Source organism: Phascolarctos cinereus, unplaced genomic scaffold (genome assembly GCF_003287225.1).
Source record: "Phascolarctos cinereus isolate Bilbo 61053 unplaced genomic scaffold, phaCin_HiC Scaffold_1;HRSCAF=81, whole genome shotgun sequence".
In the NCBI taxonomy this organism is placed as follows: Eukaryota; Metazoa; Chordata; class Mammalia; order Diprotodontia; family Phascolarctidae; genus Phascolarctos; species Phascolarctos cinereus.
Window position 1 is genome coordinate 115,745,695 of NW_027555514.1, and position 144,179 is coordinate 115,889,873.

The following is a 144,179-nucleotide window of genomic DNA, read 5'->3' on the forward strand; positions in this document are numbered from 1 at the left end:
ATAAAATAAAGTATATAGGATTATGAAGAAAACCACTTATATTTTTAAATAGTATTTTATTTTCCCCAATTCCGTGTTAAGACAATTTTTAACATTCATTTTTTAAAAATGAGAATAGAAATAAATTGCCCTCTTGGGACTTGATAGTTGGGGGAGTTGGACATCTTTGGACATGGCCAGTGGGGTCATTTGTTTTATTTGACTTCGCATGTTATATTTTGTTTTTCTTTTTTCTTTCAAGAGGTGAGGGGAAGGGAGAGAGAAAATAGATTTTTGTTAATTAAAAATACACTCATCTGATATAACCTTTGTCATTTTGTCTCCTGGTCATGCTGCCTCAGAGCATTCTCTCCTGATACTCAGGTACTCAAATTCTTGGCTCTGAAATTTGTGTACAGGCATAGTGGAAGATGAGGAGATGCATGCTAAGAAGCAAAATCATATCCCCACCCACACCCAAACACTCATCTATGTACACATGAAGTTCTTTTCTGGATATTCTAATAATGTTGCTGCTATGCAACACCGATGTCTACACTCAGTTCTCAGTGGGACATTCTAGCAATGCTGCCCCTGCAAGATGGTGTGACCTTAACCCTATCTATCTCTCTCTCTCCTACATCAGCAATCTGATATAGATTATACAAGTGCAATCATGAAAATATATTTCCAAATTAGTCATGTTGTGAGAGAAGAAACAGACCAAAAGAAAAAACCATGAAAAAATAAAGTGAAAATAGTATGCTTTGATCTGCATTCAGACTGCATCAATTCTTTCTCTGTAGGTGGATGGCATTTTCCATCAGTCTGTTGGAATTGTCTTGGATCAGTGTATTGCTGAGAAGAGCTAAGTTATTTGTAGTTGATTATCTTACAATGTTGCTGTTACTGTGTACAGTGTTCTCCTGGTTCTGCTCACTTCACTTTGCATCAGTTCATGTAAGCCTTTCCAGGGGAAGCCACCTATATTGAAATAAAAATATATTTTCCCATCCCCGTTAGGGCTCTGAGGATCCTGAGTTAAGAAACTCTAAGTTAGAATATCCCATTGGATTTGGAGGCAGAGGACATGAGTTCGAATCCAGAGTCTCTCATTTACTTCTTGGATGGCCTTAGCTCCCTTTACTTCCCCCAGCTTTTGTTTCTGTGATATGAGGGGATAGACTGTATCATCTTCAAGGTCTTTGCTTGTTCTAAAGCTATGACACTTTTTCTATTACTACTCTGTCGATAGGATTCATCACCTATCCCCAACTCCTCCCACTTCCCTAGGCAACTGAGACATAAAAGTAAGTGGCAAAGACCACATGTAGTCCAACTTTTCCAGAGGTCCCTTGTGTGCCCTGATCCTCAGGACCACATGGTCAGGGGGCAGTGCTGCATCTTGTCCACCAGATGGCACCAGCATCTCGACTGCAGCTAGAAAAACTAGGGGCTGGGGCTTCTCTGAACATGGACTGGGTGGCTGGTGTGGTCCAGGCTTTAAGAACTGCCCTTAGGGACTGGTCTCTGGTCATGAGGCAGGAGAACAGCTCTGGTGGCATAATTTAACTTTACTTAGAAGGAGGGGGGAGGGAGAGGAGGAGCTAAGGAGCAGGGTAGTGGGTGGGAGGGTAAAGTTAACCTGATGGGTGGGAGAGAGGTGAAATCTGGGGCAAGGTGATACAGGATGGATGGTAGGTAGGAGAGCTAGGGGGATGGAGAGGCTCAGAGGGCCTCAAGTTCCAACCATGTACATCTCTGTAGGGACAGAGGAAAGAGCAGTGTCATGGAAACAGCAGCCAGCCAGCCACCAGCAGTGGATGAGGAGGGAATGTGAATAACTATATTCCCAGCCTTTACTGATGGAGGTTTGCTTCCTTGTGGCTTAGCAACTGGGAGTGGGGGTGGGGTGGGGGGCTCCCACTCTGCTCTGAAGTGATCCCAGAGAAATACAGCCTAGCCATGAGTCTTCTCTTCCCACCCCATCCCTGGGGTTCATGGTAGTAGCAGCAATAGAGTCATACAGATTGAGAGCTAGAAGCCACTTTGTCCAACCTCCTGAGATTGAGTCTTTTTTCCATCTGGCTTAAGGATCTGGATTAGTTCAGAGCTCCTCCTTAGAGCATGTGGGAGTCCCTGGGGTGAAGCTAGAACCCTGCTGGTTTACAAGAGGTTGGGAGGGCGCAGGTATAAGATGGTTTGCCTGATACAGGAGGAGGGGAGCAAATATTGGAAAAGGCTATTCTGAGATTCCAGGCCAGAGAGACAAGGGGACTGGCACACCTCGAAGGGTGTGAAGCTTGGAGGTTGAGAGGGATTTGACAGGGTTCAATTCGCCAGAGATGGAGCGCTAAGTGAAGGTTGGGCGATTCAGGAACACATTGAGGGAGGACCAGGATAGGTCAACATCATCCCTGTAGGAATTGAGTTTTATTAGGGAGAGCAGTTGAGATCTTGAAGAGAGAAAAGAAGGCCAAGGACAGCATTCATGGGTTGGGGGTGGGGGAGAAGACTCAAATTCCAGGACTCAGAGAGGAGGCTGAAGAAGCAGTTTATAGGTATGCCAAATTGGGCAGAGAAGTTAAGAATAATACTGGGGAAAGGCTCAGGGGTTGGCTGTGAGAGCCCTAGGACACCTTGCTAGGGTGAAAGTAGCAGAGTATTAGGGAAGGATGAGCTCAGGGAAGGCAGACAAGAGGAAAGAGGAAGAAGAAAGGGGAGATAGTAGGAAGAGAACAGATTCCAGGAGCCTGGGCGGGGAAACTTTGGAGGCTGGAGAACTGAGGAGGCTGGAGGTTGGAATCTTGCCTCCAAATGGAAGTTTTTTGGAGGTGTTCCAGGTAGGGGTGCCTGTGATCAGACCACCTTTCCATTGCTAGAGATGAGATACCAATTGATCCTGAGTGAATGGGAGGGGAGCATTCCTGAGAGAGGTCAGACACCCGGTTTCTAGTTTCACCTCTGCCCTCCAGCTCTCTCATTCTTGTGTATCCTTTCTGTTCTTCTGACCATCCCCTCTCATCTTAGTTCATTCAGTGTGTGTGTGCTCCTTGTCCCTGGCTCTCTGCCCTTTGTGGCCACCCCTACCCCATCACTAGCTGTATAGGAATCCCTTTCTGGGCCAGTCAGGCGGATAACTCAGGGCTGACAGGCATCCGGGCAAGAGTGCCTCTAGGCCAAGCCATGGGTGAGGTCATGGGGCTGGGCACTCAGTGCCAGCCAGACACCCCTCCTCCCACTGGAGGCTCTCCCCTTCTCTGCCTTTCTGCCCAAGATGCTTCAGGCCTCCCCCATGCCTCTAGTTCCCCACCCAAAGTCACTGGGTCCTTCCAGTGTCTCAAAGGGGAAAACCAAATTTCAGTGGAAGGGTCACTGGGAGAGGGAAGAAGGAAGCATCTGGGCTGCTTCCATAGCCTTCCTCAACCCTCCACTGCACCCCCCCCCCCAAACTCCTAGACAATTCATTTGGTGCTGGGGAGGGATTACCTTTGTTTCTCATCAGCAGGTGTTGTCAGCCACCAAGCAGTACACTCCAAGTCCTAGTCTAAGTTGGGGAGAGATTGGAGCCAAGATTGCCTTCTGACTTGCCGAGAGGGATCCTTTAAGCATCTCTGGCCCTAGAGCCTGTCCACTTCTTTTCTTTTCTTTTCTTTTCTTTTTTTTAGGCAATTGGGGTTAAGTGACTCGCCCAGGCTCACACAGCTAGTAAGTGTCAAGTGTTTGGTCTGAGGCCTGATTTGAACTCAGGTCCTCCTGACTTCAGGGCCAGTGCTGTATCCACTGTGCCACCTAGCTGCCCCTGTCCACTTATTTGCCAAGAAAACCTGCTCAGACCTGCCTATCCACAGCCCAGAGACTTTCCCTTGGGGACACTGAGGCTCTCCTTAGAGAAGCCCAATCATAATAGCACAGACTTGACGATCTAGGAGCAGCAGAGGATGAGGGCTACAGTTCTTGATCCGTCCTCCAAAGGACCTGAGGCTAGAATTTGGTCTGGAGGGATCTCATTCCCCTACCCTCTTAGTTCCTTCTTAATCCTTCCCCCGACTCCTTTCCCCCCGACAAGCTTCACTCTGGGTGTGTAGGGCTGGCTATAAGTGGGGGAGGTGGGTTGGAATAAGGTTGTCCCCTTTCCTGAACTTGGCAGAGAATGAATTCCATACACCTCTTCCCCCTATCAAGGACAGATGCCCTGGGTTTATCTCCAATGCAGAGTACTGAGATTGGATACGAGGAACACCTCAGAGAGTACAAGACTAGGGTTTTTCTCACACCTACTCCTGACTCTTCACTTCTGCCCTATAACACTAGAGAATCACCCTGTGGGGTCCTCTTTCCTCCTGCATTCCACTCCAGTTGACAGTGCCTATACTCCCAGCATGCCAGCTAGGTCCCTTTGGCATTGCTGCAGTTTTGGCCATCCCCAATAAGTTTTCTTCTCCCCCATCCTAACCCAAACCACCTCCCCCTCTTCTGTTACTCTTTCTTTCTTAGTATCTGCTTTGTCTTTGTCCCCTCGATTTCAATTCAGAGACATGACGTCACTGTCCTCCCAGCTGCAGCCCAGTCTGAGAAGGAAGAGGTGGAGAATCCTTCAGCTCTCTTTATGGAAGGGCTGGGACCCAGGAATCCTGACTTCTAGTTAAGGTTAGCTAAGGCCCATTTTCAGAATGCCCAGGTCTTGAGATGAAGCTTTCTGAATGGTTGAATCCAATTCATAAAACTTATGTATGCTTCAAAGTAGCCTGCTCACCTGTAGCCCTCTGAGGTGCAGTAGCATTTCAATGAACATTTTCCAGATTCCCCCAGTCCATCATCTCTGGTGATGCTCTTGGCAGGTATCCAGCACAGTGTTGGGCACATAGTAAAAGCTTGATAAATGTTTGTTGATGAATGATTGGGAGTCTTTTCCTTCTGTAGGTTCCTTGGACATTAGTCACACCAAAGGTCATGGGCTTTGCAGCCCAGGTAGGGAATTGGAGCGAAAGACAGAGGGCAGAATGTTGCTGTACTTAATTTTACAGGCCATTTAGCGAAACCCAGTGGAACTGAAGCCAGGAGAGGCCTGGGGGTGGTGGTGGTGAATTCCTGAGCTTACTAGATGCTTTTACAATGGACAAGTCTTTAATTTCTCTGAACTTTGGTTTCCTCATCTTTAAAGAAGGATAATAATGCCTGTAGTATCTCTCTCCCCAGGTGCTTCAGAGGATCAAAGGAGATGAGACAGTTGTAACCTTTAAAGTGCTTTTTAGCCGGAGTCTACTCTGCCTGCATGTCCCATGCTATCCCTCCCTCACACTCCAATTAGGTCTGCCCAGGGAATGGGGTCAGTTACAGTGACTCAGTTGGAAGGTTCTTCTCCAGCAGCCCTGGGACAAAGATGATTCCCATGACCTTCACTGATGCCTCCGTCACTCTTGGCAGTTGCCTCTCACAGGTGGGACGGCTGGGTCTCCCTCTGGGTGAGTGAGGCTTGCTGCTTAATAATCCTCTCATTTCTGTAATAAAAGCATCAGGTCTGAGAGGAGAGCTGGGACAGGAGCTTTAGTCAGAAGATAGAAATTCCTGATAGGTTTTCCTTCCCACTGGGAACAGCAGGGAGGTGAGAGGCCCTCCAGAAGGGGCCTTCTTCTGACAGCTTTTCATCCACAGCTGGAGATAGGAGAGAATAGTTTTCTTTCCCTACACACTCACTAGCTTTGGTGATAGTAACAGTAATCCTGGGCCACTCCTATAATGTTTCTTCACCACCCCCTCAAACTTGGGTGCTCCTTAACTATAGCTTCCTTTGTCAACCTTGCCCACCATCCTTGGGGGGAAATGCAGTTATCCTATAGTCAAGAAGAGAACAAGCCCAGGTCTGATGTCACCACCTTGCCTTTATTGGCTAAGGAGAGCAGCTGAAGTCTATTCCTTAGCATAGCTGCTATCTTTAAGAAGACAGAAATTCTAGAAATTCAGAGGATGGTAGATTTAGAAGTAGAAAGGACTTCACAGGTCATCCAGTCATCCTTCTCATGTTACAGATGAAGCAACTGGGCTCACGTCCAAGGTGGTGATGGCGGTTGCTGTCGCTGTTGCTGTTATTATCCTCTTCCTCTTCCTCTTCCTCCTCCTTCTTCTTCTTCCTCTTCTTCTTCCTCTTCTTCTTCTTCTTCTTCTTCTTCTTCTTCTTCTTCTTCTTCTTCTTCTTCCTTCATTTTGGAAGAGGATCAATGACATCACAGGTGGTTTTCACTTGAGCATGAATTGTATTTAAGTAAGGCAGAGTTTCGAAGTCATCAGCCTCTCTCTTCCAAAGTCACTGAAGTCCAGTGGCAGGAAAGTCAAGACGAATGGTGATGGCCCAGGAAGCAGTGGATGACCTTGGTGTCTTTGATGCCTGACCAAGCTCTAAGGGCTCTACCATGGCTGTTTCAGCCACCTTCATGGCCATTGGAACAAATTGTTCACATCTGCCTATTCTGCTGAGGAAGTCTTCATATGCTTGGGGTAGACACCCCCTTAACTCACCAGTGGGTTTGAGGCCTGTCAGTTCCCCTTGACCTGGTTTAGCCTGTCTGCCAAGATAGTTTACCAGGGTGTGGCTGCTGCTCATGCTACAGCTTCTTGGAGCCACAGGGGAGAGCTGGGTGAACCAGGTGGACACCAAAAGTGGATGAGCAGCCCCCAGAAGGTGCTAGTCCTCCCTGAACACCCCATAGCCTCTTGGGGGAGGGTGTCCAAGTCACACAAGTAGTAAATGATATAGTCAGGATTCAAACCCAGATCATCTGACTGGAAACCCATCATTCTTTTTATTAGTTTGTCTTTTTTATGTCTCTGAGCAAGAAGAGACCAAAAGAGCTCCCACAAATAGTATCCTCTCCATCAGCCAGCCCTGTCCGCTGCCTTTGGATAACTTAGGGCTGACAGGCATCTGGGCAAGAGTCTCTCTAGGCGAAGCTATGGTGAGTCATCATCCCTGGTCTGGATGATCGTGAGATGTTCAAAAGGGACAGGATCAGAAAAGGGTCGTAGTTGATAGTTTTCCTTTTTGGAGTAGATAGACAAGCCAAATTATTTTCCCTTAAGTCCCAGAAAATTTAAACAGACCAACCTATAAGATAGCTTCTGTTGTTTTTCAGTTGTGTCTAACTCTTCATGACTCCATTTGGGATTTTCTTGGCAAAGATGCTGGAGTGTTTGCCATTACCTTCTCCAGCTCATTTTATAGATGAAGGAACTGAGGCAAACAGGGCTAAAATGAGTTGTCCAGGATCACACAGCTAGTGAGTGTCTGAGGCCAGATTTGAACTCGGGTCTTCTTGACTTCAGTCAAGAAGGCTCCAGGCCCAGTGTTCTATCCACTGAGCCATCTAGCTGTTTCAGCTTCTATGTCACCCCATAGAAAATTCAAAATATGCAAAGGAGTCCATCAGCAAATATAGGGAATACATAAAGAACTCTAAATTGTCCTTTGGTGATTGATGAAATTCTCCTCCTTTCTGGCAGTTCCCATTTCCCCTACAGGGTCCTCGAGTCCTCTGTAATTCAATTCTTCCTCCTGGTTAGACTCCCTTCAAAGGGAATTGACCTGGTAATAAAATCCCAGTGTTCTGTTAAATACCTCTTTCCCATAGCATGCTACACTAACCTGTATTGCTGCCTTGCAGTTTAGAATGTAAGCTCCTTGAGGAGAGGGACCAAGCTATTGCCTTTCTGTATCCTGAAGTGCTTAGCACATTGTCTGCTGTATAGTAAGAACTTAACAAATTCATGTTGATTAATTGAATTATCTGTAGACACACTTTGGAGCTGGTAGACTCCCAATTAAATTCCTGTCAGATCTATCTACACTATCTAAAACATTTAGTATTAAGAAAAATTTAAGAGCAAAGTGAAGGCCCTTTCCTCCTCTGTATCATGGCTATAGTCTCTTTTTGCTCCTCCAGCTAAAGGACTGGCATGGGTAACTGTCTTTTCTTTCCAATAAGCATTATACTTAGGAAATTTCCCTTAGATAGAAGGCTGGATCTCCAAATTCTTGAACTTGGAGTAGTTTAAGAGCTATATCAGATTGTGAGAGGTTGTGGGGAGGAAGGTGTGGAGGAAAGGAGAGAAAAATTTAAAACTCAAAAGCTTATGGAAGTGATTGTTGATAAATCAAAATAAATTAATAAAAAATAAAAAATAAAAGATAAAAACATATGCCTATTTTCCTCCATGGATACTGCCATTTTAGTGAGAGAAAGTGAGCCAGGTTTATGGATGAATTGGGATATTTGATTATTCCTGATTTTTCCTTCTGAATAAATGTTCTGATTGTTCCTAAAAAAAAAAAAAGAGGTAACCTCCCTCCTACCCCCCCCCCCCAAGTCTGGAGCTACTCAAGACATTTCCTTACTTTCTGTGATTATACTGCCCTGTAAATTCTCCTCCTCCAACTGGGAAGCTTTGGTATAAGAATGATAATGTTCGTGAGCTGCACTCTGGGGCCACATGGGCATACATAGTTCCTGTGTACTTCTCCAGATCACTCCTGCCATGTCTAGGACTAGGAAAGTCCACTCTTAGGGCTGATGCTCAGAAAGGGAAAAAGAAAGGCAAAAGTGGGTAGGAACCCCCCACTTTAGCCCTATGGGGTTGGGCAAAAACATATAGCTCCCATGTGTAGCCAATAATGTGCCATAGTAGGGAAACATAATTCTCTCCTTCCCCAACTTGTTGCTCTCTCAACAGAAGAAAGATGGGAGGGAAAAGGTGAAGAAAAGGCAAAAAATGGAACAGATTTATTAGTTCACTTTTAGAGATCAGCACAAACTCACAGTGGGTAACTTTTCCCAAGACAGCCTGTGTTCTCAAGGGTTCCAGTCAATCAATTAAGTTTGGAGGCAGCCTTAGTCGTTGAAACTCTTCCTTTAGATGGTAAAACAGTGAGATCCAAACCAAGCAATTCAGCTGCAATTACTGAGCTGTTCTCAAGAGACATCTTTTATTCTCATGATCCCTTTGGCTTCCTTCCCCCCTTCCAATTCCTATTAGAAAAACTCCCCCCATTAAAATGCATGATGCTTGAAGGCAGGGGCTATTTTTTTTTTTGGCCTTTCTTCCTCGGCACTTGGCATAGTTAACTGCTTGTTGACTCACATGCTGCTGAACAGAACAGGAGGAAGGTATATAACTGTGCTGACTGGATTCGTTATAGATTCAGTTTATCCAACTTCAAGGAGGCCTTCACAGTAGCAAGGTGATCCTTTTATTCTTCTCTAATTAATTCCTTTCCTTACTCCTCCTGGAAGCTATTCTACATTTTCTCTTCTTTCATCAAGCCTTCCAAGCCAACCCTTTCCCCTTTTCTCCTAGCTAAGGATTTGGATTCCAAAGTTACTGAAAAAATTGAGAACTTCCTCTTCATCTCTTCTCTTCATCTTAAAATTCTTTGACATAATCTTCCACTCTAAGTGGACCTTCTCTTTGTCAAGGCTTACTGCTCCACATGTATCCTTGATCAGATTTACTCCTGTTGCCTCCTGTAAATTGCAACCTCAATCATTCTCTCTCTCTCTCTCTCTCTCTCTCTCTCTCTCTCTCTCTCTCTCTCTCTCTCTCTCTCTCTCTCTCTCTCTCTCTCTCTCTCTCTCTCTTTCTCTCTCCTTGCTTTCAAGTTCTACCTTTCTACTGATTCCTTCCTTACTGCTTTCAAATATGCCAAAGTTCTCCTTCATCCTTAGAAAGAAAATCACTAGATGCTACCATCCCCCTAAGCTAGATCTTTCATTCTTTCTCAGTCAAATTTCTGGAAAAAGTTGTCCATATTCAATGCCTCTGCTTCCTGTCCTCTTACTCACTCTTCAGCCCTTTACTATCTGGCTTCTGATCTCATTACTTGGCTGAAATTTGTCTCTTCAAAGTTACCAAAGATTTCTTAATTGTCAGGTCATTTCAGAGTCCTAATCCTTCTTGACCTACCTGCTGCATTAGATAATAGATATATAGATATAGATAGTAGATAATAAACCACCTTCTTCTGGACACCCTCTTCTCTCTGGGTTTTCATAACCTGTCTGACAGCAGTCAGACTCTTTCAGTCTTTGGTGGTTCATCATCCATATCATGCCCACCAACTATGAATGTTGCCTTAGACTCTGGCCTAGGCTCTTCTCTATATATACTCACTTTCTTGGCAACTTCATTGGTTCTTACAGGCTTGGCTATTTTCTCTATGCCAATGATTCCCAGACTTATACATTCAGTTGCAGAACCTCATTCCCAGATTACCAATTGGACATTTCAGACTGGATATTCTGGAACACCTCAAAATCAACAGAGCTCATTATCTTTCCCTTTAAACTCTCCCCTATTACTGTTGAAAACTACCATTTTTCCAGTCTCCCAGGTTTGTAACCTTGATATTATCCCCATTTTGTTACTTTCCTTTAACCCACAAGTCTTTTTAAAAAAAATCTTCACTTGACCTTTTTAGCTCCAGCTATCCTCCCATCCCTTTTCTTCCCTTCCCTGCTTAACTTCTTGAAACATTTTTCTGGATACCAAGTCTCCGTATCTTTGTTGCCTACTCTGCTTAATCTTTGGCAATCTGGCTTTTGCTGCAATTGCACCATTAAACTATTCTCTCTAAGCAGGGGTTCTTCACCTGTGGTCCATGAACTAGTTTTATTTATATAGATATAGATATAGGTATAGGTATAGAGGTATAGCTATATAGATACAGATATAGATAGATAGCTACATTTCAATGTGATTATTTTCCTTTGTAATCCTGTGGATTTTATTTTATCCATTAGAAGACATTATTCTAAGAATGGAGGCAGGGGAGCTAGGTGGCATAGTAGATAGAGCACTAGCCCTGGAATCAGGAGGACCTGAGTTCCAATCCAGACTCAGACACTTGACACTTACTAGCTGTATGACCTTGGGCAAGTCACTTAACCCTGGTTGCCTCGAAGGGAAAAAAAAAGAAAATATTGGGGTGGGGGGCAGTCTTTAGGCTTCACAAGATTGCCAAGGGGATATATGAGGTAGTTAGATGACACAGAAGATAGAGTACTGGACCTGGAGTCAGGAAGACCTGAGTTAAAAATTGGCCTCAAACTCTATGAACACAATTACAAAACACTTCCACACAAATAAAATCAGATCTAAATAATTGGAAAAACATCAGTTGCTCATAGGTAGGCCAAGCTAATATAATAAAAATGACAATCCTACCTAAGCTAATTTACTTATTCAGTGCCATACAAATCAAACTACCAAAAAATTATTTTATAGAGTTAAGAAAAAAATAACAAGATTCATACTTTGGAAAAACAAAAGGTCCAGAATATCAGAGGAACTAATGAAAAGAAATGCAGGGGAAGGTGGCCTAGCTATTCCAGATCTTAAATTGTATTATAAAGCAGCAGTCATCAAAACTGCTTGGTACTGGCTAAGAAATAGGGAGGTGGATCAGTGCAATAGGTTAAATATACAAGGCACAGTAGTCAATGACTATAGTAATTTTATTATTTGATAAACCCAAAGACCCCAGCTTCTGGGATAAGAACCCACTCTTTGAAAAAAACTGCTGGGAAAACTGGAAAAGAGTATGGCAGAAATTAGGCATAGACCCAAATCTCACACCATATTCCAAAATAAAGTCAAAATGGGTTCATGACTTAGATATAAAGGCTGATACCATAAATAAACTGGGAGAACAAGGAATAGTTTACCTCTCAGATCTATGGAGAACAGAAGAATTCATGACCAAACAGGAAGATAGAGAACATTATGAAAAGCAAAATGGATAATTTTGATTACATTAAATTGAAAAGTTTTTGCACAAAGCCAATGCAACTAAGATTAGAAGGAAGGTAGAAAATTGGGAAAGAATTTTTATAACCAGTCTCTCTGATAAAGGCCTCATTTCTAAAATATATAGAGAATTAAGACAAATTTATAAGAATGTGCAAGCCATTCCCCAATTGATAAATGGTCAAAGGATATGAACAGACAGTTCTCAGATGAAGAAATTAAAGCCATCTATCGTCATATGAAAAAAATGCTCTAAATTGTTATTGATTAGAGAAATGCAAATCAAAACAACTTTGAGGTACCACGTCACACCTATCAGATTGGCCAACATGACAAAACAGGAAAATGATAAATGTTGGAGAAGATGTGGGAAAATTGGAACACTAATACATTGTTGGTGGAGTTGTGAAATGATCCAACCATTTTGGTTTTTGTTGGGTTTTTTTTTTAAGGCAGTGGGGTTAAGTGACTTGCCCAGGGTCACAGAGCTAGTAAGTGTTATGTGTCTGAAGTCGGATTTGAACTCAGGTCCTCCTGAATCCAGGGCTGGTGCTCTATCCACTGTGCCACCTAACTGCCCCGATCCAACCATTTTGGAGAACAATTTGGAACTATGCCTAAAGGGTTGCAAAAATGTGTATACCCTTTGATCCAGCAATAGCACTTCTAGGGCTGTATCCCAAAGAGATCAAACAAATGGGAAAAGGACCCACATGTACAAAAATATTCATAGTAGCTCTTTTTGTGGTGGCAAAGAATTGGAAATTGAGAGGATGCCCATCCATTGGGGATGGCTGAGCAAGTTGTGGTATATGAATGTAATGGAATAGTATTGTGCTATAAGAAATGATGAACAGGCTGACTTCAGAAAAACATGGAAAGACTTATATGGTCTGATGCTGAGTGAAGTGAGCAGAACCAAGAGGACTTTATGCACAATAACATGACTGACTAATATTGTTAAACCGAACCCTTCTCAGCATTACAAGGATCGAAGACATCTTCAGAGGCCTCAGGATGGAAAATGCTGTTGACATCCAAAGAAAGAACTATGGAGTATGAATGCAGATCAAAGCATATTATTTTTCTTCTAATGAGTTTTGTTTCCTCTTTCTGGTGGTTCCTCTTATTGGTTTTAATTTTTACTTACAACTTCACTAATGTGAAAATATGTTTAATAGGAATGTAAATGTAAAGCCTATATCAGATTGTGTGCTGTCTTGGGGTGGGGTGGGGGGAGGAAGGGGGAGAAAAATTTTCAACTCAAAAGCATATGGAAGTGATAAATCAAAATAAATTAATAACATTTTTTAAAAATTGGCCTCAGTTAGTTACTAGCTATGTGGGCTTGGGCAAGTCACTTAACTTCTGTTTCCTTCAGTTTCCTCATCTGTAAAATGGGGATAATAATAGCACCTACCTGCCAGGGTTGTTGTGAAGATTGAATGAGATAACACTTGTAAACTGCTTTGCACTGTGCTTGACATATACTTAATCAAGGCTTCTGCCCTTCCCACCTTCTTACCCATGAAACAAAAAAGGTTAAGAACTTTGAGGCAACCAATGAACAAATCAACAGCCTTTTTCCCAGTCTTCATACTCAAACTTTTTGCAGTTATTTGTATCTTACTAGATTCTCCTCTTCTTCCTTGGCTTCAGAAACACTATATTCTCCTGATTCTCTTACTGTTTCCCTATCCATTCCTGTCTCCTTTACTGGTTCCTTATTCTCTTCTTGATGCCCTAACTACCCAAGGAACTATCCTTGGTTCTTCTCTCTTTTTTCTTGGTAACCTCTTCTTTTCTTTGGCTCTTCTCCTCCCCTGCTCCACCTTGTTTGTCTGCTTCCTTTTGTGTTTTGTCTCCCCAACTTTAGACTATAAGCTCATTAAGGACAGGAATATCTTATTTTTTATTAATTGTATCCCCAGCACTTAGCACACTGCCTGACATGTCATAGGCACTTAATAAAGGTTTATTGGCTTCAACTTCCACCTCTTTGCAGATGCCTCTAAAATCGGTATCTCCAGTCACACATCTTTCCTCAGCTACAGATATGAATCTCATATTTTCTTTTTTTTCCCCTTTTTTTTTAAGGCAGTTGGGGTTAAGTGACTTGCCCAGGGTCACACAGCTAGTAAGTGGAATCTCATATTTTCTAAGGGAAATTTGTTGATATTTCAAACTCATTAAGTCAAGAAAGGAATATCAATAATCGCAGGAAAGATGAAAGTCATGTGAAAGATCAAATCATATAAAAATGTTCCAAATCACTAGAAATTAGAGAAATGTAAATTAAAACAACTCTGAGGTACCACCCTATGCCCACCAGATTGACTAATATGACAGAAACGGATAATGACAAATGCTGGAGGAGATGTGAAAAAATGGGGACACTAATACATTGTTGGTGGAGCTGTGAATTGCTGTAACCATTCAGGAGAACAATTTGGAACTATATCCCAAATGGCTATAAAACTGCATACCTTTGATCTAGCAATACCACTACTAGGTCTGTATCCCAAAGAGATCATAAAAATGGGGAGAGGACCCACATGTACAAAAAATATTTATAGCAGCTCTTTTTGTGGTGGCCAAGAATTGGAAATTGAGGGGATGCCCATCCATTGGGGAAAGGCTGAACAAGCTGTGGTATATAAATGTAATGGAATACTATTGTGCTATGAGAAATGATGAGCAGGCAGACTTCAGAAAAACCTGGGAAGACTTACATGATGCTGAGCGAAGTGAGCAGAACCGGGAGTACAGTAACAGCCACACTGTTCGATGACTGACTTTGCTAGATTTAGCTTTTCTCAGCAATGCAAAGATCTAAGACAACTCCAAAAGACCCCTAATGGAAAAAGCTATCTACATCCAGAGAAGGAACTATGGAGTCTGAATGCAGATTGAAGCATACTATTTGCTCTCCTTTTCTTTTGTTGTTTTGTTTTATTGCTTCATTCTCATGGTTCCTCCCATTGGTTCTAATTCTTCTTTACATCATGACTAATGTGAAAATATGCTTAATATAAAAGTATAAGTAGAGCCTATATCAGATTGCATGCTGTCTTGGGAAGGGTGGAAGAGAGGGAGAGGGAGAAAATTTGAAACTCAAAATTTTATGGAGGTGAATGTTGAAAACTAAAATTTAATAAATAAATTACTTAATTTAAAAAAAGGAAAGGAAAAGGACATGTACACTCAAAAATATTTATAGCAGTTCTTTTTGTGGTGGCAAAGAATTGGAAACTAAGGAGATGATCATCAAATGGGGAATGGTTGAATAGGCTGTAGAATATGATTGTGATGGAATACTGTTGTGCTGTTAAGGAATGAAGAAGGGGATGGTTTCAGAAAAAAACCTGGAAAGACTTATGTGAACTGATGCAAAGTGAAGTGAGAAGATTATACACAGTAACAGTAATATTGTAGCAATAATCAACCGTGAAAGACTTAGCTGCTTAAAGAACTCATGATGAAATGTGCTGTCCACCTCCAGAGAGAACCGATGAACTGAGTGCAGATTGAAGCCCCCCCCCAATACAGATGATGTGGAAATATGTTTTGCATGACTTCATATATATAGTGGGAGGATGGGTGAAAGGAGGGAGAGGATTTGGAACTGCAAATAAAACAAAATAAAATAAAAATAAATGAACTGATGTGGTACAGGGAATAAAGTACTGGACCTGGGGTCAGGAAGAACTGAGTTCATCAAATCCAACCTCACACTCTTACCAGCTGTAAGACCACAGGCACGTCACTTAACCTCTCTCTACTTCAGTTTTCTCATCTGTAAAATGGGGGTAACAATAGCACCTATCTCCCAGGGTTGTGGTGAGAATAAAATGACATAATATGTGTAAAGTGCTTTGCAGACCGTAAAGCTCTATAGTTATTGTTGTTGTTGTTATTGTTGTCTGTTGCCCTAAAACAGCTTATTCTTTTAACTGCACTATTGCTGTGTGTGGCACCATCAATTACTTTACTTCCCAAACCGTGGAATTGTATCTTTTACTCTTTCCTCTTTCTGACCTCTTACAGCCAATCAATGGCCAAATCCTATCAATTCCAACTGTACATCTCTTACATCCTTCCTGCTGCCTGTTCTCTATTGTCCCTACTATCACCAGAGAGGCAGCTACAGTGTAGTAGCAAGAGCCTTAGATTTGGAATATCAACCTTCTATATATTCCCTGTGTGGCCTTGGGCAAGTTATTTAACTTCTATCTGCCTCAATTTTCTCATCTGTAAAATCAGGGATTGGCCCTGATGATCTCTGAGGTCTTCTCCAGCCCTAAATCTTATGATGCTAGTACAAAACCACTCACTTGGATTATTGCAATGGTTTCCTCATGGATCTTTCAGCTTTTAATGTCATCCCCTTCCAAAGCACCCTTCACACTGCAGCCAGAATAATCTTTTTGTAAAGTTTTATTATTTTTTTTACATCACCAGAGTTTCTCTCATTATCCTTCCTCCTCCCCCTCCCAGAAAGTGATCCAATGTAACAATATTTTTAAAAGTCATTCCCCAATTGATAAATGGTCAAAGGTTATGAACAGGCAATTTCTCAATGAAGAAGTCAAAACTATATATAGTCATATGAAAAAATGCTCTAAATCAGTATTGATTAGAGAAATACAAATCAAAACAACTTTGAGATATCATTTTACACTTATCAGATTGGATAAAATTATACATGTCCTTCAACTGGGGAATGGCTAAGCAAGTATATGATTGTGACAAAATATTACTGTGATATAGGAAATTATGAGCTGGTTGATTTTAGAAAAACATGGAAAGACTTGGACCCATGGAGGAAGATGCTGTGTACTTCCAGAGAAAGAACTGGCAAATAGAAATACGTATAGTATAGAATTACATTATATGTATATGTGTGTACATGTATATGTATATGTGTGTGTATATGTATATATTTGTGTTTAATTGTAACCTTCTCTAGTGTGAGGTGGAGAGGGAGGGAGAAAAAATTAAAAGTGCACAGCAGAAAAAAAAGAAAACTTGGAAGGAAGCACAGAAAAGCTGGGTGGCTTTGAAAACAAGGGGTAGTATTTATTACATAGTTTTTTTAAAAAAGTAAACAATATGAAATGGAAATGTATTGTTTTGCATCAAATCCTGTATGTTCTGCTGTGTACATAGAAATGTTCTTTTTTTTTCTCATTTCCTATTTAAGTTTTAAAATGAATAAAAAATTTAAAATGAGGAAAAAGAGAAAGATTAATAAAATATATCAATACTTAGAAAAAGTTTGAAAACACATGCAATAAACTACATCCATGGACCTCCCACCTCTTCAAATGGGGAGGGTAGGTAGGGGTGGTGTTTTTTCATCTCTCATTTTGGCTACACTTGTTCTTTGTACATTAATTTCACAACATTCTCTCTTGATGGTTTTGTCGTTGTTCTTTCCATTTACACTGTTGTAGTTGTGTATATTCTTTTCTTGGCTGTTTATTTCATTCTCATCAGATCATGTAAATCTTCCCATGCTTCTCTGTATTCATCATATTTGTCATTTCTTACAGAGCAGTAATATTCTATTGCATTCACCTATCTCATATTGATGCCCATTCCTCATGTGATGGACATCTACTTTGTTTCCAATTCTTTTGCTACCAAAAAAAAGTGCTTTTATAAATCCAGAAAAAAATTCTTATACATGGATCTAATCACATCAGTACTCTCCTCAAAAATCGTCTGTGGCTCCTTATGGCCTATTCTGCCTGGCATTCAAGGTCTTCCACAATCTGATACCACCTTATTTTTCCAGTGCTTTTTTCATGTTGTTTTCCTTCACATACACTGCTAAATGGTTCTGCTTTTTGTTCCCTCAACATGTAAGTCTCTCCTGCCTCCAAGCCTTTTCCTTTCATCATTTTAATGCCTGGAATTTCCTTTCTCCTGTTCTTTGACCATTGATTCCACTCAACCTATAAAGCCCGACTCAAATGTCATTTCTTCTAGAAGTCTTTCTTCAGTACCCTGGCCAGTAACAACCTTTATCCTTCATAAATCACAGGGTATTTTGTTTATAAACTTTAATGCACTTGCCATGTAGGTCTTATAGTATCTCTGTTGGTATTTTAACTACCTACTATGGAATGTAAGTTTCTCGAGGACAAGATCTATGTACTAAATTTTACATCTAAACTCTGCACCTTTTCCCAGAGCATGGCACAGTGCTCAGAACATAGTAGGAACTTAGTAAAAATTTGCTGAATTGTATTATATAAATGTGATAATATTTGTACAGTGCTTTGCAAACCTTAAAGTAATATATAAATGCTAGCTATTATAATTTTGACATCTAGTTCAGAGGTTCTTAACCTGGGAGCTTGTGTTAAATACATATATATATGTATATAATATTATATTTCAATATAGTTTTTTCTTTGTATCCTATTTTATTTTATGCATTTAAAAACATTATTCTGAGAAGAGGTCCCATAGGCTTCAACAGACTCCCAAGGGGTTGTTCTCTGAAACAAAAAGAATCCCAATATGGTTCAACTCCATTATTTTACAAATGAGCAAACTGAGTCTCAAAGAAATTGACTTGTCCAGCGTTACATAGCAAGTTGGTAGCAGGGTAGGATTGGAACCTAGCTTTCTAGACTCCTTTTGAGTACATCACAGCTATTCACCCTGGGCCATAGATGTGCTGTATATTGGAGATGGAAACTCCAGCTTTGGGAGAGGGGCAAAGTGGGGATGGAGATGCCTGCTATTTTGAGAGTGTCTTTATTTGGGGGGGGGAGGTTGTTTAAATTAAAAGTGCTTCGGTGGGGCAGCTAGCTGGTGCAGTGGATAGAGCACCGACCTTGGATTCAGGAGGACCTGAGTTCAAATCCGGCCTCAGACACATAACACTTACTAGCTGTGTGACCCTGGACAAGTCACTTAACCCTATTGCCTAAAATAACAACAACAACAAAAAGTGCTTTGGTATTCCCAATCCCACCAGGTTTATTTATTTTTGTCTTTCTAGTTTATTTAAATAAAAGTGATTAGCAAAGAGTCTCTAAGAAGTATTCAAGGAAAATATACCCAAGTAAGCTGAAAAATGCCCTTAGGTATTTGGGGAGAAAGTCTGGAAATAAGCTCTGACATCAATTGCAGCTATCACCCAAGCAGACTTTCTAGGGCTCAGGGAACCACAAGACAGTATGGTTCTCTAGGAGGCAGGGCAAGGAAGTTTCTGCGGAAAGCGGAGAAAGTGGCTGGAGAGAGGCCTTTTTGCGAAACTTTGCTTAGGGGCTTTAAATGGGAATTTATATCATTAAATCCAGGGATGAAATGGGTTTTCAAAATACCTTGAGTTCCTAACTTTGTCCCTTCAACAATACTAAAAAGCTCCACCAATGGCTTGGGTTTATATAATGTTATGCGGTTTACAAATCACTTTTTTCACAATGATACTGTGACATAAGTGGTAATAAGACATGACATTTATATGGTACTTTAACTTTTAGACTGCAATTTACATATTTACATTATCTCATTTGATCCTTATAACAGCCCTGCGAAGTAGATCATGTTGGCATCGCTATCTCTGCTTTACAGATAAAGAAACTGAGACTCAAAGACTCAAAATGATTTAACCAGAGTTACAAAACTAAAAAGTGGGCTGCCTGATTGATTTTTTTACATCGATGGGGGAAGGGAGACCCGGAAGGGAATGAGTCCTGAGGTGCAATATTTACTCCTCACTCGGGATAGCCCCAGAACTAATTTCACCCCTAGCAAGAATTTGGAACATAATAGGTAGTTCCCTTCCTTTCCTCCCTCCCTCCCTCCCTCCCTCCCTCCCTCCCTCCCTCCTTCCTTCCTTCCTTCCTTCCTTCCTTCCTTCCTTCCTTCCTTCCTTCCTTCCTTCCTTCCTTCCTTCCTTCCTTCCTTCTTTCCCTCCCTCCCTCTTTCCCTCCTTCTTTCCCTCCTTCTTTCCTTCCTTCCTTCCTTCCCTGTCTCTGTCTCTCTCTGTCTTGCCTTTTCTCTGTGTTTCTCTGTCTCTGCTTGTCTTCCTGATTGCCTACCTGTTTGTCCATCTCTGTCTGTCTGTCTGCCCGCCTGCCTGTCTGTCTCCCCAGCTGGGTCTCCCTCCCCAGTCGACCTTCACCCTTAATTGAACCTTCCCTTGCAACTAGTGAATACGGTTAAACCAAGCACATCAACACTTGCTGAGGATAGCTTTTGTAGCCTCTACTGCTCAGAGAGCTGACTGGCATAAAAGCCAGACTCATGGAGAAGATGTTTAAAGGAGCTCAGGGGTACTGGATCTTTGCTCTTATTGCAGAGTGGGATTTCCCAGGGTTTGCTACCTCTTTATGAATGGGCTGTGTTTGGCATGTGTGTGACTAGAGCGGTTGCTATGCCTATGGTTGTGTTTTTGAGAGTGTGTGTGTGTGTGTGTGTGTGTGTGTGTGTGTGTATCCGTGACTGGATGTGTGTGATTGTGTATTGAAATAGACTCTGAGCACAGCGTGCAACTGCATTTGTGTATGGTTGATTGCATAACGCGTGGCCATGAGCGTGAGGGTGACTTGTGTATTTGTGAGCTGTGTGTAGGACTGTCTGAGTGATAATACTGACTGAGTGTACGTGGTTCTGTGCGGTTGTGTGTTTGGCTCCACACTGGCAGCTGATGTGGTGGGTGAGGGGAGCAGGAGGAGAAGGGGACGGAGGAGGGAGAGAGGCAGAGAGAGAGGGAGGGAGAGAGGGAGGCAGAAGGGGAGGGAAAAATCATCAGAGAGAGACAGAGACCGAGACCCAGAGCGAGGAGGTTTTGCTGGAGCCGGAGGCTCAGAGCCAGGAGGCGGAGCCCGCGGGAAGCTAGAGCCAGCGGAGCCTCTGGAGCTGGGCACGGTGAGAACCGGCTCTGGGACTCGGGCTGGGGCTGAGGGATGCGGGGCTCCGGGATCCGCTGGTGGGTGATGACCGTGACCCGGAGACCGGGTGATAGGGAAGGACCAGGAGGACTCCAGGGGTCGGGAAAAGCTGGGGGATTCGCCATACACATCTGGATATAACGGGGCGGTGGGCAAGTGGGGGGAGAGCAAAGCGTGTGTGTACGTGTGTGTGTGTGTGTGTGTGTGTGTGTGTGTGTGTGTGTGTGTGTGTGTGTGTGTGTGTGTAGGGAGATGTCTCAAGGGCAGACCCTCCCCATTCATTACCCCCTTGTTCCTTTCATTGCCGAAGATGAGGGTAGCCAAGGGAGGCAGGGGAGAAGGGGCTCAACATTTCTGGCCTTTTTCAAGCGGGTCTGGACCAGGGAAGAGGGTCTGTTTCCTCCCCTTTCTGAGAGGGGACTTTTACATGAGACTGACCCCAGGGGAAACCCAGTGGAATCTGGCTGAGTGGGAGTGGAGAGGAGGTAGATGAGCGCATCCCTGGTCTTGGGGGAGTGTATATGCATGTGTGTGCTCGTGCTTGTGTGTAGGACTGGGCTGGATTGTGGGTTGTGTGTATGTGAGGGGGTGTGAGTGAAGACATAGGTGTTACTAGTGTGGGGGCATGTTGAGTGAAGGAGGAGTTGAACAGGGGGGAGAGAATGTTTGAGAGAATGGACTGGTGTGTGTGCTGCCTATATGGGCGTCTGTAGGGGGTGTGTAAATGTGCATGTGTGTAATATGGGTGTACAGTGTAGATGTGTGTGTGATGTGAGGGTTGTTTGTGCATGTGTGAATCCTTATCTCATCCCTTCCCCTTCGTATTCCTTTCACCCTCCCTTCCTCCCTTCCCGGCCCCACCCCCTATCCCCCACCCCCACCCAGCCTGATGTGGCTGGTTATCCCATCCATGGTGGTGGTGTGTGTCTGTGATTAGCTGCAGGAGTCAAGAGTCTGGGTCTGCCTGGCTTTCTTCCCTGGGGAGCCAGGAGCCTGGGGCCTTTCTTAGCTCTGAAATCCCACCCCCACCCCCCAGCTCCCTGCAGGAAAAGGAACAGAAATTCCCCAAGAGGGAGTTGGGTTGGGGGGCAAGTAGAGAAGGAAGCAGGACAGAGCTAGAATCAGAGCCAGGAGTGGACTTCCTATGCTGGGAGGGGCTTCTCTTGCTAGAATCTGAAGCTCCCCTCCCCCATTCTCTCTTCCAATTCCCTAAACACCTCCTGGGTCCTCTCCCCTTTTTTACTCCCTTCCCCCAGGTCCCGGTTGTCTCCTTTATGCCCTAGTTGTTCAGCTAGGTTAAAGAGCCAATGTTCTGGCTTGGAGTCAGTAATCCTAGCCCTTCAAGGTGGACAGGTGGGGGTAAGACAGAGAAGTGACTGGAAGCTCCCAGTGCCCTATGTGAATTAGAGTAGGTTAGTACAGGGCCGTGGGGCAACTGGTTGCTTTAGGTAAGGGTAAGAAAGGGCAGAAGGAAGCATTGGAGGGAATTGATGGGGTCGTAGGGATGTATACTGCAGCATTAGGACACATAGCCCCAGATCTGTGGAGGCCAGGGATGGGCCAGGGATTCGGGCCAGAGTAATAAAAGCCTGGGAGATTGAGTAAGAGAGGTTCATTCATTCAATAAACATTTATCAAGTGGCTGCTATGTGCAAAGCACTAAGTTTGCTTTGCAGAGAAGGGGGCAATGAGAGAGGAGCCAGAACATCATTCCCCTTCTCGGGGCCAAAGACCTTTGGCTTCTCCATAGGATCTTGTTACTTGCCCTCCCCGCGCCTTTTTATTGAGTCAGAAGTGCACCCTGCCCCCTTCTATGTGTCTGTCCCAGGGAGAGGAGAGGGGAGGCTGAAGGGTTTCCTTGGCAAGCAGGGCTAACTGGGGCATCTGTCCTTTCTTTAGGACAGACAGCAGGACAGTGCTTTTCTCTCTGGAGGTAAGGTGTTCTCCCTGTATCCAGTGTGAGGGCCATGGCCAGGCAGGGCTGGGTTGGGCTGGGGCTGGTTTGCTGGGCCCTCCTGGGTGCCCCTGTGACCCCCCAGCCTGGCTCCCCAGTTCCTGGTGCTTTTCTTACCACCTTGGCCCCACGCCCTCAGAGTGAGGCCTCCATGCTGTCTCTCAACCTGGGCCTCAACTTTAAATTCCACGTTCGGGGACCTGGATCTGCCTGGGGAGGACTTGCCACAGAGACCCAGCCTCGACTCCAAGTCCTGGATCAGGGGCCCGATGACTCAGTCGGTGGGCTGAGAACTGACACTCTCTCTGGATCGGTGATGAGTTCCCCAGAGTGGGGGTCTGCTGAGGGCAGTGCTGTCTCCAGTACCTCTGCCCTGCCTTTGCAGTCCACCTCTCCCAACCCAGGGCCCCAAGATGGGCTTCCTGTCCTGAGCACGATATCCCTGGACACAACCTTCCGAGCCACAACCCCTCCACCCAGCACCCCATGGCCCCACAAGGGTGAGTTGGAGCTGAAGTTTGATGTGGCGCTGAAAGCAGGGGCAGCACCTACCCTTGGGCACAAGACGTTGCCCTTGCTACCTAGCCTTCGGGCCAGCCTGGCAGAGATAGCAGGCCGCCTGGGTCCCTTTGGTGAGTACTGGCCTTCTAGCCATGGGGGCTCCGGAGATGGGATGTGGGAACCACTGGTGGGCCACCCTAGCACCAGCTTACTGGAGAGAGGACCACTATTGTTCACTTCATTACCTCCAAACATCCAACCCCTTCCTGTCCTAGAGTGCAAACTGGAATGAGCCGAGCTTGTCTTAACCAGTGGGGTGTAGACCATTTGCCAAATGGCTGGTGTTGACCCTATCCCATGCCATTAACTCCATTGTGCATACATCTTTCAAGCCCACCTATCTGATTACTTAGGAATTGTGTAGAAGAGAAAGTATGTATCATAGATGAGCTGTGGTATGTTAGAAAGTCAAGTCAGAACACCTTTATTCTGGTCTGAATTCTCTATGTGACTTAGACCAAGTCTTGGCTCCACTCTGTCACAGTTTTCTCTTCTCTAAAATGAAGAAGTTGGCTTAGATGATGTCCTGGGACCTTTCCTACATCCTATCCCACATCCTATGGGCCTCTGGGGGTTTCTCCCTAAGTCCTCTTGAAGCACATTCCTGAGGGTAGATGGGAGAGAGAGAGAGAGAAAGGCTGGGTAATCAGGGCATGGTCTCAGGGATGCCTGTTCCCTTTACAGGATTCTTTGGCACTACCCTGTCCTCCCAGCTGGAGCCTTTGGAGGATAACCTCACTAGTAGCACCACGGGCCCAGGCTCCTCCCCAGGCAATGATTCAGTGGGGAGTGAACCTCCAGGTAAGAGTTTGCTGTCCTCCCCTCCTCATCCTCATCAAATCAAGCTATCCAGTCAACATGAATTTTTTAAATACTTACTCTATTCCAGGCACTATGCTAAACTGGGGGACACAAAGAAAGGCCAAAACTATTCCTGCCCTCAAGGAGCTTACATTCTAATGGAGGAAAATTTATTATTCCTTACTTTGCTGCCCTGCTGGGTGCTGTAGGAAGTCACATGGACACACTTCCTGCCTACTGGGAGTTTATATTTTTAAGGCTGATTATTATTTGGTAGTTTCAGTTGTATCTGACTCTTTGTGACCCCATCTGGGGTTTTCTTGGCAAAGACCCTGGAGTGGTTTGTCATTTCTTTCTCCAGCTCAATTTACAGATGAAGAAATTGAGGTAAATAGGGTTAAGTGACTTGCCCAGGGTCACACAGCTAGGAAGTGTCTGAGGCCAGATTGGAACTCAGGAAAATGAGTCTTCCTGACTCCAGGCCTGGTGCTGTATCCACTTTGACAGCCTAGCTGCCCTAGTTTAAGACTGATACCGTGAGGCAAATAAATATACAAAAAGACAAGTCAGGCAGCCAACTCAGATTTCTTCTCTTCACTATTTCTACAGCTGCTGCACTCCCCTCCCTCTCCTTGCTTTCTACTAACACTGGCTGATTCAACAAATTCAACAAACACATATTAAGAGGCTACTATTCTTAAGGCCTATGAGTCAGCAAGCCTTAGTGGGTAGGGTGCTGGACTTGGAGTCTGAAAGACCCAGCTTCAAATCCTGCCTCAGACATTTCCTAGCTGTGACATCCTGAGATCATAGATTTAAAATGGGAAGAAATCTGAGGCTGGGAGGAGGATCCCTGATCTGAGGCTGGGAGGAGGATCTCTGATCTGAGGCTGGGGGGAGGATCTCTGATCTGAAGCTGGGAGGAGGATCCCTGATCTGAGGCTGGGAGGAGGATCTCTGATCTGAGGCTGGGGGGAGGATTCTTGATCTGAGGCTGGGAGGAGGATCTCTGATCTGAGGCTGGGAGGAGGATCCCTGATCTGAGGCTGGGAGGAGGATCCCTGATCTGAGGCTGGGGGAAGGATTCTTGATCTGAGGCTGGGAGGAGGATCTCTGATCTGAAGCTGGGAGGAGGATTCTTGATCTGAAGCTGGGAGAAGGATCCCTGATCTGAGGCTGGGAGGAAGATCTCTGATATGAGCCTGGAAGAAGGATCTCTGATCTGAGACTGGGAGAAGGATCCCTGATCTGGAGCTGGGTCATTACCAGGGTCACATATGTACTAAGTGCCAGAAATGTGGTCTTCCTGGCTCCAACTCCAATACTTTCCTCACCGTGGCACCCTTGGGCACTTAACTGTTTTATATTGGGCAAGTTACTTAACCTCTCTCTGATTTCTTAGACTTATCTACTAAATTATAGAGGTTTGAGACCTGCAGTAGTTGGAAGGGGTTTCTATGCTAACAAAATCATAGCTCTTTGATGTATTGTCAGGCATCCAAAGCATAGTCCTTCATAGGTTCTAAAGCTGCAAGAGTCCCTAGAGACCCATCTTCCCTCAGATAAAGACCCTGAGGTCCCCTTCTATCTTGCCTCTTCCCTCTACACTCTACCTGGCCTGCCTTTGTCTCTCTCCTCTCTGTATTGCTGTCTCCTTTTGCGGTGGGATCTGACATGACATGCTGTCAGGAGCAGACAGAGCTTGGTTCCTCAGGGGAAAGATGCGAGAATGTAGACTTGGTGCAAAAACAAATACTATGCGTGCACCATAGCAAAGGCGGAAAACTTCAGAGGATGCAGGAAGCCCAGGCTCCTTTCTACCTTCTTACTCCATGGGAAGTTCATGATTAAACTAGATCCAGTCCTGGGCTTCAAGGGTGGGAGTGACTCATGGTTGCGCTCAGGCCTATGTACCTAGCACACACATAGTGCTTGTTGATTCTTGGTGGAGTTGGAGCCAAGGCCTGTTCAATGTACACATTGCCAGGTCCTGCATGTCCTGGTCAGTTAGTCAGTCAGTCAGTAATATGCATTTATTAAGTGCTTCCTATGTGCCAGCTATTGTGCTAAGCACTGAGGATGCAGAGAGACAAAAGACAGCCCCTGCTCTCAGCCTAATGAGGTAGACAACTTTCAAATGACCACGTCAAATAAATATGTTCAAGATTAAGGCATTTAGGGGGTTTGGGAAAAAGCTTCTTACAGAAGGTAAGATTTTAGCTGGGACTTGAACCCTCCAAATTACTGCTATATAGTGGTATAAATTGGGTAGGTATGTAGTGAGGTGGCCCTGGCCCCACTCACAATGAGGATGAAAGATTGCTCCATTTCTTGGATGCATTGGCCAGGAAGACAACCAGTTCCAAAGAGATCAACACTTGAGTCCTTCGAGGGGCTGAATGTGGGACCCAACTATTCTCAACTCTGTGTCTTGAGATTACTTCTTTTTTCCCCCCTTTTGGAAGCAATCAGGGTTAAGTGACTTGCTCAGGATCACACAGCTAGTAAGTTTCTGAGGACAAATTTGAACTCAAGTCTTCCTGACTCCAGGGCCAGTGCTCTATCCACTGTATCACCTAGCTGCCCCTTGAGAATACTTTTTTTTTATCTTGGATAAAATATGCAGAACAAAGTCTACTAGATTTTAATTATTTCCCTCACCCCCTGCAATCTAGTTCTATAGATCAGTAACTGGCTGTGATCAAGTGTACTTTGAGAAGTTATTTAGACAAACTTTGGGACATTACAGAATAGGTTTTTCTGCGTTAGAAAGATTCAAGCTTTGCTACAAATATTTAAAAGAAACAATCACTACTTCCCCAGGAATGTTATCTTCAGCAGAATTGTAAATGGATGACATCATTCCTATGTCAAGTGCAAGATGGATGGGAAGAAAAGAAAAGTCTAAGATACTCTCTCTCTACATAACAGTGGTTCAGCAGGGAAAGCGACTTTGCTCATATGAAAAGGGGAGCTTTAGAATCCTGTAGGAGTCAACACATTCATGTCCCTTGGTTTGGTGTTATGGGTTCGTGGAGGTGGTTTCTTTCCTTCCATCATGGGAAGGTCCATCTTAGGTGGCTTGAATGCTTCTGGGTCTTCTGCAATTCTAGTAGCCTGAACCCGAATGATCTCCATTGGTGATGGCTTCTGAGGACTGGACACTGAAACCTGAGTTGGATTTCTGAAGGGTTCTTGTTCTTGGTCCAAAAAGGCTCCATTTTTTAGATGAGGGCTTCTCTCTATCTCCATTCTCAGAGTCCATGCTGCTGATATCTAGGCCAGGTAAGGAAGTAGGAGATCCATGAGTAAACCAGCCTCTTGGCTTTTGCTTGGGAGAAGAATGGGGTGTACCACTTGGAGAAGACTGTGTTGAAGCAGTCAGTCTATCTTCTTTTGCCATTTCTCCATTCTGTAACTTCAATTTATGGACTGCCTCTGCCACACGGTGGTACTTGGTTTCTTCTGTGATGAGGCCTTTATGGGGAGTGTATCCCGCGTCTGTCAACCCTGCCTGCTGTTCAAAGCGGCGGATGCTCTCTTGTGTCTGTTTTGTAATCAGAGAATTCAGGATGACGTGTGTAGCTTTGGCCTTCACCACTGGGGCCTTGTTCATTTGGTCACTGGAAGCTGAGGGATTAACGGAGAAACTATTTTCTCCTTCCTCAACCTTGGAAAGCTGTTGGTACTTCCGATCTGGGATGGCCGGCTTTTTCCACAGAACCTTACTGCACGTGTCAGATGAAGGTGGAGTCATTGGTGTGGGATCCTCCAGGACATCATCATAACTGAATGCCCGACGATGCATTTCAATTGGCAAAGACATCTTGCCTAGAAGCCCACTTGTACTGTGCTCAATAGCAGGCACATCTAGCTCTCTGGATGATGCCATGAAAGACTGTGATCCAGGTGTTTCTCTAGATAGATATCCAGAACTCTGATTCCCATGATGAAAGTTACGCAGATAGGACAAAGATGTCAAAAGGAAACATTCTGCAGCTAGTGATGAACTAGCAAGGAGTCCCAAGCAGCTCTCGTGCAGAGGCTCTACAGACAACTGGGTTTCTGTGAGGAGGGGAGTGGGATGGAGGAAAGGGGGGTGGGAAGAGACCGTCCTCTGCCCTAGGCTCCACCACAGACAGCAACCTGAGCCTAACAAGGCTCCAGGCCCCTGTCACTCCCTCAGCGCTGAAGCATGGGGCGAACCGAAGCTATGATGCAAGCAGCTCCAAGACCCAAACGGACCTCAGCTAAGAGAGGTACAGTCAAGGCGGAGAATACTTCTTAAAACTGTCTTGGGTGCAGAAATCAATGATGAGAAGGGTGGCAATCACTCCATGGTCCCAGAAGAGTGAACTGGAGCTGAAGTTTGATGTGGCACCGAGCTAATCCTGATAGTTATGTTTCTTACTTTGTTCAAAGTCATAGAAATCCCCCTCAAGTGAGGTGCCAGTCAGCACTGGTCTCCTGGTGACACCTTCCTACTTTGTCTATATGGGAAAGAGGAGCCTCTCCTGAAGGTGTCAAGGGGGTATCTGTGGCCCTCAGGGTGGGAGATGGCTTAAGAGGATGCTGGTTGGCAGCCTGTCAACCCAGGTGACAGCCTTGACCAAGAAAGGCCTAATGACTCTGGACAGTCAGAGGCAGCTTGGTTTAGCTCAGCTGGAGAACTCCTCTTCTTCCCCCTCCTCCTCCTCTTCCTTCTTCTCCTCCTCCCTTCCTCCTCCTCTTCCTTCTTCTCCTCCTCCCTTCCTCCTCCTCTTCCTTCTGCTCCTCCTCCCCTCCTCCCTCCCCTTCTTCCTCCTCCTCCCCTCCCCTTCTTCCTCCTCCTCCTCCTCCCTCCCCTTCTTCCTCCTCCTCCTCTTCCTCCTTCTCCTCCTCTCCTCCTCCCCCCTCCTTCTTGCCGATGGCCTAGGGAAGCTAGTCTCTTCTCTTCCTATTTCCCTGGGACAGGCTCTGGATGGTTGGTGTCTTTTGGAGAGATCAGTGAGTCTTGACTAGGACGACTGGGATGGCTGAAGTGGCCAACCCCTTGCAAGGGAGGATGAATCCATTCTTGTTCTTCTGAAGTCTTTTGAACCTGGGTGAGATTTGTGGATTGGCCCATGACTATTTCTGCAGAGTTTCTTTTTCCCTAGAAGTTTTGTGGGAATTTAAGATCTCCTTGCATGGGGTGGAGGTGGGCATGATGAGGAACTATACCAACTACAGCCTCCAAGTCTTCAAGACCAGAGCAGGCCTTGTCTTAGTTCCTTTGATCTGGGCTACCTCTGGTTAAAATGGGCTTTGGGGGCAGCCAGGTGGTGCAGTGGATAGAGCACTGGCCCTGAAGTCAGGTAGTACCTGAGTTCAAATCCGGCCTCAGACCAAACACTTGACACACTTACTAGGGGTGTGACCCTGGGCAAGTCACTTAACCCCAATTGCCTAAAAAAAAATAAAAATAAAATTAAAGATAAAATGGGCTTTGCTTTTCCTCCAGACAAGCCATTGCCTGGGCCTAGCTCCTGTCCCTTAGCCATCTCTTAAACTGCCCACTCATGCTGGTAGTTCCCCACCCTTCCCCCCATATCCACTGGAAGACTGGGCAGAGTAGAGAGAAGCAGAGGAGTATAGTGGAAAGAGTACTGAATTTGGAGGCAAAGAACCTGGATTCCCAATCACAGTCTGTTCACTTCCTGTCTATGTGACTTTGGGAGTCACTTTAACCCCTTTTTGTACTTCAGTTTCCTCATCTGCGATATAAGGCGATTGGACTAGATGATTTCTAAGATCCTTCTAAGCCAGGGGTTCTTAGTCTGGTGTAAGTGAACTTGTCTTGCTTTTTTTAAAAAATAATTTGTAGCTATTTCCATACCATTGGTTTCCTTTATATTTCTACGTGTTTTATTTTATGCATTTAAAAGCATTATTTGAGTGGGGGTCCATAGGCATCCCCTGACTGCCAAAAGGGTCCATGACACAAAAAAAGGTTAAGAACCTTTGTCCTAAGATCTCAGTCTTAGGAACCTATGAGATTCTACTCAGTGAACCTGGACAGGAAAAAGCAGAAGATCCCATTGCTCCCCCCCCCTTTTTTTTTTGAGGAAACCAGGTTTAAGTGACTTGCTCCAGGGCCACACAACTAGTAAGTGTCTAAGGCCACATTTGAACTCAAGTCCTCCTGACTCCAGGGCTGGTGCTTTAGCTACTATACCACCGAGCTGCCCCTCCCCTTTCCTTGTCCTTTACCAGGAAAGATGGGGGAGAAAGCCAGACTCTCTGAGGAAATCAGGCAGGAAAACTGAATCCTGTCAAGGAGAAGGCTTAGAGACTGACATTAAAGTTACATCTATTCTGTGAGGGCAGAAACTGAATTTTCTTTCTCCTTTGCAACACCCCCACTGTTCAGGCACGCACGCACACACATACACATCAATAATACCTAGCACAATGCCGGGCACATAGTGGGTGTTGAGTGATGTTGACGACTTGAATTCGGAGCCTTGGAACGGTTGTGGAGGCTGAGCTTGCCAAGTAGAATCTTTTAGGCAATAATTTGTGCAATTTTATGCAATAATTTCTCCCTCCTTCCTCTCTGGTGAGCTGTGTTAGCGTTCCCTGTCTCAATGCTTCTGAATCTGCAGGGGTTCCCTGTCTGTGTATGTGTGTTAGGGAAGGAATGTTGAGGAGTTGGGGTGTGATGTTGGCTGCATGCTGGCATCATAGCTGTCACCATTTGTATGGTACTTAAGGTTCACGAAGTGTCCTTTACGTTATCTCATTTGAGGCAGTGCTATAGTAGGGATAGAGTAGTGCTGACCTTGGACCTGGTTTCACATGCCACTACTGTCACATACTGCTGTGTGACCGTGGTCAAATTACTTAACGTCTCTGAGCCTCAGTTTCCTCATCTGTAAAATGAGGTTAGTGCTACGTGTAGCACATACCTAACAGGGTTGTTGTAAGGATTAAATGAGATAATGTTTGTAAAGTAATTTGCAAACTCCATGTAAATGCAAGTTATTATTTTTATTATCGGAACTTCCTAACAATCCTTTGAGGTAGAGTCTATACTGATTTTTAATGGAGTAGAATTCTATAATTTAAGGTTTGTCAGGTACTTTCCTTGCAATAAGCAGAAAGTGCCAGTATTTTTATCTCCATTGTATAAATGAAAGAAATAAGATTCAGATGAGTCAAACAATTTATTCAAAATCAAAAAACTGGTAAGAGGCAGAGCCAGGGCTCAGGGCTGGGTCTTCTTTTTTCCAAATCTGGTACTTTCCCCATTACACAGAGGGTTACTGTTGGTGGTGGTGGTTGGTGGGTTGGGGGCAAGCCTTTGTGGAAGGATGCATTGGACTATGATAATGAAGGGAAAGAAGAGGGGTGAGTAACATTAGGGGGTGCAGGGCAGAACCCAGAGCTCTTAGTTACCTAAGGGCCTGGTTTCCCAGAACATCCTGGTGAAGTTGGTGACGAGAGGGAAAAATGAGGTCATTCTGTTTCTTCTAGGGTCTTTCCAATCCGGGCGGGTTTTTTGGATTGCATGATGTTCCATTGAAGGGAAAGGATTGGTTCCTGTCCAGCTGCATGGCTATGCCGTCAGGGCCAGGAAAACAAGATTATCCAACAGATGAGAGCAGGGGAAGGAGGAAAGGAAAAAGATGAGAACAGTGGGGGTTTTAGGGTTTCCTTCCTCTTCCTCCCTACAGTTTCCTTATGACTTACTTTTCAGTGTTATTGGGGGGAAAGTGCTTTGTAAACTTTAAAACCTTGCAAAAATGTGAGTAATTATCATGTATTTGAACTATTACTGAAGATGCTACAAGGTAGACTGGGGATGGTGTCCAAGAGAAAGCTTTATAGAAGCACTGGATTGGACAGAAAGGTAAGAAGAAACTGAAGAACGGGGAAGGGGGCCCAAAAAAAGAGAGAGACAGACAGACAGAGAATATTTGCCCTGGCTAATACCTAATAATCAATTAATGTACCTTACTGATCAATAAATTAGGACTACAAAATGATAGATCCAGAGCTGGAAACCTTAGAAGTCATTTTTCATAATTCTAAGATTTCTTCTAGCCTAAATCTATGGTCCCTTCATTTTACAGAAGAGGAAACCAAACAGGTTATGTATCAGTTGTCCTTCACCTTGTCCTCAGTTCTCAGGTAATCAATCAATACCCATCCTACTATGGGCCAGGCTCAGTGCTCAACCTAATGGCTTATTTATTCACTAGATAGCCGAGATCTTCGTTAAGGACTGTTAGCATATCCAAATTATTGGACTCAGTAAAGTGAAGCATTGTGTTCATGTTTATTCATTATGCTAATTAGGGTAATAGCTTTAGAGCTAGAAGTGACCTTGAAGGTTACCTAGTCCAATCTTTTTTTTTTTTATTAAGTTGAAGAAACTAAGTTCTCTGTCTTTTGTCCTTTAGGTACTTTAGCTAATGGTTTATTTAGTCACTAGGCACCTGTGCCTTCATTAGAGACTGTTAAGCACATCCAAATGGCATTTGTTGAATTCAGTAAAGCTGTGTATGCTCACATTTATTCTTGGTTAATTAGAATCTTGAGATCGTAGCTTTAGAACTTGGAGGGAGCTTGGAGGCTATGGTTTTTTTTTTGCCTATCAGTTTTATTCCTTATTTTTGCAATGCTGCATACAACAAAAGGTCTTTGTAGGAAGAAGCATATATTATTTTTTATTAATTTATTTATTTTTAGTTATCAACAATCACTTCCATAAGCTTTTGAGTTTTAAATTTTTCTCCCATTCCTTCCCCACCTCCCTCCTAAGATGGCATGCAGTCTGATATAGGTGCTATTTATACATTCCTATTAAACATATTTTCACATTAGTCATTTTGTAAGGAAGAATTAGAACCAATAGGAGAAACCACAAGAAAGAGAAAACAAAACAAGACAGAAAGAAAAAGAGCAAATAGTATGCTTTCATTTTCATTCAAACTCCATAGTTCTTTCTCTGAATGTGGATGGCATTTTCCATCATGAGACTTTTGGAGATGTCTTAGATCCTTGCATTACTGAGAAGAGCTAAGTCTATCAAAGTTAGTCATCGAATAACATGGCTGTTACCGTGTACAACATTCTCCTAGTTCTATCACTTCACTCAGCATCATTACCTACAAGTCTTTCCAGGTTTTTCTGAAGTCTGCCTGCTCGTCATTTCTTATAGCACAATAGTACTCCATTACATTCATATACCACAACTTGTTCAGCCATTCCCCAATGGATGGGAATCCCCTCAATTTCCACTTCTTTGCCACAATAGAAAGAGCTGCTATACATATTTTTGTACATGTGGGTCCTTTTCCCATTTTTATGATCTTTTTAGGATACATCCCTAGAAGTGGTATTGCTGGGTCAAAGGATCCGCACATTTTTATAGCCCTTTGGGTGTGGTTCCAAATAAGTAGATATAGTCTTAAAGAACTAGATAAAGGTGTAAGATAAATTTCAGTGTTTAAGTGACATATTTGCAATTTTGAGAGCTCATCATAAGAAAACAGGATGGGGCAGAGAACTTTCGCCATGTCAGTGTAACTACAGATCATGCAAATGAAAAAGAAAATGAAATGTTTTGAGTTAATAGTTACTAATTTTCTGTCAAATATTAAATTAAGATGAAAAAGCTAGGTTCTATACCTCACTTCTCCCCTTTCCCTGCTTTTTTTTTTCAAGTAAATAAGAATCTGTACACACACAATAGTTCAGCAACCAGGGAAGAAAGAAGTAGACTTTGAGGATCTCTCTTCTCAAGTGCAGGAGTCACTAAATAAATACACCAGAGGTCCCCCCTCTGGCCTGATGAGGGGCCAGTCCTCTCATTTTACAGATAAGGAGACTGAGGTTCAATGACTTTCCCAAAGTCTCATAGGGAGTAAATTGCAGAGCCAGAATTCAGACCCAGACCCTCTGGCCCCCAATCTAGTATTTGTTCTTCTGCATCTTGTGCCTTTCTGAGGTGCTGAAAACCTCTTTTTTTTTTCAAAAGCAGCCTTCAGTTAAATAAAACACCAGATGGTTCACTAAAGACACAAGCTACTGATTTTGCTGATGGGTGATGAATATTAGACATTGTGTAGATTTAAGCCATGACATCTATGTGGCAGAGGGTGGGGGTGAGTTAGAAAGAGAGAGTGATTTAGGAAATGGGATTAACTAGAGATCCCAGAGGACTCTCAGCTTCCATTGTGCAGCTGGAATTGAACTGTGTATGTTTGCCCTTCTGATCTCTCCAGCTCTCACCCCTCCTGACCCCTCAGTTCCGCTCTCCTCCCACCTGCCCAGCTCTCTCACTTGTCCCCTGCCCTAATCACCTTCCTCCTGACTTTTCTACCTCTTACTCCTTGCCACCTCTCCAGTTTTTCCCCCTTCTTCATTCTCTAGGTTCTTTCTCAGACCCCTGCCTTTTCCCTTTCTTTTCCTGAGCACCCCTAACACTGGATGTGTCCCAAGAGCTCTTTCTAGAGCAGCCTTGGGGTGTGTTCTTGGGGCTTTCCTCAGGTTGTCCAACTCTGACTGGCCAGGCCGTTGGCGTCATGAGTCCGGTGGCCAAGATACCCCTCCCCCTTGCTCGTCACAGTTGCTTCCTGTCTATCCCACACCATACCCCTCCCTTCTCCGAGTGGCCCTGTCTCTCATCTTTTTTGACCACAGTATAGCTAAGCCTGCTGGGAGGATGGGTGGTCATAGGTTCCAATGTCCTCTCCTCATCCTTCACCTGTTGTTGAATTGCAAGAATCTCTATTTCTGCAGCTTCTCAAGCACAAAGCTTCCTGCTGAACCTGGGATTTCATTGGTGTAGGCATCTTCTCTAAGATAGTTACCTTGAGCGCTCAAAGGTTGTGACCCGCACATAGTTAGGCAACCCGTGTGAATCAGAGGCCAGACTCCAACCTAGGCATTCCTGGTTTCCGAGGCCTTGGCACTTTGTAAATGCTTATTCCCTTCCCTACTCCCACTTCCCAAGAATTTGGGACCTGGAATTCTGGGAACACAAGCAGGGTGCTGAGGGGCAGAGCTGGTCAACTTAGAAGAGATTAGGGAATTAGACTCTTATTACTTCCCATTAACCCCTCGATCTCAGTGTCCTCCTCAGTAAAATAATCCTAGTTCTGTTAGGGGACAGCCTGGCAGACTTTCCAGGATGAACGCCTTGTCTTCTTTGTAGTGGTTGCTAGGAAAACCGGGTGAGACCCTCAGATGGTTGAGAGTTCAGTGGGTGGCAAGTGAGAATGAGAAGTTGTGCTATTATCAGAACACTCCGGAGAGGGGAAACATCTATCTATCTATCCCAGCCTTACCGGAATGACTAGCAAGGGGGAGGGGGAGGGGAATGAGGGAGCTTTCCTGAGGAGATAAGAACATTAAGGGGAAAGACGGGGGAAGAGGCTGTTCCATGCTTTGCCGATAGTACAGAAGAAGGGATGAGAGGAAAGCATTTGAGGCAGCTAGGTGGCTCAGTGGGTAGAGCATCAGCCCTGGAATCAGGAGGACTTTGAGTTCAAATCAGACACTTACTAGGTGTGCGACCCTGGGCACGAGATACAAAAATTGCCTTGAAGAAAGACAGCCACTATGAGAGAAGGGAGGGAGAAGGCAATGGGGTGAAGTGACTTGCCCAGGGTCACACAGCTAGTCTGAGAACACATTCGAACTCAGGGCCGGTGCTCTATCCACTGTGCCATCTAGCTGCCTGAGGTACTCTTCTGAAAACCATTATGAGAGAGACTCTTCTAGGGTGGGAAGTGCTCCGGATGGAGAGCCCAGGAGACTTAGATTCTAATCCTGACTCTGCCTCTAACTAAATGTTTAACCTTGGACAAGTCTGGTCTGGGTCTCAGAACTCAGTTTAGTTTCTTGAGCTGTAAAATTAGGAGGAGGTGGGAAGAAAGACTGGTTGGAGAACCGACTCTGAAGTTAGAGGATGTGGATTCAGATCTGGCTTCTGACAATTATCTCATGGAAACCTCTCGGGAATGATTTACCCCAGAGGTGTCGGACACTTCAGCATCATGCTCCTGAGTGCAGGCCTAACCAGATTAAAAGATAATTGAAATATTTAATGTAATGTAAATTTCATGTCCATGTAAATGAAATATTTAATACAATAAATAAAAATGCAATAGAACATTGAAAATTTTAATACAAAAATCCACAGGGATTTTTATGTATAGTTTAATGGCCCCGTTTCTGTTTGAATTTGACACCACTCATTTAACTTCCTTGGGCGTCTGATTTCATACCTATAAAATGAGTTTCCTTGTAGCCTTAGAGCTGAGATCCTTTAATGATCCCCAGAAGTCTCATCCCTCTGAAACATTTTAGGTTCCATGTGAAAAAGCTCATTTGCGCCGTGGAGGTGACGATGGGCTTGGACAAGGCTACAAGTCTGGGCTGATGAGTTTGAATGTGACCTGGAGGACAAGGGGTTGGGAACCGAGGGAGAAGCAAGGACTGAAGAGTAGACAGTGGACCAAGGGAAGGATGGAGCACTGGGGAGCAAGGTTGCTTTTTTGATTTTGTTATCTCCATGGCTTTGCACAGAGCCTGATACATGGTAGTTAATCAATGCTTTCTTGCTTGTTTGACTGGGGAGTAGCCCCAAAGGTCTGATTTCAAGGGAAGGAAAAGAAAAGTCCTGGATGGACTGACAGATTCTGTCTGTCCTAGTGATGGCGTAGGGCAGGGGTGGAGAACCTGGGGCCTGGAGGCCACATGTGGCCCTCTAGGTCCTCAAGTACTGCCCTTTGACTGAATCCAAACTTGAACTGTGAAGTTCACTTCACTCGAGGCTGCAGGCTCCCCTGGATGAGGGTGAAGTTCCTAAGCTGGGTACTTAGTGGGCTGGAAGTTGACAGCATGGTGGCTTTACTAATTATCTGTCTCCTATGGTTGTAGATATCACTTCCACCCCAAATGACCCTTCTCCAACCAGCCAGAGGACCTCATCAGCACAGCCAGAATGTGGGTCAGAAGCCTGTGGTACCATGGACTTGCCTGAACCTGAGGATCTCCCTCCGCTGGCTCCGTTACCTCCCATTTTTCTGAACCTAGAGGCTGACTGGGCCTCTGCCCGAGCCCGGTGGGGGCTGGCATGGGAGGCCCACGTGTATGGGGTGGGTGCGCTCTTTGGGCTGGTGGCCTTGTTGGCCCTGCTGAGCCTGGCACTCCTGCTTTGGCGTTGCCCACCAGGAGCCCCTTGCTTAGCTCTACTCAATTTACTTCTGCTCTCAGCTGGAGCTGCCCGGGCCTTCCCTCTCTTCTATGATGCCTATGGGCACAGAGAGAGGTTGCCCGCACTGGCCCGTCTGCTCCTGCATGACTTGTCTCTGCCCTGCCTATCTGCCTGTCTGGGGCTGGCCTGCTTGCTGCTGGCCCGCCCCCAGCCACCCCGCTGCCCTGGGGGCCTGGCCACCCTGCTCCTGCTGGTGCTGGGTCTCTCTGCTGGGGCTACTATGGCAGGAGCCATCTCAAGGCCCCTTTTCCCCCTTCTGCTAGCCTCCCGGGGCCTTGCTGCTCTCTTGGCATCCCTTTTCTCAGGACTCTTACTAGCTCTGTCCTGCCGGAGGAGCCGACGGAGGCCAGGGGTCCCTCTGGGGGGTGCTGGTCTCAAGGGCCCCACCCCAACCCCACTGACTCGGGGTCCCTTTGCCCTGCCCCAGTCATGGCAGCGTGCAGCCCGTACAGCCCCAGTGGCAGGGGCCTTTGGCCTGCTAAGCGGGGGACTCCAGGGCTACATGGTGTTGTACACTCTGGGCTATGGGGGCCAGCTGGGCCTGGCAGGGCCCTGGCCCTGGTGGGCTTTCCAGCTGGGTGTGCGGCTGGGTGAGGTTGGCGTGGCTCTACCACTAGCCTTGTTGGGGCTCTACCCGGTACTCTGCAGCCCCCGGCTTTCCCAGAGATGCTGGGCCAAGCTGTTCCGTTTGTCCCCAGGTCACGGGGCCCCACTGCTGCCATCAGGCTGGGAACCAGGACCCCAAAACAAGGTGCCCCCTGGAAACGCCGTTGAACAGGGTGAGGCTGAGCTGTTGCCTCTGTGTGCCCTGACTGGGCCAGGTCCTGACCTTCTCCTCCCAGGCAGTGGCCACCTGGGCATTGAGGGGGTGGCTGCCAACACAGCCCCCTCAGCAGCTTCTTCCCCAGGCACCAGCAGTGATTGCACAGTGGACTTCTGCCTCCCCTCCCCCATCGACCTGCATCGGAGCATTGCGGAGGCCCTCTGCAGTGAGGTCCTAATCACTCCAAGCTTTCTCCAGGGTCCTGTCTTTAGGGAGACCCTGCCAGGGCCTAATCTCTCTGGACCTACCTCCAGTGAGCATAGTTCTGGGATGGGGCCAAATGGCATCAAGGGGCAAGAGCCCAGTTCCCCAGTCCCTGTGCTTCCCTCCCCTGGGGCCTGGCTGGTGGGCAGCAGCGCCTCCTCGGGCTCTCTGTATGGACTCTCCAGGGACAGCTCATCCATGCTGCTCTGCTCCAGCCCAGAGAAGCCCCCTCGATCTTCTTTGGCAGGAATCTGCAGCACCCCCCGACCTTCAGGGAATAGCTCCAGTCCCCCTGCCCCTGGGTGCTATAGGGCACTGTCCCTGCCCTCCTGCAATTCTCCAGAAAGATCAGAGCTGGCCAGGGAAGAAGCCCTGCTCCAGGAGCAGTTCCTGGATGCTTGCCGACAGATTGACGAGCTCAGCATCAGCAGCGAGACCATAGATCTGTGAGGGGCCGGCCGGTTGGGCAGTTCCTTTGCTGTCCTCTTTCTGCCCTGTTCCTTCAGGCACCTGCACTGCCCGTGACCTGTACACTGTAACCCTTCCCTAATCCTGCCTGGCTCAAACACCCCTTCCCTCCCCTGGGGATGAGTGGGTTGGGGCTTAATGCCATGAATGGGGCCTACCAGAGGAAGGCACCAGAATGGCCTCTTCTCTGCAGCCCTGGGCACTGATGCCTAATGCCCACCCTATGGGCAACTGCAGCCTGGCAGAGTCTGACTCTCCTTGGATTCACCAGCAATAAAGTTCCAAGGTGCTCCATTCCTTTTGACAACCTTGGGTTCCACTCAGGGTGGTGAGTGTGGTGGTGGGGGGCTGCTCTCTCAGAACCCCTATGTCAGTTCTTACCCCCACTTCTGCCTTCCCAGGGATCCAATAGCTTGCGTGTGTGTGACATGGGTCCCACCTCTTTCCTGCCCTTCCTTCCCCCGCAGATGGCACCATTGACCCATCCAGTGGCCGGGAAGAAAGTGGCTACTTTTAGAGTTAATTTATCAATAAAATATTTTCTGAAGAGATGCATCTGATTAATTGGGAGAGGCAGGAAGTCAGGGGTGGTGGAGGCAGCACCATGTGGTGAGAGAAGAAAGGCAATTATTAGTTTTATCCCGGACCCTGGCTCTAACCCCCTGGACTCCTGAGTTCATAACTGGGTTTGGAGCTTCTTCTGGTGGGCCCAGCTGTTCCTGGAAACACCTTCCTGAGGACCTCCTGACTATCCGGATGACAGATTGGGGCTCATCTACTTTAATTGCCCCATAGGGTCTGATTCTGGAAGATTAATTTCTTGTAGGAGACAAAGGGCTGCTCCCAATCAGCATGGGGACTGGGGCAGAAACACAATTCTAGAAGGCAATGACCATCCTTCCTGGTGTCATGCATTATTGCTCAATTAGGGCTGCACCTAAGGGGAGCTCTGTAAATACCAGGAGGTTCTGACAGTCTACCCTCAAAAGCACTTTGAGAACAGGAAAGAATTAAGTCCATGGGCATCACCAGAGAGTTTGATGGATTTGGACTGAGATCCCCTGCTTCTGCTATTAGGAATCCCCTAATCTGTGAACTCATTAATTTGGAAGTTTCTCTCTCCCCCTCAATGATACAGATAACACCTCATTCATGACTGTCCATCCTTTGTGAAGTTCCCATAAGGTTCTTTTCTTGGGATCCAACAAACCTTCTTTGATTTCTCCTTACACTGTGAAGGCACCGATTTATCTTATTATCCCTCACCCTTGTGACAACTGTTTTTTTCTCCCTAATGACAGCTGGCAATTTCCTGGGACCTGAAGTTCTGCAAATCATTTTGTATGCATTTTTCTCATTTGGTCTTCACAATGACTCTGTGAGGTATTGTTATCCTCATTTTACAGATGAAGAAAGTGAGGTTCAGCAAGGTTGAGGGAATTCTCCATGGTCACACATCTAGTTGGAGGTGGGGCTTCAAATGAGTTCCCTCCTAACTCTTTCTATTATGCCATGTGGCAACCAGTGTAATATATATATAAAGACAGAAATAAGTGACTCATGTCTGTCCCTATATCCTTACATGCCAATAGTAGTACAAGCATCAACGTGGGAATACTCTTCCTTCTTACCTACAGATATACTAGGGGATGGGGGGGGCATTTCTCTTCCTGTCTCTCAGGGACAGCATTACCCTCTCTCTTAGCTTCTTTTCCCATTCACCAATTAGGACAGAAGTCATAAGGCTGAGAGACCCAGAGGAATACAAATATATAGCTGCCAGGAATACTACAATTTCTATATTGCTAGGACGATCAGTGTTTTTGGAGCAAGGTCCATCTGACATTTCCCTGAAATACAGTAATGAGGACATCTTCACTTGTTTCTTCAGTGCACTATAAATATAGTTGATCTGATGACATTAGAATTATGGATCAGGCGTGTAGCACGATTTGAAAATCTAGCAATGCTCCTGAATATAGACTTCAGGATCAGGTCCAGCAGAAACACATAGACACAAACACACATGTTTACATGTTTAGTTACAGCCAAAGGCTGACTTGTAGGGTGCGTACATAGGAGCTTGGGAATGGGAAAAAAAAAAAAAGGAATTCTTGTAGGCTTTGAGAAATGGAAGGAAAGGGGGGGCAGGGAGAGAAAATAATCTCTCTAAAGTGGAGGAATGAGATTAAAGAGCCAGAGCCCTGATCTCTGCGGATAAAGATCTGCCTTGAACAAGGGGTGTGCAGAGCTCTGGCCTGGTTCCCGCAGCGGGAGGTGTCAGCAAAGGGGTGAACGCTGAGCAACAGTGCTTGGGGGTGGGGATGATAGAGACAGATAGGGATGGAGGAGGTGGGGGAGTGAGGACTGTGGCTGCTCCATCAGTGAGGGCTTGGCTCAGACATCCTGCTGCAGCTTTACTTTGGTCTAGGACCCAGAAAGCTGCCAGCTCCTGAATTGCAGGCATTTCTCACCAGGATAGTAGCAGAGGCAGAGTAGGGCTGCTGGTTTGTTTCAGCTGCTTTTGATTAAGAGATTGGATTTTGAATTAAGAGAAAGCTTCTCTGATCCCCACTCCCCTCCTTCTTTGGACCTTCTCTTCTCTTCCAGCTCTCAACTCCTCACTTTGGGTCTCCTCCCAGTTCTTATCTTGGTCATTATCTTTCACAGATAAGCACAGGCTCCTCCTCCAAAGCTTAGGTATTTGGGCATTCATTCACTTTTTTTTTTTAAACAGGAAGTATTCTCTCCCTTTAGCCCTTTTCTCTCACCTACTCACAAATTCAATTTGTCCGGTATTTATCAAGCACCTATTAAGTGGCAAGCACCCTCTAGAGGTGCTGGGATGAGAAACAAAAAAGAGTAAAACAAAACCCTTGCCCTCAGGGAGTTTATAATCTAGCAGTAAATTTGTTACATACATTCTTGCCCTTGTCATACAAAGAGACAGGAGTTCTTAACTTGCATTTAAAAAATACATTTTGATAACAATTTCAATATAATTCATTATTTTGTTTTGTGTATTTTAAAACATTCTGAGAAGGGGTCCATGATGCAAAAAAGGTTAAGAACCCCTGGTAAAAGATGACGGATGGGGACAGTGATAGAGGAGAGAGGGGTCAATCTAGTTTGGGGGCACCAAACAGTATGACACTGATTTAGACAAGTTAGTTGGCTTTTCTGGACCTCAGTTTACTCATCTGAAAAAAAAATAAAAGGCTGGAATAAAAGACCTTTGAGATCTCTTCGGGGAGCTATGAACCTCAAATCTTTCCACCTTTTTTTTTTTTTAGGCAATTGGGTTAAGTGACACAGCTATAACTGTCAAGTGTTTGGTCTGAGGTTGAATTTGAACTCAGGTCCTCCTGACTTCAGGGCCAGTGCTCTATATCACTGTGCCACCTAGCTGCCCACCATTTTTTTTTCTTTTTTGTGTCCCCTCAGCAAGAACTCTCCTAACTTCATTGACCCCAATAAAGAGTCAGAGGCACTTTGTTTTGCCTCTCTTATCTCACTCTTGGGCTTCCTGCCCAGAGTAGCTTTTCCAGAGGAGTGTCTGATTTGTGTCCCAAGCTGGACTCTTTTGCCCCAAACTGTCTGGGACTTAGAATGTGGGTCAAACCAGCCTGGGTTTCCAAAGGGGAATAGATGGAGGATTATGACTTTGGAAGATGATGGTTGGGACAAGCCTCTACCAGTCCCTTTTACTCCTAGACGGTGATGGATGGGAAGGTAGCTCACCATGTATTTCCCCTGGCCGCCTGGTGAGAATTGGTGTGGGGCGGGGGTATCGCTGCTGCTGCTATTTAATAAAAATACCCCGCATGTGTCCTGAGGAGATTTATGAGTGAATATCCCCGAGTCAGCCTCCTGTCCAACCAGAGCTGAAGCAGTGGGGGAAGGGGGTGAGGCTAAGCAAGCAACTTGGAGCATTGAGATGGAGAGCTTGGCTGTCCCCTGCCTGACTCGGAAATACAGGAACAAGCACTTGTGATGTGTCAGTCTCTGGGTGTCTACAGTGCTGTACTATGGGTGGCTACTGCCCTCTGATGGACAGTATTGCAATGTCTTTTGAAGAAGAGGCAAGCCAATAGGGCCTATGTTGGCTCTGTGCTGAGCACTATAGGGGCGGTGAACAGGGTACCTAGAATATGCCAACTCATAATCATTTTCCCAGGCCTGATTCTGGCCTTTCAAGGTAGTGGAGACTAGAGAAAAGTCACTGTGTTGGGTTTCAGAAGCCTCATGTTTGAGCTTCTAGGCCTCAAACCATCACTACCATTTTGACCATCATCTCCTCTCAGGCCCTGATGGAGACAGTCCAAGATCTTGGATCCAAGAGTCTTAGGTTAGCATTACCTTTTAAACCATGAGACCTGCTTCTATCTCAGCTCCCACAGCCACCACTGATTGGTGAAATCATTGTGGAGAGGTGGCCCATCTTCCCTTCATCACCAGCAAAAACTTTTGAGGGTCTTCCACTAAAAGGCAGCTAAGCACTGGAGCCCTGAGAGAAGGCTACCCCAGAGCACCAATCCTGCTTCCAGCCCAGCTCTCAGAGCCATTATCTGGATAAGCAATTCTCCTGTGGAGATGAGTTGAGATACCCCCACCAACTGCTACACACACACACACACACACACACACACACACACACACACACACACACACACACACACGGCAGTCAAGTCAAACTAGCTAAAGCAGTAAGGCGCCCTGAGGGACAGAGAGGAGGCAGCATGTGCCAGGTAAGTCAAATCAGCGCCCCCTCCACCTTGATCAGCATCTCTCCTCAGACCCCGATGGGGACAGCCCAGACCCTGAATCCAAGAGCCTTGTGACTAGCAATGTTTCCAGCCCAGTGCCCTCAGCCATCATCCTGGGAAGCCACCCATGTGGAAATGCAGCCTGGTAACTGCTCCTGCAGGTGCTGTACAGCCACAGCTGCTGAAGACCCAGAAAAGTTCTTGTCATCAAAGTCCTTGGTGGGGAAGGGAATAAGCACTTATATAGCACCTAGTATGTGCCATATTCACACTTATTCATGAAGCGCTTTACAAATATTATCTCATTTGATCCTCACAACAACCCTCGAGGTAGGTGCTGTTATTATCCCCATTTTGCAATTGAAGAAACTGAGGCAGAGGTTAAGTGACTTGGTCATGCAGCTAGAAGGTGTCTGAGGTCAGATCTGTAAACTCAGGCCTTCCTAACTCCAGGCCTAGTTCTTTATCTACTGTACTGCCAAATGGTTCAACATCTACAGACTGTTTGGCTATTTATTTACTGGGGTGCTCAAGAGGACCAGCGTCTCTGGTGTGAGGGCTGCTGAGCCCCTTTCAAGGCTGCTTATCCGCCTTTGGTGTCCACCTGTCACCCAACTCTCACCTGCGGCTCCAAGAAGCTGTATCACATGCAGCAGCCACACCCTGACAAAACCATCATGGCAGATGGGCTAACCCACAGGCCTCAAACTTGTGGGTGACTTAGGGGGTTGTCACTCCAAGTGTGTGAAGAATGGACAGATGAGAACAATTTGTTTCAATGGCCATGAAGGCAGCTGAAGCAGGCATAGAGTGCTTAGAGCTTGGTCAGGCATTGAAGAAGCTGCAGTCATACATTTCATCCTGGGCTTCTTGCCTTTTTTGGGGGGGGAGGGGAGGCAATTGAGGTTAAGTGACTTGCCCAGAGTCACACAGCTAGTAAGTGTTCTATGTCTGAGGTTGGATTTGAACTCAGGTCCTCCTGACTCCAGGGCTGGTGCTCTATCTACTGTGCCATCTAACTGCCCCTACTCCATCCCAGGCCTCTTGCCTTTTGTCCTGCCACTGGACTTTGATTACTCTGCAAGAAAGAGTGAGCTTGATAATTTCATGCAGTCCTGCCTCACTTAAATCCAATTTATGCACAAATGCAACAAAAAGGGCTATGTATGAGACTCTAAACCAAAGTATTTGCTTTTTTGTATTAGTATCTTTTTTTTTTACATTCTCTATGATTCGACATTATTTTATCAGTGGAAATGACATTAAAGAAGAGGTATTAACATCTGCTTTGCTTTGGTACCCTCAAGATCATGGGACTGTTCCATCTGACTTCCAGCTGAAACCTAATGTAAGCTCCTGGAGAGCAGGACTGTGTTTTCTGTTTGTTCTTCCAGTGCTTTGGACATAGTAAGAAATTAATAAATACTTCATTAATTCAGTGCCGGAGCACTGGTTTGTGTGTGTGTGTGTGTGTGTGTGTGTGTGTGTGTGTGTGTGTGTGTGTGTGTTGGGGATTTCTCATGCATGTAGAATCTCTGGCTAACCCCATCTCCTTTATCTCATTCAAGTCCATGTCTGTCCATCTCTTCTTATTCTGATTGTGATTATGTCAATTGGTGTAAACATCTGTTTCACATGTTGTGTGTTGTTCTCTGAATAAATGGCATCTGAATAGAGGTTTGGTCATAGGATCCTGTATTTAGAACTGGAAGAACTTCTGAGATCATCTAATCTGGGGATTCTTAGTTTGGTGACTAGTTTACTTGTTTAAAATATATTCTGATAACTATTTCAGTATATTGTTTTCCTTTGTAAGTCTGTGTATTTTATTTTGTGCATTTAAAAACATTATTTTGAGGAGTTCATAGAGTTGACTAGACTGAAAGAGACCCATGGCATAAAAAAAAGGTTAAAGTCCAGCCTCCAACACTTACTAGCTGTGTGACCACGGGCAAGTCACTTAACCCTGATTGCCTCAAAAGAAAAATAAAAGGTTCAGAAAGCACCGCTGATCTAATCCAACCCCATCACTTTACAGAGGGGGAAACTGAAGCCAAGAGAGGTTTGCTTTTATTGTATTTTAAATACTTTGGTTCAATGCATCTTCCTTCCGTCTTTGCAGAGGTAGGGGATTATGAATAGAGAACACTGCATATAATGTTCAACCTAGTTGGTGCATATTTTTCCTAAATTGTTCTATTTAAAAAAAAGTAAATGTTCCAAAAAACCAAAAAAAAAAGTAAAAAAAAACTGTTCTATTTTTCTCTTTTACTTTTTGACATAAGGAATGGGGAAGGGGGGGAGATATATTAGAAGATGTAGGGCATGTAAAAACAAAAATCAATACAAACCACCAACCAAACATATGCTTTGTGCAGTCTCATAGATAGCCAGAAAAGCTGCAAATATATGTGATAAGGAGGGTGAGCATAGAACTAAGTTGGCAGGGGCCCAACTCTCTCATTTTACTGATCCCTTTGGCATTGGGTGGGTAACTTGCCTAAAGTGCCAGAGGTAGTTAAATATAAGACGGGATGTTTTAACCCCCGTTTTCTCCAGAGTCAGTACTGTTCCACTTAATTGCGTGCCTCCCCCAGACAATTGTCACTGTGAGATTGTGTGCCATGGGTATGGGTCCAACCCCCACCCTCTGACTTTTATTAACGCTTGTTGTCCTTCAGTCATTCAGCAGCGTCCAACTCTTCTTGACCCCATGGATCCTAGTGTCCATCGGGTCCACTGGATAATTGGTTTGCCATTCCTGAATTTGGGAGTCAGAGGACCCAAGTTGGAATCCATGCTCTGCCATTTGCTCTCTCTGAGTCCTTGGACAAGACAATCTCTCTGGGCCTCAATTTCCCCTTCTAGGGAAGGGGATGTTGACCTTTAAGGTTCTTCCTGGTTCTTTTCATGAGCAGGATTGGGTGACCAGATGCCACGTGGCATCCATGGAACCTGGGGTGGTAATATACGCTGGAGGTCAAGGAGTCGTCAGTTACTTAGGTACCAGGCAGGGTGCAGGTCCCAAGGAGAGGTGCTACTGAGCTGCCAAAAAGAAAAAAAAAACACACCAAAAAAACCCCACCTCCGATCCAACAGGGGGCGCAAGCACTGGAGCACACCAAGAGAGGCTGGGGCGGGAACTGTTCCCAGCGCCGGGTTAGGTCAGCGCTCCCTCGCGGCAGCCTAGGAGCCTGCCCAGGCCTTGCCGGAACTGCTTTCTCCCAGGGGCCGCGCTTTCACCCGGACACCTTTCTCTCGTGGACTCTTCCGGTCAGGCTCGCAGAGCCTGCACGCTGAACCCTTCTCCCGGTGCGTGTGCCCCCCGGACGGTTCCTCGGAGGTTCTGAACACGCACGGAGCCAGCCTTTGGGCCCGATGGCGGGACAGACCCTGTTCGTGGGCCGCCTCCCGGCCTCGGCCAGCAGCCCGCAGCTGGAGCGTCTCTTCAGTCAAGTGGGGCCCGTGAAGCAGTGTTTCGTGGTCACCGAGAAAGGTAGGGGGCTGCGGGGGCGTCTCGCTCCCCTCTCCCCTCTCCCCCACCACCGCCAGGGGTCCGAGACAGCCGAAATCCTAGGGGGCCTGTTCAGGGGCCGGGGAGAGGGATGGGATGGGGGAGCAGGTAAGGCCTGGGGGAGATAAACCGGAACTGGGGGGGGCATGGAGAAGAGAGACCCGACCGACAGACAGACAGACGGACATCTACAAGCGAAGGAGTGGGGCTGCAACACAGGAGGCTGAATAAATCCTGGGCATTTGGTTTTCATGGCGTATTTCCGTACAGTCTTACCTGAAACTGCAGAAGTGTGCTTATTTTGTCCCTATTCTTCGGGGCTATTTATGTTTTACTCTCGTGATAGCTTTGCCTTTTTTTTGGCAAGGCAGTCGGGGTTAAGTGACTTGTCCAGGGTCACACAGTTAAGCGTCAATGTCTGAGGCTGGATTTGAACTCAGGTCTTCTTGACTCCAGGGCTGGTACTTTATCCACTGTGCCACCTAGCTGCCCCTGCTCCTGTAATAACTTGAAAAGAAGGAATTGGTGTTTGCGACAGTAGGATCTTGACTCTCCGCTTGTGGCCTTGGCTCCATTTTCTTTGTGTACCTGGTAAGGAGTGGAGCCTTTGGGCTTTAACCTGTTTACCTTGTATATAGCCCAGGAAATAATGCTGGTCAGATATGGTCAGTTTCTTCTCTAGGAGGTTTTTTTTTCCTCTTTTTCAGAGGATCCTGTAAGACAATGACTTAGTGCTTAACCCAGTGCCTAGCACATAGTGACTTCTTAATAAATGTTGATAGATCAACCCTAATTTGGATCTCAGCCAGAGGTTGGAAACCAAGGTCCTGTGTCAATGTGTTGCTTTTTTCCCCCTTTCTCTTTGAACCAGGAAGAATAACCCATTGGATGTGCATGAGCAGTAATTCTTTCATACATCTTATATATGGGGGCAGATTTTTCCCATGTATGTTAAATAACAGACCAAAAACCTCAGCAGGTTCTTTTTGTTACTTTTTCCAAAGCCATGAAATTCCTCACATGGAGTTCCTGGACAACTCCTTGTCTCTCCCTGTACTTTTTTCCTCTGTGCTAAGTAGAGCAGGCTCCGATCCTTTTTCCTCTGTGCTAAGTAGAGCAGGCTCTGATCCTACTGATCCTGTTTCCTTAATAGTGAAAAGACAAATTAACATATGAATGTCTTCACATGGAAAGGAAACAAACTCGTATGTTGAGCTGCCAGGTATGAGATTTAATTGGATTACATGGTCAGTCTCCTGTTTTCAAGGCTGTTGTGTAGGATAAGTGTGTAGTGCTTATGGCATGTAGTGTAGGAAAAGGAGGTCAAGTGTCTTTGAATTTTTTTTCTGCTTTTGATGTTAGACAAAATGATGTGGTTTGTGACTTTTGGAAAAAATGATTTTTTTAGACAGGGATTTAGAAACTTCTTCAGCTTCTTTTCATCCTTTTAGAGGAAAAGGAATGGAAGCTTATTTCAACTTAAAATGTCAACTGCAAATATGAGGATTTCAGACCTTTAAGTCATGTCCAACTCTTTTTATGACCTCATTTGTGGTTTTCTTGGCAAAGATGCTGGAATGACTTGCCATTTCCTTCTCCATCTCATTTTATAGATGAGGAAACTGAGGCCAGCAGGATTAAGTGACGTGCCCACATGGTCAGGGTCACACAGCTAATAAGTGTCTGGGGCTGGATTTAAACTTAGGTTTTCTTGACTCCACACCCAACACTCTACCCCGCTTTTATCACTCTGCCCTTAAAATATGAGTATATATCATCTTTAAAGTGACATACAGTATTTAGCCTATTGATCACCAAGATTAATTTGAAAATTTTATGTCATAATTTGCATGAAACACCAATGAGTATTCCAAAAAAGAGACAATGGTATTTAGAGCTAGAAATATCCATCTCTTCCCTCCCAACTGGTAAGGAAGCTGTGGACCCTCAGAGAGACTAAATGAGATAGTGGTTGGGATTCACACAAAAGTCTTCTGACTCCAAATTCAATTCTCTCTCTATTATAACACTTCAGTGCCTTTGTTCTTCCTCTACGTTCATCTGCTGATGGTTCCCTTTTCACCCTGGTAACTGGGAAGGAAATGATGACTAATAGAAAGATCATGGTCCTGTCAATCAAGGGACCAGACTGTGCTGTGAGCTCACTGTGAAACCTCCTTTCTACAATCTCCGCTTCAGGTCATTTATCCTTTCTGTTTCTTATTTTTTTGATAATTGAAAAAAAAGAAAACTATTCAGTTTTCCTGATCCCTTCCAGCCTGATCTTTTCCTGCTCTGTTCCGAGTCCAACTTATCCATACTTGTTCAGGGTATACATACTAATGTCCAATTCAACTGGTTGTTTATCTAGCTTAATGTAATAATCTGGACAATGTGTACTTTTAATACATTTCATTTTTTTCCATAATGGATTGATAGATTCTTTTATGTCACTTCCATTTCATTGAAGGGGGTTTATAGTATTCAGAGTTTATGGAGTTAGGAGGTTGTCACCATAAATAGAAGCATTTGAAGAGCTTTGCCGTTAATAAGACATCTTTACCTTTTCTAGACTGTACTGTGTAGGATCACAGGTTTAGAGGACATAATTATTTAATTTTGCAGATGAGGAAACTGAGGCCCAGAGTAGCTAAGTGTCTTGTTCAGGCTTACACAGGTAATAAGTAGCAGAACTAGGATTTGAACCCAGGTCCTCTGACTCCAAATCCAGCATTCTTCCACTGAATTAAGCTGTATCTAACCTTCCTGTTTAACTGCTTTGATTGATGTTGTTACTTAATAGATAATTAAGCAAAGCAATTTCTGTAGTTGTGTTTGTGATGAATTCTTCTGTGATTTTGGTATTAAAGACATATGATGGAGGAGAACTTTCAGTGCTGTATTTTGCACTTCTGTGCAGTTGTAAAAATTAGTGAAACCATAGAGTAGGATCTTATATTTTCTATAGCTCTTATTTGTGTAATTCCAAAAATGTGATCTGCTTTAGAAGATTGCCAGAAAATTTCCCTTTTAGTATCTTCATCAGTGATATCAATGAGAAATCGGTTACATGGATCAGAAGTTGCACTGGTGGCTTCTCATTTATTTATTTTTTTTATTAAATGCACTGTTTACCATCTTTTCCTTTCTTGTGAAATCTTGATCTCTTTGAGGTAGCTTCAGAATTAATCCTTGAATACTTTGGTTTTTTGAATGTGTAATTTTCATTGGTATTTTTTTTAAGGTAAGTACTTCATGTCTGAATGTTTCTCTTTTCACCCAGTGAGCCAAACTTTGTAACAAAGGATTTTTTAAAAAAAGGAAAAAAAATCAGTTCAGCAAAAGTAACCAATTTATTAACTGAGTCTGACAGTGAATATGAAGTGTTCCTCACCCATAGTTCTCTACCTCTGCAAAGAAAGGAGGGAGACAGTAGTATTTTCTCATTTCTTTGGGGCCAGCCTTGGTCATTATAATTACATACCATTTGGTGTTTTCTTTTTTTTTTCCCTTCATATTATTGTGGTTACTGTGTGTTTTGTTTTTTTAGTTCTGCTTACTTTACTCTGTGTTCTTACAAATCTCCCTTTGGAACACTTTTAAATGAATTTCTTCGATATGTTCCTGGTCAGATCTAGTTGCTTTTCTTGATTAAGTTTAAGAATTCTTACTATTTCTTTTATTTGCATAGTTATGTACAGAATCATTGATTCTACCTAAAAAGCATACTGCAAATGTTCATTTCTTTTTCTTTTTCTTTTTTGGTGAGGCAATCGGGGTTAAGTGACTTGCCTAGGGTCATACAGCTAGTAAGTATCAAGTGTCTGAGGTTGGATTTGAACTCAGATCCTCCTGACTCCAAGGCTGGAGCTCTATCTGTTGTGCCACCTAGTTGCCCCCAAATGTTCATTTCTTTAAAAAAAACCAGAAAGGATTGATAAATTTTGTTTTGGTACAAATGACACTACCCAGCAAACACTTTGTATCCTCAGCACTTAGCACAGAGTAGGCATATAATAAATGTTCATTTACTTACCCACCTCTCTTAGTACTGTCCCTGAGAAAATTAGTTATTAATAGGAAAAAAAAGAATTTCTTAACTTTAATAATATGGTGCTAAAATTTACTTATTTGACTTAAAGTTTTTTTTTTACCCCTCTGTATTGGGTTTTTAAAATGCTATTTAAATCCTTATGTATATTGTTATTTTGGTTCTGTTTTCTTCACTCTGCGTTCTTTCATACAAATCTTCCTTTATTTCTCTAAATTTTTCATTTCTATCATTCCTTATGGCACAGTAACATTCCATTACATTCATAGATGATGTTTTTCAGCTAGTTTCCAGTCATTGAATACTCATTTTGTTCCCAGCTTTCTCTTATCACAAGTAATGAAAAACACATTTCTTTAGCAACAGCATTCTTCTGGCAGTTCTTTCTTTATGCCTTTGAATCATAGAACATCATAATTTTCTAAAAATTTTAAAACAACTTTATTTAAATAAAATGCTTGATTTGAAGGAAAAACTAGGACCAGTTTCTTTAATTTATCCTTACTTAAACACAGATTGCCCCTACATGTATCTATGTGCCAAGAATTGTAACTTTGTATTTGATTTTACTATAAAAGAAAAACCCTGAAATTATCCCATCAGTGAGGAATGCAAGGTTTCTTTTTTTGCTTTGTTTTTGTTAAGCATCAGAATACGATAATTTATTGGAATATAAAATAAAAACTGAATGAACATGTTACTGATGGGAAAAAGATCACAGAACCAGTATGTTTTTCTCTTATCCCATTGCTATTTGATGGTTAAAAAATTTTTCCCCCCAAATAACAAGCATTTATTTTTTCTGATCCCCACTTCCCCCCACCCACTATTGGAAAAAAAAAAGAAAAAAACTCAATAAATCTGCATTAACAAGCAAAGCAAATTTTTACTTTAGGCACGTTCAGAAATGTAGGTTTCATTCTGCACTTTGAGTCTATGACCTCTGTCAGGAGGTAGGTAGTATGCTTCATCTTTGGTCTTTTAGAGTTTTGGGGTTTGTCATTACATCAACCAGAATTCTCAAGTCTTCATAGTTGTTTTTCTTTATAATGTTATTGTTCTCTTGGTTCTGCTTACTTTACTCTGTCAGTTCATACATTTTTTTTAGCTTTTTCTGAAACCACCTGTTTCGATATTTCTCATGGGACAATAATTTTCCTATTAAATTTATAGACTATAATTTGTTTAGCAAGTTCACATCCATGTGATTTTAATTAAAATATACTATTGGCTCTTTAGTTAAAAAAACAAAAAACACCTAGAAGCATTATACCCGTGCACATGCAGCAATTTAGCATTACTTTATGTACCATAAAATAATGAGGAGGAGGAGAGAGAAAAATGAAAGAAGAGATAAAACTACTGGTGTAGTTAGGATGAGGAAGAACCAAATCTTGATTTTGTAATTTTGGACATATTGTTTTCCTTGGGAGCAGAGTTCTGGAATAAAATAGAAGGTTCTCTTTTTGGCAAAAGCATCTGTATGCTGCTAGGACATATTGATTGGACTTTCGTCCTCCATTTAGATCTGTCCAGGTATATCTATTTCATTGTTTGGCTGCCTATCAAATTGGAATCTAATCTGCCTAACTGACAAACTGTTCACAATAGGCTCTCATTAATTCACTAAGTAGTATGTGTTTCTTAAATTTAAATTGAACCGTAGAACCATCTTGCTTCTTGCTCTGCTCCTTTCGATTTCATATTGTCATTTTATATCTTGACTCTTTCCTTGGGCTTCTTTTTAGCCCTGGTGCATCATGGCGTGTCCTCGGCAGCCACTTAAGAGTAGACTATTACAGGTTTAGAAAAATTTAAAAGTACAGTTAACACAAAGGGTAATGGAAAGATGTGCGTGGTGGGTTTAAGCAGGCTACAGTATATTACCAGCAGCAACTAGCACGTAAGAAATGGCACAAAAGACATTATCGAAGCATAATTGGATAAACTGATCATGTAGTGAGAATGAGAGGCAGCAGATGGAGTGGCACATGCGTATTTCCTGAAACACAAACATAACAAGAAGAAGACAACGTGGTACAGTGGGAAATGTTGGATTTGGATTCAGAGGACCTGAGTTTGAAAAGGCCTTGATCTGCCACTACCCTTGTGATCTTAAGCAAGTTACTTGACCTCTCTTGGTCAAAGTGCCTACTTACTGTGCACCATCTTAAAAGGAAGGGGTTGCATCAGATGATTTCTGGGGTTTCTTCAGTTCTAATCGATGATCCTATGAAGGCCTCCAGAACCTTGGGGAGATTCTTAATGGAGTCTTTATGGGAAAATAAGCACAAGAATGATGTGAACGTGATGAAAACATTTAAAAAGGGGATGGAACAACTGCATTGATAAAGTCATGAATCTTCCAGAAGATCAGAGTAAAATACTTTATTCATCTCCAGGATAGAAATATTTTTTCTTTTTCTTTTTAGAAGTATTAATTATTGCTTTGCCCACCTCACAGGTTGGTGTTTAGAATAAGGTAATAGATATGAATTGACATGGAAGTGTTAAAAGTGTGCTATAGAAGGAGTTGTTAATAATAGTGTGCATATGATACCATCCCCTGTAGCAGTGCAGGGAGTTTATTTTGGCGGTACCCTAAAAGATACTGAGTTTTGTTTATTCTGAGGGGCCACTCCTTAGCTGTCATTTGATTTTTATAAACAGTCTTCCAGATACCTCTTTTCCTGCCTCATCAGGGCTTTTCCATTTTCTTCATAATTCTGGCTTGTATAAAGGTCGTGTTTTCTGTAATATGATTTATAGCAGGGCTCTGGCCTTTTTATGAAGATGTTCTTGTGGTTTATAGCTCTCTTCCCCCCCCCCCTTTTTGCCTTTTAGGCAGTAAGACATGTCGTGGCTTTGGCTATGTCACTTTTTCCATGTTGGAGGATGCTCAGAGGGCCCTCAAGGAAGTTACCACCTTTGAAGGTTGCAAGATCAATGTGATTGTTGCGAAGAGAAAACTAAAGAACAAAACAAAGGGAAAAGAGAAGAAGGGTAAGTTGTGAAAGAAGTCAGTTATTGTTTAGGATGAAGGAGAGTATTATGACATGAAAAGAGAGGTACTCGGGCTTAGGAGAGTCTTTAAAAGTTAAAGACTCCAAAATGAACGTCTCCAAAACTACCTCTAATTCTCTAATTCTCCCAGGCCTCATTTGGCTATTCATTTTATTCCTTCATTCACTCCTGAAATTGAGAAGGCCAGTGTTCCTGGGCATAGGCAACTTAATGGAAGGTCTGTTCTAGTTTAATGCTATTCTCAGTAGTACCCTGGCCTTGGATTTTGGTCTTGGTGATTTCTCATTAATATGTTGATCACGACCCAAGGTGTAATACCTGTAGCTCCAGTGTTTTAGTGTTCTGGTATTCATTCCTCTGACGAGTGTCATCTTACCATTTCTCTTCCCAAGTTACCTTGTTGTAATCAAAAGTATTACGTATTGCTCAGATTCAATTTAGGTTCGAATCTCAAGGTATAATGACATGTACTCAATGTAAACTTAACAAATAATCATATTTATTTTACAATGATTAATAATGATTAAAAACCACACAAGCAATAAAGGTAAGAATAATATTCAATGCAATAAGTAATAATCAACATAAAGGAAAGTAGGAATAAGAAAAGAAATGATACACACTCACTGACCAGGTGAGCTCAAATACCCATAAAACCGGGGAAACTGGAGATGGCCCAATGGGTCTGGTCAAGGAGGCAACGGGGAGTGTCCTACCCCGGAACACAATGAAGGCCGTGCACGTGATCTGCCTCTGGCAGAGAGTTGGCATCCCTATCTCTGCATCAAAGTACTCCAAAATCCTCCTTTCAAATGACCCTTTTCATAATTATGTAAACCAGGGAAAGACAATCTTAGCGTTTTGTTTTGTGTATGTATCCTTGGTGAGTGTTCATGTCCAGACACACACACATCTATAACAGAAGTTGGGGCTTGATCAGAGGTCCAAATACCTGTTTGTTGTGTAAGTCTCCAAGGAGTGATCAATTCCTTGGACAGTTACACACCTTTCTCAAGAAAAATGTTCTTTGAGATGAATTGCTTTCCCAGGTAACATAGCTTGTTGGTTATTTAATGTTTCGTCTCCATGGTCGCCTCTGGCCATGCGTGGTAACTCCCATCTATCTTTATGTCAGGTCATGAGGTACTTACATTGTTAGGTCATGGGACGGTTACACAGGGTTGGGGAGGATCTATCCATCTCAGTTTCCTTTACACTTGGAATCCTCTGGGGGTTTTTTTTCCCTGTATAATCAAGGGCAAATATTTGCTTCTGTCCTTCTCTTTTCTTTTCCAGAATGTTCAGTGACCTCACAGGAAGAACCGGAACAAGAATCAAAGCCCAAGCCTAAAAAAACGAAAGTAGCTGACAAAAAAGCTAGATTGATCATCCGGAATCTAAGTTTTAAGGTAGAAATGAGCGGCTACGGAATCTGAGTCTGGTGATCAAATAGGGCCTCAAGAGCGCTGGAGAATATAACCTGTAAAATATCTATTGTCAGTGGTGCCACCTGCCTGTTGTTGACTTCTTTTCTTTTTAAAAATGAGTCTTAGCTATAATGATGTCAAAAGATGGCTCTGCTTTTCTATCCTTTCTGCCATAGATTCCGTAATGAAACACCCCCTTTCCAAAAATCTGATTTTCCACCCACTGAAACCAAAAAGTGGCTTAATATTAGTGAACTGAATTCTCAAGAGCTGGTTTGCTTCTGGTTTGTTTGTGGTTACACTCCTTACATCACTTTGCTTTTTCTTTTTAGTGTTCAGAAGATGATCTGAAGACCTTATTTGCTCAGTTTGGTGCTGTCTTGGAGGTGAACATTCCTAGGAAGCCAGGTACTGATGAACCTCTCTGCCCATCTTATGAATCAGAATGAAGTTTTAAAAATATTTAGCTAACTCATGGTTTCTTATGTTAGGCAGTATCCAGAACATGCGTATGAGGTTTTTGCCTTTTCCTTTGGGTATTTTAGGATAGATTGGATATTTTATCAGCCTTAGGAGTGTGGCTTTAAAAGATGTATCATTTGTTTTGAACTTGGGTCAAGGAGCCAAACTCATTCTGGTGAGTGGAGTGCCATTTTAATGTGGAGAGAGGCCAATTTAAAATTCTACTTAACTTAAAATTCTTTTTCCATTTTTGCAGCCTGTGTTTCCAACACTAATTGCTCAGTTACTTGACTTTCTGTGTCCTGTCTACTTACAGATGGAAAAATGCGAGGCTTTGCTTTTGTTCAATTTAAGAATCTGTTAGAAGCAGGAAAAGCCTTGAAAGGCACGAACATGAAAGAAATAAAAGGTTGGTCTGCTTTACCTTCTTTGTCCCCCAAAGACCTGGGCATAATACCTGGTTAAATTGGCATAATAAATACATTTCTTTCTATTCCTGAAAAATGCAAGAGTTTACATTAGTCAGTCTTCATTGTTGGTGTACTAACCAGTTTGGTGACATTTTCCTGATGACAGTTTCTCTTAGGATTAAATTTGAAGGTATCTGAGGTTGCTAGAAATATCTTTTCTCTTGCTTGTCCTTACTCTGTATATTTTTAAAACTTTGGCTGGGCAAAGGATCTAAAACAATTGATAACAGATGAGAATTGGCATTGAGGTAGGATGGAAGTCTTCTACTTTTCTCTTTAAGTTGATTTAATCCAACCCCCTTGATTTGTTTTGAAAATTCAGATTTATTGATGTTTATTTTATCATGGTCATTTCCATATATACCCCTCCCTCTAATGAAACCCCTTGTAAGAAAAATATTCCCAAATTGTTAAGCAAAAGCAATTGACACAGTGTGATCTCTCAGTCTGAGCTCTGGTACTGTCCTTGTCCCATTAAATTAATAGTGTACAAACACTAAAGACGGTGGTTGATGATGATAATAACTGACATTTATACAGTGCTTTAAGGTTTATAAAATATCAGCAGTTCTGTGAAGTTGCTGGTTCAGATGTTATCCTTTGCCCTCTCTTTCCCTTTTCAGGTAGAAAAACTCCAGGTCAGAGAATTGAAATAACTTGCTTAGGGTCAAAGACAGACTTTGAACAAATCTTCTATTAGTCCAGTGTTATTTCTGCCCCCCCCTTTATTTTTCTTTATTTCTTTCTTTTTTTTGGGCAATTGGGGTTAAGTGACTTGCCCAGGGTCACATAGCTAGTAAGTGTCAAGTGTTTGGTCTGAGGCCGGATTTGAACTCAGGTCCTCCTGACTTCAGGGCTGGTACTGTATCCACTGTGCCACCTAGCTGCCCCCTTATTTTTCTTTTCTGACATTTCACTTTTCCCTCTCCCCAGAAGCCTGGAGGTATAGAAGGTGGGAAGGGATAGGTGTAGTGATGGGGGTAGGGACATTTCTGATTTCCTGTTTCCCTCTTTCCAGCCCTCATTGGGCAGCTGTTGTTGGACGGTGTGTTATGTTGTTGTTGTTGTTTTGTTTGTTTTTTGGTGAGGAAATTTGGTGAGGGGTTAAGTGACTTGTCCAGGGTCACACGAGTGTGTTATATTGTTGAAACAAGGGTAGGCCAATTCTAGGAGTTTTCTTTGGAGGGTGGTACAGTTGTTCTCTGAGCTGGCACTTCCTTGTGTCTTGAGACTGAGCTTGGACCCCTTAAAGAAAGAATGTTAAAGGAAGGAAATATTCTTTCTAATGTCCATTATTTATCTGGCAGGACGGACAGTAGCTGTGGATTGGGCTGTGGCCAAAGATAAATATAGTGCAACACAGTCTTCTGCTTCAGGTAAAGGCTTAATAGTTCTCTGGAAGGGATGTTTTAAATGTCTTTTCTTACTCTTTTGAAATCCTGTTGAATTTCTCTCCATTCTTTAAACTCAAGTGATACCTCCTTTCTCATCTTGGTAATTACATTACCAACTCTTTGTTTAATCCACTTACCCTGTAATGTTGTGTTTGTTTCTTATCTTTTCTCATTTACTTAATTCACAACATGGCTGGGTAAGTGGATTAAACAAAATGCTGGTAATAGAGTAAGATCTGGGGATTAACAGACCACAACCTGGAGACTGCACAACAAATACTGGAGTGCTGTGGGAAAAACAGGCACAAAGAAATTTCAGCAAAACTGACTGAATCTGACAACATATACAGTGTTCTAGACCAGTAGTACCCCTCCTCTGCAAAGAAGGGAGGGGGATGTATTTTCTCACGTCTTCTATGAAGTCAAGCTTGGTAGTCATAATTAATCTCACAGCCTTTTCACTTTTTTGAGTCTTTGGTTTTTTTTGGTTCTTTCCATTTACGTTGCTGTTACCGTTGTGTATTATGTTTTCCAGGTCCTGCTTCACTTTGCATCCATCTTCCCAGGCTTCTTTGACTTTTTCCATATTCATTTATTCTTATGGCACAATATTACTTTCATGTTCCACAATTGTTGAAGCCATACCTTATTGAATGAGAAAACAAGTAACTTTCAGTTCATGACCAGCTTCAGAGAGCAGATTTTGTGGGGGAGTAAGTTCTGTGACTAGGATATCAGTCTTTGGTTTGAGCTTTATATCAGGTCAAAATAAGCTTTTTGATGCAGACCTCTTTTCTTTATTCTAAGTAAGAGTAGTGTTCAATATTTTTAGGAAGAGGGAGTTATTTTAAAAGTTGAATGATGAGCCTCGCCTTCCAGTTAGTTATTCTCCTAGCAAATGAAGAAAATAGACCCTGAGAAACCTGTAGAGCCACTGGGGGAGGGTTTATTATTAGGGCTTTGGCATCGGTCTCTGCAGCTGACCTAGCAGCTCCTCGGCTTTCTGTGCCAGATCACCTCCATTATATTTGTCACTTCACTTCATAGGTGAGGAGCAAAAACCCGCTGAACCCAGACGGCAGGATGCAAGTCAAGAGAAGGGCAGTGAGGAGGAGGAGTATGAGGATGATGAGGATGAAGAAGAAGAGTTACAAGTGGCCAAGTCAGCAAAGACTCAGAAGAGGTGAGTAGCAAAGCCTTTTCTGAGCACAGAAAAGAAGATTCTAGTTTGAAGGCTCACCAGTTATCTTTAGGAAGAGGAACTGCCGCTGTTTTGGTTTTGGAAACAGAATTGGCTTGTGTGGTGGAATCCAGAAAGGCCTCTTGGTCGGCACAGATTCCTAATTGCTGATGGTTCATTTTTCAGGGAAGGCAAAAGACCACTAACTTTGGATGCTGAGAGCAGTGAGGAAGATGAGGACAGTGACCTAGAGGAAAGAAGTAGCAGTGAAGATGAAGAGGAGCGGGATAAGAATGAAGTAGATTCAGATGAAGACCAAGGTTTGCCTAGTAACAGTTTTGCATTGAGTACAGATCTTTACTCATTTATTAAGAATTCGAGCCAGCACTTTAGGTCACTTTAAAATAGGCCCTTCATATTTGTATAAAACTTACTTTAAGAAATCTATGTTGCAAAAAAAAAAAAAAGAAGAGATCTGTCATGTTCTTTCACTTCCTTACTCAGAGCTCATTTTTAAGAGGTTGGAGTAGGAAATATATATGTTAGGAAGGTGAATATTCTTCCCTAGTGAACTGAAAATCTACATTAAATGGCTATTGGACACAATCCCGCTTAAGTGAAATATTCAGGCAGAGGGTGACAACTTAGACATTCAAAATGTTTTTCTGTACCTCCCACTATAGGTGATATACCTATACCACATATACACTGTAGACATTTGAGACCTATTGGAACACTTCTTAAAGCTGTACGTTACTTTCTAAACATGTCAGTGAGAGCTAGGATGATATAATGAAAAAGGGCTGGAAGCTGGGAGTCAGAAAGACCTGGGTTCAAATCCTAATGCTGACATCTGCTGGCTTTGAGTCCCAGGGCAGGTCATTTAACCTCTCAGTAACCCAGACAATTCTGTAAGATTATTATTGGTTGCAGAATAGCTGTTCATCTACATTGATAAAGGGAATTTCTTCACTGAGTATTCCGTACTCTAAAGAAATCACGGGTCTAGACTCCCAACAAAAGATCAATACCTGTTACAACATTTATGTCAGATGCCATGGGAAAGTCCAAATCAGTTGAATTTAACCTTGGAAGCTTTTTTGAATGAGGCATTGTAGGTGCGAAAGTTGCTGTGGCAAATCATGCCCTGCTTTTATAGGGGAAGTATTTTAATGACAACCCCTGTCCATCTCCCTTCTTTAGTTGTAAGTTCAGGCTTATAGGGAAATACAACTTTCTTTTCCACGAGGAGTTGGGAAAGAAGGGAAGTGGTGTGCCAGTGCTAACCTGTCCAGCTTGAAGGTAATGAGACCCTGCACTACAGACTAGTTCCGATGTCTCATTTGTCTTTAGATGTAGAAGTTCCAAAGAAGAAAAAGAAGAGGAAGTTGCCATCTGATGTGAATGAGGGGAAAACTGTGTTTATCAGGTAGGCCATATTCTTCCAGAGTGGCATAATGTACCACTGTGTGGAATCAGTGTTGTAAATTGACCCTGAAGGGCAGTAATCTGTGGGACTTGTACCCCTACTTTGAGGCTTAGGAACATACTGAGAAATGATGGAAAGCAGAGGTTTTGATAAGCTAGAAAGGATTTGTAGGGGTACATGACATTCACAATTATTTGTTGACATGCCTGCCTTTGATGCCTGGCTTTTCCGTTCTCTCTCATTTGTTTTCAAGTTTTTCCTCATTGTTTTCTCCTTCCTACACACATTCTCACTGAGCCTAGAAAGCCTTGCTGTGGCCCTTCTGCCCTGTCTGGCTCCCTTCCTGTTTCTTTCCTCCATACTGCTAAACTTCTTCTTCTTTTTTTTTTAATATAAATTTATTTATTTTTAGTTTTCAATATTCATTTCCACAAGTTTTTGAGTTCCAAATTTCTCACCCCTCCCCCCACCCCAAGATGGCATGCATTCGGAATACCCCTTCCCCTGGTCTGCCTTCTCTTCTGTCTCTCCCCCCTCCCTTCTTTTATCCCCTTCCCCTTCTATTTTCCTGTAGAGCAGGATAGACTTCTGTACCTCATTTCCTGTATTTCTTATTTCCCAGTTGCATGTGAAAACATTTTTTTAAAACATGTGTTTTTAAAACTTTGAGTTCCAAATTTTCTCCTTCCTCCCTCCCCCCCACCCTCATTGAAAAGGCAAGCAACTCAATATAGGTTGTATATGTGCAGTTATGCAAAACACTTCCACGGTAGACGTGTTGTGAAAAACTAACTCTATTTCCCTTAATCCTATCCTGCCCTCCCATTTATTCTATTCTTTCTTTTGACCCGGTCCCTCCTCAGAAGTATTTGCTTCTGATTACCCTCTTTCCCAATCTGCCTCCTCTCTATCACCCCCTGCTCTCTTGTCCCCTTCTCCCCCTATTTTCCTGTAGAGTAAGACAGATTTCCATACCCAATTGAATGTGTATGTTATTCTCTCCTTAAGCCAAATCCTATGAGAATAAGATTCCCTCATTCCCTCTCACCTTCCCCTGTTTCCCCTCCACTGTGAGAGACTTTTCTTTTCTGTTTTTTTTTTGTGAGATAATTTACCCCATTCTACCTCTCCCTTTCTTCTCCGAGTATCATCCTCTCTCATCCCTTAATTTTATTCTCCAGATATGACCCCTTAATCTTCAACTCACCCTGTGCCCTCTATCTATCTATATATACATACATACAATTTTTTTCCTTCAACTACCCTAATACTGACAAAGTTCTCATGAGTTACAAATATCATCTTTCCATGCAGGAATGTAAACAGTTCAATCTTAATAAGTCTCTTATGATTTCTCTTTCCTGTTTACCTCTTCATGTTCCACTGGAGTCCTGTATTTGAAAGTCAAATTTTCTGTTTAGCTCTGGTCTTTTCATCAGGAATGCTTGAAAGTCCTCTATTTCACTGAATGACCATTTTTTCCCCTGAAGGATTATACTCAGTTTTGCTGGGTAGGTGATTCTTGGTTGTAATCCTATCTCCTTTGCCCTCCGGAATATTTTTCCATGCCCTGCAGTCCTTTAATGTAGAAGCTGCTAAATCTTGTGTTATCCTGATTGTGTTTCCACAGTACTTGAATTGTTTCCTTCTGGCAGCTTGCAATATTTTCTCCTTGATCTGGAATTTGGCTACAATATTCCTAGGAGTTTTCCTTTGGGGATCTCTTTCAGGGGGATAAGATCTATGGATTCTTTCAATTTCTATTTTGCCCTCTGGTTCTAAATATCAGGGCAGTTTTCCTTGATAATTTCTTGAAAGATGATGTCTAGGCTCTTTTTTTGATCATGGCTTTCAGATAGTCCAATAATTTTTAAATTCTCTCTCCTGGATCTATTTTCCAGGTCAGTTGTTTTTCCAATGAGATATTTCACATTGTTTTCTAATTTTTCATTCTTTTGGATTTGTTTACAGTGTTTGATTTCTCATAAAGTCACTGTCTTCCAATTGCTCTATTCTAATTTTTAAGGAAGTATTTTCTTCAGTAATCTTTTGGACTTCCTTTTCCATTTGGCCAATTTTTCTTTTTAGGGCATTTTTTCCTCATTGGCTTTTTGGACCTCTTTTGCCATTTGGGTTAGGCTGTTTTTTTAGGTGTTATTTTCTTCAGTATTTTTTGGGTCTCCTTTAGCAAGCTGTTGACTTGTTTTTCATGATTTTCTTGCATCACTCTCATTTCTCTTCCCTTTTTCCTCTACTTCCCTTACTTGCTTCTCAAAATCCCTTTTGAGCTCTTCCAAGGCCTGGGACTGATTCATATTTTTCTTGGAGGCTTTGGATGTAGGAGCTTTGATTTTGTTGTCTTCTTCTGGTTGTATTTTTGATCTTCTTTTTCACCAAAGTAAGATAATATAGTCTGACTCTTTTTGCGCTGCTTGCTCATGATCCCAGCCAATTACTTGAGTTTTAAACTCTTGTTAAGGTAAGAGTCTGCTTTCAATGTGGAGAATGTACTGTCCCAAGCTTCAGGGGTTTGTACACCTGGTTTCAGAGATACTTGTAGGGACCTGTAAATTTTCAGTTCTTCCAAGGTGGTATGATAAGGGGCGAGGTGTTTACTCCTTTCCTGGCCTGTGACCACAAGTATTCCTTTCTGTCCTGTAACTGTGAGGAGGGATTCCTCTCCACAGCCACTCCAAGCTTCACCACGCCAGCACTCCTCCTCACAGCAGCACCGCCGTCCAGAACTGTGACCCAGATCCACACACGGGCAAAGCAAGAGATTCCTGCCTCAGCACTGGCAAAGAGATCCCTGCAATCCCTCTCTGATCAGCCACTGGATTCCCCCTCAGTCTGTGGGCCGGAAGCTCGGGAAGCAGCTCCCCCCCCCATCCCCCGGGCCAGGCTCTTGGGGAATGGAGCTGAGACCCCACCTTCCTCTCTGACCACCGACAGAAACAGACTTTTCCCACTGACCTTCTAAGTTGTTTTTGGCATTCGTGGATTGAGGAGTCTGGAAACCTCCACAGCTGCCCACGATTCAGTCCTCTGAAGCCTGCTCCAGGTTTGCTGCGGCCTGCGTGCCCATACTGCACTCGCAGCCCAGCGCGATACACCTTTCTGATCAATCATCCAGGTTGTCTTGGGCTGGAAATTTGTTTCACTCTGTCTTTTTGTGGGTTCTGCTGCTTCAGAATTTGTTTAGAGCCATTTTTTATGAGTATTTGGAGGGGTTTGGGGGAGAGCTTAAGCAAGTCACTGCTTTCACTCCCCCATACTGCTAAACTTCTTGAGAAAGTGCTCTGTACCCAAAGTCTCCACTTCCTTCCTCTTTAATTTTTTGTGTCGCCCCTTGCTGTTGGACTTTGACCCGCCCCACTCCACTCCCATCATTCTCCTGAAACTGCTCTGAGGTACGTGTAACCCCCAAGTCCACTCTTCTGTTTTCATGCCTTATCTTTTGGCCTTCCTAGCTTTTGGTACCATTGGCCATACCCTCCTGCGACACACTCTGCCTTGGGTTTTAGAGAAACATGGTTTTCCTCTCATCTTTTTGAACACTTACCTCATTAGAGTTGTGAAGACTCGAGTTCAGATCTGGCTCAGACTGGATTTTACCCTGGGTACGTGAAGTCACCTCTGTTTGTCTCAGTTTCTTCAACTGTGAAATGGGGATAGTAATAGTTTCTGCCCTTAGGGTTGCTGTGAAGCTCAAATGAGGTGATGTTTATAAAAGCGCTTAGCACAGCGCTTGGTGCAGAGTAGGTGCTGTGTGAATGCAGATTCCCTACCCTCCTTGCTGGCTCTATCTTAGAGATCCCTTCATGCAGGCGTTCTGTAAGACACTGCCCTCATCTCCCTTTTCCTTTTTTAACTGCACTTTTCCCCCTTGCAGCCTCACTCCCACAGCTCTGACAGCTACCTTCATACAGATGAGTCCTAAATCATTGTCTCTAGTCAAGGTCTTCATATTGACTGCAGACCAGCAGCCAGTCAATAGTCAGTAAACATTTCTAAGGACCTCCTGTGAACCAGGCACTGGGCTAAGCACTGGGGATACACATATCAAAAAGACAGTTCCTGTCCTCAAGGAGCTTATGTTCCAGTGGAAGAAAACAACACATAAAAGGAAGCCGAAAAGTAGATGGGTCGGGGTGAAGGTACTGATGAGATGTGGATAACAAGGCTGGTTGGATCTTGGAAAATGTTGAGATTGCCCAGTGATGTTTACTTGAGGGCATGGTGGAGAAGCCAGAGAGGTCCAGAATGAGTCAGGACAGCCTGGCGGAATGAGGAAACGTCTGAGGGCTTCTGATGATGCTAATAAGTATCTTTCTCTTTAAACCTGCCTTGTCTTCTTACTTGATCATTTCTGTCTATGGTACCACTGTTTACTATGCCTCTCATATTTGAAATCTTGGGCTATTTTTGACTTCTCTTTTAACCTGTCATATCCCATCGGTACCAAGGCCTTCTGATCTCACATCTAATAACATCTCTGACATCCTTTCCCTCTGTTTCTTTTTAAAATTAAATCTTATTTTTTTTTAACTAACCAAAATCTATTTTGACCCGCTCCTGCTCTAATAAAATACAGAAAAACAAAACCCTTGTAATAAATATGTATAGTCAAGCAAAACAGATTTCTGAATTGGCCATGACCAAAAATATATATCTGCATTTTGAGTCTTATCACCTGTCAGGAAGTAGGCAGCATGTTTTATCATTGGTTCTCTGGAATTGTGATGATCATTGCACTGATTAATTCTTAAATCTTTTAAAACTGTTTTTATGATCTTGTTATTGTAGAAATTGTTCTCCTAGTTCTGCTTATTGTACCATGCATTAGTTCATGCAAGTCTTCCCGTGTTTCTCTGAAACCATATCCTTCATTATTTTTTATAGCTCAACAATATTCCATTATCTTCACTTACTATAACTTGTTTCCCATTGATGGGCATCCCCTCACTTTCCAATCTTTATCACTACAGAAAGAGCTGCTATAAATATTTTTGTGCATATATGTTCTTTTCTTTGTTCTCTTTGGGGTGTAGAGGTCATGGTGGTATTGCTGAGTCAAAGGGTATGCACGCTTTAAAAACTTTAGGGGCATAGTAACATTTTCCTGTTTTCCTGTAGCCCCTCCAGCATTTGTCATTTTCCTTTTTTGTCAACTTTGCCAATCCAGTGGGTGGGAGATAGTGCCCAGAGTTGTTTAATTTGCATTTCTCTAATTATTTGTGGTTTAGAGCATTTTTCTTATAACTTTTGATGACTTGAATTTCTTCCTCTGAAAACTATCCGTTCATATCCTTTGATTTTATCAGTTGGGGAATGGCTCTCCTTATATATTTGAATCTGTTCCCCATTTATCTCAGATGTGACATTTGTCAGAGAAACTTGCTGCGAAGATTTTTTTCTCTCAATTTCATTTCCCTTCTAATTTTAGATGAATTGGTTTTGTTTGTGCACACATGCTTTAATTTTATGTAATTAAAATTGTCCATTTTACCTCCGGTGAATCTTTCTATCTCTTGTTTGGTCATGAACTCTTTTCTTATCCATATACCTGACAGGTAATTTTTGCCATGCTCCTCTAATTTGTTTATGATGTCACCCTTGATGTTTATATCATGTGCTCACTTGAAGCTTATCTTAGTATGTAGTATGTGATGTTGCTCTCTGTAACATCTCTGACAAGTTTCTACCCGATTGTTTTCCAGTTTTCTCAGCAGTTTTTGTTAAATTGTGAGTTTTTACTGCCAGTATCTGGGATCTTTAGGTTTGTTAAATACTAGGCCACTGTGCTTGTTTCCTTTTGTATGTTGTGTACCAAATCTGTACGATTGATTGACCTTTCTATTTTTTAACCAGTGCCAGATCTTTTTGATAATTATGACTTTGCAGTAGAGTTTGGGATCTGGTACTTCTAAGCCTCTTTCCTTCTCATTTTTTTTTCATTATTTCTTTTAAGAATGTTGACATTTTGTTCTTCCAAAGGAATTTTGTTATTTTTTCTAAATCTATAAAGTAATCCTTTGATTCCTCACTTTCTACAATTGCTATCCTGGAACAGGCCCTCATTACCTGATTATATTACCTCATTATGTTACCTCATTATGTGAACTATTGCAATCCCCTTTTTATGGTTCTTCCTGCCTCCACTCACTTCTTCCGAGGCTATCTTTCATACCAGTGCCAGGTAATCAACAGACATTTATGATATGCCTGGCATAATGCTAGGCACCTTGGGTACAAAACCAAAAATGAAACAGTCTCTGTCCTATCACAAATAAAAGGAGTGGGAGACAGCATGTGCATATTAAAATATATCTAAAATGAATGTACATCACTTCCTATAATTTATTCTGCCCATTTGCCACCAAAGTCACAGACTTTGATGTTGTCATTACTTGAGACTTCTGTGAAAATAATTCATGAAGAGTAGCAGGAAGGAAAAAAAATCAAAAGTCAGAAGATAGTGCTTTCAGGATCAAGGAGACCATTTCTTACAAATTCTCAGATAGTAAATAATATGAGAAAGTATAGGCATCAAGCAGATGTACAAAGGATGGAGAGAATGGGGAGAGAGAAAATAAAGTGTGGCTCAGTATGGGATGCTGTCTGAGGCATACATCTGGACTGTTCTGTGTGAAATAATTGTATGCAGAGTTTATGGTAGCTTCTTAAGGAGATTTGTATTAAAACCCATTTTCTGTATTCCTGGAAGGGTATGCACAGCTGGGGAAATACGGAATTTTAACATTGTGTTAAAATATTAGAAAACAAATAATGGTTTCCAACATTCCTAAATCTTATCTAGAAAAATAAAGAATTTGGAACTATTTTCTCTTCTTTCAGTAAGCTTGTAAACATCTTGTATTTCAAGTCTGGAAGTTTATTCTTTTGAAGCTTCAGTTATTTTTCAGAATTTCCACTAAAATCTGAATTTCCTAGCAGCCACAATCAGATAAAATTGATAAATTCAATTGCAGTCAGATAAAATAGCTATGCGAGAGGCATTTCAGACAATGCAGGTATACAGGATCTTGCATTTATAATTGGTTATTCTCTCATGACTTCTGATTGTTTTTCATAGAAACCTGTCCTTTGACTCAGAAGAAGAAGACCTGGGGGAGATCCTCCAGCAATTTGGGGACCTTAAGTATGTTCGTATCGTCCTACACAGAGACACAGAGCATTCCAAAGGTAACTGTTGGCAGCCAGTTGGGCCCCTAAGAGGTCTGGAGCCTGCTGCTTTTGCTATTAAACACATTCAACTTTGAATATCGCTTTGTTCAGGGTATGTACAAGTTGCTGAAGGAAGTGTAAAGAAGAAGAAGGTCAGATCTTTGCCCTCAGTGATCTTTTAGGGTAGTGTCATTTAAGATCTTTTACTCAAATCACATTTTAAAATTTTATTTTGGTAGCATGTCTTATATAACATAACCCTACAAAATACAATTTTAATAGAATATTTTGCATGAGAACATAAAAAGTGCTATTATTTGTCAGATTAGTGGTTTAGTCCATGTCCTGTCTTTAACAGAGGTACACCAATGGACTTTTTGTGGTTCCTGTGCATGAGACTCATTTGGTATTTGTTACAGTCTCAGCTGCCTGTTAACAACCTATGAAGGGAATCTCATCCCTAGTTTTGTCTCTCTGCAATAGTATAACAGGTTTAATAGATTTCCATTATTCCCGTTAGTTGAAAATAAAGAAATATATCCCATATTTTGATACTTCAGTCGGTAATTTCATCTCTGTGGGTTCCCTGTCTGGTGATGCAGATCAAAACCCATTCATATCTTCTCATTATTCTTTGAGATTCTTGTCCAAGTCTTAATCAGCTTCCATGGAATATCGAATTAGTATAGTGGAGGCCTTCTTCTGTGTCAAGGACCTTTAGCCTTTTTTGCATCCAGTAACCCTTCGACAGCCTGGTAAAGCTTATAGATCTCTTCTCAGAATAGTGTTTTGAAATGTGTAAAATCAAATATGTTATATTGCAAAAAAGAAACCAAAGGTTATTGAACATAAAGATGCAATTTTTTTTTCTATCCAAGTTCATGAACCTCCTGAAATCTGTCAATGGACCCCAGGTTAAGAGTTCCAGCTGTAGATCTTTTAATGCTTTGTGGATGTTAGTGCAGCCTTCAGGTTGTCTGTTAATCCCTGGATCTCACTACATTACCAGCTTTCCTCCTTTTCTGATCATATATGTCTTTTCACTGCTCCTTCTGCCTAAGCAGTTGTTGTTAATGTGCTCCCCATTGTGCTTGTGTCCATTGCCCCTTCTAGTCGCCTAATGTTTTGATTCTGAAGAGATTTCGCTGTGATTCATCATGTATGTAGAATCATCAGGAGAATATTGATGTTGAAAATATGGGCTGTTTTGTCAGAGAGCAGCTTAGGATCATTGAAAGTGCTGTATGACTTCTGAAATGCAAACTCTCTTCCTTCGATTTGGAGCCTAGTCATTGTCCAATGGTAACTCATGGAAGAATGGGAAAAGATGGCATCTCCTACGTGTTTTAAAAAAATGTTTTGTCATTGTTTTTTGTTCTTTTATATCACAGTCATTTCCTAATATTCCATGGCCATAGAACCTACCCTTTTAACAAAGAAAAACAGCTAAACGTTGGTCTGGTGTGCCAGTGTATACAATATTCTGTAGTCTCTGCTTCTCTGTTGAGAAGAGGGAAGTGTATTTCATTGTCTGTCCTGTGGATAAGACAGGTCATTGCTTTTAATCTGAGTCCATCTGCCTTTGAGAGTTGTTTTTACTGACATGATAATTATGTATATTGTTCTTCTGGTTCTGCTTTCTTCCTAAATCAGTTCATATAAATATTCCCATTTTTCTCTGAATTCCTGATATGACATGATAATCCAGTATGTTCAAATACCACTTTTTTTTTTATTCTCCAATTCAGCAAGAATTTTTTTAAGTACCTACCACTTGCACGACCCTTTGCTCATGTGGAGAAACAAAGATGAAGGAAAAACCATCTCTTGTCCTCAAGGACAGAGTTGGGGGGACACAGCATGTAAACAGCTAAGTCTGCATGATTATTTGAAGAGGGAGGGAGCCCTTACTAGAGGGGTCAGGAAAGGTATCCAACAAGAGATGGCTGAACTTCGAAAGAAACCAGGGGTTCTGGGAGCTGGAGGGGTACAGGCCTGTTCAGTGGCATAGAATTGGGAAGTGGAGTGTTAAGTTTTAGAAACAGCAGATAGGTCAGTTTGGCCAGATTGTAATGGGTAAGGGGGAGTAATGTGAAATAAGCTTGGAAAACTGGGCTGGAGACAAAATTTGAAGAACCTTAATCCCCAACAAAAGATTTGTATTTTATCTAAGAGTCCTGGGGGAACCGTGAAGGGGATCAGGGTAGTGATGTGGTCAGACTCTTTTTGGGAGATTATTTTGGTGAGTCCAATTAGGGGGTTATGGTAAGAGTCTAGTTTAGATGAGATGACAGTCTTCTCTAGGAAATTGTGATAAGACTTGAGAACTGATTGGATATAATGGGGATTAAGAAAGGAAAAAATGAGGAGGGAGAGAGTTGAGAATGACTCCAGGGTTACCCTGAGTGAATGGAAGAAAAGTGTTCTGCCTGTAGACGTTTGGAAGAGAGTCAGGTTTGGTGGAAAGATCTGTTTTCACTGTGTTGAGTTTGGGATGCCTGTGGGATAGCTAGCATGAGATGTCCACCAGACAGTTGATGGGACTATAGTTTCTTTCTTTTTGAAACTTTTTTTTCTTTTTTAAGGCAGTTGGGGTTAAGTGACTTGCCCAAGGTCACACAGCTAGTGTCAAGTGTTTGGTCTGAGGCCAGATTTGAACTCAGGTCCCCCCTGACTTCAGGGTCGGTGCTCTATCGCTGCACCATCTAGCTGCCCCTGGGACTGTAGTTTCAAAGAGACATTAGGGCTGGCTCTAATCTGGCTATTGTATACTACAGGATGATAATTAAACAAATGGTCGTTGGTTATATTACTGAGAGAAAAGATGTAGAAGTTAAAAAGAAGGCAGCCAAGGCCGGAACCACTAGCTCAGTTGGCAGTTAAGGGATTTTGGTCCTACGCCTGTCCTAAACTTGGTCACATAGAGATCATCTGGGGAACGTCAGCTAATTTAAAAAAAATTTTTTTTTCGTCAGCCAATTTCAGATATGACTTTGGGTATGCAGGTTGTTGATTTATAAACATTTAAGGAATTATACCAGAAAATCAGGATCACATTTCTTGGCTCAGATTTTAGACTGTGTGGGTCCAACCAACCTATCCTATTCACCTACCTTGGGAATGGAACTGCCTGAAATATTTTTAATGCAAAAATTGATAAGAAGGTGCCCTTGTTTTGGTTGGTTTGTGTCTACCTAAATTTCAAATGTGATGGAGAACTCATACATGTACAGAACTGTTTGGACATTGCCCGGCTACCTTCTGTAAGAAAGGAAAATGACAGGATGGCTTGATTGTAAGTGACTTTAGGGATGCTGCATCCCAGGACTTCATTCTGTGTGCCAGAGTGAAGACAGCAACATGGTGTAGGAGCAAAGAAATTTTTTTTGAAGCCAACCTGGATAAGCCAGCAGTTCTCTGGATGGAGAATGTTGGATTTAGTCTTTAACATTTGTAAAAATGATCTGGAAGAGAAAGTGCACATAAAAATACTTAAGCAGATGGCACTCATCTCTTCGAGGTAGTATGATGTCTCATCAAAAGGCATGGATTGTAGGAAGATCTCATCAGGTTGTGTGAGTAGGCAGGCAGAAAAGTAGCAGATGAACTTCAGTGTTGGCAAGTGAAAAAATGCCATTTTGAGAAAAAATAATTTTAGTTATACCTATTAAGATAATGAGTTTTGAGCTAACAACTACACCTTAGCAGAGGGATCTTTTAGTCATTGTAGATTGTTCCCTAAAGATAATCTTCCACCCAGAATATTCCTGTAACCAAAAAGGTCAAAAAAAATCAGGAGGAATGTTAGAAACAAAAAGGACTATTTCCCTTGTAGAAAGATAATGAAGTTCAAGAAAGTTACTGGGAAGCAGGTGCCTACTTTATTAATTTTTTTTTTTACTCTTAGTTGTATGTAGGCTTATCAAAAGATAAGGCTTTGAATAGCATGGTGTCTCCAAATCAGGGAATACTAACAGGGGAGCCACACCCTGTTCCCTCGAGGTGGAGTGTGGTGGGTACTCCATATCAGTTGCTAATCTTTTGCTATTTATGACAGGCAAAACAGGGTAGCCAAAGTAGCATGGCAAATCATGTACCAGGTGACTGCCACTACCTTGACTTTGCTTCTCCTCAGAACCTGGTAGTGACAGTCCAGGACCCCTTGCCCAAGAGCCCTGGGAATTGCAGGGCTCTTCAGTTCACTGGCCTTTCATTCAGCCTGGCACCTGCCACCCTGTGGAGAAAAGGCCTGACAGCTCCCTCTGTAGATGCTGCAGCCCCTGTCTTCTCAGTAGCCACAGATACCCAGAGACCCTGGCTCTGTCAAATGGTTAAATGCTGGAAATGAATCTGGGTTTAATCATTGGAAAGAACACTAAAGAAGATGCATTACTGTCTGCTGTGCTACCTAAGAATTAAATGAGATAATATTTGTAAAGTGCTTAGTCAATGACTGACACATAATAAGTGCTGAGAAAATGCTTATTTCCTCCTTGCCCGTAGCCTTCCAGCCTTTTCATCTGACTGGAAGCTGAGCCTTTCTCTCTGTTAGTGTGTGAGCTACTTGAGAGCAGACTTGTCTTGCTTTTCTGTGTATCCCCAGTGCTTTACAAAATGCTTTACTCATATTAAGTACTTAATAAATGTCTCTTCAGTCATTTATTCATTGAAAAAGAGAGTTTGAACGTAAGTGAAGGGAGCACTAATTTACCCAGCAGAATCCCTATGTTCAGTCACTAATGTGATGTAAAATTTTTCTGATGTATTCCAGTTCTGAAAGGGGGAGTTGGTGGTAAGTGGCCCATTAATCTCCCTCTTTCAGAATGATGGAGTTAGCAATATCTACGAATCATGAAAAGCAACTTGGAATTATTCACAAAAAACTACTAAGCTGTTCTATATACCCTTTGACCTATCAGTCCTCTCTTGGGTACATACCCCAAGGAGGTCAGAAACAGAAGTTTCTATATAAACTTTCTATAGAAAGTTCTATATATACACCAGAATATTCATGGCAATACTTTCTATGATGGCAAAAAGATGAAAACAAAATGGGTAGCCCTTACTTGTGTCCCTCAGGCCATCTGCTACCCCCCTTACACTCGGCAGTACTGAGAAGTAGCTCTCTTATTGAAGAAGAGAGACTTGGCCAGACTGGTAGGAGGGAGCAATGAAGGAAAGATGGGACAAAGGTCAGAGCTCTACAAGGGGATATGCCATGAGAGGCATCACTAGCTCAGTTCACTTCAGCCTCTACAGTATATTGGGCTTGACTTTTTTTTTTAAATCATTCATTCATTCGTTTATTTTTTGGGCTTGACTTCTTGATGTACCCTAGGAAGATGTTTCATTTCTGTTTCTCTCCAGGTTGTGCATTTGCCCAATTCATGACTCAGGAAGCAGCTCAGGCATGTCTTGCAGCTGCTTCTGCAGAAACTGAGGTAAGACATTTTTCTAGACCTATAATTTTTGCCATAGTGATTTCCATGGAAAAATCTAATCGGGTAAATAACTTTGATAATTGTCAACTCTTGGTTATCTACAAGAAAATTTAATTCAGCAAACATTTGTTAAGCATTGAGGTGTCGTGGATAAGAAAGCTGGCCTGAGAGACAGGAAGACCCGGGTTCAGGTGCTGCCTCTGAAACATATCGACTGTGTGACTGAGCACATCACTTAACCTCAGTGCACCCTTGCAACTTTCCAATAGGTTACAGATGACTTGCTGATCTTCATTCATGATGAGAGTTTCCACTCATACACAGATGAAATCAAAGGTCTGGGCCTCAAAACAAGTGTAATAATAAGTAGGATTTGAGGGACTCATGGTCTAATAGAGGGGAAAAGGAAGGGTTAAAACAGACGCAGAAATAACTAGAATACAAGGTTGTCTAGGCAAAGTGCTATGAGGAATTTTGAAGAGAAAGCTCGCTTTCATTTGGAATGAAGAGGTAGAGAAAATTTCATGGTACTTCAACACTGCAATTGAAGGGAGAAGCATTACTTTTTCAAGTTTGGGAGATGGCATGAGTAAAGGCAGGTGATCCACTTTTGGAGGAGGTGTCATCCCTACCAGAATCTTCAGTCGGCAACATGCTTAGTCTAGAAAAGAGTTTGTGCCAGGTATAGATGGGACTATGTTCTGATGGCATTCCAAAGCTGGATGATTATTTTGTATCACTGTGATTCTCATCTCTTTAATAAAATGTATCCTCATTTGTTCTTACAGGAGCCTTGCCTGTAGTACTAAGTATTTGCCAATTTACAATATCCTTACCACTTTGGTTCTGCCTTCTGGACCATTTAGATAGCTAGGTGGGGCTATTCAGAGTCAGTAGTAAGCAGTGGTTTTCTGTATGCAAGGCTGTATTTGTCATTGGCTCTTAGTCTAGAAAATAGTACACATTGAAAGGTATACCTTGTTACCACCAGACCAGAATATCCTAAATTTGCATTTCAGATAGAAAGATTTGAAATCGCCCTTTCACTGTATTGCTTGTTAAATGCTTCCTTACTTCCTATCTGTGTCTACCTGCCCTAGCTTAAGAGATAGAAGATATATTTTATTGTAGGATGGAGGGCTAAAGCTGGATGGCCGGAAGCTCAAGGTGGACTTAGCTGTGACCCGGGATGAAGCTGAAAAATTGCGAAGCAAGAATGTAAAGAAGCAAACAGGAACCCGGAACCTCTATCTGGCCCGAGAAGGCTGTGAGTAAGGGGAGACATTGTGTACAGTTTCATGGTCCAGGAGAGTGCCACATCTGCAGTGGGCTTTCAGATAACCTTTTAGTTGATGCATTTTCACAGTTGCATTCTCATGTCTCAGAAAAGATTCAGCAGTGCTGTATGCTGGGCAAAATTTTGCATTAAAACAAAAAACTATTTCTATTACATGAAGAGATTCATATGGAGCTATTACATGATTTCTAAAATTTCTTTCAGGTTCTAAATCCTGTGACCTTCAGGCATTATTCATATTATTCAATTCAAAAACTTTTATTAAGCATCTTTTATATGTTATTCTAGCTTTGCGGATAGTCAGCTTTGATTAGTGAGCAAAGGACTTTGCATGTTGTGGAAAAGCCAGGTCCTTGTATTTTCTTTGTGAATCTGCATTTAAACATTTCACCAGAGGGTGGGCAGGAGCAAAGAGGGAGAAGGAAACTCAAACCGGGAATCTTATCTCCTTGTCATCATTTCTGCTAAAAGCTTTGGTGAGGGACTCTTGTTTAGAACCAGTTGCAGACATGATAATTTTGGATTCTTGATTTTTCCCTTTTTTGTTGTTTTTAGTCTGGACCTATAATTTTATCAGTTTAGGGAAACTCTCAGTATGGCAAGTGCCTCTTCTCATGCCGATCAGCAGTTCACCTGTAACTTCAGGTCTCAGAGTTTCCTGAGGGCATTTAGAATTTCACCTGTAACTTCAGGTCTCAGTTTCCTGAGGGCATTTAGAATTTTTGTTTTTCCTGCAGTCACACAGCTACTATGTGTCACTGGCAGGGCTTGACCCCTAGGCTTCCAGACTCAGTTGGCCCTCCTTGTCTTGAACCCTGCTACTTATTATTACAAAGGTATTGGAAAGTTGTCTCAAAAAAGCCAAAAAACAATATTCCTAACAGCAGATCACCACAAACAGAATTATGGAGCCCTCAGAAAAATCCAGACCTATTCCCAATGCCATGTTCTCCAAAGCCGTGATTTGGATTTTTCAGAAAGTTTTATCATCTGTTCTTTAATATTATCTGCTTTTGTTAGCTCCATAGTTGGACATCTTCATGGATGGCTTTTGCTTATCTGCTTAGAGTGCCAGTGAAGACTAGCTACAAATTGACTTATTTGTGTACATGTTATGTTCTTCCTATATGATATAAGCTCCTTGGGGACAGGGATTGCTTTCATTTTTATCTTTGAATCCCCAAAGCCTAGCATGATACCTTACACACAGAAAGCCCTTAATAAGTGTTGTTGAGTTTCACTTAATTGAATAAGTCACTGTCTTAACTCTGTAGGTGATAACTCCACATCAGGGGCTAGAGAAGTTTGCCGGTAGCTATCTAGGCAGTACAAATCAATGGGCACTACTTCCAGGCCTCTCCGTCTAACATCCTGCATACATATTCAACCCCTTTGTAAAAACAAAGTGTTCGATGTTTTAGATTCAGGGGCAGTTCTGAGTTCAGAGAATTGTAGCCTTTTTCTGGGCTGTACTGCTGTATCCTGACCAGCATAGCCCTCTGGGTCTTGAATGCAGTTTGTATCATTCAGAAAACATTCCTCTGATTGCTCAGTGAAAACTCCCTTGGTGACCCCCTGGCCTTTTGCCCTCTTTTTTTCAGTGATCCGTGCTGGGACAAAAGCTGCAGAAGGTCTGAGTGCTGCCGATATTGCCAAGAGAGAACGGGTAAGTTTACCCAGAGCCAGGCCAGCTTTTTAGATGTTGGCAATCAGAAAGTGTTTGAGTGCTTACTATGTACTTAGCACTTTAGGGTATTAAAGAGATGAGTATAAGGTAGTGTCTAACTACAAGGGGCAGTCTAGTTCAGATATGGCATATATGTAAAGCGTTTAACAGGACAAATATTTTATTTATATATTACATGTATCAGCATTATACTGCATCTCAAATGTTTGGGATTTCATTAGTGTATCTTTTCTCTCTTCCAATGCAGGTTACAATTATGTGGTTTTACTTTAATTATGTGATCTCTACAGGCTGCTATGACTGGAAAAATTCATCACCTAATGGCTACCTTAGGACGTACCCAGGATTATTCTTTGTATAACCTTCAAGAACCCAGGGTCATTTCTTCACCATGATGAATCATTAGAGTAGGTCTTTAGTGGAGGATCAGTTTTATATCTTAATATAATAAAATACTGAATTGTGTAGTACAGAGAGTAGGATAATGTATAATCAGATTCTAATTATGTAACACAGATAATAAGTGCAAAAGGAATTAGAGAAGATAGATATCAGTGTGGGCTGGAATCATCAGGGAAAGCTACTTGGAAGATGTGGGTCTTTGAGCTAGGTTTCAAATCTTGGTATTACAGTCACTAAAGTGGTACGAGTTGGCAGCTGTGTGGATGTGTGGGGTAAAGGAATGTGAGGAATTGAGGTTTAGCACTTGATGTTATGAACCTAGGAAGCTAGAAGTATCATATTACCTTCAACAGAAATGGTAAAGTTTGGTAGAAGTTTAGTAGGAAGGATGAGTTCTGTAGTACACTAAGGTAGGATTTGAACCCATGCCCTCTGACTCCAAATCCAGTGCTCTTTTTACTACCCAGCTATACTAGTGTTCAGCTCATAGCTTTCCATTTTGCCTAGGTGGTATTTCAGGGGCGTGCTTGAGCCATCTCATACTTGTTCACTGGGGCTGATTGTTAAAATTTCAGTGTATTAAAAATTTCAGAAATTAGCAAATACTACAAGTCAGGGCTTGATTTATTGTTTTTTTGATTGTCTAGACTTAAGAAAGTGATGGAGAAAATATTAATGATACAGATTAAATTGAAAGTGTGTTGTCAGGTATTTTTTCTTTTTTAGAGAGACAATTATTAAACATTTACCATAATCCTGAGTATTATGCTCTGCTTTGCTGAAATCAAGATATATTGTGTTCATGATAATCTCCACATGTAGTCTAGTGACCCTATCCAGGAAAAAAAAAAGAAATTACTCTGTCATGGCTTGTTTTTTAAGGAGCTTATGCTAATTTCTGATCTTGTCTTCCTTTCCCATCTTGTCTTCCCTTTCTAAGTGCTCTGTAGACTCTTCCTTTAGTAACCCATCCTAGAGTATCAGGAATTTATATTGTAGACCTGTAATTTGAAATATCCACCTTCTTCCCCTTTTTGAAAATTAGAACAACATTTGAAGAGTGAATGGAGTATACATGGGGAGAAGTGATGTCTCTTTCTTCATTTCCCTTCATCACTCTCTTATCACTCTTCATTGGCTGTGGGGCCATAGAAATGTGACTGGATTTTTTTAGTTGCTCCTGAGATTATGTGATTTAGGAGGTTATTTACTTAGCTGAGTGAGCTTGAGCAAGTCACTATCACTTAGTAAGCATTTATTAAGCTCCCATTCTGTCAGCAGCTGTGCTTGGTGCTGGGGAGCGGTCCTTGCCAGGGAGGAGGGAAAGGGGAAGTGGAAGCATGTCCATATACAAGAATGCAGAAATTTAGGTACTTTTGGTGGGGAGGGTGCTAACAGCGGGGGTAGTGGGAAGGGTGTCCAGCAGAAGGTGGCATTTTAGCTGAGTTGTGAGGGGAATGAGATTCTAAGAGGTGGAGGTGAGAAAGGAATATATTCTAGGCATGGGAGGACAACCAGTGCAAGAGCATGGGAAAGGAAAATGAAGTGTTGTATATGAGACCAGCAAGAAGGCCAGTTTGCCAGGGCTGCTGAGTGCAGGGAGGAGAGTCATATATGACAGAATTGGAAAGGTAGGTTGGGATGATTGTGAAGGGTTGTAAAAACCCAAAAGAGGAGCTTATATTTCATCCTAGAAGGCACACTGGAAAGTGGCCAGGATCCAAAAAAAGATCTCAGTATGCTAATAGTCTGAATGTTATAAGCTGAAAATCAGTTGGGATAATGTAAAGTCTTACATTTGAGTAAAGAAAAATCAGCTTCACCAGGTATAAGATGATAAGGTGTAGTTAGCTCTTCTCAGAAAGATCTGGGGGTTTTAGTGGAATGCACAGTCAGTGTGAGTCAGTGATATGGCAGCCAAAAAAGCTAATTCGGTCTTGGGTTAAATTCAGAGAGGCTGGTCTTTTTAGGAGCAAGGGGGTACTAATCCTGTTGTATTTGCACCCATCAGACCTCATCTGGAGTGTTTTGGGGAACTACAGTTTAAGAGTGTTTGGAGGTCAGCATCCAGGATGGCCAAGGGCCATCATAAAAAGGATTGATTGAAGAACGGGAATATTTAGCTTTGGAGAAGAGAAGTCTCTGGGGCACATGATAGCTGTTGTTAAGTATTTGAAGGGCTGTCATTTGGAAGAGAGATGAAACATGTTCTGTTTAGCAAAGAAAACCAAGAGCAAGAAGTGGAAAAGAGGCAAATGCAGGCTTGGTATCAATAAAAGCTTCCTAATATTTAGAGCTGTCCAAAAGTACAGTAGCTGCTTCCACAGGTAGTGGCTTTCCTCCTTCCTGGAGGTCTTCAGGCAGAGCTTGCGTGACCATTTGTCAGTTATGTTATGGTGTTGGATTCCTTTCAGCACTGGGAAGGTCCCTCCCAGCTTTCAAATTCGGTGATTGTACAGAAGGAGTCACTGGAGTTTAGTTAGTAGGGAAATGATGACATGATCAGAACTGTGTGTTTAAGGAAAGTCACTTGAGCAACTAGGTGGGTGGTGGATTTGAGTGACATGAGTCAGGGAGACCAATTAAGAGGCTTTAGGATAGTCTCCATGAGAAAGAGATGAGGGCCTAAAATAGAGTGGAGGCCATGTGAGGAGAGAGAGATGGGCAGAATATGGCAGTAGATGGAAGATGAAGCAAATGATTGAATGTGTCTGGCTAGGAGAAGTGAAGAATCGAGGATAACACCAAGATTGTAAACCTGGGATGTTGGAACACTAGTATTGCCCTTGACAGAAATTGGGAAGTTTAAAAGAAGGGTGGGTTTGAGAGATAGATAATTTATGTTTTGGACTTACTGAGTTTGAGATTCCTGTGAGACATACAGCTTGAGAAATCAAGTGCACAGCTGAAGAAAGGTGATAGGAGGTCAGGAGCGAGCTGTAATCTTTACTTAAAGTTTGTTTTCTAAAATTCAATTTTATTTTATTTCCATTTCTACATTCTCTTCCCTCACCCATTGAGAAGCCAAGAAAAACAAAACTTATTATAATTATGTATAGTCTACAAAACAAATTCCCTCCTTAGCCATGTCCAAAAAGAGAGAAAGAAAATAAAACATGTTTAATCTACTCTCTGTCCATCCCCTTTCTACCTGGAGGTGGATAGCATGTTTCATCATGAGTCCTTGGTTGTTTACTGTGTTGATCAGTGTTCCTGAGTCTTTCATCATCTATACAGTATTGTTGTTGTTATCTAAACTGTTCTCCTAGTTCTGCTCCTTTCACTTTGCAACAGCTCATACAAATTTCCCCAGGTTTTTCTAAAATCATCCCCTTCATAATTTCTTATAGAATAATTTTCAGCTGAATAATATTCTGTCACATTCACATACCATAACTTGTTCAGTAAAATTTGCTTTAAAAAAAGACACAATTCTAGGTGAACTTAAATTGGTATACATACAGTATCATGAGCCTAAGTCAATTCTGCAAAAATATGAAATTTGGGACAACATTTACATAAAGAGGCTGTATCTTGTGTAGTCAAGTAGCCATACAGTACAGCTCTGGTGACATGATTATAGGCACAGACATTCCTTTGCCTCAAGATGGCAGAGTTGACTTTTCTTAAGGTCTCATCATTTGAGAAGATAACTTGTACTTTCAGAACAAACCAGCCAGCGTAGCAAAGGGAAGCACAGGTATTTCCCCTGCTTTGCCAGGCTGTATAGCCAATCTTTTCCATTTTACACACACACACACACACACACACACACACACACACACACACACACAATCATTAGATGACAGGATTCCTTGCTTTTAGAAGGCAGCTGCTGTGTAGTGGACAAAATACTGTATTTGGAACTAGGCTTTGGAGCCTGGGTTTGAGTCCTGGCTCTGTCACTTATTAGTGGTGTGCCTTTGGGCTCTTTCTCATCTTGTCTCACCTTACCTCACCTCTCTGCTCTTTACCTGTAACATGCTTGTGCTGCCTCCCTCACAAGTCTCTCGTGAGCATAAAATGAAATTATGTAAAACACTGTGCAGTGTGATGACTAAATATCAGTAGCTATCCTCTCATTATCATTAATGTTCTTTCTTGTCAAATTCTAAGTCTGTTCTTCTTAAGTTTGACTTGAGTTGTACCAGCTTGTTGTTCATTGTTCTTACAGTTTGAGCTTCTCAAACATCAGAAGCTGAAGGATCAGAACATCTTTGTCTCCATGACCCGGCTGTGTCTCCACAATCTTCCAAAGGCCGTGGATGACAAACAGCTCAGGAAGTTGGTGCTGACTGCAGCTGGAGGTGGAAGGGCTGTGCGCCTGAAGGAGGTAAGAGGGTACTCCTTTTCTCCCTTTTTTCTTCATCTCTTCCTTTTCTTTTAAAGTGTCCCTTTGGCATTTGTACACATTCAAAGATGTATGTGTGAGGGTGGGGTGGGGAGGGGGTCTCTGCCAACATCTGTTGGTTAAACATTGTGTGCTATGATGCAGGTAGGGTTTGGGGTTCAGTCCCAGCATTGGCAAAGTAGCTTTCCTCTGTTCCTTGGTTTCAGGCTACATTCCACCCTAGCCATTATTATGTAAATGGGTGCTGTTGGTCACAGGAGGGGCTTGCTGGGAAGGGGTAGCTAAATCCATCACCACAAATTATTTCATTATCCTCAACGACTAGTATTATTGACTGTCTGCCAGATATAAAGGATAGCATGTGGTTATGATTAATGCATTTTTAATTTGGTAGTATTGAGATAATAACAACAGATGTTTATATAATGATTTAAGGTGTACAAAGTACTTTACAAACATCTCATTTGTTCCTTGTAACAACTTGGTTTTTGGTTTTACCTGTAATTTCACTAGTTGCAGGGAATTTCTTGTGTGGAAACTACCTTCACAGATCCAGATCAGCAACCCCTTTGTAGCTTAGAATCTTAGAGAATTCCCTGGAACCACTGAAAGTTTACCTGACTGGTCCCTAGCCACAAATTAATATTGTGAAAGCCAGTATTGGGACTCTAAATTCAGTACTTTTTCTATTGGCATATTATTATTTATATTGTTATTTAATTTTTTTTTTAAATCTTGCCTCTTCATCAAGATTGTAAGATCCGAAGTCAGTGACCATACCTTGGACTTTAAAGCCCGTAACAGAGCTTTGCACGATGTTAGGCACATAGGTCCTCAGCAAATAGCCGTTGAATACTGAATTCAGCATCTTAGTGTCCTGAGGTCTTAGTCCTTGCCATTATTTGGCTATTACTTAGTATTATTTGTGTGCTGTTATCCAAAAAACTAAAAATAACTTAATAAATTTTGAACAGGAAAAAAACAACCAACTGAACTCTTTGCCATATTGAGTCTTCTCTCCATTTCTCTGTTTTTATGCTCTTCATGTTCTTCCTATACCTGGAATGCCCTTCCTGTTCAAATCCAGTGGGCAACACTCTTCCTCAGAAAGGTCTTTAAGGGAAAGAGAGGTGTGGATGTAATACAAATCCTATAGCTTTGTCCACCTTCAAACACATAAATACTGAAGTTCAACAAGCTTATATGCACTTTAATATTTCACCAGTCTGTAATTTCATCGGTGTGGATACTTTTTCTTCTAATGCAGATTGCTGTCACTGTTTTAATTTAATAGATGGTATTTAAGGATTGGCTATGGCCAAAAAAATTAATCACTCTTTTGTCAGCTTGGTGATGAGCTGGCTACCTTTGGTGTTATCAGCTCTGTTCTTGTTGAATGCTTTCCTACCTAAGAGAGCCAAGAGAATTTGCTCTCCCTTAATGTAGTATTTGAAAAACCAAGTTCACCTGTAAGCCAAGATAAAGCTTTGGTGTAGGGCTCTAGTGAAATAAATGATGACATATTATTGAATTGTTGTTGTTAAGTCATGTCTGACTCTCCATGACCTTGTGGATTATGTCAGCCAATACTGTCCATGGCGTTTTCTTGACAAAGATACTGGAGTGGCTTGCCATTTCCTTCTCCAGTGGGTTAAGGCAAACAGAGGTTAAGTGACTTGCCCAGGGTCACATAGCTAGTGAATATCCGAGGCTGGATTTGGACTCAAGTCTTCCTGAATCTAGGTCCAGTGTTCTATCCACTGAGCCAGTCAGCTATTGACAGCTTATTTTTTTTTTGTACTTAATTATGTTGCCTTTCCTTTTGTATATAAATTTGGTTTTCATGTTGATGTATATTTTTAGGATATACATTCCCAGAGGTAAGGGAGCTATATTTGTTTAACTCATTCTGTGTGTGCCCAGCCAAGTGCTCTGTTAGGTTGATGTTGACCCAGATGAGGATTGTCTTCCTATTTTAAGTTGCCAGAGAACTTGGTGTTGTAAGAGCCATCCATATCAAAAACCTGCTTGAGGACAGGGAAGATGTCTTTCTCTCTGTCAAATCACCATTGTTCTTTCCCTTGATTACCCTCAGTGTCGAGTGATGCGCGACCTTAAAGGTACACATGGGAACGTGAAGGGTCAGTCCTTGGGTTACGCTTTTGTGGAGTTTGAAGAGCATGAGCACGCACTGGCAGCCCTTCGTCACATCAACAACAACCCTGAGGTCTTTGGCCCTCAGAAGGTGAGAGGCGTCCTGTGGAGAGATGTGCATTACCCAGGCTGGGCTTCTTGGTGTCTGTTTTCCCCTTGTGTTAGAATAGAGGACATGAAATCAGAGGGCCCAGCATAAGGGGAATTATAATGTGGACAAGTTGCTTGCAGAAGGAAGTAAACAGCAGGGCCTGACTTGTGCTGATACATACGTGACCCACCGTACCCTCAAGTTAAGACATTTGATGAAAGCTTTTCTCTCCTTCCCTTATACAGAGACCAATAGTAGAGTTCTCTTTGGAAGATCGAAGGAAACTGAAGATGAAGGAACTGAGGGCCCAGCGAAATCTGGTATAGACCTTATTTTTGTAGCTGTTTAAAGTGCCCTGTGTTGTTTGTTTTGCCAAGTCTGAGAGCTCAGGTCTCTGTTACTTCAGAGCTTTTTATATCCTTAACTCTTAATTATTTGAGTACTATGAATTTATAGATTTTTCAGACCCTTTTTCCTCGTCCTCTTTAATCCCTTGATCATTTTACTTTTTAAAAAAATTTAATTAATTTATTTTGATTTATCAATAATCACCTCCATATGCTTTTGAGTTTAAAAATCCCCCCCCCCCACTGTCCCCAAGACGGCACACAGTCTGATACAGGCTATACATTTGCATTCCTATTAAACATATTTTCACGTTAGTCGTGTTGTCAGTAAGAATTAGAACCAAGAGGAGGAACATCAGAAAGAGGGAACAAAACTCAACAGAGGAGAAAAAAAATAGCAATTCAGCTTCCATAGTTCTGTCTTTGTATGTGGGCAGCGTTTTCCATCCCGAGGCCTGTGGGGATGTCTGGGAAGGGTTAAGTTTACCGATATTAGCCATCACACAATGTGGCTGATTTGTGTACAGTGTCCTCTTGGTTCTGCTCACTTCACTCGGCATCAGACCATACAAGTCTTCCCAGGTTTTTCTGACGTCAGCCTGTTCATCATTTCTTATAGCACAATAGTATTCCATTACATTCATATACCACAACTTGCTCAGCCATTCCCCAATGAATGGGCATCCTCTCAATTTCCAATTCTTTGCCAGAACCAAAAAGAGCTGCTATGAATATTTTTGTACACGTGGGTCCTTTTCCCATTTGTATGATCTCTCTGGGATATAGTCCTAGAAATGCTATTGCTGGGTCAAAGGGTATGCACATTTTTGTAGCCCTTTGGGCATAGTTCCAAATTGTTCTCCAAAATGGTTGGATCATTTCACAACTCCACCAACAATGTATTAGCGTTCCAATTTTCCCACATCTTCTCCAACATTTATCATTTTCCTGTTTTGTCATGTTGGCCAATCTGATAGGTGCGATGTGGTACCTCAGAGTTGTTTCAATTTGCATTTCTCTAATCAATAAGATCATTGCACTTTTACTCTTGCTAGGTACACTATACTAGAGGGAGGGCAGGGGACAGGAGAGGAAAAACTCCAGATTAATATTATTACTGGTTAAACTTTTGGTCAAGATAGATGCTAAAGCTAATTAAGAATTTTATATTAAATATTATCTCTCCATTCTCTGGATTTTCACTGCCTTTTGGTTTACTATGCAATGTAGTTTTAATCATATGTTTCTAAAATATAGATGCATGTGTGTACATTTATACACATGGAAGTGATTGTTCTTATTTTAGCTTTCACATTTATGGCTATTTTTTATCATATTAACTTGTCTATTCAGCATACTTTTGGGGTGCAGATCATTTACGTGTGAAATCTAAATAGGACAGTAGGCCTGTGATGGAAAATCCAGGAGTGTAAATTTAAGTGTTGTTCTAGGACTATCTTGATGCCCTATAAAAAGTAAATGTGCAATTATTGTCTAAAAATATTATTGTGTTATTGCTTTGGAAGCAGTTCTAAAGTTTCTTGCTTTTAGATCCTGGGTATTTTCTTTCTTCCTTATCTTTATTAGAGGTGGAGAGACCAAGTGTCCTCTCTTCAGACTCTTTGTGACAACTGTAGTACGTGTCAAATGCCCATTATTGTTTTCTTCTTAACCTCCGTAGGTTTGGGGAAACCAAAGTATACTGTTTTTTCTTTCTTCTAATTTTCCCGCTTGACATAAAACCTGTATTCTGCTGGGACTTGTCAGCAGCCAAGTTTCATAGAGAAGCCAGGTGGGGAACTCACTGTGACCTCTTGGTTTATGCAGCAGAAAATGAAATTGAAGTCTGTAGCTGATGGGCCCCCAAAAGCCCAGCAGCAACAGCCTGGAAGGTTCCAGAGTCACACACAGGGCCCAAGCAAACTTCCCCTGAAACCAAATGGGACTCCAGGTTCATGGGCTGGATTCCAGACCAAGGCAGAGGTGGAGCATGTGGAACTGCCAGATGGGAAGAAGCGGAGAAAGGTCTTGATGCTCCCCTCACATCGAGGCCCAAAAATCAGGTGGGAGGAAACTTAGGGCAGCAGTGGGTGGGTGGGAGGGGAGAAGGATGCTTCTAAACCAGGTCTTGTTTTATAGAGGTTTACTCCAAAGTCAGGAATTGGCTATTGTCCTCTTTGTGGACAGATGACTGGGACATTCAGTGATGTGTTAGCTTGTTTGGGAGGCAGCTAGGTGGAACAGTGAATAGAGTGCTGGATCTGGAGTTAGGAAATCATCTTCATGAGTTCGAATCTGGCCCCAGACACTTATTAGCTATGTCACCCTGTGCAAGTCACTTAAGCCTGTTGGCATCAGTTTCTTCATCTGTAAAATGAGCTGGAGAAGGAAATGGTAAACCGCTCTAGGATCTTTGCCAAGAAAACCCCAACTGGGGTCACAAAGAGTTGGATGTGACTGAAAAACGACTGAACAACAAAATCTCATTTGGAGAGACTACCCAAAGAACCCCTCTTTGCAGTAGTACAGATGCCATTGTCAGACTTTGTTAGGAGGAGGCACATGTAGGCATGTGACCTTTGATTTGGGGATCCTTTGAAAGCAGGGCTTCATATATTTCCTGTCTGGTTTATGGCGGTGTAGAGAAGCCCCATAGAACATTATCGACAAACCTCTTACTTTCTATGTGGGGCCTTAGTATTTGCTGAGATTTGTCTAATTGGATTTTCTCTTCAGTTAGTGAAGGACATTTGAAGATAATTTTAAGTATGTTTTCTGTAATACATAATACTGTGGATACCATACAGTGCTGTGTCATATCCATGTACAGTAGGTGCTAAGTAAGTATTTGTCAAATGAATGAACACGTATGAACTGATAAATGAAATTTCTGAAGTTTGGCTGAAATGTGAAGCCATTTGGGTTAGTTTGTTGAACAAGGATACAAAGATTGGGAATCAAAATGCCCTGCTGTAGTGTCACTTTAAAAATTAGCTCTACCAGTCCCAGAGTCAGGAGGATCTGAGCCTCAGACATTTGACACTAGAGTGTGACCCTGGGCGAGTCACTTAACCCTGATTGCCTCACAAAATAAATACATAAAAATTAGGTCTACCTACTATGAGCCTAGAGAGTGCTTGTAATAGTGCATTGTTTAGCCTGTTGTGCTGTAAGATAGAGTTAGTGAGTATCATGTGTCTGAGGCCGGATTTGAACTCGGGTCCTCCTGACTCCAGGGCTGGTGCTCTATCCACTGCACCACCTAGCTGCTCCTGAGGCTGTCTTTTTGGTTGCTGGATTCCTGTGGCCCCTGAGAGGTGACCCAGAGTGAATGCTTGACCCTCTGATTTCAGAATGCGGGACAAAGGCAAGGCTAAACCTCCTGCACCCAAAAAGCCAAAGGTCCAGATGAGACATCAGAAGCAGGAGAAGCAGCGCTCCAGGTCTTTGCAGGTGAGGACAGTGTGGTGGCCCTGCCTCCTGCAGGCACATTCTTATCCCTGTTATCTTAGAGAAAAGCAGGGCTTGGGACTGGGCTGTAGCCATCTTTCCCGAGTCCTCCATCCAGCAAGGAAGGTCCTTTCTAGGTGTGCTGGGGGAAGGTGTTGCAGGGAGAGCTGCGAGAGGGCCCAGGATTGGTGTTGGTTCCAATGTCACTGTGCTCCTCCCGAGCTCATTAACAGCCTCCCCTCTCTACAGATTCTTGGGAAGGGTCTTTCCTTCAGGTCATGGCCAGGCTCTGGCCTGACATTGCTGAGCTGATGAAGTAACAGTCTGACCTGTGGCTCCGAGCCCCAGACACACACATCTGCCTTCTCCCTCAGGTTTAGGTTGGCTGCTGGTAGGTGTGGGGCACTCACAAAAATCCTCTTTTTCTCAGAAGTGGTAGAGAGATGATAGAGTTCTTTTTGAGGTCTTCTCTTTGAGGAATCCTGTTTAGCTTGGGAAAACTTATTGGTGAACACTGCATCCTTTGGATGGCTAAATAAAAGTGAGATTCACATCAATTCCTTTTTGCCTCTTTCCCTTTTTCCTGTAGGTGCCAAAGAAAAAGGCTAAGGGAAATAAGTCAGAAATTCGATTCAACCAGCTGGTCGAACAGTACAAGCAGAAAATACTGGGACCCACAAAAGGAGCTCCTTTCGGAAAGAAGAGCAAATGGTTTGACACTTAACCATAGCAGCAAATGGCATAAGTGCCTGCCTCCTTTGCTACACTGCAGGACATCCTGTCTGGTAGTCTGGTGTTTTTCATTGTAGGAAAGAGATGATGGACTGCCAAAGGGGGCACCTTCTTAGCCCTGAACTGGACACCTCTGGACCTGACGTCTGATAGCCACAGAGAGAAATGTCAGAAAGATGTGATAACCATTTTGTATTTATATCCAGATTGTTCTGTGGAGCTGTACCTCATTGTTCCATATTTATTCTTGTTTCTTGAGTGGAAACAATTGTAAAAAAATTCCTTCTCATGACAACTTTTACTGTGTCTATTTTGATAAGCATCCTGTATCAAGGAAAAACTTTTGGTGTTTTTAAAATAATAGATCATCATGCTATTCATGAACCATCATGATATCCTTGTGTCTGATTGCACAACCTTTGTATGCTGAATATGTAGAGCTAGCCAGATAAGAGTCAGAAGGGATGGAAAGTGGTGAGCGCAGTGGCCCAGTAGGCTTATCCCGCCCATTGAGAAGTGCTGCCTTTCCCAACACTCTTCACATGCATCTTTTTGAGATGCGGTTATAAACTATATGCCACAACTTCTCAGTATCTATTGGGAGAGCACATGAGACACAAACTTGCCACCATGGATTGTCCCAAATCATAGATGTATGTGGCCCTTAAAATTATAGTAAGTAGTCACACAAAAGGGGAAGGAAGGGAGCAAAGTTTTGAGAACTGTGTCTTCAGAATCTTGAGGTATGCAAGAAATTCCTAATAGTCTGGGGCAGGGGAAAGAGATAATGTGATAATGAGTTTAAAAAGTGCTACAAATATTGGAAAATGCCCTAGAAACATTCCTGGTAACCAAAATACTTCAGACTTAGCCTCCATCTTCACCTCTTACAAGCTCCGAGTTTTCACCTCAATCTGTCAGGGAACATTTTCTGTGCTAATATGTTTTTATTTTATAATGTCAGTGGGGAAGTTGGGTTCATTTTTGGGAAGTTTAATTTATAGCTACCTTTGCTGGATATAATTATCCTTAACGTAGGAGATGGTTGTGTTTATGCTCTAAAAGGTGCTGAAAATGAGTGTTGACAACCTTTAACCTGAGTGAGTGAAGAAGGGAGTTTGGTTATGTAACATGTATATATACTCGCATAAATACATTGTCTATTTTTAAAAAAAATATATTTTCTGCTGAGGAAACAGAGCTTTCTGCATTGCTTGTCTACATTGACCCTGAACTTTCTGCATTTCTTATCTACGCAGGATTCTACTTGACTCAGCAATTAAGTGACTTGAACAAGTCAGCTGATTTCAAACGTTTCCTAAAATTAAAATTTGTATCTTTGCCAGTGCCTAGCATAGTGTTTTGCACACAGCAGTCCATTAAGTGTTTATTGAATGAGTGAATGACTCTCTCTTTCTCTGTGATGGAGCAATATTTCTACACCTACCTCCCACGGCTTGTTTTATTGACCCGTCTAATGGCCAGATCAGACTGGGGTGGGAGAAGTGGAACTCCTGCTCTGCTCCTCCTCTCCAGTGTCAAATCCTGGGCAAACCAATGAACAGCTCTAATTTTATTTTCAAGCTAACATGGTACATATGTAGAAAGTAAAGATAAAAGTTAAATGATACAATTACAATTGAACTATTTATAATTATTCTTCTATCTCAGTGTTTAACCATGTCAAAGCAGTTAGCTGGGAAAAACAGTTTCCAAGCCAGAGCTTTCTGTGGGTGGGCTAAAAATGGAGAAATAAGAAAAGGAAATGAGGCCTTAGGGTAGGTAGTAGCAGCCGACTAGGAATCAGTCTGCAACGTGTCCTAGAGGACAAACCAGCTTGTCCGTTCGTGCATTACTTTACGGCAACCTTTCATATTATGTTAATAAAATATATCTGCTGAAGAAGTTATCCTTATGTTGTCTCAGGCAGCTAGACAAGGTAGTAGACAAAACACCAGATTGGAGTTGGGAATATTGGAGTTGGAATCTTGGCCTTAGACAGAACTGACCTTGGGCAAGTCACTGAACCCGTCTGCTTCATGTCCTTCCTCTGCAAAATAGAGATGATAATAGCAGCTTCCTCCTGAGGTTATTATGAGGATTAAGTGATGTAATACACGGAAGGTGCTTTGGAAATCTTTAATTTCTGTGTAAATGCTATTACTGTTTTTTAGAGGTTCATTCTAAGGAGAAAAGCAGGATTTCTTAGGTTTTGTAGGACTGAAAGAGACTTTGATCCTTTTAGTTCCCATTTTTGAGCATTTCCCCAGCTCCCCTCCCTCAACATTCTGTATGTGAGAATGTGTAATCCTAAATGGTTGTATCTGTCTTTGGGGAACTTCCCTTGGGTCCCTCCATAGTGTATTTCAGTGTAACTTTTCAGAATGACCCTTAAGTCACCTTTAGCTGAGGCAGCTTTTCTCTATTTCTGAGGGTGAGGAGAAGGGGAAGAGCTGGGGGGCAGTGGGCAACAGGGACCCATTAATGTTCTGAGAATAGAGACTTGGGAGAGGCCGGTCCAGTGTTGTACACCATGCTTTCAGAATCATTTCAGACCTAACAGTATGGTGTCAGAAGCCAGTAAGGATGTTAAAATGACCTTGGCAACATGGAGAAGGGGTGGAAAAATTCAAACTCTGGGGGCCAGGGACCAAATCTCAAGGGCAGCCCTGGAAATATAGGAAAATTGGAGTGTTTCAAATCTACTTGCAACATATTGGCCATTATTTCAGCTTGGGTGCCTAGGAGGGTCCACACAACTCACAGGATGTAATTTTCTTTACAGTAAGGGGTCATTACAGTAAGAATTGTCAGGGTTATCTTCAGCCGGCTTGTGGGTTCATGATGTTTCACTTCGTGAGTTTCTCCATGGCTGGTCTGTGTGTCTCAGCAGACATTCTCTCCCCTCCATTTTTTGGTTCATAGTGAAAGACATGGCGTATGCTACTTTGAGACAGAGTGTATGGAATCACACACACACCCCGTCTGGTTATTAATTCCTCCTCTAAGCCTCTTCTATCTCTGGATTAGTGGTCCTAGGATTCTTGTTTTCCTCTCTCACTGTAACCATTTTGTCTCCATTTTTACCTTTATAACTGCTGTTATTTGGATGTATCAGTGATCCCCATGGGTATTGCTTAGCCTAGTCTGATGGCTTTTGGAGCTAGAGAGGTTGCTAAATTACCGTTTTACTACCAAAAAGGCCTGTAGCCCCTGTGTGCAGGACTGGGTGATGGAGTCCACTGGCATTAGAAGCTGTAGATGCAAGAAACTCAATGATTAAAAATCCAGCACTGAAATCCCTTTTTCTCCTATCTTCTCCTCTCTGTCCCTTTCTCTTTTTCTCTTTCTTGCTGCTTCTGTGTCCTCAAGCTGACACCCCATCATCAGCATGCTTCTCTTAATTAAAAAATCCTTTTAACATCCTTTTAATGAGATTTTTTTCCCTTCTGATGCCATTGTGGAAAAGAAATCTTACAGCTCCTGTTCCAGGGTGTAGAAAACTTTCCATGCCACACTGAACCTCAAATAGAGGCAGGAGCCCAGAACAGTTTTACAATGTCATTCTTGCTGTTGGGGAGTTATGGAGACTTGCTTTTCAATCAGAAAATAATAATAATTTTAAAACCCCAACAAACACTCCTGCTGTTACTGCAGGAGCAATAGTGATTAGGCCCAGCAGGGTGTAAAGCCGGGGAGCACTCACGGCACTTTCTCCAGCAGGGCCCCTGGGGAGGAGAGCGAGCCTGCTTCACTTCAGAGGTGAATTAAAAACCAAAGTGAGACAAGAGCTAGGTCTTGAAAATTAAGTGTTTATATGCTACAAAGCATGCTGAATCTTTAGAGGTCCTGAGTTTGAATCCTGGCTCTGCCACTTACCACCTGGGTGACCTTGGACAAGTCACTACCTCTCTGGGCCTTGGTTTCCTCATCTGTCAAATGAAAGGGTTGGCCCACCAGGTCATCTTAAGGTCCCTTTTAACTCTCAGGCCAAGATCCTAAAGGACTGGCTGGCCATTGATGATGGCTAAAAAAAAAAGGGTCTAATAAGAAGACAATCAGCAAACTCCTGACACTGACCAGGCACTGGCAGTTTCTCTTGGTGATTTTACCTTCTTCCTATTCCCAGAGGACAGTGCTTTGCTGCCTCTGTTCTGATTACTGGTCCCTCACCATTGCCTTTCCCATAGACCTTCATAACCTGTCTGTCCATGACTTCCTAACCTTCGTAACCCTTTCTGTTTGTCCAGCCTTCTTTATACTTTAGTCCTGTCCATACACTGTGATCCAGAAGCACTGACTTTCTTGCAGTTCCTCCCACAAGACCACCCTAGGCCTTTTTGCTTTCTCCATCCTCATCTGTGTCTCCTGGCTTCCTTCCAGAGGCCCTTCCCCATCCCTCACCCCCGTCTGCTAATGCCCCTCTTCTGAGATGACCTCCTTTCTTCCACTCTGTATATATCTTGTATGCATGTAATTCTTTACATGTGTTTCTCCCATTTAGATGTATTTTTTTTTATGGCAGGGACTGTTTTTGCCTTTCTCTTTATCCCCAGACTATCCTAGACTATACCACAGTTCCTGGCATAGCAAAGTACCAATATAAATGCTTTTTTGCTAACTGTTGAGACTAGAATCCAATTAAAAATTGACTTCCTGGCTCTGGAAAAATTTAAGAGAGTTTAGGTACAGGGGATGTTATATACAAATAAAGTGTTTTGAGATCTCTGAAAACACTGATCTTTCTGTGATATATGAACAGAACCAAAGAACTGGTAGTGTGCCCCTGGATGGTCTTGTGGTATAAAGCTAAATGGTCACCTTATATGTAACTTGTAGGGGTATTCACCAGGCTGACTACTTGACTCCATGTAATATCAGGGTGTTAGGTTTACGGCGCTTTTCATGTAGCGAGAGGGTTGCCACTATAGAGAATGAGGAAGAAACTGGGTTTGTTGATCTGGCTAGAGCTGGGGGATGTGGAGGTTTTCTACATTTTGATTAGCTTGTGAGAGACCAGGGGAAAAGCTAACACCAAGCCTATCACAAGAGCTGCATCTTTATTCCTTCTTCCAATTGCCCACCCATAGACAGTCACAGAATAGAGGGAATTCTATGTAAGAGGTGGGATGTGGGAGGAGATTGTGTTTAGGGGATTGTGTAAGGGGAATGCCAAGTGCCCATGTGGTATTCCGGGTCTGTCTTCCAATTGCAAAGGAATGTAGAGAGTCTTCAAAGATAGAACAGTCTGGTCCATTCAAGGGGGTGAGAGGAGAAGAGTTCTGCAGGAGTAGGGGAAAGGTTCCCTGCAGAGAACAACAGAACCACAAAAAGGGACAGGTGAAGCAGTAATTGGACTCCTCCCACTTGCTTCCAAGCAAGGCCCCAGGTCTCTGGGGAGCCAAGGAGGGAATAGATTCCCAGGTTTAGACTAAGTTCACCTTCTGGGAGTTGTTTTTGATTGGACAGGTGTTCTGGCTTGGAAAACTTGCAAGTAGTGAAAGTCTCTTTCTTTTCTGGGCCGCTGGCTCTAAAGAAGACAACAAAAAATCGTAATAGATGACATCCATTGAAAATGGGACCCAAGGGGCAGCTAGGTGGTGCAGCAAATAGAGCTCCAGCCTTGGAGTCAGGAGAACTTGAGTTCAAATCCAGTCTCAAATACTTGACACTTGCTAGCTGTATGACCTTGGGCAAGTCATTTAACCCCAATTAACAAAAAAAAATAGGACCCATTTCCTTCAACTTCATGCTCTTTTCTTCCTTTATCCTCTGCCTCCCAAACCCCGCCTCCTGCAACAATTTGCCATTTACCTTGACATTAAGAAATCCTGATCTGTTTATTCAGTGACATGCCAATCAAACTCTTAATCAAAAATTATTTTATAGAACTAGAAAAAATAATAATTCATCTGGAAGAACAAAAGCTCAGTGATATCAAGGGAATCAATAAAAAATGTGAAACAAGGTGGTCTACCTGTACCAGATCTCAAATTATATTATAAAGTAGTAACTATCTAAACAATCTGGAATTGGTTAAGAAACAGAGTAGTGGATCAGTGGAATAGATTAGGTACAAATTACATTATAGTAAATGACCATAGTAATCTAGTATATGGTAAACCCAAAGATCCAAGCTATTGGATTATTTGACAAAATTCATCATTTGACAAAAACTGCAGGGAAAACTGGAAAATAGTATAGCAGAAACTAAGTATAGACCATTATCTCACACCCTATACCAAGATAAGGTCAAAATGGGTACATGATTTACATGTAAAGGGTAATACCATAAGCAAATTAAGAGAGCATGGAATAGTTTATCTGTCAGATTTATGGACAAGGGAAGAATTTAGGACGAAAGAAGATATAGAAAGCATTGTAAAATGTAAAATAGATAATTTTGATTGTATAACATTTAAAAGTTTTTGCATAAACAAAACCAGTGCAAACAAAATTATAAGGAAAGCAGAAAATGGAAAAATTTTGCAACAAGGCCTCATTTCTCAAATATGTAGAGAACTGAGTCAAATTTATAAAAATACAAGTTATTCCCCAATTGATAAATGGTCTAAGGATACGAACAGGCAGTTTTCAAAGAAATCAAAGCTATCTATAATCATGTGAAAAAATGCTCTAAATCACTATTGATCAGAGAAATGCAACTGAAAACAACTCTGAGGTACTACCTCACACCTATCAAAGTGGCCAATATGACAAAAAAGGAAAATGTTCGATACTGGAGGGGATGTGGGAAAACTGGGACACTAGTACACTGTTGGTGGAGTTGTGAACTGATTCAACCATTTTGGAGAGCATTTTGGAACTATGCCCGAAGGGCTATAAAACTGCATATCCTTTGATCCAGCAATACCACTGCTAGGTCTGTATCCTAAAGACATTAAAAAAAAAACAAAGGGAAAAGGACCTATTTGTAGAAAAATATTTATAGCGTCTCTTTTTGTGGTGGCTAAGAATTGGAAATCAAAGGGATGCGTATCAATTAGGGAATGACTAAACAAGCTGTGGTATATGATTGTACTGGAATGTTATTGTGGTATAAGAAATGCCAAGCAGGATGATTTCAGAAAAACCTGGAAAGACTTACATGAACTGATGAATAGTGAAGTGTATGATTTTTTTTTTTTTGGTGAGGCGATTAGGGTTAAGTGACTTGTTCAAGGATCACACAGCTAGTAAGTGTCAAGTGCCTGAAGTGTATGGTCTGAGGCCAGATTGGAACTCAGGTCCGCCTGACTCCAGGCCCGGTGCTCTATCCATTGCACCACCTCGCTACCCATGATGAATAGTGAAGTGAACAGAACCAAGAGAGTGTAATACACAGTAACAGCAATATTGTTCGATGAAGAACCATGAATGACTTGGCTATTCTCAGTGGGGTACAATGATCCAAGACAGTACCAAAGGGCTAATGATGAAAGCATACTACCTGCCTCCAGAAAAAGAATTGATGTTGATTGAATACAGACTGAAGCATGCTATTTTTCATTGTCTTTCACTTTTTCCCTTTTACTCAAGTCTTCTTGTACAAAATGACTAATATGGAAATACTTTGCATAATTGCATATGTATAACCTATAACTGATTGCTTGCCATCTCAGGGAGGGGGAGGAGAGGGAAAGAATTTGGAACTCAAAAACTTTAAATAAAAATGTTTAAAAAAAAGAAAGAAATCCTGAGCAATTCTGAATGCTTATAGCTCCTGCTTCAGTAGTAAGCTTGGTTATGCCTACAACTGCACAATTTGAAATGGGTAGTTATCTGGTTCTTTAGAATCATATGGCCAAACTCTGTAATTCGATTTCCCAACTGGATTCTTTTGGCCAGGAGGTTTTTTTTCCTTTTTTTTTTAAATTAATTTATTTTGATTTATCAACAATCACTTCCAAATGCTTTTGAGCTTAAAATTTTTCTCCCCCTTCCTCTCCACCACCCTCCCCAAGATGGCGCACAGTCTGATATAGGCTATATATATACATATACATTCTTATTAAACGTATTTTCAGATTAGTGATATTGTAAGTAAAAATTAGAACCAATAGGAGGAACCACCAGAAAAAGAAAGCAAAACTCAACAGAAGAGAAAAAAAAAAGCACATAGTATGCTTTGATCTGCATTCAAATTCCATGGTTCTTTCTTTGGATGTGGAGAGCATTTTCCATCACGAGGCCTTTGGAGATGTCTTAGATGCCAGGAGGTTTTCTTAACCCAGTTTCTTAAACTGAGGGTCTCGAAGTCAGTCTGGTTTGCCAACATTAATGGGGGAATGTAATGAGATTCACTAAGGAGTTACTGCCTACTCAGTGCCTTTTTCCCAAAGAAGGACATAGAGAGAGAAAACTCTATTTGGAGGCTTATTTTGAAAGTAACATTTCAGGCTCCATCGTGGTATAGAATAGGAAAGAACCGAATTCTTAGAGGACGAGGGTCAGAATCCCAGCTGCCGCTAGGTGGCGCAGTGGACACAGCATTGGGACCTCCTGCAGTCACAAAGACCCAAGTTTGAATATGGCCTCAGACATTTACTAGCTGTGGGCCTTTAGACTAGTCACTTAACCTCTGTCTGCCTCAACTTCTTCATCTGTAGAATGGAGATAATAATAGCACCCGCCTCATAGGGTTTGTTGTGAGGACACAATGAGATGTAATATCTGTAAAGCGCTTTGCAAATCTTAAAAGCTCTAAATAATTGCTAGCTATTATTATTAGGCAGCTAGGTGGCACAGTGGGTAGAGTGGAGTCAGGAAGACCTGAATTCAAATCCAGCCTCAGACACTTACTAGCTGTATGACCCTGGGCAAGTCACTTAATTCTGTTGGCCTCAGTTTCCCCATCTGTAAAATGAGCTGGAGAAGGAAATGGCAAACCTCTCCAGTATCTCTGCCAAGAATACCCCAACTGGGGTCGGGAAGAGTCAGAAGCTATGGAAAGGACTGAACAACAATTATTATTCCTAGGTATGATGTCAGACAAGTCTTCTTTGGGCTACAGATTCCCTGTATTTAAAGTTAAGAGGTTGTTCTAGGTGACCTCTTAAGATGCCTGTCAGATCTAAATCCTGTGATGAATCTCACACTGGAGTTCTGGGACCAAGAAGTGCATTCATTCAATAGATAATTTAATTGGCCTAGTTTAGATGTAGTCTATTGATCCAGCAATTCTTGAGTTTGATGACTTTGAATTTTAGTATCTGTAGAATTTAGTGTCTCCCCAGGAAGAATTCAGCAATTCTAGACATTAGCTTTGAATCTCCATTGCTATTTGAGCAAACTGTCCTCCCAGCATTTCTTCTGTCTGCTCTGTCATCCTAACCTCTCCCTTAGACAGTGTGCTGTGCTCATAAGCAATTTTTCAATCCCTTGGAACGTCTTTATTTTAAAATGTTCTCTTTAGGGCCCGAGAGATTCTTCCTTAGGGAGGGTTAGACATGTGCAAATTTCAGTTTTTCAGAGTTCAGCTGTTTCTGAATCATTTAACATACCAGAAAGAAAAGGGGGAGAAAGCAAAGTTGTTTTGAAAATAGAAAAAAGTGGACTCTTTTTTTCTCTGCTAGCTCTAACTCTGGAACAAACTGATTGATTTGGCACAAGCTTTCTTACCAGAGATGGCAAATACAACTCCAAAGGGATTAGTTGGGGAAGCTCTGAGTGAGAGTAAAGGAAGCTGGCTCTGACTTTAATTAATGTTTATGGCTAAGTGGGTGGAATAGACAGTTTCCTATGTGACATAATCTTAAGGGGAACAGGAAGGGCTTTCACCCCAATCTATCCAAACTGATAGCTGCAATTTCACCTTTAGAGATTATTTCTTTGGATGATACTTACATTGTCCTCTCTTTTTTAAGGGGCATGTTATCCACTTGCCAGCTTTCTAGTTTGTCATAAAAACCCAGAATGAGCAGGGACCATGAAGATTTAGTCCATTTATCTCATTTTACGATAAGGAAACAGGTCTAATCACAAACACTTTCTCTATAGAATGTCGGCAGCTGAAGTGGGAAGAGGGCTTTGAAGTGGGCAAAAGAAGAGACCAAAGGGAGACTTTTGTCGTCATTGTATTTTTGAAGTGTCCTCACATTTTCAGTTTTTCCTGAGTCTTAGAGAAGTTTTGAGTTGGAAAGAAACACCTAGTCATTCTACAGATGAGATCATCTAGTCATTTTACAAATGAAGAAACAGGTCCAAAGAGGCAAGTGACCTGCCTGCCAAAGGTCCCTAGACTAGAACCCGGATCTCCTTCCTGATTTTTCTTCCTGCACATCACACCTCCATGCTTTCCTCATCCACTTTTTATAGTGAGTAATAACCATGGGGCCTGAGCCAAGATCCTGTAGATTGTCACTCCTGCTGACTTCCAGGGTGGGTTTTTGGGCCTCATTTTTCTTCATCAGGTTTCAATTGAAAAGTTACACACTTATGAAACAACCTTACCTCCATAGTTCTTTAAGGTTTCCAAGTGCTTTCTTCATAAACTCCCTGGCAGGTGGAACTGCAAGTATTATTCTCCCCATTTTATAGATGAAGAAACTAGGGCTTCTAAGCCTTAAGAAATGAAGAGATAAAATGACTTGCCCAAGGTCACGTAGCAAATGACAAAGGCTGGATTTGAACCCAGGTCCTCTCACTCCAGTTCTAGCCTTTTTCCCACCATACATGCTCTGCTAGAGTTGCTGAAACTCCAGCAAAGTGTAAATGGTGAGGAAAATACTAGACTAGATGGTTTGGTGTTTTAAACTTGGGATAAGTGAACTCGGTAACTAAGAACTAGGTTTGCAGCTTACCTTGGTTGAGGCTGTTGGCCTATACAATCCTCTTACTTCACAGTGATATTTGGAGGAGTGCTTGCAGGTAGCGTGTCTGTCTGGCTTCAGGGATGTCCAACAGAAAGAATTGGACAGAACTAAAATCACTGTGCTGTTGGTGTTCCCAAGCATTTCCCCCAAAAGAATGGGATCTTTGGCTTTTGCTGCCCTAGGAGAGTCCCAAAGAGTTTTCTTTTCTTTTTCTTTTTTTGGCAAGGCAGTGGGGTGAAGTGACTTGCCCAGGGTCACACAGCTAGTAAGTGTCAAGTGTCTGAGGCCAGATTTAAACTGAGGTCTTCCTGAATCCAGGGCTGTTGCTCTGTCACCATGCCATCTAGCTTCCCCCCAAAGAATTTTCTTGACCATCAAATGAAAATGTATGGCTGGGCCTAGTGGGGGCAGGCTGGTCATCCCAGGTATCAGGAAGGCTGAGACTGGTAGATCACCAGAACTCAGGAGTTCTGAGCTGCAGTGAGTTAAGCTGATTTTCTGGAAACAGAGCAGGTCAAAATACCCATGTTGATCAGTTTTGGGATTGAGTTGATGTGGTGAGTGGTTGCGGTACTTCCAGTCTGGTTGAACTAGGGAGATCCAGTCTCAAAGGAGAGAGAGAAAGACAGAGACAGAGATGGAGAGAGAAAGACACAGAGTGAAAGAATATGTAAACCATAAACCTTAAAGTGCATTGTAAATGCCAATTATTATTACTACCATTATTGTTAGTTGCTGTGGTAGAAAAATCCATAGCTCTGTGGCTGACCTGGGGATGGAATTAAAATTCAGGCTCTTTCTGAGGTTGTCCCACAATCCCCAAAGGCTTTTGTAAGAAGGAGCATTCTTCTAGTTGTGTGTATACCCAGAGCTTTTGGCATCAATGGATAGCAGAGAAATCACTGGAATTAGAGTCGGGAGAACCTGGCACAGTGGAAAGGCTTCAAGACTCGGAGTCAGAGACCTGGGGTTCAAATCCTGGGTCTGCTACTTTCTGTGTGACCTTGGTCAAGTCACTCTGGACCTTGGTGAGTTCATCTGTAAAACAAAGGGGCTGGTCTCCCTGACCTTTAAGTCCTTTCTGGTTATAAGTCTAAAAGCCTATGACCTGAGTTTGAATCTTACCTGATTCTAGCTGTATAACCCTGGGCAAGCCACCGAAACCTCTCTGAACCTGTTTCCTAATCTAAAAATATGAGTATTATAACAATAATATCTATTTTATGTTTGCTTTGATGTGTTCCTACTCTTTCCCCTAACTGATTAGAAACTAGAAGCCTGGCACTGGCTCATTTTTGTTCAACTGCTTTGCATCTACTGGTGCTACATAAATGCATCTTGATTGATGTATTCCTAGCAGGACTGTTGTAAGGATTGATGTATATAAAGGTGACGAAAGTGCTAGGTAAGGGTTATTAGGATAGGGCTCCATCTGTGATTTCTCAGACACAGGGAGCTCCCAGGTGAGAAAACTTCTACTGTGGAGGTCAGTATCTTCTCTGCGATTTATGGACTCCTTAAAACACTGAGAAGTTAGTGACTTAACCAGTAATAGACAGTATGTGTCAGGTGGGACTTGAACCCAGGTTTTCTTGGTGTCCAGGCTGACTCTGTAGCCATTATAGCAACTTCCTCTTAATCTAAATGGCTGCAAATAACTGTGGAATGTAGATAAGGACTTCACACTCCTGATCTTTTCTCTGTTCTTCCCTCTTTGTTGGGCAGAACAGCTGAAAGGTGAAAGGCGATTGTGATCCAGGCCTGCCTCTTCAGAGACAGCTTTCCTCCAGATGCTAGGGGCTTTCCATAAATCCATCAGAGGATTTTAGGAAAATGTTAGGGGAGTGAGATTTGCATCTGTGCAATGACCAGTGAGCAATCTATGATTTAGAGCTCACAGATTCCAAGCTGGAAGGGACCTTAGAGGTCATTCTGTCCCAAGTTTCCAAATATCTGGATGTCTTGCATGGTGGAGACAAAGGGTCTGGATGCTTGGCTGAATGGCTCACAGTTCATTGCTCACGTGGGGTTGACACAGCTGAAAAGGGATGATAAAGGGCTTCAGCTCTATTAAAGGGTTGGGTCAGCTCAACTAGGAAGATTTGACTGGTGTTAGTGGGAAGGTCAGGAGCCTTGGGTTCTGTTCTTAGTTTTACCACTGACAGACTGACTTTGAGCAAAGCTCTGTCTGGATCTTGATTTTGTCTTAACATGAGGGGTTCAGCAAGCTTTTAAGGAATGTGTGTGTGTGTGTGTGTGTGTGTGTGTGTGTGTGTGTATGTGTAGACATCTCTATCCATCTATCTATTGTTAGATAGAAAGATAAATATCTGTATCTATCTATATAGCCATCTACATCTATCTGTATGTAGGTAGATAGATAGATAGATAGATAGATAGATAGATAGATAGATAGATAGATAAGTAGGAAACTAGAATTCTAATGACTTGTCAATAATAGGCTACTGTCTTCTTACTGCATTGAAGGGCATGGACCATCCTTGGTCAGACCATCCCTGGAGTAATAATGTGTCTAGTTTGGGGTGTCACATTTTAGGAAAGACAAAACTAACCTGGTAAGTTATGTGAGAGGCCTTGCAATCATGCGTCCAGTTGAAGGAACTGGGAATTCTCAGACTGGAGAAGAGAAAATTTGGAATGACAGGGTAGCTGTCAACAAATATTAGAAAAGGTATCAGGTTAAGAGAGTAGATTTGCTCTGCTTGGCCCTAGAGGGCAAAACTAGAAGGAACACAGAACGTTGCAAAAAGACAGATTTTGGCTTGATGTAAGAAAAAAGTTCCTAATAATTAGAGTTGTTCAAAAGCTCTTGTCAATGTGTTTAAACTAAGGCATCCCAAACAGAACATGATATTCTCATGAGCTGCCTCAGAAGGAAGTAGATTTTCTCTCACTTGAAGTCTCCAAGCAAAGACTGACATCTGGCCAGGGATTTTGTAGAAAGGATCCCATTCAGACTTTGGGTGGGCTGGGGCTACACAAGATTTTTCAGATTTCAAATCTACTGCTCTTTCCATGTTGCTTTCCAGATTGGTGGGTAATATTCTTAGAATAAAATTTTTGGAGCACCATGAAATAATGAATTAATAGATGAACGAGTAAAATAAAAAGCATTTATTTATTAAGTGCTTCCTGTAATGTTTCAGATATGCTACTAAGTGCTGGGGTTATGAATATAAAAGAGAAACAGTCTCTATCTCGAGGAGCTTACTAGTGGTTGGAGCATTCTACTGAGTGGAGTCCACACATACAGAGGAGTGGTGACCAGGGCTGGATGTTTTGGTCTAGGAAGTCACTGGATTGGTGGGTAGAGCCACAGGCCAATCAATTGACTCCCACTTTCCAGAAGTAGAGTGCTGATTTAGTTACTGTTCTCAAAGACAGAAATGGAAAGGAGGGACAGTAATAATTTAGTTTCCCCCAGGGTATAGTTTTGGGAGGTTCCGCTTAGAAAGTAGTGGTATGGCAAGAAGATAACTGAGAAGCATTGTTTATACTCCTGTAGCCCACGCACACATGCATGTACACATATGTATTGCACATATATACACACACTTATGTATACACATGCATACATGGGCTACAGGGGCAATCATTAATCAGCTAATCCAAACAGGACAGTGCAGTCTAGGATGGGAAGTAGATCAGTTCATCCAGAGCACAGTCTTTGGAGGTCACATTCGAAGGACACACACACATGAACACATGTATGTATACACATTATATTATAACACACATGTGTATTTATATGAACATGTACAATATACATGTGCACACAAATACACACATACATGCACATACATCTACACACATAGGAAGCATGGCAACAACATGACTTGGGGAGAAGACGTAGCCCAAGGAGAATGGATGTGTATGTGTGTGTATACCCACTTTTGTTTTTCAGTTTCTCAGTTGATTCCAAAAAGATTTTACATCAACTTAACGTGTACTGACTTATATGCTTAAATGACTTTATTTGATTTTTTGTTTGTTTGTTTTAGACATGGGGTTAAGTGACTTGCCCAGAGTCACACAGCTATTAAGTGTTATATGTCTGAGGCCGGATTTGAATTCAGGTCCTCCTGACTCCAAGGCTGGAGCCCTATCCACTATGCCACCTAGCTGTCCCCCCTTTATTTGACTTTTGACACGGAATACAATAAAATGGAAAAAAACAAATTCTAACCATTATCTCCAGAAGGCTCTTGTTATAGAATGCATACATGAAGCCTAGGAACCTTGAGAGGGCCCTGAAAAATCTGTGGACCTTCACCAGATCACAAGTTTATTAGATCACAGAATTTTACCATTAGAAGGAACTTAATCAGCCATCTAGACCAAACTGTACCCAGAAAGAATTCCCATTATAAATTATTCAACAGGTTAAAAGGCCTTTGCTTGATGTCCAATAAGATGGAAGCTATTTCCTCCAATGGCAGCCCAGTCTGCTTTGGACAGCTTTGGTGGCTGGGAAGTTTTCCTGTCATCTTTGCCTCTTCTCCCTACTCCTCCCAGTTCTACTCTCTGGGGCAAAAACGAACAAAGTCTGATCCCTCTGATATATAACAACACTTCAGATACTTGAAGATAGTTATCATGTGCCTCTGAATGTCTTCTCTTCACCCAGGCTAAACATCTCCAGTTTCTTTAACCAATCCTTGTCTGATGTAGCCTGAAGGCCTTTTTCTTTTCTTTTTACAAAATGTAGTATTTTATTTTCCCCCAATTAAATGTAAAAACAATTTTCAACATTCATTTTCAAAATTGAGTTTCAAATTCTCTTTCTCCCTTCCCCTTCCCTCATTGAGAAGGCAAGCAATTTTATATAGGTTATACATGTGTCGTCATGCAAAACATATTTCCATGTTAGTCACTGTCATAAAAGAAAACATAAACCAAAATAAAAACCCAAGAAAAATAAAGAAAAAAAGTATGCTTCAATCAATCTGTATTCAGACTTCATCAGTTCTTTCTCGGGATGGATAGCATTTTTCATTATAAATCTTGAAGGCCCTTTTCAATACTGGTTTCTTTTCTCTTATTGCTATCTAACTTATCAGTTCCTAAACCAAGTCATCCAGAATTCAATTTTATCCATGCACTCCAAATGAAGTCTGGCCAGGGCAGAATACAGAGCTAGTTGTCACTTTAGTCAGTTAGCTGGAGCAGGCAGCTAGGTGGTACAGTGGATAGAGCTCTGGGTCTAGAGCTAGGAAGACCTGAGTTCAAATCCAGCCTTAGATACTCACTAGCTGTGACCCTAGGCAGGTCATTTAACCTTTGTTTGCCTTAATCCGCTGGTGAAGGATATGGCAAACCATTCCATTATTTTTGCCAAGAAAACCCCATACAGGGTCATGAAGAGTCAGACATGATTGAATAACCAAGTTCATACCTGGGGAGAGACTTTCAGAGTCTGGCAATGGAGAAGAGGGAGTAATATCAAGAATTCAACCAGAAAAAAACAAAACAAAACAAAAAACAACAAAAGGCTAGTGTAGCACCAGTGGTTCAATGGCTGAAAGTCAAACCTGTGCCTGAGTGGTTGGAGTTTTTCTACCTGGGAACCTGGAACCATTGGGATTATATTCTTAATTTTTTGATTAATATAAGCTCCCTAAAAACATCAGAGGGCAGCTATGTGGCACCGGAAAGAACACTGGGCTTGGAATCAGAAAGACTCATCTTCATGAGTTCAGATTTGGCCTCAGATCACTTCCTAGCTGTGTGATCCTGGGTAATCTGCTTAACCCTATTTGCCTCAGTTTCCTCAACTGGAAAGTGGGCTGGAGAAGGAAACAGCAAACCACTCTAACATCTTTGCAAAGTAAACCCCAAATGGGGTCTTAAAGAGTCAGACAGGACTGAAAAGCCTCAACAACTAAAACATCAGAAAATGCTCACAAATATGAGAGAGTGACTATCATTTCCTTGTTAGGAGCAATAGGTGAAAAGACAACGAGAAAGTATCCCTGAGCTGTGGCAGAGAGCTGAGACTTTGGGAAGAGTTACCATGCCTTCAGGCATCTTGGAACAGAAGACATCTTCCAGAACTGTGGGGAGTGCAAGTAAAGGTCTGTTCTTTCCTCAACTTCCCCTCCCGGTGCCTATCTATTTAACAGACACTGCTGCTTCTGTACTCCAATATTTCCAGTAACCTGAATTTTTGCCTCAGTCATGTTAACTTTAAGGCAGAAAGCCAAACCTGTGCCTGAATGGTAGGAATTTTCCTAACTGGGGGCTTAGAGTGATTGTGATTATACTGTTAACTTTTCGTTTTCGTCATTGAGTCATTTCAGTCGTGTCTGACTCCATGACCCCACTTCGGGTTTTCTTGACAAAGATGCTGGAGTTGTTTGCCATTTCCTTCCCCAGTTCATTTTACAGATGAGGAAACTGAGGCAAACAGGATTGAATGATATATACTCCCTAAAAATCACCAAAAACATATTACAGAATATAACAAGTATGAGAGAATGCTATCTAGCTCTGAGCTCAGATGCACTCTTCCTAGTGCCATCATTTGTATGTTAATGAGGTGAGTCAAGATGTGTGGGCAGACCCATTTTTTCTCGTTTGACTAAGGGAGCCACATGCATTTAATTGAATAGCCCCCTGACGAAAAGAGAGAGAGAGAGAGACAGAGAGACAGAGAGACAGAGAAAAGAGAGCCTTTCTAATATCCCTTTCAGTACAAAAAAAATCTGTGATCCACCCCAGTGTTCTTAGTTACTATGTAACTCGTGACTCCCTTGGAAATGTTCTCTGAAGCTTCATACATATAAAGAGCACACTCTATGAATCTTAGGATAACTTTGCAGCCTTGTGATAGCCCAGGGTCAGAGGCAGGCAGGAATTTTTGGTCTATTTCCCTCAAGCACTTTGAGTTTCCTATCAAACCCTTTAGCCTTTATGATTAAAAAAAAGAGAGAGAAAAGCGAGAGAGACACAATTTAATATCAGTAAATAACTCCCTACAGCTCCTATCTCAGCTTCTTAGCAAAAGGCTCACACTCACCCACCCCCTCCCTCCCTCCCCTTCCTTCTCCCTCAAGCATCAATCTCTCTCTTTCATTTTCTCCTAACAGCTGGACAATTCGGTGGTGAAAACAAAAGTCGATTGATTTTTTTTTTCAGACTGAATTGACTGGCTTAATTCAGGCATAGTGTACAATCCAACAGCCTCATGTAGAGCAGCCTCTTTCATGGGATTTAGAGCTGGAAGAGACTCTTGTCCAACCCTTTCATTTTACAAATGAGGAAACTGAGGCTCAGAGAAATTGGGATTTTCTTTGAAAGAAGTATTTCATTGACGTTTAAAAAAAAATAACAACACATCACCGTTATTCCCTATGACTATCCCCCACCTCTAGTAGAATACTCCCTTGCAACAAATAAGTACATCTAATAGCTAATAATAATAGCATTTTATGTTACACTTTAAGGTTTACAAATTGCTTTAGAAATATTATCTCATTTGATCTTCACAGTGACCCTGGCAGGTAGGTCCATTTATTATCTGTATTTAGCAGTTGAGGAAACTGAGGCAAATAGAAGTTAAGTGACTTGTCCAGGGTCAAACAACTAAGTGTCTGAGGCAGGTTTTGAATTCAGGTTTTTCTGGAAGTTTCCAGGTCTGGCTAGGTGACACCTAGCTGCCTTGAAAAGCGTATCAACACAATAGCTTTGTTTTGAAAGATATTACTCATTTTGAACCCCCACCTCTTTGCCAGGAAGTGAGAGGTATGCTTCCCCATCAGTCTTCTGAAGTTAAATGATTTTCCCAAGCCCCATAGATAGTGAGCCAGAATTCAAACCCAGGTCCTTGTACACAAAACCCAATGCTCTGGATGTCTTATAGAGCTCTCAAACTCAACATGTTTAAACCAGAACTCATTATCATTCTCCTAAATCCACCTTCTTCTGAACTTCCCTATTACTGTGGAAGACATTAGCATTCTCCCAGTCACCCAGTTTCAGGTGGTCAATAAGCATTTATTTATTAAGCACCTTCTATGTGCCAGGCACAGTGCTAAGTGCTGAAGATACAAAGAAAGGAAGAAGACAGTCCTTGCCCTCAAGGAGCTTACTACAGTCTAATGGGGGAGAAAACATGTGAACAACTATGTATAAACAAGCCACACACGGATAAATTGGTAATGATCAGCAGAGGGAAGGCATTAGAATTCAGAAAGCCTGGGAAAGGCTTCCTGTAGATTTTAGCTGGGACTTAAAGGAAGCCAAGAGGCAGAGATGAGGAAGGAAAACATGCTGTGCATGAGAAATAGCCAGTGAAAATGCCTGAAGCCTGGAGATGGAGTGTCTTGTTTGAGGAACAGCAAGGAGGCCAGTGTCATCGGAGCAACAATATATGGCCAGGAGTAAGATGTAAGAAGACTGGAAAGGGCAGCTAGGTGTCACAGTGGATAGAGCACCACTGGAGGCAGGAGGACCCAAGTGCAAATCCAGCCTCAGCTACTTACTAGCTATGTGACCTTGGGCAAGTCACTTAACTCCAATTGTCTCAACAACAAAAAGACCTGAAAGGTTGAGGGAAGGCTAGATTATGGACTTTGGATGTCAAACAGAGGATTTTGCATTTTATCTAGGCTTATTGAGTATTTCATATTTTATCGTGATTTATTGAGGGACATGATGAAACACGCGCTTTTAGGAAAATCACTTTGGTGGCAGAATGGAGGCTCACCATCTTGGTGTCATCCTCAACTAATTCTTATTCACCCCACATCTCCAATCTGTTGCCAAACCTCATCTTTCTACCTCTCCAACATCCCTCTGCTTGCATGGCTATCAAACTATATGGAAACTTCAAAATCCCTGGCAGTAGCCTCCTATTTTGTCTCCTTCCCTCAAGCCTCTCTCCACTCCGTTTGACCCTCCACATAGCTGCCACACACGGATAAATTGGCAATAATCAATTTATTGCCAATAAACTGGTAATCAAAGTCATTTTCCTATACTATAGTGCAGGTCTGATCCTGTTGCTGCCCCAACAGTGGCTCCTGATTGAACAAGCTCCCCTGGCATTTAAATATTTTTTTATAACCTCTCCTCTGCTCCTGTTTCTGATACAAACAGTGGGTGAGCCTTGGGCAGGAGGATTAACCTCTCAGTGCTGTAGGCACCTCTAAAACTGTAAATTAAAGACAAGGTGCTGACCTGCACTGGGAGAGGGGTTTCCTCATCTGGGAGTTCAGCAGCTTTGGAATTTCCAGAGGTGTTTGACATCCAGTTGGCATTTGAAGAGTACCTCAAGGAGAAGCAGGTGGGAAAGGTGTGGACCTTGGCTGCCCTTGCTCAGCGCTCAAGGATACAAAGGAGGCTGGGGACAGTACCCCAGGATGACCCTCCTTCCACCTCAGGATCGCCGGCCTCAGCATTGCTGACTCAGGGAGAGAACAACCAACAAACAGGAGGGTGAAATATGCTGAGGGTGGAATTCTTTCCCTAGCCAAACAAGCAAAATGGATGGCATTATTTCAACAAGGTGAGCTAAACACTGGCTGTCTATTTTTCTCACTTGGGCCATTTGAAGGCAGACAGGGACTTTGTTGTCTATAAATCCATCCACCCCTGCTGTTAATTTTTACTGAAGGAGGCCATGGTTCGATGGAGGTCTAACACTGTGGGGAGAGAGCAGAGAGAGCTGAAGAGAATGAGATTTTGAATTAGGAAAGGTTATAGTTATTCTAATGTGGTAAATGGTGGGAAGAACAGTGAATGGAGAGCCAGAAGACTCATGTTGGAATCCCAGCTCTGCTACTTATCACCTGAGCGACCTTGGATCAGTCCCCTTACTTCAGTGCTCAGAGCCTCAGTGTCCTCATTTGTAAAACAAGGAGGTTGGACTACATTATCTATTAAGTCCCTTCCAGTTCTAAATCCTAATGTTCCTTCAAAATCACTCCCCTTCTCAGGGACGAGATGTGCCCAAACTATATAAGCAGGAAAACTGTGACCAAGGACTCCACTAACTTGGACTGTTCTGTTGTTCTATGACAGGAATCGCTTATATAGCCTATGTATACTCTGAGGGTCCTTATCCTAACTCCCACTCAAACTGAGGAGTTTGGCCCCCAGAGGGCAACTGGGCACATCTATCCTCACCTTCAGAGTTTTAGGGATACCCCTGAAGGATGGTAGAGCCCTTGTAATGCTAATGGCTTGAAGCCCCATTCCAGAGATCAGTGCCCCAGTTTCTTTTTACCAATGAACACCTATTAACGTTAACAAAGGGAGCAAGAACAGAAGTTCAAGACATTCCTCAGAACCAGAGGGCACACTCTTCCCTATGAGCTTAAACAAAATGTTTGCTACAAATTATTCACTGACCTCCCCAAGTTCACTCTTGAATTTGATGGCATAGTAAATACATAAGGTGCTCCTGACTGTAGGACCCAAGCATTTGGGGTCAATCTTCTGTTGGGCTGGGTCCAGATCCTTGAGACTGTGCTGATGGACTGAAAAACCTGGTGTGGACTTCTGTCACAGAAGCTCTTGCTCCTCTGACCTTTCAGCACTCACAAGATCATAACCTTCTTCAAGATTCCTTCACCTAAAATCTGGAAAGAAAAAAATGCAAAGAAACAAAGCACAAAGGCATTATGTATTCATGTCGGGCCTGGTGGGAAGGGTCTCTCTCCCCACCCAAAGGTTAATTGAAAAGCTGGGAGGAAGGAAGGGAAAGAGAGAGGAGGGAAGAGACAAAGAGGAAGAAGGAGGAGGGAGGAAGTAAAAGAGGGAGGGAGGGAGAGTAAGAGAGGGAGAGGGAGAGAGACAGAGACAGATTGAGAGAGAGAGAGGGAGAGACGAGAGAAACAGAGAGACACAGAGAGCACTAGCTCTCACTTTGGCTATCTAGTGTCTTAAGAACGCACACCTAGTTCTGGGTGAGCAGCCAATCAAAAATCCATTTCTTCACTACGTGAGTAACAGACTAGAACAATACTTGCACATGCTCGGAAGCCAATAGGTCAGTTGCATCAGCCTGGCACTCTATCAATGCTTATAAGGACTCGGTTTGGCCTGTCTCTGTTATAATTATACTAGCCAACATCTATGCAGTGTTTTAAGGGTTTGCTGAATGATTTTCTTTCCTCCCTTCCCCTCTCCCTCCATTTGCCTCTCTCCTCCACTTAAAAAAAAAAAAAGACCAAGCCTGATAGAATTCAATGCTTCTCTTTGGGGTAATAATTTTTTTAAAAATCTGGTTAAAGTGGATGGGTGTCTTCTGATAAACTTCTTTGTATAAACTTCTTTCCACAGGACTGAAGAGACTCATTAGGAAAAAAAAAACTCTCCCATCTCATTATGGGAAATAAAAGAAGCTGGTGGAAGGTGAGCCATGGTGAATATATAGGATAAATCAGATGTAATTGGATAAACTGGTAGGAGTAAGAGATGGGAAGACCTGGAGACCTGGGTGTGAATTTTGGCTGTCACAATTACTGCCACTGTGACCTTGAGGAAGTAACTTATCCTCCCTGATCTCCAGTTTCTTCATTTATAAATTGGCTCTAGTGGTATCTTCATATCATTACCTCCTATATTTGGGGCTGTTTTTTTTAACTTTTTAAAAAAGATTTATTTTGAACTTAAATACATAAAGAAAAAAAGAGGACATTTCCATGTATGCAGCACAACATAAAAAAAGATTCAATATAACATCATAAATTTATGTTTCACATGGTTTACTTTTTTTTGAAAAATCATATAGGTGCAATCTATTATTGTCAGAGCTACTCTGTTTTCTTTTATTCTCTGCTGTGTACTTTTTGTATTTTTCCCTCCCTCCCCACCCCACCCTAGAAATGGCTGCCATCGATGTAAGTATGTGTATATATACATACACACACACATATATATGTGTATATATATATGTATATATATATATACACACACACACACATATATATATGGAGAGAGAGAGAGAGAGAGAGAGAGAGAACTGTATTATACATAGTTCTATTTATCATTTCTTTCTCTAGAGGCAGATAGCATCTCCCTTCATAGGTCCTGTATAGTTGATTTCAGTATTTATAATACTCAAAATGAGCTAGTCTCTCATCACTGTTCTTCAAGCAATATTGCTGTTACATACTATACATACTATACATTCTCTTGGTTCTGCTCATTTTGCTCTTCATTATTTCATGCAAGTTGTACTAAAATGTTGCGCTAAAATCAGCGAGCTCATCATTTCTTACCATATTTGTTTTTAAGAAAACTTTATGGAAATGTAAGCTGTCATTCTGCTGTTAAAAAACAAAACAAAACAAACGAACTTTCATTGGCCTCATCTTGCATCTAGAATAAAATACAAAGAACTTAGCCTGACATTTAAGCCCCTTCACAGTCTAGTTTTATTTGTTTTTGTAAGTACCAAGTGTTTGGTCTGAGGCTGGATTTGAACGCAAAGTCCTCCTGACTTCAGGGCTAGTGCTGTATCCACTGCGCCACCTAGCTGCCTCCCGTGGTCTAGTTCTTAAACTGCTTTTCCCACCTTATGTAACCTGTGGCTTAGGGCCCCCAAGCTATGGGGGGCTCACGTGGAACATATACAGTTATAGAGACTGATCCAAGGGATCACTTTCTCTTTGGTTTATTATGTCCCCATCAAGAGTTCCCCCTGGGAAGTCTCAGAATAGAGTTAGGTCTTCCCAAATGTAGGTCACCAGGTCCCTAGCTCCCATGAAACCACTCAAGGTGACAGTGCCTTTATTAGGTAAAAGACTGTATTTCATCCCACAAGAAATGAAGAATAGGAAAAGGATTTGCAAGAGTGCACGAACAATGCAGAGAACACATAGGGATCGATTAAATTTTCCCTCTTTTGGTGGCTCCCACCTTTCCACAGAGTCCTCAGATCCTCCAGACGCAGCACCATCCCATGGTTTGGCCTCCTCTCAGAAGGGAAGGGATGTCAGAGAGACGAAATTCTTACATTCTGGTCAGTGCTTCTGTAACCCTGCAGAGACCCAGAGAGATTTAGCAGGATGATGTTAGCTGAGAATTTAGTTTTCCCCCTGAAGGAAAATGCACTTGAGGCTACTAGTATGGGGCAATTCCTGCATCTTTTCTGACTCATGATAATTGAATACCACTGTAATATTGATGTGCAAAATCCAGGCCTGTAGTTTGCCCCATATCATGGTATTAGTCTCTTGTCACTGATCCTTCCAGCAATGGGGGCCAAATTCTCTGAGGCTCTTTCTGGAAGAAAGGCAGAGGGGAAAAGTGTCAAAAAGACTGGAAGTAGCCTTGCCTGTCTTTTATAGGTTTACTCAAAGGGGTGGCCTCCTCCCAGGTTAGTCTTTCTTCCCTAGAGTCTGAACCAATTGACCAATCAATAAACACATATTTACTAAGCACCTACCATGTAGGCCTCTCCTAGGCCTGGAAATACAAGTACACAGAACAAAACAATCTTGACCTTAAAGGAGTTTATATGCTAATATAATCAATCTATCCTTGAAGCATCCTCTATCAGGGAAACTTCTAGGATGAGCCAAAGGGCTTGTCCATACCCTTTATAATGAGATACAATCAAAAGTCCAATACACAGTCTACTACTACATGGTAAAAATCAATAAAATGATTAGGGAAAGTCCTTGATCTATTCCTCTATATTTATTTCATATCACTCTCTACAATTCACAGAAAAAAAGTTGGGCTGGCTATGCTCCAACCTCAATTTCGAGGTGGACTCGCCCTGCATCTCTGCCTCTCAGAATCCCTGGTCTGTTTTCACGGCTCACCCTTCGTATGGTGTCCCCTTAGGAAGCCTTCTTTGAAACTACCACGTAGTGGAGCTCTTTCCTTCTCAAATTACCTCGATTTGAAAAAAAAAAGTATGTGTAGATGTATTAGGGGCATTGAGGTGATGTAGTGGATAGAACGCCGGGCCTGGAGTCAGGAAGACTCATCTTCCTAGTTCAAATTTGACCTTAGATCGTTCACTAGTTGTATGACCTTGGACAAGTCACTTAACCCTATTTGTCTCAGTTCCTCATCTATACAATGAGCTGAAGCAGGAAATGGCAAACCGCTCCAGTGTTTTTGCCAAGAGAACCCCAAGTGGGGTCGCAAAAAGTTGGACACGACTGAAATGATTGAACAATAACAACAGATGTTGTATCATGTCTATATCTCCCATCTAAAAGGCAGCCCAGTAGCCAGTGGAGAACAGGCTTGAGAGCCAGAAATACCTGGATTCCAATGCTATTTCTGACTAATTTTTGATGTTTGTTACTGGGCAATTCATTTAACTTCCTAGTTCCGAAAAGAAACTCTCCAGCATTATCAATAGCAGAGCCAGTGCCAGTGTTCACTGGTAGAAGGAGATCTGCATTGGTAAAGGGAATTCTCCCATCTGGAGTTCCCTATCCTCCCACACCTTTTCAGCTTCCTCTTTCTGTGTTGATTTCCCCCCATTAGATTGCAAGCTCCTTGAGGGCAGACTGTCTTTGTTTGTATTTGTGTTTGTACCCTCATCACTTAGCACAGTGCCTGGTACACTATAGGCCCCCGATAAATGTTTATTTATTGACTGACTGACTGATAGCACAGGTCCCATCCAAGAACAAAACAAAATAAAACCTCCACCTTAACGCAGAATTAGGATTCCTGAGGTAAGACAATTATGTTTCATTGTCTCTATTCACCCAAGAGCAGTACCTATAGATATTTGATGAATACCAATGGCAGATGATAACTTGACTTGATCATGAGATTTTATTCATAGGAAAAAAATGGGATGCCTCCCTACTGTCCATTCACCCAGATTCTAGGTCCCATGTCCATTCTCCCAGAGCCTAGAACCCCTAATGCTGCCCTATGCCTTGAACCCATGTAAGAAAGTTCTTTTTTTAATTACTTAATTTATTTTTAGTTTTCAACAATCACTTCCATAAGCTTTTGAGTTTTAAATTTTCTCCCCCCTCAAGATGGTGTGCAATCTGATATAGGCTCTACATATAATTCCTATTAAACATATTTCCTATTTGTTTATCTATCTATCTATCTATCTATCTATCTACTTAATTGCTTGCTTATTCATTCATTCATTTATTCATTCATTTGTTTGCTTATTCATTTATTCATTTATCTATCTATCCATTCATTCATTCATTCATTCACTTATTCATTCATTGGCTAGGCAATGGGGTTAAGTGACTTGCCCAGGGTCACACAGCTAGTAAATGTTATGTATCTGAGGCCATATTTGAACTCAGGTCCTCCTGAATCCAGGGCCGGTGCTCTATCCACTGTGCCACCTAGCTGCCCCTAAACATATTTTCAAATTAGTAATGTTGTAAAGAAGAATTAGAACCAATAGGAGAAAACACAAGAAAGAAGAAATAAAGCAAAACAGAAGAAAAAAAAGAGCAAATAGTATGCTTCGATCTGCATTCCAACTCCATAGTTCTTTCTCTGGATGTGGATAGCATTTTCCATCATGAGACTTTTGGAGATGTCTTAGATCCTTGCATTGCTGAGAATAGCTTATCTATCAAAGTTAGTTATCACACAACGTGGCTGTTACTATGTATAATGTTCTCCTGGTTCTGCTCACTTCACTCAGCATCATGTTCATGTAAGTCTTTCCAGGTTTTTCTGAAGTCTGCCTGCTCATCATATCTCATAGCACAATAGTATTCCATTACATTCATATACCACAACCTGTCCAGACATTCCCCAATTGATGGGCATCCCCTCAAGGACGTTGTTATTTCAATATGGGACATGTTTAATTTGAGATAAATTAGTCCTTTTATGGTACTATGAAAATGTAATTCTTTGCCATCACAGAAAAAGCGGCTATAAATATTTCTGTACATGTGGGTCCTTTTCCCATTTTTATGATCTCTTTGGGATACAGACCTAGCAGTAGTATTGCTAAGAAAGTTCTAGATCTCATTAAATTCACCCATGCAATCATATACACATATGCATATATAAGTGATACATATACACATACAATACCCATATATGTAATATAGGCATATGATACACGTATATGTACATATATGTACCAAAGGCAAGAAATTTTCTGGTGTTGTGCACCTAGACCTTTTCCTAGAGAACAGTCTTTGTTTTGTGTTTTTTGGCTTTCAAAAATGCTTAGCAAAAGAGGTGTAAGTAGAGGAGCAGTGACAGCACTTATAAACTGTTCCCTGGTTTCAGCAAAGGAGGGCAGCAGAGAAACTGTTTAAGATTTCTTCTTGCAAGTTCACTCTCAGCCGGCTGTGACGGGGGAGCCACCGTGGTGATGGTCAGCCTAATCTGAGGCTGCATGAAAAGAGGCCAGGTGTCCAGGGTTGGGGAGGTGAGAGTCCCACGCTCCTCTGCCTTGAAGTATTGACTTCAGCTCAGGGAGCCAACTTTAGGAAGGTCATTGAAAAACCACAGTTTATTCGAGAGAAGGAACTTAAAACCAGGTCGTATGACTGACTGTAGTAAATAAAGGAATTGGGAGATGCTCAGCTTATAGAAGGAGGAGGGAATAAGTATTTATGCAGCACCTGTTATGTGCCAGTCGTTGTACTAAATGCATTTTTATAAATATCATCACATTTGATCCTCACAACAGCCCGGGGAAGTAGTTTTCTAGTATTGTTCACATTTTACTGTTGAGGAAACTGAGGCAAAAAGAGGTTAAGTAACTTGCCCAGGGTCACATAGCTAGGAAGTGTCTGAGGCTGGATTTGAACTCAGGTCTTCCATGACTCCAGGCTCACTGTGCCACCAGCTGTCTCTATAGAGGCAAAGATGAATTGGGGTATATGTGTGCATATGTATATGTGTGTGTGTGTGTGTGTGTGTGTGTGTGTGTGTGTGTGTGTGTGACAAGAACTGGGCAGGGAAACACACACTAGCTATCTTCAAGTACCTAAAGGGCAGTCATGTAGAAGAGGCCTTGTTTTCTTTCTACTTAAGGTAGAACTGAGACCAGTGGGGTGGAAGTTACCTGGGAGGGAGATTTCAGCTTAATATAAGAAAAAAAAATTAAAAAATAAATAAAGCTAACTCACGATAAATAGATTGCCTTGTCATGTGGTGAGTTCCTTGTCATTGGAAATGTTTACACCTAACCTAGGTGACCACCCATCAATGATGCTGTAAAGGGAATTTTCATGTTGGGTGGGAAATTGGAACAGAAGAAGGAGCTGGCTTAAATCTAGTCTAGTGGAAAGAATGGGCAGCTATGGTGAGGCAGTGCTGGGCCTAGAGTCAGGAAGACTCATTTTCCTGAGTTCAAATCTGGCCTCAGACATTTACTAGCTGTGTGACCCTGGGTAAGTCACTTAACCCTGTTTGCTTCAATTTCCTCATCTGTAAAATAAGCTAGAGAAGGAAATGGTAAACCACTCCAATATCTTTGCCAAGAAAGCCCCAAATGAGGTCATAAAGATACAATACAATAACAATAACATACATTACATACAATACATACAAACAACATACAATAACGACAACCACCATTTAGTTAATATTAATAATAACACAAACCTGTAAATGTAGATCTACCTTAGAGGTGATTAGGTGGGGATAGCAGATAAAGTACTGGATTTGGAGTTGGGAAGATCTGAATTTGAATCCCGAGTCAGACCCAGGACAAATCATTTCACCTTTCTCAGCTTCAGTTTCCTCATATATAAAATCAGAGACTTGAACTCGGTGACCTCTACGGTCCCTTCCAATTTCAAACTCATGACTGTATAATCCTTCTGCACATCGCCCTGATGAGATCTGATTCTGTTTCCCTGGGTGTTTGTGAATCCACTTTTCACAGAACAGGGATTCCCTCAAGAACCAGACATTGTTACATGATTCTTTGACAGACAGGCCTTGCTCCAACTCCAAAGTCCATCTTCATATTAGTGAGACATTCTAGGGCCAAGCTTATGAAGAAATAGAGTAAATATAATTTGAGTGGTACAGGGTAATACTGGTAAATGTTTAACAACTGGCTTTCTAAGAAAAAAAAGTTAAGTTCGATTTGCATTATTAACATTTTCTCCAACATTTTCTTAAGCCCAGATAATCAACAAAACAATAAATCAAGCCCTGATTTGTAGCAATTTGCCAATTTCCAAGATATAAATGCTCACACTGAAAATTTAACCGTCGGCTCTCTGCCAGTTCAAGCTTACCCCTGGTGGCTCAGTACCCAGCACATACCATCAACTTAGACTCCATGATTACAACTTTGGTCCTGTGGTCTTGAATGTATGAATTTAGAAGAGATTTTTGTGATTCTGTAGTCCCAACACCTTAATTTTACAAATGAGGCTCAGAGGGATTCAGTGATTGATTTGCTCAAGGTCTCTCAGGCTAGCAGAACTGAGCCAGCCAGGAACGCTGGTCGGGCTGTTCCCACCCAGTGCATCCTTTGATCTTTTGGCTGTTCCAGAGTTAGCAACTAAAGTGCACCCCTTTTCTCAAGATACCCCCACCCCGACATCCTTTCGTGGCTCAGGCTAGTGTAGGTAACCTGTTTCCTTTTTCTCTTCCCCTGACTTCTGCTTCCTCACTCTCTCCTAGGTCTCCCTCCCTCTCCTCAACTTATGTCGGAGCACAGGCTGGTGGAGGACCACAAGGTGGGGGTGGGGGTCTTTGGATCAAAAATGGAAAGAGCCAACCCACCTGGCTGGCACCTGGGGCAAAGCCTCCCCTCCACCCCTTTGCCCTTACAACTTACACCTCTGCCACTGATCTGGAACACCAACAGGATGGGCCAAGTGGGTATGGGGCTTTGCCCAAGATCCCCGAGCACCTCCCTCACCATCCCTTTACCCCTTAATGTGGACATAGGAAGATAGGAATGATAAAACTCACAATAATAAGAATCAGTCTAGAATTGGTTTTAATAATCCCAGTCTACAGGGGGGAATTGGGAGCCTATTTAAAATGCAAATGCAAATATTTTGCCGTGAACGCTTTGTCTGCCAGCTCCCCTTACATGTCTATTAAAGACATATATCAACCCTCAACGCCTACGAGACTAGGAGTCCCAGACCTTATGGATCCAAGGACCCAGGAGAGAGAGACACACACACACGGAGGTGGGCTTTGATGCTTTCTGGGAGGCAATGTCTTCCCTCGGTGGCTTCTACCTGCCTGCAGACATACCACACATAAGGAGGCAGAAGTTGTTTACTTCCTCTCCTACAGGACTTGGGATTCATTTGCATTTGGCTTTGGCCCAAATTAATCCCTATTACCTTCCCTGCTGTGGAGATGGTTAGGAGGCAGGAGCAATTTCTCTCGATGCCCCTCAGGGAACACACAGCCAGCAGAGTCTCCGGTGCTGCTACAGTCAAGTGTCCTGACTAACTAGGTAATTGTTACTGCAGAAGTCTAGGAAATGCTGGATCTGTGACGAGGTGGGAGGGAGCTGCTTAGGACCCTGAATCTCCCCAAATGGGGCATCTGAGATGAAAGGCAGTAATGAATGATACAATATTAAAATAGAGAGTTGGGGAGAGGAAAAGAGGGAGGAAGGAAGAACAAGACCTTTTTTTTTCCCAAAGTGTTTGAAGTTATGATGTGAGGGAGGATAGAGAACTAGCAAGGAAGGAAAAGAAATCAAACCCAAGGGCATAGAGAAACTGGTATAACCCATGGCCTGGTGGCCCAAGTTCTGGGTTTATGAAGATCTATTTCAATCTTGAGGGCAGCCCCCCAAATCCCATGTCTTTTGCTCCTTTTTGTCCTATCTCACGTACCTCTGGGAAATCTCTGAATGTAGCTCCCTTTTAAGGGTCTACAAATGTGTCTACTAACTTTAATTTAAATTAAGGGTTTACTAAAAGGTTCCCTAGCTCATGTTGTTGTTTCGGTCATGTCTTGACTCTTTGTGACCCCATTTGGAGTTTTCTTGGCAAAGACAATGGAGTGGTTTGCCATTTCCTTCTCTGGCTCACTTTACCGATGAGGAAACTGAGGCGAACAGGGTTAAGTGACTTGCCCAGGGTCACACAGCTAGTAAGTGTCTAAGGCTAGATTTGAGCTCAGGAAGATGAGTCTTCTTGACTTCAGGTCTGGCACTCAGTTCACTGTACCACATAGCTGCCGTACCTCATGTACAAGTACTCAAAGTAACTTCCTATTGGGTGCATTTTATTTCATGCCCCCCCCCCAAATGCATAAAATATACATAAAGCTTACAGTAACAGGAGGGAGAGGCAATGAATATATAGCATCTACCCAGGCACTGTGCTAAACTCTTTATAAAAATTATCTCATTAAACCCAAAATAACCCTGTAAGGTAAGTGCTATAATCATCCTCAAATTACAGTGGAAGAAGCTGAAGCAAACCAAAGCTAAGTGACTTACCCAGGGTCACACAGCTGGTACGTGTAACCCATAGGCAGTGATACAATACTGTTCCCTTTCTGGAGAGTCTTACCTTACCTGGTGGCCACATCTTCCCACTCTTCAAACCTATACATTTCTCCAAACTCATAATGTCATCCTGTGGTTTCAACAAATAAGTTGCCGGTTTGGCAATTCCCTCACATTCTTGGGAGTACCACTTTTACCCCAGAGACTCATCCAGCTGCCCAGACTTATGATATCATCTTGAAGGCTTGGACTCTTCAGGAAGGAAAATGAGTATAGGGTTAAATAATTCATGGTAATAGTAGAGTGCAAAGCCTAGGTCTTTTGGTCCCCCTTATAATGCTTTTAGTCCCTTATTGACTCTCTAACTACGGAGACATGTGTATCACCCTCTTCTCGCTCTAGATGACTGGGTCCCAGAAATCTGAAACCTGGGGTTGCCAGAGAGGTTGCTCAAGGCTGGGCAACCTCTCCCCACCCCAGACTTCTTCCTTTTTCACCCAAAGACTGGATACTGGAACTAAGTCCAGGAACTCTTCTCTTTGGCCACATTGATGAAAGACCATTCAAATCCCAAGTACCTTTGCTCATAATGGTCATTACTCAATCCTAGGGATGGGAATCCTCTGGGGCTCAGATCTGCTCTTAACTCTGCTGTTCTCTGTTCTAATGTTCAAAAAAGGAGTAAAAGGACTAACTTTATAATTGACCCTCCAGCACAAAAGGTGACTCTGACCTACCGTAGTCTAAGCCAACTAATTCACCTCTCCCCCAATTAATGGGATATTCTCAAAATTCCAATGCAAGACTCACCACCCTGGAAGTCCAACAGATTTATCAGGGACCCTCCACCCCCACCCCGATCTACTCCTTCTGTAGGAATAACCATTCAGCCAGCCAATTTGTACTTAATACTTCCTCTCTATTTGTTCGTTCAATAGCCATTTTTTAATAATCACTTATTGGATTGGCAGGTAGTGGGGTATAATGGAGAGATGAGGATTTAAATCCTGGCTTCAATATCCATTAGCTGTGTGACCATGGGTAAATCACTTAAGTTGTCGCTGTTCAGTTTCCTCATCTATAAATATCTGAGTTACTGACTTCACAAGTTTGTTGTGAAGAAAGCACTTTTTAAACCCTAAAGCACCATATAAATATGAATAATTCTCTGTAGTGTGTGCAGAGTGCTATACGAGTGTGATAGTTCGTTCTGTAGCTTTCCCTTAAGCTTTCCTTCCCCTCAAGTATTTGGGGTGGTGAGGCTTTGGCCTGGGAATCAATAGAGGCAATATGACTGTCCTGAAGCAGAGAGGTCTGTGTCAAAGTTTGTAGGAATTCTGTTGGGAAATTATGGTTAGACTACCCTTTTCTAGGGCTGGCTGCTGAGTCCATTTGCCCTACTCCATGATGGGCTATCTGAGAGACTCAGATTGGTCAAAGGTCCTGCCAGGGACAGGACAGTTGAGATTGAGAAAAGGCACCAATCTTCATGAGTTCCAGTTCACGATAGAAACCCAAATTCTATGTTTGGAGCTGAGCCAAGATCCAGAGTTCCTGTGCTTTAATTTAATTTTGTCTCACTGGAATCATGAGTTAAGTATCCTATGGAAACTGCATTATTTATACTCTTTTTCTGTTCAAAGAAGGACCCAGACTTTTCATTTTCTAGAACTCTTGGGTGTTATCTCATTATTGGGTACTAATGGGATCTAGAACAGTGGTGGATTCAGGGTCACTCAGTACATGTTTTATTATGCATTGTTGTACTGTTATTATGTACTGTTTATTTACTTATAATTTCTATTCTAAATTTCAAATCTCTGTATGTAGTTAATCTTTGCCTGCTGCTGTGGAGAGTTGACTACATTACGCCAAGGTCATATTAGGGCTATTTAAATATATTTAGTTCAACAAAGAACCGGAGTTTGTCATTAGAATGGAGATTCAGAGCTGATTTCTGGTGGGGACAACAGGAATACAGAAGGATTTGGAGGTAGCTTGGAAGGAGAGTAGGGCAGTCGATTTGAATGGATTAAGTAATTGTCCGGGTGTGGGAGATGAAGGAGAGGGAAGAATCATGGGTTATCCTGAGTTTTGAAGCCTAGGTGACTGGGTGGATGGTAGGTGCCGTTGACAAAAAAAATGGCAGCATTAGAAATGTGAGTCAGTTTGAGGAGAAAGATGGAACCAGCACTGTCCCAAGTATGACATATTTGCTTGACTTGTGACCTTGAGCAAGTCACTTTCCTTCTTTGCAATTCTTTTCTTGTCACTGGAGGTTCTCATTAACTCCTGCTATCAGAGTTTTTATCTCTGGAGCAATTAATAAGATGTCATATTTAGGAATCCATGATGATGCATTTTGTTTGAATAGAAAAGATTTTTCTGAATGCCATCATTTTGTGATAAAGGCAATGTTGGCTTAGTAGGCACAGTACAGAACTGATTGTCAGGTGACCTAGATTTTATTCAAGGCTCCACTCTGAATTCAGTCTGTGTAACCTTGGCCTAGACGCTTGACCTTGCGAGGCCTCTGTTCCTTGTTTGTAAAACAAGGAGGCTGGATTGATGATTTTTTTAGGGGGATAAAATCTGTTATTTGCTCTGGCATGGGGAGCTTCCAATGAGAAAAATTCCCTTGGCTGATGTAGACGAACACTTGCTCTGCAAATTATTCTCAGAGAGTGACTGGGCAGTGAAGGAAAAGTGACTTGCCTAGGGTCATCTAGCCGGGACCTGTTGGAAAAAGGACTTGATTGCAGGTCCTTCCACCCCCCCCCCCCCCCCCCCGGCCTGGGTTGTTAGTCATTATTCTCTGGAACCTCTTGGCTCCAAAAAGCTGGAACATTCTTCGATATGGTTTCTTCTAGCTCTGATGGTCTATGTCTCCGTGTCTCTATGACTTTAAGCAAAGCCAGCTTCTGTCAAGAGTGAGGAATATGTCTCCACTTCATTTTTTTAATCCCCCCTCCCCTTCTTCTCTCTCTCTCTCTCTCTCTCTCTCTCTCTCTCTCTCTCTCCTCTCTCTCTCTCTCCTCTCTCTCTTCTCCCTCTCTCTCTCTCTCTCTCTCTCCTCTCTCTCTCTCTCTCTCTCTCTCTCTCTCTCTCTCTCTCAGAGAAGCCTGGCTGCCGTCAAGGTTGGTTGCACTGGCAGAGACCAAATAATAGTTTTTCAAGCCTGGATAATCTAGGCCTGACCCAGCTGGAGAGGAAATTGCTAAAGTCTGAAGGTCACTTGTAAGGAGGAGGGTGGGAACAGAGGAAGAGAGAGAAGCAGGGGGTGGGGTGTTGAGTAAAGAAACAGGGGTGGGCACTTTGGAAGGGGAACCATGGTTTGGAAAATGGAGAGGAGGGCTATGGTTGGTTGATTGCACCTGTATTATAATATGTATGGTAATATGTAAAAATAACACGCCAGTTCCCTATGATCAAGGCACCAGTGTTCCTGGTGCCTCTCGTCAGTTCTGTAGCAGAGTATCTGTCATGGAAGGCAGGGAGCCATCCTTGGGGTGCCCCTCTAAGGCCAGGGCCTTGTACGCACTAGGAGTTCAATAAGTACTTGTTCAGCTGAATTGAACTGAAATTATGTGACGACCTCAATACTTGGATTTTTTTCCCCCTAGGCCGCTTTTCTCTGGAGGAATTCTGCCTGGTGCACAAGGCAACATTTTTGATTCAATATATTTAACAGGCAGCTCATTTTTTTCCCCCCGTTTTTCTCTCCGACAAGGCAAACTTTTATTTATGACCTCTCATTTGAGGCTTTCAAAAGAAATTGGAACTGGGAGGTAAAAGTGATACTGCTTGGTTGGCTTATGATATTTTTTTTTCCACTTTGAGAAGAGCGCGAGTTCAGATGTTAGATTCCTAGAAGGTCCAAGCAGGGAGGGATGCTAGCTTTCATCTGGTAAACACCATAATTTTATGGGCTGAAGGAGAGGGAGTAGCTTATAGGCAATAAGAACCAAGGCTCTGGAGTCCAAAGACCTGGGTTCAAATCCCGGTGTTCATGCTTGCTCCCTGTGACATTGGACAAGACGGTTACTCTCTCTGAGCCTCAGTTTCCTTATCTGTAAAATAAAGGAGTTGGACTGCATGACCTCTGAGGTGCCTCGTAGCTTAAGATCTATGATTCACGTTGAGTTAGTGGCAGAGATGAAAGTTTTCTGACTTTTAACCTGGTGCCACTCTATGGTGCCAGCCTTACCTCATGGTACTCTGTTCTATCCCATGTCCCATAAGTAGGGCAGCGGGATGGTGCCATTGTGCACAGAGCGCTGGGCCTGGAGACAGGAAAACTCATCTCCCTGAGTTCAAATCTGGCCCTAGACACTTACTAGCTGTGTGCCTCAGTTTCCTCATCTGTCAATGAGCTGGAGAAGGAAATGACAAACTACTTGTGTCTTTGCCAAGAGAACCCCAAATGGGGTCATGAAGAGTCTGACATGACTGAAAATGACTGGACAACAACAGCGCACTTATCACACGTTATTGTGTAGCGTGGGTATATTGCTGCTGCAGTCTTACTCCCTCTGGGATAGCAAGTATCATAGCTTACCTACTGAAATACTTTCCCTTCTCATCGTTGGGTTTCCCTGACTTCCTTCAAGTCCCAGCTAAAATCTCACCTTCTATAGGAAGCTTTTCCCCATTCCCCTTAATTCCAGGGCCTTCTCTATTGATTATTTCCAATTTATCAAGTAAATATCATGTTCTTGTATAGTTGTCTCATGTTGCTTCTTCCATTAGACTCTGAGCTCCTTACAGGCAAGGACTGTTTTTTTTTTTTATTAAACATTTTCTTGTATCCCTGGTTTTTATTTTTATTTCTTGGGCAATGGTGGTTAAGTGACTTGCCCAGGGCCACACAGCTAGAGAAAGTGTCTGAGGTCAGGTTTGAACTCAGGTCCTCCTGACTGCAGGGCTGGTGCTCTATCCACTGTGCCACCTACCTTCTCCCTAGTTTTTAGCATAGTGTCTGGCACGTAGTAAATGCTTAATGTTTATTGACGGATTGACTTTGTATCTCTCAGCAGTACCTAGCACAATAGACCTTTAATACAGTAGGCCTTTAATAAATGCTTATTGGTCAAAATTCAAGCAACTATCTGTTCTTGTTAAGAGACTGGGTACCCCCTCCCCACTTGGATGCATTTCTGGCTGCCCTCCTTTCTTCCCCTAGCCTTTGGCTAGCCCTTCCAGAATAGAAACATTGACTTCAGACCACAGCCAAGAAGCACATCTAAGAAAAAAAGTCCATTCCTTCCATGGTTGAGGGAACAGAATATGCTGACTCGGCAAGCTCTCTTTCCGGGGCTTGCTCAGTATTTAATAAGCCCTGTCATGTCACCTTAGACAACAGCACTTGGCAAAGAACCATGACCTGAAATGTTGAAATTCCAGTGTGTGGGTTTGCATCCGGAAAGCACGTCCCGGTTCCCCAGACTACTTAATGAAACTTGTTGGTTTCATTTGGCCAAACTGTGCTACGCTTTTGTACCTAAACTCACAAGCCACCCTGTGAGGAAGCTGTGCAAAAATAATCAACTATCCCCATTTTATAGATGAGGAAACTGAGGCTCTGAGGGGTTAAGGGAACTAATTTCCTGTAGTAAATATGAGAGACAGGACTAGAACCCAAGGCTTCTGACTCTAAGTCTTACTTAGAGTCAGGAAGGCCTGGATTCAAATTCCGCTTCTGATAGTTACTTACTGTGTGACCCTAGGTCAGTCACTTGGACTCTCTGATCCTCTCAGTTTTCTCATCTGTAAAATGGGAATAATAATAAATATAGTGCTCAGGGTTGTCCTGAGACTCAAATGTGATGACATATGTGAAGCACTTTGCCAGCCTTTAAGATGGTCTGTTCTGCATGTGTCAGCACTATTGCATACTGTCTCCCTATTAAAAACCAGAGCAACCACGGTGCTTTACATTTTGCCAAGGGCTATCTCGTGTCATCATGCCTGACCATACCTTGCTCGACATCTGACCCCTCCTAAATGCTGTTGTAGTTTTGCTATTCAGTTGTATCCAACTCTTTGTGACTCCATTTGGGGTTTTCTTGGCAAAGATACTATAGTGGTTTGCCATTTCCTTCTCCAGCTCATTTTATAGATGAGGAGACTGAGGTCAATAGGGTTAAGTGACTTGGTCAGGGTCACACAGCTAGTAATTGTGTTTGAGGCTGGATTTGAACTCAGGTCTTCTCGACTCCTGGACTAGCTAACCCCTAAATGCTGATAGCCCAAGAAAACTGATCATGCTTTCAAACCTGACCACTCCCCCTATCCCTGACACAACCCCAGCCCTGACCACAACCACTCCCCCAGATCTGGATCACTCCCACCAGTACTGATCACTCCAACTCTGACCACTCCCTCAACCCTGATCGTTCCTCCCAGTCCTGGATATACCCTTAGCCCTGATGACGCCTCCAGCCCTGACTATAGCTCAACACTGGTCACACCCTTCAGGCTTGATGACAGCACCCTAAACCTAATTACTGCCCGATTCTGACAACCTCCCTAGCCTTGATCACACACTAAAACTAAGCACCGCAACACTCTGACCACACTCTTAACTCTTGGCTATACCTCTGTCCCTCAACACACTCTAAACCTGACTGTTCTCCAGCATGGAATCATGCCCCAACCCAGGGCATGGCATGTCGTGACCTCCCCAGGTATCTGCCACTAGAAAGAGGAATGAGCACCCCAGGGCTGAGTGACAGGGTATAATTTCAGTGTGGTTTGAGGCTGAGACAAGAACTGCTCTTCATTCCAGGCAGCTGCTAATGATGGGTTGCCGGAGCTGTCTCTGGAATGAGTGCCCAGGCTTCTTCGACTCCCGGCTTCACAATAACTAACAGTGTGACCTTGGGCAGTTCACTTTTAAAAATGGGCATAATAACACCCCTTCTGCCCTCCCGACAAACTTACTGTGAGGATCAAATGGGGTAATGTATGGGAAGGCGCTTTGTCAACTGTACTTGGCTATATAAATGTCAGGAGCCAAGAATCATTGGCCTGTTGGAGCTGGAAGAAGCCTTAGAGATCATCTGCTTCAGGACCTGCATTTAGGTCAGTATTACATCATTTGTCTCTAGAAAATTAAAAAAAAAAAGATGGTACAGGATGCTTTGAAAACAAAATTTGTTTTGCCCGGGATTTTCTCTTTAAACTAGAGGGAATGGGGCTGAGGGTTGTATGGGGAAACTGAGGCCCAGTGAGGTCAAGAGACTTATCCAAGGTCACACAATGGCAGAACCCAGGTCTCCTGACTCCTGGCCTAATGCTTTTTCCATTACATAACAGTATATAGCAGCAGCTGCTGACCAAGATAGCTATCCCTTGGAGTATAAAGTGACAGCAGCAGGAGTCCCATTAGGAAGGGGAAAAATGAGCCAATTTTCCCAGGGTTAAAAAAAAAAAAAGAATGACCACAGAAAAGGAAGAGACAAAGATAAAATAACCACCACAGCAGCAACAATACCGATGATTTAATAGTCAAGCAGAATCCAATATGACCCACAGCTCAAATGATATCTGTTCTCTTTAGTTGGGCTCCTGGGAACCAGTCCCAGCAACACCACCCTTTCCTAACCTCAAGAATGATTTGTACGGTGATTGGATCTAGGAGGTTAGAGAGCCCGATAGATCAGCTGTCAGTGCTCCACTGAAAAAGCAGACATCAACAAGATCTCCCTTCCTTCACCTTCCTGTTCTGAAGTGGTGAGGCCCCACGGGCCATCCGTGGTGGCTGCTGGGAGTTATGGAACACAGCTCTGTTCTCTCTTACGTGGATGGATCGACAGGTCTTACAGCCCCTCTTCATCACGTGCATTAGAAAGCAAGGCTCTAAAACTTTTCATTGGCTGCTGAATCTTAGCCCTTTCGCACATTGAGACAGTAATGACTGCCTAGCACTTGAAGTGGATGAGATAAGTTGAGATGCCAGACCTTTCCTTTGCAAGAGGGCCTGAAACCGTTCTTCTTCCCTCATCTATTCAATAGAAATGGATAAACAACTACCTTACTTTTCTCACTTCAAAGGCCTTGAAGCTGGCCTGAGGAAAAAAACATCAGACATCAGAAGGCTTTATGTGGAATTATATATCTATGCATCAAGCTTCCGACCCCACCCTCCACCGTGTTTCTATTACTCATGCCTACTGTATTTAATTTTTGCTATGTCACCTGTCCTTGACTAACCACCTTCCTCTACCCCCTACTTTAAGGGAAAAATCCTGGAGATCTGTTTTGTTTCAAAAGCATCCTGTATCATCTTGTTTTTAATTTTCGAGAGGCAGATGATGTAATATTGACCTTAATTAATTGCCTCTCACAACTGTCGCCCACATAACATCTACCTTGACCTGCTTCCACAGATGTTATCGGAATCATAGTTGTAGAGAGACATTGTGGTCCAGGGGAAAATAGCATTGGATATGGACTTTAACTCAACTGAGGTAAGACCCTAGGTTCAAGGCAAAGGCTTTATCTTTGGCTACATGACAAGGCTGTTGTTGAACCTTGGTTTTTTCTCCTAGAAAGGGGGGAAAACAATTATCTAGAGAGACAGTACAATGTAGTGAATGGAGACAGTTTTAGAGTAAGAAAGACCTATGTCTTTCTATATCTTCTGCCTCGGATACATCCTTAGCTATGTGACCATGAAAAAAAAATCATTTAACCCTCCAGGGAGAAATATTGACTCCTCAGCCAGAAGATTTGGTGTCATGGAGATGCAACGTCTTATAACCTGTTCATTGCTCAGCAGGAATTCGCAGCTAAACAAACAAACAGGCAAATAAATTGATGAATGAATGAATAAATACATTGTTGTTGTTGCTGTGTCTGAGTCTTCATGACCCCATTTGAGGTTTTCTTGGCAAAGATACTGGTGTGGTTTGCCATTTCCTTCTCCAGCTCATTTTACAGATGAGGAAATCGAGGCAAGGAGGTCTAAGTGTCTTGCCCAGGGTCACATAGCTGGTAAGTATGTCTGAGGCCAAATTTAAACTTAGGTCTTCCTGACTCCGAGCCTAGCATTCTATGCACTGTACCAGCTAGTTGCCCACAAATAAATAAATGAATAGATATAGGAAACTAATTTTTAACAAAGTTAAGCTTGGAATTAGATTTTAACATTTCCTCTGGAACTAGAGCAAACAAGGGGCAGTCAGGTTAGTTTCAGGACTAATTTCCTACTATGTGGGACTTTTCAGGGTTAAGAAATTGGTCTTTGAAAAGGCAAGTTCTACCCTCTTTTTTTACAGTTGCTGTGTTGTGCTATGCTGAAGTGTGCTGGGCTCCAAGTCTACCAGTGGGTCCAAAGAACTTGTGGGTCCAAAGTGGTACAGAAAGAAGAACAGTAACTAGAATTGGAGACTACCACTTTTACATTGGGCAAGTCACTTAACTTCTCTGAAACTCATATGCCTCTTCTATAAATGGAGAGGGTTGGACTGGATCAGCTGGGAAGCTTCTTCCAGTTCTAACCGTATCACCCTAGAGGGTTCTCTTGCAACTTAGCTGAGGAGGAGCAGGAGACAGAAACTTCTGTTTTCCACCCTGGGGAATAGCCTAGCCCAGTGCTGGCTGCAGAGTGTGGAAACCTTGTGTGGGTGGCTAAAATGGGTGCCCAGGCCCTCCAAGAGTCTGTGATGCTGCAGGCTTGACTCTGGTGTCCTCTGCAACTCCCAGATGTTTAATCGTGAATGCAGAAGGAGGGCTTTTCTCCCCAGCCCTCTGCTCTCAACTGCACAGAACCAGACACCAGGTGAGATAAACCAAGAGTGGAATGTATCTTCCCTGTACTCCAGACAGTTTTAGACTAAGGGCAGGACAGGGCAGGACAGGAAAGCACAGAGTGGTGTCTGGAAGCTAGGGAGAAAGGACCCGTGTTCCACAGCCTCTGAGAGGGGAAAAGAGAAGGCAGGAAGGGAACATGGGTCATAAAAAATAGCCTGAAGGCTATTCAAACTATTAAGCTGTTAATAATAGGAAAGGTTATTTGCAAATCAGCAGGGACAGAGGAGTAATGAGATAGCCCCTCCAATCCAAATCCTTAGGGTGTAGGTAGGCTAGGGTATTTCCCTCATCATTTCGCAGACAGCTGTGAGGCCCAGGTCTCCTGGGGGCAGAGACCTGGACTGGCTTGTCTCTCCCTAGCTCTTTGCAGGCCTGTCTGTCTCTCCTTGTTTGATTTGCTAAATCTCTGTTTTAGTTCACTGTTTCACACCCACACCAACAGTCTGTCATCCCCTGAAGGCCCTGGGACATCTGCCAGGCAGCATAATCAAATGTGAAGTTAAATACAAGTCAGCTAAACATCATTTTGCTTAAAAATGATTCTTGCTTACTTATTAAAGTAGGTCCAGTAGACCCTCCACTTGACTATACTAGTGAATCTTTAGTTCAAGTTCCTGTATACAGTGGAGACAACTAGATGGTTCAGTGAATGGAGGGCTAGGCCAGGAGTCAGGAAGACCTGAGTTCAAATTTGGCTTCAGACACTTAATAACTGTGTGACTCTGGGCAAGTCACTTAACCTTTGTTTGCCTTAACCCACTGGAGAAGGATATGGAAACCATTCCAGTGTCTTTGCCAAGAAAACCCCATGGACAGTATTGGCATGTTATGGTCCAAGAGTCATGAAGAGTCAAACATGACTGAATAACAACAACGTTGTATACAGTATGCTTATAGAGCAGATTCTAGGTTTTCTCTGGCAAGTTGGGTCCCTAGAAGGTGGCTGTGGCCACTTGTCCTATCAGGAGTCTAGGGGTAACCCCAAGGGGTTAGGATTGTTTTTCCTATCTCTATTGCTTTCGAGCCCCAGGCTTGTGAGCTTGTGAGCTGCTTGTGGGCACTATTGCTTGTGTATGCCTCTCCCATCAATTATAAGTTTATATCATGTAGCCAGACAGATTTAATTAGCTTTTAGAAAAGAGCATTTACTAAGGTAAATATAATGAAAACAACTGCTACAAAACATCCTCTTTCCTCCTTTCCACCCCCTCTCCCCCCAAAAAAAGGTCTGGGATGCACCCTTTTTAAAAACTGAATTTTGTTTAGTTTCAGTTAATTAAATTTTATTTACTTTCAATCAATGAAAATCTGTCTTCTCTCTCTTTTCCCTCTCCCCTCCAAATTGAGAACAAAAGGAAAACAAAAACTAGGCAAAACAAATGGTCAAGTGATTGTCCATGTCCATGTCCAAGAAAAAATGTATCTTACTCTGTATTCTGAGTCCATTACCTTTCTGTCAGGAAGCAAGTAGCATGTTTCATCATGAGGCCTCTGGAATCATAGTTGCTCATCATATTGATCAGAGTTCCTAAGTTTTCCAAGGGGTTTGTCTTCATAATACTGCTATTATATAAATTGTTTTTCAGTTCACATACATCTTCCCAGCTTTCTCTGAAACCATCCCTTTTGTTCTTTCTCATAGCACAATAGATTCTATCATATTAATATGCCGTAACCTGTGCAGTTATTCACCAGTTGATGGATGCTCTCTTAGTTTCTTGTTCTTTGCCACAAAAAGAAAAAAGAGCTTTTGATTTTTTTTTTTAATATTTCTTGTCTCATGAAGTTGTTAGTTTCTATTTGTTCCATTCTAATTTTCAGGTGGTTTGTTGCTTGGGTAAGGTTTGGTACCTTTTTGGTCAAGCTGTTAAATCCCTTTCTAATTCTTTTTTCCGTAGGTCTTATTTCTATTCCAAATTTTCCTCTAATGCTTTCATTTGATTTATAAGAACATTTTAAACTCTCTCTCTCTCTGTCTTTCTCTGTCTCTCTCTCCTAGCTGAACGTATGCCCAAGTTTTGTTTTTCTCTGAAGTTTTGCTTATAGATGTTTTGGAGTCATTCTCTTCTTTTGAGTTTGGGTCTTGATTTTCCCTATCACTATAATAGCTATTTATGGTGGAACTCTTTTTTTTCCCCCCCTTCTCATTCTTCTTCCTACTTCCTATTCATCCTACTTCCTACTTCTTCCTACTTCCTGGCTTTGAATTTTATGTTAGGGCCATGCTCTGTGCACTTGTGGAAAGAATGTCTAGGACGGTCCTGTTGCTGGCTTCTTGAGGGTAATGGATGTTGTATTATTTCAGGATTTCAGGGACAGCTCCGGCTGGGGACCTGCAAGCTTTCAGTGCTCCCTGGGTCTGAGTCTGAGCATCATACCTATGGGCTTGTCCTGCTTGAGTTTCAGTATTCTGCTGCTGGCCTGAGCCCCTCTCGACCAGCTAGGAAGCTTTTCTTGTTCAGAACGACAGAACTGCAGTCTCCCCTTTGGTGAGTTGGGATTGCAGCCCTGGTTATTCTACTGTAGGTTTCAGACGGAACTGAGTTCCTATTCTGCTCCTGGGATCAGACCCTTTCAACTGCTTCTTGCTTATGAATTGGTTCTGCTCGCTTATGAATCTAGCTTAGTACCCAGTGTAGTTCCCGTGGTGCCTACTAAAGAGGAAAGAGTGTCCAGGAGAAAAGGGTGATTGAATTCAGGTTAAATGCGGCAAAGCAGTCTAGAAGGATGACAGTGGACAAAAGGCCAGCACAGTGAGCCAAATGTGAATTTTCTGTTGTTATTTCCCCTTCCTGCAGAATCTCTCCACTTTCAGCACCAGCATGCTTGTCCTTTTAACCTCTTGTTCTCCTTCCTCCCTCATTCTCTTCACATCTTTTTTTCCTACATGATCTATTTTCCCATTTGTCCCCTTTTCTCTGTTTCCAATGCCACTCCCCTTTTGCAGACACTCATTGCCTCTTACCTGGACCATTGCAGCAGCCTCTTAACATCTCTCCATTTCCATTCTGGTCCTCTTCTACCAACTACTGCCAAAGTAGTATGATCAATGTATCATACTACAAAATCAATCAGGTATAATCAATGATTCCCAATTATCTACAGCATAAAGTCCAAACTTCTTAGCTTGACATTCAAGGCTCTCCAAGATTTGTGCCCAAACCATTACTTTAGGCTTATTGCTTACTCACATTCCCCTTTCATACTACATTCTGTTCTCCAGTCACACTGGCCTATTCACAATTCCCAGAACAGAGTCTCCATTTCCTGCCCTCCCCGCCCCCCAACCCTTACCCATTTCCTGTAACTTTGCTCATGACGCTCTTTCCCTCTGGGATACCTTTTAGTCACAAATCCATCTGCTCAATTTCTAGCCATTCTTCAAAGCTCAGCTCAAATCCCACATTCTCTCTGAAGTCTTCTTTGGTCTCTTCAGCTAGAAATCATTTCCGTCTCTTCTGAACAATGAATAATGATGATCACAATAGCTTATATTTAAGGTTTAAGGTTTTCAGATCCCTTTACACATATTTGTCATTTAATCCTCACAGTAACCCTATGAGGTAGGTGTTTTTAATCCCCATTTTTTCAGATGGGGAACCTAAGGTTCACAAAGATTCAGTGATTTGCCCAGGGCCTGATTTGAACCCAGGTCCTCTTGATTCTTGATCCAGAACTGGGTCCTCTAATCTACTCTATTGCACTTCCTTTTATTTTGCTTTTACATTGAATCTTTTTGGCCCTCCAGCTCCAAAGTCCTCCCCTCTCCAAAAAAATTACCTCATATTTATTTTGTGTTTATCTCCTTTTCTATATACAAGTTGTTTCCTTCATAGAGTGTAAGCTCCTTGAAGGCAATGACTGTTTTATTTCTGCCTTTGTATCCCTACTACCCAGCGCAGTGTGAGACACATGGTAGGCATTTAATAAATGCCCATTTAAATAAATAAAATAAATAATATATATAAATATAAATAAAATAAATTAATAAATCTGTTGATGGATTATTATAATCATTTTGTAAGTGATTTATCTCTTCAACTACTATGTGAGCTCCCATTTTGTAAGTGATTATTATAATCATTTTTAAGTGATTTATCTCTTCAACTAATAGGTGAGCTCCCTGAGGAAAAGGACTGTGTTTCTGTGTACTCTAGTAGGCAGAAAATACACAGACACACAGACACATAGACACACACACACACACACACACACACACACACACATACACACACACACACACACACACACACACAGTCCTTGTCCTCAAGATGCTTCCATATTAGTTGAGGAGATAAGACATTTACAAAATAAGTATAACCATCTGGATACACAGTGGTTACCTGTCTGTTGAGGCATCATTCCACATAGCAAAAGCCCAATGGTCCATGAAGATAGGAAATCTCCTTTAGCTGAGCACTGGGGAAGGGAGGGGGGAGGAGCCGAATCCAGATGGCAGAAAAAAGGCAGGGACTTGCCCAAACCCTATAGACACCTTTAAATGATGCCCTAAAACAAATTCTGGAGTGGTGGAGCCCACAATTTTCCAGCCCAAGACAACTTAGAAGGTTGATAGGAAAGGTCTATCACAGTGGGGTGAGTGTGCAGCACAGGCTGCACCCTCACAGGCTGGGCCCCAGCAAACCAGAAGCAGGCCCTGGGGGTGACAGAATCAGCCTGGGCAGCAGCTGTTTCCAGGGCTCTGAGCCCACAGATGGTAAGGGGGGTGCTCTGACAACTGGTCAGAAGATTAGGGGGTCCTTTGCTAGCCCTGGGGGCAGGGCTCTGTTGCTTTGCCTGTACTCGGATCCGGGTCGCAGTCCCGGATGGCCATCCCAGGGTGAGGAGGAGCGCCAGCACACTTTAGGGGAGGCTGCAGGGGACAGCGAAGAAAAGAGTGCTTGAGGCCACTTACAGACCAGAGCACAGGCCGGGAGATAAGAAAACATCACCCCCTAGATCGTACCACCTTGGGACAACTTAAAGCTTACAGACCCCTAGAACTAGAAAAAACCTGAAGCTTGGGACAGTGCCCCCTCTACCCTGAGAACAGAGCCTAACTTTCATATAAAGTGAAAAGTCAAGAAATAGGCTGGATAAATGAGCAAACAACAAAAAGAGGACCACAGAAATTTGCCATGGTGACAGGGGAGATCAAAATGCAGGAGAAGACAACACAGTCAAAAGTACTACATCCAAAGTCTCCAAGAAAAATGTGAACTGGTCTCAGGCCACAAAAAAAAAAAAAAACAGAATCCTCAAAAAGGATTTTAGAAATCAAATAAGAGAGGTAGAGGAAAAATTGGGAGGAGAAATGACATTGATGCAGGAAAATCATGAAAAATAGCAGAGTACTGAGTTTGGAGTCAGTGTTCTGGCTTTGTGGCTTGCATTCTGAATGAATTTGGATGCATCACTTGATTTCCCTGAGTCTTAGTTTGCTCCACTGTAAAATGAGGGGGACTAGATGACTTCCAAGGTCTCTATTTCCCTTTAAGGGTCTCTATTTACTATATCACTATGCCTGTATGGTAAATAATCTGTGCTTAATAATCACTTGCTGAATTGACATGAATAAAATTTCAGTCCTAAATCTTATAAGGAAACAGAATATTTGATATGTCTATATGGAAATGACATCTTCTAATATCTAAGTGGGGCAGGTAGGTGGTGCAGTGAATAGAGCACTGAGCCTGGAGTCAGGAAGATCTGAGTTCAAATCTAGCCTCAGATACTTAGTAGCTGTGTTACCCTGGGCAAGTCACTTAACCCTGTTTGCCTCACTTTCCTTACCTGTAAAATGAGCTGGAGAAGAAAATGGCAAACCACTCCAATATCTTTGCCCAGAAAACCCTAAGTGGTGTCACAAAGACTCAGACATGACTGAAAACAACTGAACAACAACCTCTAAGCAGTTGTGATGTCTCTGTTCTGGGATTAACCTTTTGTTCCATGAACTGAGACCCTGGCATTCACCTTCTACTTGGTAGGATATCTTAGAGATATACATTTGTCATCTCCCAGTTCTAAAAGGCTGGTCTCACCACTTGGAGAACTAGGAGGGGGATGGGGATGGAGAAAGAGAATTAAGTCAGAAGGCAATATAGGTCATTCCTCAGTGGTCTACAAGTAGAGGGAAGGGATGGTGGGGAAACTAGCAAAGCCTAAAAACCTGGAAAATCTCCCCTTTTTATTAATGTTGACCCTATTTTGGGGGGCTCGGCTAGTTGGATTTGTAGAGATAGTCTACCCTAACACTGTTCCAGCTTCCTCCCTCTGTTCTCCTTGCAAAGCTTCCATCACATGTTATCCCCCCATCCCTTAAATTTTTTTATTCTATTCCATTTCAGCACTATGGCATCCCACAGCCTATGAAATTTCCCAGTATCGTAGAGGAGCTGCTAGGTGGCACAGTGGATAGAGTGCCAGGTCTGTAGTCAGAAAGACTCATCTTCCTGAGTTCAAATCTGGCCTCAGATATTTATTAGCTGTGTGACCCTGGGCAAGTTACTTAACCCTGTTTGCCTCCATTTCCTCATCTGTAAAATGAGCTGGAAAAGGAAATGGCAAACCACTCTAGTATCTTTACCAAGAAAACCCCCAAATGGGGTCACGAAGAGTCAGATATGACTGAAAACGACTCAACAACAGAAGCAGAAATTCAGAATTGGAAGAGACGTTCGAGGTCATCTAAGTCCGTCTCCTGTCTTTTATAGATGAGGAAACTGAGGCCCAGAGAAGTTGTGATTTGCCCAAGGTCACATAGGAAGGAAGTGACTGAGTCAGGATTTGAACCCTGGTCCTTTGACTCCAATCCAGGGCTCTTTCCACTGCAAACAGCAGTGAATATGCCACACAACCTATGATTGCATAAATAACTTGAAGCTATTTTTTATTATTATTCTTATGGTTATTTTTATGGGGATGGGTGGCACATGTCAGGAACAGGAGCTGGAAAGGAGTGTGGAAAGGGAACTGAATGTATATGGCTGACTCATGAGTATTTGTGCCAGTGAAGGGAACCAGGGTTGTAGATAACCACAAACACTGAATTATCTGAAAGTCATTTCTATTTGGCTTTGGAAGCCATGATATTAATTTTTTTTTTCTTGGCAGTAGATTTTACGTGGACAGAGCCACAAAATGATAGATTTCACTGGTGGCTCTTTCAGCGAAAGAACAGCAGAAGTCTGGGGCCACAGAACACTCCACAGATTGAATTTCTGCCATTATTAAAACAAGGCCTTCTTCACTGTGCTGATCCCTCTCGGGCACTCTCTTCCCACAGACAATTCTGGTCTTCGAGGCATGCCAAGGGCCATGAAGCGCTGTGAGGGCAGGGACTATATTTCATTCATCTCTGTATCACCTATAGTGCCTAGCACTGTTTCCTGTCCAAAGTGGGCAATCCATAAATGATGAAACGTATGATTCCTCCTGAGCCCTGGGCCTGAGGGCAGATGAGACAGGCCCTTCCATTTTGTTTGGTCCTTTGACAGGACTGGTATTAACAGTGCTTTGCCTTACATAGAGTGGCCTTAGAAAATCCACTTCAGGATTCCAATGTCCCTGAGAATGTGCGCTGACAGTTTCCCAGGCTGGCACATTTGCCTCCCTAATTATGCTCCATTTAGGCCAATATTAAAATTAGCCTGCATTCCCTGGATGTATGCCAACTGGGCATTTGAGGGCAGGTGGCCAAGAGTCTGTTGGGTAGCAGGAAAGAACCAGCTCGGAATTTAAAATTTTCTAGTAGATGATCAGGGGTTAACTAAAGGAAGAGAAGACAGCTGTCTTTGAATATGCCAGCTAGGGCCTGCAGTGGATAGAGCTGGGCCTGGAGTCAGGAAGACCTGAGTTCAGGGACCTCCTAGCTGTGTGATCCTGGGCAATTCACTTAACCGCTGCGTGCTTCAGTTTCCTCCTCTGTAAAGCGGGGATAATGCTAGCACCTAACTTCCACGGTGGTTGTGAGGATCAGTTGAGATAATATTTGCAAAAAAGTGCTTAGCACAGTGCTTGGCACAGACTAGGTGCTTTATAAACGCTTATTTGCTCCCCTTGAATATTTGAAGGACAAATTGTTCTGCTTGATCTTGGAGGAAAGAGTTAGGACCAATGGGGACGAGTTACAAGTCGGCAGATTTCAGCTCCATGTGAAGAAGTTTCTAACATTTAGATTTGTCCAACTATGGGACAGACTATCTAGTAAAGTAGTGAGTTCCTTGTTGCTTGAGGTATTCAAGTCACATAGCCATCTTAGAACATGGATTCAGGGCTGGAAGGGACTGCGGAATCATTGATTCCAATCTCTTCATTTTATAGCTGAGGAACTTGAGGTACAGAGAATTTTGAGTGACTTGCCCAAGTTCTTACAACCTTACTGGGGACTGTTAGTGCCAGAGGAATACCACTCTAAAAAGTGATCAGAAGAATGTGATATCAGGGCTTTCCAACTTTATGGTGGAGTTTGACAATGTTATTATGAAATCTGGGGGAGGGGCACTCTCATGTGGGGTAGAGGCACTCTCCCTAGAACAGAAATTCCTTTTTTTTTTTTTTTGGTGAGGCAATTGGGTTTAAGTGACTTGCTCAGAGTCACACAGCTGGTGAGTGTTATGTGTCTGAGGTCAGATTTGAACACAGGTCCTCCTGACTCCAGGGCCAATGCTGTATCCACTGTGCCACCTGCCTACCCCCTAGAACAGAAATTCTTAACCTTTTTTTGTATTATGGACACTTTCAACAGTCTGATGAAACCCTGCTCAGTATCATGTGTTTAAACAAATAAAATAAAGTACAGAAGATCACAAAGAAAACAATTATATTAAAAAACAGTTCTCGAAATACTAAAAAATACAAGTTCATAGACCTTTGCTTAAGAACAAGAGAATTCTGCTCTCATTGTCTCTGCTTCAACATCCCTATTTTCTGTTAAGAGTGGGCAGTCTTGGCTTCATTTGCCTCAGGAGTATATATCATTCAAGGATGTGTTAAAGAAATCCAGAGGCTTTGGGATATCATTTACAGATGCTGCGGGCTCTGTGTTTTGGGAGTAATCTTTTACCCTGAGTAAGTGGGAGCTGGCTCTCCTTATGCCAGGGCGGAATTGGCCCCAGCTGATGGATGGGACTGTGCCAAGCCAAACCGTATTAAATAAGATGAGCTTTGGGATTGCAGCACCCACCTCCACGCCCACCACCTCCTCAGGAAACGGCGAAGGAAAATTAAGACTTTTTTTAGGGGGGGGATGGTAAAGGTAGTTTATTTGGAATCTCCTGAAATTTTCTACAAATGATGGAGAAAAATGCAAACAATTTAAGTTCGGCTGTGCCCTTGGGAAGAAATTTGACTTTAGAATGGATGCATCTGGTTTTATAAAAGAAGGGACCAGTTTTTTTTTTCTGTCTGAGCAGGTGATGATAAATGATGAAGGGTAATATTTCTGAAGAAAGACCCAGACAGTAGTCGCCTTGTATGGTGGCATCATGTAACCCCCTTGCTTAAGGACCCTAATGCTGACTGTTTCACCTCTAAACTTCTCTTTTTTGTCCTTCAAGACCTTTCTCAGCCCCTCCTTCTGCAGACTCTCTTGCCTGGCTGCTTTGTCAGCCCACCCCTGAATATAACTTGCTTGTACTTTTATGTATCTGAATAGCTCCTAGTCTCTGCCCCGAAGCCCCTCTTCTTTCCTCAGTCTATCCTCATCCTGCTTCCCCTTCAAAACCTGCCTCAAAACTCACCCTTTCCAGGAAGCCTCCCTAGCCCAAAGCAACTTAATCATGTTCACTCTCGGTAGATGGGCTCACAGTCTAAGTTGGGAATCAAGAGCCTAGAACACACCACTTAAAAGGTGTTCAGTCTCATATCACAGTTAATCCTTTAGCCTCTGTGTACTTTATGCTTCCTTGTTTCTCAAATGAAGATAAGAACCCTCCTGACCTACTTCAGAAATGGTGTTGGGAGGTGAAAATAGAGGTGACAGGGGTTTGAAAAATTAGAAGTGTGATATGTGATTGCAAGAGAGTATTACTGCCTTGGTGGTCCCCTAGACATTCAGTGCTCAGCTTATTTTGTGCCCTATCTCACACTTGCCAATGGATTTTGCTTTGCAATTATGCTTTTATTATTTCTGTTATAACCAGAGGCAGAAGTTTTTCTGCCTTTGTAGTTTTTCCCAGCTAGGGCATCAATTCCTTGAGAACAAGGAATGGGTCTTCTCTCTTTTCTTTTGTATTTCCCTATAATACATGGTAGAGGCAGCCAGGTAGTGCAGTGAATAGAGCACTGGGCTTGGAGTAAAGAAGACCTGAGTTCAAATCCAGCCTCAGAAATTTTCTAGCTATGTGACTTTGGGCAAGTCACAACCTTTGTTTGCCCTTGGAGAAGGAAATGGCAAACCATGCCAGCATATTTGCCAAGAAATTTTCGAAGACAGTATGGTTCATGGAGTCACAAAGAGTCTGACAAGACTGAACAATAATAATACATGACACTGTCCGGTCTTCAGCAATCAGTATCTAAGAAACACTGACTTAACTTCATTTAGCTTGGAAAAACAACCAAACATCCATCTCAGATAATGGGCATCAGTATCTCAAAGGCTGGCTTCCTATGTGCCCTCACTGCCCCGATCAATAGCTCTGGCTGCAGGTGGTTTATCTCATAAATGTGATTGCACTTTCATTCTGCTATCTCAATATTACTGATCCAGATCTGTAGGCTGGGGGCCTTAAATGTGCTGGGTCTTTGGACCACTCACCAAGAACCCTGCTCTTACTCACCAATAGGAGAGAGGAAACCCTCATCATCAGTTCATTGGTTTAGAGCTGGAAGGGTTTTACAGGTCATCTGGTCCAAACCCCTCAGAAACTGAAGTTCAGAATGGCTAAATGACCGGCCCAAGGAAGTAGGTGGCACAGCTTGGGATCTGAACCCACATCCTCTGACTTCAAATCTAGGGCTTTTATGACTCCCCCACACTGCGTCTACCAGCTGAATGAACGGGGGAGAGTGAATGCTTTGTTTGAGACACCCAAAAAGGGGGACCATAAGGGAACAATGAATTCATGCCAGAGGCTCAAGTACAGACCCTTTCATGATATAAATAATAAACAACTAGCCCAGGGCCTCAAGGAGAACCGGGCAACTAGGTAAGAAATCCTGGTTTGAGAACAAAGACAGTCTCCCATTAAATATGTGGAAGAAATGCCGGAATTTGGCTTGACGGTAATGGGAAACCTCCAAAGGGAGAGAGGACAGAGGTGTAGTAGGTGAGTATAGGAACACAGATTTAGAGCTGGGAGAGACTTTAACTAACCCCTTCATTTTACAGGTGGGGAAACTGAGGCTCAGAGAGTTTATGTCAAATGAGATAATATAGAGGTTATATCAAATGAGTATTTCAACCTGGCACAGAGTAGGCCCTATCTAAATTCTTATTTATTTCCCCCTTCCCTTATGTGACTTGTTCCCTGTAAGTCAGGATTCTAATTCTGGTTTTCCATTTGAGAGGAAAAGGGAGAGCGTCAAGTACATTCAGCTCTGTCTGGGATTTATCACTTGCATTAATTTCCCAGTGGATGGGTGAGGTGTGTATACCTTTTCTTTGGTTTCTCCATTCTTCTCCATTCCCACTCTCCCAGTCCATCACCTATAACACTTTCCTAGATGACTATCTCTGCCTTCAGTGCTCTTTGCATTGTATGGTGCTGCTTCCTTACTAACTCTGTTCCTAAGCCCCAAGTTTATGACTGCCACTAGCAAACAGCTGTTCAGAGTCTCAAAGCCCCAATTTCCACAAATTCCTTGAAATTCCTCTACGGTCTTTTTGAGAGAGCTGACTATGATTTGTAGCCTCCTACTTGTTTCTCTTCTCCATGACCCCCTTTTGTTGTTTTTGGGAAATATGTTCTCCTGGGTGGCCATGTGGGCTGAGAAATTGACATCACAGTATTACCAGTTGTATCCCAGGGTGGCTGCTCATACTTGAGGTATGTGGTAGAAAGATGAGGGGGGGAGGGGGAAATGGACCCTTTATGCTAAACGTTATTCGAAGGACACAGTAGCAATCCATCTTATTCTGAAAATATAACCTCATTCCATCCCACCCCACCCCTGAATTTCACTGCTGAAAATTCCACTTGAAAACAATTTTCTTCTTTTTTCCCCCTTAAACGATCTGGTCCTTGGTGATCCACTTGAGATGGCATAGAAGCCAATGAAAACGTATCACTGTAATTTAAAGTCAGTCATGGTAGACATAAAGAGTGAAGGGAGAAGAGTTAATTCCAGGGCAGCCTTGGCTGGCTCTGGCTTGGAAGCTGTGATGCTCCTAAAGTCACTCAACAGGACCCAGGATTTCCTTCTCCAATGGCAACACTGATCCTGAAGCACTCTTAGTCTGAGATGGTCTGTGATAGACCACAAAAGTAAACGCAGCAAAAACAACAACAACAACAAAAAACCCCAACAATAAATAAAAGATTCCAAGTCGTGCCACTTAGGATTTGCCAAGTCCATCTAGGGGCCATCCCATAATAATTCAAAATGAGGATCCCCACAGGTGTTGTCTCAAAGTGAAACCCTCTGATGACTCTTCGAAGTTACTAGGGAAAGATGAATGTGTCCATCACCTGAAGTCATGACTGCTCACATTAATGTGTAGTAGGGGGTTGGGAAGAGAAAAGGGACTTGGTTTGGGAAGGAGGTGAAGAAGGGATAGATATCAGCTCTGTCAGTAGCTGAAGAGTTCAGTGAGAGCCACACTATGATATACCCACTGTTCATTGAATGGCAACTTGAGCCAAATTTTGATTTGTGTGTAGATCTTTGGTGTCCAGCTGCATATGACTATTTATTTTGCCTTGGAGGACATGACTAGGAGGATTGAGATTAAATCCTAGGTAAAGGATATAGTCAAAAGCCTAGGTTTTGCTGAAGAAACCTAAAGATGTTTTCTACTGTAGGGTTGTCATGAAACAGGGGAGAGAAACCTTTTTTGGCTTCAGCAACCATGGATGAGATCCAGCTGTTGGAGCATGCTGTACAAGGACTTCTGAAGTCGGGTCAGGGTCACCACCTCTGTGGAATACAGCGAGGCTTCCATGACACCTTCCAAATTCCCCAAAGCACTCAAACCATCAGCTTCTTCGAAGGGACAGCTCTTTAAGGAGCCCAGCAAATGGAGAAGGTCCCTGAGGTTCTCAAGGTCATTGGATATTTGTACCATGTTTCTGGAAGACAGACTGGAAAGGATCTGCTGGTAGATGGCCAAAGTCTGGTCCATGTCTGACAAACTCTGGAAGGGATGAAGTCCTGGGATGAAGTCCAAGCCAGTTACCCTCTGTTTGGCAGAGATTGAGTACTGTGTGAAAGGAAGAGGGAGAGAGTCAAGCACAATCATGGAATCAATTTCCCTTCCCTCTCTGGGCTTTAATTATTAGCATTTCCTAATAGTTTGGGGGAGTGTGTGTGTGTGTGTGTGTGTGTGTGTGTGTGTGTGTGTGTGTGTGTGAATTTTCTTAGATTTCTCCATTTTTCTCCATTTCCACTAGCCCAATCCAGGTCCTCATCACCTCCTAGCTGAAATACTGCAACAGCCTCCTAGCTAGTCTCTCTGCCTCCAACCTCTCACCTTCTTCTGGATAATGTTACTAGACTTCTTGAAATTTTGTTATCACTCCCCTGTTCAAGAGCCAACAATGGCTCCCTATTGCCTAGAGGTCTAAGCCCCACTGCCTCCTTTTTTCCCCCAGTTATCAAGCATTGATATTTTCTCTCTCCTACCATCCTTCCCTTCCACGCTGTGCTATTTTTCAAGGCTCTCTTGCTTTTTGTTGTTAGGTTGTTTCACTCATGTCCTATTCTTCCTGATGTCATTTTTGGGTGGTTTGCCATTTCCTTCCCTAGCTCATTTTTACAAATGAGGAACTGAGGCAAAAAATATTAAGTGAGTTGCCCAGGGTTACATAGCTAATAAGTGACTGAGGCTGGATTTGAACTCAGGTCTTCCTGACTCTCCATCTGGTGATCTATCTACTGTACTGCCTGCTTGCCTTCTTTTTTTCTAGCCCCCATTTTATCAACTTAATCTTAATTTTCCACAGAAAGGCAGGCTGGTATAGTACAAAGAACACTAGATTTGAAGTCAGAGGACCTAACCTTGCTACTTTCTACCTGTGTGATCTTTGGCATTAGAAGTCATTTAACCTCTCAGGCCTCAGTTTCCTGATCTGAAAAATGGGGAGGGGGAAGGTTGGACTAGTTGATATTTAAGATTTCTTTCAGCTCTAAATCCTATAATCCACTAGTCTCCAACATACACCTTTGATCCAGTCAAATCTCCTAAGTATTACATGTTAATTCCCCATTCTCTGTGCTGCTTCATTTGGAATACCCTTCCTTTTCCATTCCCTCTCTTCCCATTCCTATTCCTTCTTCAAGGCCCAGCTTAAGTCTTATCCCTCTCACAGTACTATCCTCAGTAGGAAGAACCCAAGAAGGGCTTAGTAACTTTTTATTGGTTTGAACTGAATTTTCTGAAATAGGTAGACTTGGGATGTTCTGCTCTGGGAAGCACTGAGGATTCCCCCTCTCTGACTGCAAATGGCCAGAACCTCTGGTAGAAATACACATCTGAGTGCTTAGGGAGGTCTCAGCAGGTGATGCCAAAGCCATAGGGTCTCACTGCCCAAGTCCCTTGGTGTGTGCTCTTGTATGAGATTTCTAGAAGCTTGTAATTCAGCCCACTGCCGTACTCTCCCCAGGACACTTACAACACAAGGAAACACAAACATAGACACGTAAAGAAAACCATTCAGGGAATCCGTCACCAGAACTGCACTGCTCTGTAGGTCTCACCTAGCTCTCTTGCCCTCCCCCCAACCATACAGGCAGCCTCAGAGGAGATGTGAGATCAGTGGTTTAGTTTTCCTCATTGTATGAACAGTATTGTACTCTAAGCTTCATCCTCGCCTCCTCTCTTCATCCACTCCCTGGGGGTGTGTCTTCTTCTGGACTTGCATCCCCCACTGGCTTGCCTAAGCTGCTCGTGATCCAATTTCTTAATCAACTAGAGCCTGTGCCAGTCAACATTTCTGACTTAGTCTCTGGACTCAGGTCAAGACTTCCTCAAGAAAAATCAGAGAAAATTGCCCTGCCTCCACTACACATTTCCCTTCAGTTGGCAGACTTCCTCCCCTCAGCTGCTTGCTGTCAAACAAATGGGCCACATAAACTGGGCCCTCACTCTGGAAACGTCAGCCCTTCAGAACCTCATCTAGTTGAACTGGGAGAGTCTGGGGTCTCCAGCTGATTCCTACTTCTCCCTCTTGGGAATTCTCTGCCTTTCTAAAAGCTCCTTCCTAGAGTTGTTGTCTGGATTCACTGACTCTGCCAAGGCTAGAGGCTTGGGGGCACCACAATGGAAACACAGGTTGTGTCTAGTGTGGTACTACCAGCCTTTAGGGGAATCTTAAGCTTTGACTGCCCCCTCACCTCCACGAGTGAGCTCAGGACTCTCTAGTCATCTTTATGGTTTAATATA

General features: G+C 42.6%; 3 protein-coding genes and 1 pseudogene across 4 annotated transcripts in view; 2 read left to right on the plus strand and 2 right to left on the minus strand.

The window, feature by feature from the left end:
• Nucleotides 1-20,508: 20,508 nt before the first annotated feature.
• Nucleotides 20,509-39,300, plus strand: PRRT4 (proline rich transmembrane protein 4). Its single transcript, XM_021002390.2, has 4 exons — nucleotides 20,509-20,667; nucleotides 22,590-23,276; nucleotides 23,890-24,006; nucleotides 36,922-39,300. The coding sequence occupies exons 2-4, from the start codon at nucleotides 22,658-22,660 to the stop codon at nucleotides 38,733-38,735; spliced, it is 2,550 nt and encodes an 849-aa protein (XP_020858049.1). The 5' UTR covers nucleotides 20,509-20,667; nucleotides 22,590-22,657; the 3' UTR covers nucleotides 38,736-39,300.
• Nucleotides 26,983-28,049, minus strand: LOC110219225 (putative monooxygenase p33MONOX pseudogene; annotated as a pseudogene).
• Nucleotides 39,301-46,707: 7,407 nt separating the features above from the next.
• Nucleotides 46,708-88,810, plus strand: RBM28 (RNA binding motif protein 28). Of its 2 annotated transcripts, XM_021002287.2 has the most exons (19): nucleotides 46,708-47,015; nucleotides 53,929-54,087; nucleotides 55,405-55,517; nucleotides 55,868-55,943; nucleotides 56,314-56,406; nucleotides 57,775-57,843; nucleotides 58,909-59,044; nucleotides 59,228-59,361; nucleotides 60,395-60,470; nucleotides 67,567-67,676; nucleotides 73,026-73,099; nucleotides 74,231-74,366; nucleotides 75,998-76,062; nucleotides 80,660-80,818; nucleotides 82,932-83,081; nucleotides 83,327-83,401; nucleotides 85,256-85,491; nucleotides 86,782-86,881; nucleotides 87,468-88,810. In XM_021002287.2, exons 1-19 carry the CDS (start codon nucleotides 46,898-46,900, stop codon nucleotides 87,600-87,602), a joined length of 2,214 nt encoding a protein of 737 aa, XP_020857946.1. In that variant the 5' UTR covers nucleotides 46,708-46,897; the 3' UTR covers nucleotides 87,603-88,810. The 2 variants fall into 2 exon arrangements, with proteins under 2 accessions (XP_020857946.1, XP_020857947.1); XM_021002288.2 differs by lacking the exon at nucleotides 57,775-57,843.
• Nucleotides 88,811-141,622: 52,812 nt separating this feature from the next.
• The window catches only part of LEP (leptin), a 5,349-nt gene continuing 2,792 nt past the window's right edge, over nucleotides 141,623-144,179 (minus strand). The window contains exon 2 of the mRNA XM_021002262.2: nucleotides 141,623-141,998. Within this exon, the coding sequence (XP_020857921.1) occupies nucleotides 141,639-141,998 (360 nt within the window). The 3' untranslated portion in view covers nucleotides 141,623-141,638. The remainder of the gene's footprint in view (nucleotides 141,999-144,179) is intronic.

Coding starts and splice junctions, on each gene's coding strand:
- PRRT4 (XM_021002390.2), top strand. CDS start 22,658: ATGGCCAGGCAGGGCTGGGTTGGGCTGGGGCTGGTTTGCTGGGCCCTC. Junction 23,277..23,889: donor AGGCCGCCTGGGTCCCTTTG/GTGAGTACTGGC, acceptor TTCCCTTTACAG/GATTCTTTGGCACTACCCTG. Junction 24,007..36,921: donor AGTGGGGAGTGAACCTCCAG/GTAAGAGTTTGC, acceptor CTATGGTTGTAG/ATATCACTTCCACCCCAAAT.
- RBM28 (XM_021002287.2), top strand. CDS start 46,898: ATGGCGGGACAGACCCTGTTCGTGGGCCGCCTCCCGGCCTCGGCCAGC. Junction 56,407..57,774: donor GAACATGAAAGAAATAAAAG/GTTGGTCTGCTT, acceptor TTTATCTGGCAG/GACGGACAGTAGCTGTGGAT. Junction 80,819..82,931: donor GGGCTGTGCGCCTGAAGGAG/GTAAGAGGGTAC, acceptor GATTACCCTCAG/TGTCGAGTGATGCGCGACCT.